Source organism: Aquarana catesbeiana, linkage group LG03, assembly GCF_042186555.1.
Source record: "Aquarana catesbeiana isolate 2022-GZ linkage group LG03, ASM4218655v1, whole genome shotgun sequence".
NCBI classification, from domain to species: Eukaryota; Metazoa; Chordata; class Amphibia; order Anura; family Ranidae; genus Aquarana; species Aquarana catesbeiana.
The window spans coordinates 639,701,495-639,845,673 of record NC_133326.1 but is presented as its reverse complement, the minus strand read 5'-3'; the positions used below and the strand labels follow the sequence as shown (position 1 = coordinate 639,845,673).

The 144,179-nt window shown below is 45.7% G+C and overlaps 1 protein-coding gene across 1 annotated transcript; it reads left to right on the top strand.

Annotated features, from left to right (window-relative positions):
* Nucleotides 1-77,387: 77,387 nt before the first annotated feature.
* On the top strand, nucleotides 77,388-143,072 carry RDH8 (retinol dehydrogenase 8). Its single transcript, XM_073622538.1, has 6 exons — nucleotides 77,388-77,847; nucleotides 111,521-111,682; nucleotides 124,843-125,022; nucleotides 132,611-132,704; nucleotides 132,828-133,011; nucleotides 135,880-143,072. The coding sequence occupies exons 1-6, from the start codon at nucleotides 77,742-77,744 to the stop codon at nucleotides 136,102-136,104; spliced, it is 951 nt and encodes a 316-aa protein (XP_073478639.1). The 5' UTR covers nucleotides 77,388-77,741; the 3' UTR covers nucleotides 136,105-143,072.
* The last annotated feature ends 1,107 nt before the right edge of the window (nucleotides 143,073-144,179 follow it).

Here is a 144,179-nt window from a genome sequence, read left to right as displayed (position 1 = left end):
ACAGAACTTTGGAAGAGGGGGTTAGGGCCAGGACACCCTTAAGTAGTTGCAATGTTAATTGGCAGACTCCGAGACTCTACAGGTAGACAGCCATGCAGGGAAAGGCATCCAGCAAGACGCCACATCTGCATGTGTAGGAATGCTGTCTCCTGTGGCAACAGTCTTGAACGGTACCTAACGCAAAGTGTAACAGTTCCTTCACATCCACTACAATCACTTCTTGTAGTTCTTCAGCCCACTGAGCTCCCAGTCTCTCTCACACTAAACTAGATGATTCACTGCCACTGAAGCTCCTCCCATCTTCATTGTAGTATCTTCCTTCACCCCCGCTTCTCTGCTTGGTCCCTAGCTTGGCACTCAAAATACTTCTCAAGCTTCACCCCACTGGCCTGCTCGGTCCCTGGCTTGACACACAAGGCTGCTCTGCAGGCTTCGTCTCCCCTGGCTGGGTCCCTGGCTTGATACCCGCTGAAGTCTCCCTATTCTTCACCGTCCCCAGTTGGTAAGAATACTGCTCCGGTACTTGCTTCAGCTACTCACTGTGGTCCCTGGTAATAAGGTGGTTGGTCCCTTAGTGGCGACAGCTTCCCCTCTAACTCCGACCACGTCAGGTTCTCCGGCCGGCAGAACCATCACTTCTGGTTGGACTGCAATCCCAACCCTGAGCTGCTCTCTTGCTTCTGGATAGGCCCTCAGACAGCCTAGCAGCCAGATGTGCCCGGGATAGGCCCCATCTCCAGCCTAGCAGCTCGGGCAATACAACTCACATCCACCCAGTCGCCCAGGTTGCACAGAACCCCGATTACCTGACTCCACCCAAATATATAGGTTCTCCCAGCCAGCCAAGGGATTCAAGAAAAACCCTGCCCATTGGCTGAGATACCCCATATACTCCAATTCTGTCCTTGTTTTGCCCTTGTCTTATCTAATGCCACCAGGTACCCGGTCACCCAGAGCCAAAAGAGAGAAGTGCAGCAATTCCAGACTTAGGGTGAAATCAACTGATCCTCAACAATTAGCCAAGGCAGGTAAATTTAGGATCAACCCTGCCTAAACATCAGGGTGCTACATCAATAAAAAGCCTTCTTTCCCATGCTGTTTATTTTAATTTTAGTTAAGTTGTGACAGGGCCTCTTTAAAGCCCAACTAAACATTCAGTTTAAGTCAGTTAAATACATTCCAAGTGCATTAAAACAAAAAGTTTCATAGTTTATTTTCTGTGAAAAGCAGCCACAGCCCGAGTAGAAAAGTCTTCCCCCTGCCAGCATGCTTCAGAGAAGTATCCTTGTGCTCTGCATGGAAGGACTTTTCTACTAAGGCCCCTTTCACACTTGTGCGACTTGTCCTGCGACTTGGGACTGCAAAGTCGCATGACAAGTCGTACCCCATGATTTCCAATGAGTGCCATTTATATCTGTGCAACTTCAAGTCGCACTGACTTCAAAGTAGTCCCTGTACTACTTTGGTCTGACTTTGATGCTTGAGGTTCATAGACCTCGAGTTTACACAGGCATTCTTTGAAATCGCCGCAAAATCGCACAGATTTTAAGTCGCGGCAGTGTGAAAGGGGCCTAAGACTGTCACTGCTTTATAAAGAAAAGCAACTGTAAGGTTTCATTCACATGGTAAAATGTGTGAGTATGGCAAGAATCTAGCGAATTCCTGTGGCTGGATGTACAGGTGGATGAGGAATGTTGCGACTGTTCCAGATGTGCAAAGCTATGACAAACTGGAAGTGGCTGCAGTTGTCTGTTGGTGTTCAGAAGAAGTAATCATACCTGCGGTTAGGGACAGATGATCGCCCCTGGACAGAAACAACTTGCATCCAGAAGCGGTCATCTGTACCTGACTACAGGTAGTCACTCCACATGTGATTACACCTGAGCACCGGTGGACAGTTGCATCTGCTGTCAGCCTGTCATTGCTTTGTACAGCCAGCTGAATAAATCTGATGAATCTGCTGCACCTCCCTCATTTTTGCCATGTAAATGAGGCTTAAGACTTTGTTTTAATGCACCTAAAAAGTATGTAGTGGATTTAAATTGAAAGTTGGGATTTAAATTATAAAATGGTATATTAGAAATTTGGTTGCAATAAGAAATACTCTATATAAATAAATAAATAATGACAAGAGGCAGTTTTTGACAATTCCTTTATTAAAAACAAAACAAAAACAATGCCCCCCCCCCCCCCCCCCCATGTAGATTCATCGTCAATCACGACACCGCTGGACCTGAAAAAAGAGAAAAGAATGCAGCGACGTCACAAAGGGGTGGGGCCACCAGGTGATGTCACCAGGTGGCCCTGCCCCTTATCTATTTAAGAACTGTCACTCAGTGGAGCAGATATTCAGCGGTCAGCGTTCCTCATGGGCGGAGCTTTTTTTGGGGTCTGGAGGGCCTCGTGATTGACGATGGATCTACATCGAGGGACATTGTTTTTTAATTTTTTTTGAATAAAGGAATTATCAAAAACTGTGTTTGTGGGTTTTTTTTACAACGTACCCCATACTCATTCACATGAGGAGTGGGATCCAGAAGATTCCGATAAGCCCCCTGCCAGCAAACCCCCACAACCACTGCCCGGGGTTGTTAGGAAAAGGCCCTTGTCCCCATCAACATAGGGACAAGATGCTTTGGAGCATTCTGAGCCACCCAGTGATCCAAAGTTGAGGGCATGTAGCCAGGTATTGTTCATGAGGGGGCGCTCGCTTGTCACCCCCTTCCCTGACCTGCCTGGCTGCATGCACTGATAAGGGTCTTGTATGGATTTTGGGGGACCCCGCAATGTTTTTTTTTTCTTTTTTTGGCGTGGGGTATCCCTTAAATCCATATCAGAACCAAAGTGCCTGGTATGGACTGGGGGGGGGGGGGGGGGGACATCCTGTTTTTCTTTTTTTTCTACATTTCTTTTTTTTTTTTTTTGCCTGCAATTAATTGCCGGCAATTATTAATTATGTAACCTCAGATGTGGAGCAGAGCTTCTAATGTGAAGTTAATTTCATCAAGGCGGCTGCGTGCATTGTCCCAGGCTCAGGTCTCCCATTGCATTCCCATTCGAGATACTGCAAACTTTTAAAGTGTGGCACATCTTAATAGTTTGAGAACCATATCGACCATCCTTTTTCCCAAAATTGTACCTGTTTTTTTTCTATATTTTTTTTTTATGTTACACTCTATGAATTAATTATTTTTTCCTCACAATCAGATGAGAAAAAAAAGTCATTCAAAGGTAATTAAAATGTTCATGTACGCTGGAAGAAAATCCTTTTTTTTTGTAACTCTGCCTAGTAGCCTTTGGGCTTTTGGCATGAAAATACTTTGGCTTGACAAGTGCTCCAGGTAGTCATAAGGTGAGGAGTGAAAGGCATACCTGAGATTTTCACCCCCACAGCAAAAAGACCTTTGTTCATTTACATTTTTTACATTTTTTTCTTGAATGTATTTTTGTATGACCTAATTATTACTTTGAGTTTGCACTCTTCCTTGTGCAGCAATAAAGTCCCAACAACATGTCATGGGTAAGCCCAAGCCTCAATGTCACCCCAACTGCTGATAATGCAGCTACCGGGTAACAGCCGGTGACACCAGGTAAAAAATGGCCTAATTTTCCTTGCTTTAGGTGTCACTAATGGAACACAAAGTCATGTGTTTGTGAGAATCCAGTTCTTACATACTGAGGTGCACCTTTAATTTAACGTTCAGTTATTTGATAAAGTGAAAAGGAAATATTTGAAATACTTATGGCTAATGTGCATGTCATGAAACTCTGGATAAAATCAAGCACAGTTTGCTTGTAGGTGCTTTCAAATAAAATATGATCAAATTATATTTTCTCATTAAATGGTCTATATTTACATTTTTGAGGGTTACAAGCACTGTATGAATACAAAGGTAAGGGTAAGTCCTGATACGGTTTAAGTGTGTTCAGCACTTTTTAGTTTACAGATCACAAAAACGACCTCAGTTGCTCTATATTATATACTATTACCTTTGAGTGCTGTCACCTCTTGTATTGTTTGATAACTGTACTTTCAACAGTGACTAATGCCTAGTACACATGATGAGAAAATTGATTGAAAAAAATCTGATCATTAGTACACAGCTTTCGAAAAACGATCATGGCAGTTTATGCAAAAAAATCCGAAGGAACGAGCACGAAAATTGTTCTCGTAACATAACAGAACTAACGATTTTGTTTAATTAGTACAGTATTTGCCTGTAAAAAATTGAGTGACCAAGACCACGCATGCGCAGAAGCGAAAGAATACATTAAAATACTATACAATACAATACATTCCATCATCGAGAGAAGTTGTATTCTGTCCTATGAGATTTTGCGTAACTGTAACCTATTGGTTTTCAACATGAGACTCGCATGCACAAGAGATAAAAAACGGACAATCTTTCGTCTGACATTTTCACTGTGTGTAAAAGGCTTCGGTTTGGTTTAATTGAGTTTAGGACATGGCTATCAAAGATAGAACTTTATTTTTCAGAAGTTCAGGATAGTGTAGAGGTTGAAGTTGTGTGGTCAAGTACATAGGGGGTCAAAGAGCATTTCTCCGATTTTCAGTATGCTTCCTCAAGAGACTGTGGGAGGTTTATTATAAAAAATATAAGCATCTATTTCATGTAATCAGCTTCCTCCCCACAAAGGAAGGGGGCTGTATGGGATTGTGGAGGATCATGCATACTTGAGGTCTTCTCCCAATCTCAATTTTATTGACTCAATGTGCTTCCAGTGATTCTGACCCCTGTGCACTCCAGTGTCCTCGGAACTCCTGACTCTTGTGACTTCAGTGTTCCCTGCACACCTGCAATCTCAAAGTCTCCAGAGTTTCTGCACTCCTGTGCCTTTAATTACTCTTGTGCTCCTATGCCTCCAGAGACCCTTGTACTTCTATGCCGCCAGTGACACCTTCACTTCTGTGTTTCTAGCATTATCTGTGACCCCTGTGTGCTCCAGTAACCCCAGATTTCCTGTGCTTCTATTGAATGTTATCCTTTATGCACTTCTGTGACCCCAGTGCCTCCTCTGCACCTGCACTCTTAAGCATCTGGAAACTCTGAGACCCCAGTGACCTCTTTGTTGCCAGCTATCTCTGCAACCCCGCGGTCTACAGTGCTCCTCTGTGGTTAGTGATTTCAGAGCATCCTGTGTCACCCTGTTACCCAGATCTTCTCTCACCCAGAAAAACCTAAGCATCCTGTATCACCTTGTTACCCCAGAGCATCTTGTATCACCCAGGGACCCCAGTGCATCCTGAGTCTTCCAGTGATCCCAGAGTATCCTGAGTCTCCCAGTGATCCCAGAGTATTCTGAGTCTCCCAGTGATCCCAGAGTATCCTGAGTCTCCCAATGATCCCAGAGTATCCTGAGTTTCCCAATGATCCCAGAGTATCCTGAGTCTCCCAGTGATCCCAGAATATCCTGAGTCTCCTAGTGATCCCAGAGTATCCTGAGTCTCCCAGTGATCCCAGAGTATCCTTAGTCTCCCAGTGATCCCAAAATATCCTGAGTCTCCTAGTGATCCCAGAGTATCCTGAGTCTCCCAGTGATCCCAGAGTATCCTGAGTCTCCCAGTGATCCCAGAGACACAGTGATCCCAGAGGCACAGTGATCCCAGAGCATCTTGTATCACCCAGTGACCCCATAGGAACCTGTGTCACCCAGTGACCCCAGAGCATCCTGTGTCACCCAGTGATCCCAGAGCATCCTGTATCACCCAGGGACCCCATATCATCCTGTGTCACCCAGGGACCCCAGAGCATCCTGTGTCACCCAGTAATCCCAGAGCATCCTGTATCACCCAGGGACCCCATATCATCCTGTGTCACCCAGGGACCCCAGAGCATCCTGTGTCACCCAGTAATCCCAGAGCATCCTGTATCACCCAGTTATGCTATAGCATCATGTGTCAACCAGTAACCCTACAGCATCCTGTGTCACTCAGTGATCCCAGAGCATCCTGTATCACTGAGTTAACCCAGAGCATCCTGTGTCACCCAGTGACCCCACAACATCCTGTGTCACTCAGTGATCCCAGAGAATCCCAGTGACCCAAGAACATCCTGTGTCTTCCCATTACCCCAGATTTTCCTCTGTCACACAAAAAACCCTGAGCATCCCGTGTCACTTCACTACCCCAGAGCATCTTGTGTCACCTCACTGCCCCAGAGCATCTTGTGTCACCTCACTACCAAAGAGCATCTGGTGTCACTCAGTGACACCTGAGCATCCTGTGTCACCTCACTACCCCAGAGCATCTGCAGTCACCTAGCAACTTCACAGCTCCCAGGTACTCCACATCATCTTGTCCAGCACTGTGAGCCCAGGGCTTTCTGTGTCACTCAGGGGGTTATTTACGAAAGGCAAATCCACTTCGCACTGCAAGTGCACTTGGAAGTGCAGTCGCTCTAAATCAAAGGGGTAGATCTTAAATGAGTGGAAGCTCTGCTGATTTTATCATCCAATCATGTGCAACCTAAAATGGTGTTTTTTATTTTCCTTGCATGTTCCCCTCAGATCTACAGCGACTTTACTTCCAAGTGCACTTGCAGTGCAAAGTGGATTTTCCTTTAGTAACTTACCCCCTCAGTGCCTTCTTTGCACTCTGAGCACCTCTGTGACACCTACATATTCACGCAAACCTCAGGTACACTCTAGTAATTCCTTAATCTCTCCTAATGGATACAGACCCCTGTCTGTGACAATGGTTAAGCATGGTACCTTAAACATTTCTACACTCTTGTACAAATTCCCATACAAGCCCTTGCCATGGTCATAATAATAATGTGGGTCCTGAGTGTCATAATCAGAATCTTAGCCCTGTGCAATAACACTACACAATAAAAAAGACAATATATACAATACTCTAATGATAAACATTAGTACAATATCCGCTCACACCCGGCTATAAGTGGTGAAATTCATATCCAAATTAAACAAAGTTTAACAAGCTGTAGCTTCTGTATCATGGAGTTACTAGCAGCCCACTGACAGACAGTTGCCCTGGCACCAGTGGAGTTAAGTAACTCTTCCCAAGAGGGCATAGGGCAGGGAAATTGTGAAAGAGAGCTGAACTTGGCTTGGTTTAAGTTTCTAACACATTCAACTTTTCGTCCCTTTGTCAGAAGCAGCGGGGGAGAGCTGTAATGGCTAGTGAGACAAAAGATGGGTCTGTCTATATTCTCCATCCAAACTGGGGTACCAAGGAGGGTGAAAAGGGTGTAATTTGGGTCTGTAAATGTCTACGAAACAATGGGACCTTGTCTTTTTCTGTCCAAGTAGGCCCACTGGAAAATTCTTCACCAGCACTTATGGAATAACTCTAGTCAGGTCTCGGCCTACGTTAGTTTACTTGAGAATGGCAGTCTCGAGTCTGCCTTCAAACAAACAGCGGATTATGTGCTGCTGCAGTGGAAATGTCATGGGGTTAGGGTGGCATCTTGATTTATAATGGAAGAAACTGTGGTAGAGCCAAGTGCCATGGTACAGTGCAAAACACTGAGGACTTTGACTTTTTCACTGCAATGAGAAGTCTGACTAGGCTGGGAAAAAATGAGTCAAAGTAATAGTGACATAACATTTTATTATTGTGGTACCTTATGTGAACCTTTTCAAGCTGTACTGGTTTATTTGCTTCATTATTTGTTGATGGCATGATACAGTATATGAAATATAACAGCTTAGCACGACAGGCAGTAATGTTGGTATTAATATATCACGTGCCATCAATATCAACACCCACAAATAACAGCATGGGGTGGACTCTCCCATAACTCCAGTAATCAGGTGAAATTGTCTGTATGTTGGCAGATAGGTGTTTATGTGCAACGTACCTTCCCTTAACAGGGACAGGCGGTTTATGCCCTGCCTTGGTGTATAGGGGGACATTTAATACAATGCATGTTAAAGTGGACCTTGAATCTTTGGCCAGGATTTATATCTTTGCATGATAGAGCTGAACTCCATCCAGGGGCGGACTGACCATTGAGCCACTCGGGCACTGCCCGAGGGCCCTGGGCCACTAGGGGGCTCCGTCAGGGTTGCCAGCCTCAGTAAAACCAGGGACAGTATGTATAAATCTGTGTTTTTTTTACATCTGTCCGTGTATACTGTGTGTACATGTATGTGTATACTGTGTGATTGTATACTGTGTGTGTGTATACTGTGTGGCCCCGTAATCTCTGATTGCCTGGGGGCCCCATAATCTCCTATTGCCCGGGGGCCCCATGAGTTATCAGTCCGCCCCTGACTCCATCCCTACCTTCAGGCTGGGTTTACATATAGTATATTACCAAAAGTATTGGGACACCTGCTTTTACACGCACATGAACTTTCATGGCATCCCAGTCTTAGTCCATAGGGTTCAATATTGAGTTGGCCCACCCTTTGCAGCTATAACAGCTTCAACTCTTCTGGGAAGGCTGTCCACAAGGTTTAGGAGTGTGTCTATGGGAATATTTGACCAGTCTTCCAGAAGTGCATTTGTGAGGTCAGGCACTGATGTTGGATGAGAAGGCCTGGCTCGCAGTCTTCGCTCTAATTCATCCCAAAGGTATTCTATCGGGTTGAGGCCAGGACTTTGTGCAAGCCAGTGAAGTTCCCCCACCCCAAACTCGCTCATGCATGTCTTTATGGACCTTGCTTTGTGCACTGGGGCGCACTTATGTTGGAACATCAACAAAAAAACTCCAGTATATATCACACGGTTTGTAGGCGCTATAACTTTCACACAGACCAATCAATTTACACTTATTGGGATTTTTTTTTTACCAAAGACATGCAGAATACATTTTCATCAAAATTCATTAAGAGATTTGATTTTTTTTCTATGGGATATGTTTTATAGCAGAAAGTAAAAAATATTGTTTTTTTTTTAAATTCTCAGTGTTTTTTCTTTTATATAATAAAAACTAAAAAAACACAGAGGTGATCAAATACCACCAAAAGAAAGCTCTATTTGTGTGAAAAAAATTATATACAGTATATTTTGTTTGGGTACAGCATTGCATGACTGCGCAATTGTCAGTTAAAGTAGTGCAGCAACGCATAGCAAAAAAAAAGGATGGTCACGAAGAGGGGTAAAACCTTCCGGAGGGCAAGTGGATATTTGGTAAAAAAAAAGCACCTGTGTTAGGCTAGATTCACACTAATGTGGCGCGGGATATGCAGCGATCCATGCGCCTTTCCCGCACCACATTCAAATTGCACTGCCCTTGTGTTTCGCAGTGGGTGTCAGTGCAATGTTAACGACACCCCAAATGCAGGTCGCAAACGCAGTGCTTTTGCTATCACCAGATGGCATGGTACAAAACCACCATGCGATACAGTTGCAGTGGTTTCAAAATTGCTGCATGCACATCTTTGGTGTAATGCGGGGCAATTTGAGCCATTTAAAATGAATGGGTTCAAATCGCAGCACACTGAATCGCATGTGAATTGAACAGGAATGCGATGTGCTTCCTGTGCGATTTACATGCGGTTCATAGTGTGAACCGAGCCTTACGGTACACTACAATGCACAGGTGTAAATACTGTGTACATCGTGATGTGCTGCCTTGACCAAAAGTAGCGCATCTGCATTATGTTGTGCAATGAGGCTGAAAGTGAAGAGGCTATTGTCAGCAGACCAGACTCGCTATTAAGGATGAGCTCGGGCGTGTTCGCACACCCCACGTGCAGAGCCCGCCATCGGGACAATGTCTCACTGCTTGTGATTAGCGCAGCACAGTGCTGACTTCCTGGCGGGCTCTGCACGTGGGGTGTGCGAACACGTTGGAGCTCATCCTTACTCGCTATGTGTGCTTATTAATGTCATCATGTTTTATTTGGACTGGGAAAGTATTTTATGAACTGCAGCAGATGGGAAAAATTTAAATCCCACACAGATCTCCTTCACACAGCTCAATTGTTAATTATATCTAATGCAGCCGTATATTACACAATAATAATTAAAAGAAGATAACCACATTATTGGGAGAATAAAACACTTGTTTAATAAGGAAATAAAAACCGCATCTAGAAATCATCAGCACGTCACATTGTCTACTTCAAAATACTGACAACGGTTAAGATGTTTGGAAAGGTGTGTCCATGCCTTAACAATATGCTCATTAATTAACTGCAATTGATCCATTGACAGCATGGAAAACTCTTGATATCCCATATGCTCAGTGTGTGGTCATTGTACCCGGGCTGACACTTTGGTAAGCAAAACTTCAAGCAAAAATTATCACAGAATCCCTATCATTCCTCACTTAATATGCTTGAGGTCATTTTTAAAAACAAGCATCGTCCATATACATAGGTCAACACCCTTCTCCCCCTGAAATCATAATAATGGCATTAAATCTGGCCATACACTGATCATTTTTTTATTGTTCATCCTACCAGTGACGTAGCGTGGGTTGTCAGCACCCGGGGCAAGTCAAGTAATTTGCGCCTCCTAACCTGCAAACTTTTAGTACTCCCCGAGTCCCTTCAAATACAATAGTACTGACCTACCTGATTCCCATACTGACCACTATACTAACCTACTTGATTTCAACACTGACCAACCTGATTCCTTTACTGACCATTACACACTACACTGAACACTATACTATACTGTCCACTACACTATACTGTCCACTACACTGACCACTACACTATACTGTCCACTACACTGACCACTATACTATCCACTACACTACACTGACCACTACACTATACTGTCCACTACACAGTCATCTACACTGACCACTATACTATCCATTACACTACACTGACCACTACACTATACTGTCCACTACACTATACAGTCATCTACACTGACCACTATACTATCCACTACACTACACTGACCACTACACTATACTGTCCACTACACTATACAGTCATCTACACTGACCACTATACTATCCATTACACTACACTGACCACTATACTACACTGTCCACTACACTGACCACCATACTACACTACACTGACCACCATACTACACGACACTGACCACCATACTACACGACACTGACCACCATACTACACTGACCATATACTACACTACACTGACCATATACTACACTAACTGACCACCATACTACACTGACCATATACTACACTACACTGACCATATACTACACTAACTGACCACCATACTACACTAACTGACCACCATACTACACTACACTGACCACTATACTGCACTGTCCACTACACTGACCACCATACTACACTACACTGACCACCATACTACACTTCACTGACCGGCATACTACATTGACTGACCACCATATTACACTAACTGACCACATACTACACTAACTGACCACATACTACACTAACTGACGCCATACTACACTAACTGACTGCCACCATACTACACTACACTGACCACCATACTACACTACACTGACCACCATACTACACTACACTGACCGCCATACTACACTAACTGACCACATACTACACTAACTGACTACATACTACACTAACTGACCGCCATACTAAACTAACTGACCACCATACTACACTAACTGACCACATACTACACTAACTGACCACATACTACACTAACTGACCACCATACTACACTACACTGACCACCATACTACACTACACTGACCACCATACTACACTACACTGACCGCCATACTACACTAACTGACCGCCATACTACACTAACTGACCACATACCACACTAACTGACTGCCATACTACTACACTAACTGACTGCCATACTACACTAACTGACCACATACTACACTAACTGACGCCATACTACACTAACTGACCGCCACCATACTACACTACACTGACCACCATACTACACTACACTGACCACCATACTACACTAACTGACAGCCATACTATACTACACTGACCGCTATACTACACTAACTGACCACCATACTACACTAACTGACCACCATACTACACTAACTGACCACATACTACACTAGCTGACCGCCATACTACACTAACTGACCACCAAACTACACTAACTGACCTTCTCTCTCTCTCTCTATCCCCCCCTCGGGGCCGGTAACACGACTGTCACGAGGGAGTCTCACTAACCTTCGTGTCTGGCTGGCCTGCATCAGTCCGGAGGATAGCAAGCGAAGACAGCAGCGGCTCACATTTCTTCTCTCCCCCATGCTGTAGCTGCCATGTTCAGGATCCAGGGCAGCGCACTGTGATAGGGCGTATGGGGGTCATGTGCGGAGGCGGGACTTCAGGAGCAATCGCGGACAGGCCAGTCCTACGCCTCACAAGACCCCCATACGCCCAATCACAGGGCTCTGGACATGGCGGCCGGAGCGCGGGGGACACAGGAATTTAAAATTAGGAGGAGGCAGCCAGTGACACATACTGGCGCCCCCCTAAATGTCGCGCCCGGAGCCACGGCACCCCCTGCACCCCCCACACTACGCCACTGCATCCTACAGCTATTGTGTTTTATATCTATTCTCCTGCTGTGGCTATTGTATTTTGACCACTGGCTGTTTAACCCTGTTGCCAGCTCTGTAAAACATATGCAGCAAAATAAGAGTGGGCCCAGTGCCCATTGCCACACCTATGGCGGCTGAAGTTTAAGTGCTGAAAGACCGCTGCCAGCACTGTGACTGAGCTGTCACAATAGCTTCTAGTAGTCTATAGCAGTGGTGGATGGTGCTCAAACATCAATTGCAGCCTCACTGTGCCATCAATTGCAGCCATTGTGCCCATCAAATGCAGCACTGTGCCCATCATATGGAGCCACTGTGCCCATCATATGCAGCCATTGTGCCCATCATATGCAGCCACTTGTGCCCATCATTTGCAGCCACTTGTGCCCCATCAAATGCAGCCACAGTGCCCATCATATGCCGCCACTTGTGCCCATCATATGCAGCCACTGTGCCCATCATATGCAGCCATTGTGCCCATCAAATGCAGCACTGTGCCCATCATATGGAGCCACTGTGCCCATCATATGCAGCCATTGTGCCCATCATATGCAGCCACTTGTGCCCATCATTTGCAGCCACTTGTGCCCCATCAAATGCAGCCACTGTGCCCATCATATGCCGCCACTTGTGCCCATCATATGCAGCCACTGTGCCCATCATATGCAGCCATTGTGCCCATCATATGCAGCCACTTGTGTCCATCATATGCAGCCACTTGTGTCCCATCAAATGCAGCCACTGTGTCCATCATATGCAGCCACTGTGCCCATCATATGCAGCCACTGTGCCCATCAAATGCAGCCACTTGCGACCATCATATGCAGCCACTGTGCCCATCATATGCAGCCACTGTGCCCATCAAATGCAGCCACTTGTGCCCATCATTTGCAGCCACTTGTGCCCCATCAAATGCAGCCACAGTGCCCATCATATGCCGCCACTTGTGCCCATCATATGCAGCCACTGTGCCCATCATATGCAGCCATTGTGCCCATCAAATGCAGCACTGTGCCCATCATATGGAGCCACTGTGCCCATCATATGCAGCCATTGTGCCCATCATATGCAGCCACTTGTGCCCATCATTTGCAGCCACTTGTGCCCCATCAAATGCAGCCACTGTGCCCATCATATGCCGCCACTTGTGCCCATCATATGCAGCCACTGTGCCCATCATATGCAGCCATTGTGCCCATCATATGCAGCCACTTGTGTCCATCATATGCAGCCACTTGTGTCCCATCAAATGCAGCCACTGTGTCCATCATATGCAGCCACTGTGCCCATCATATGCAGCCACTGTGCCCATCAAATGCAGCCACTTGCGACCATCATATGCAGCCACTGTGCCCATCATATGCAGCCACTGTGCCCATCATATGCAGCCACTTGTGCCCATAATATGCAGTCACTTGTGCCCATCATATGAAGGCACTTGTGCCCATCAAATGCAGCCACTTGTGCCCATCATATGCAGCCACTTGTGCCCCATCATATGCAGACACTTGTGTCCATCATATGCAGCCACTTGTGCCTTTTTTTTGCAGCCACTTGTGCCCATCAAATGCAGCCACTGTGCCCATCATATGCAGTCACTGTGCCCATCATATGCAGCCATTGTGCCCATCATATGCAGCCCCTTGTGCCCATCATATGTAGCCACTTGTGCCCTATCAAATGCAGCCACTGTGTCCATCATATGCAGCCACTGTGCCCATCATATGCAGTCACTGTGCCCATCATATGCAGCCATTGTGCCCATCAAATGCAGCCACTTGTGCCCATCAAATGCCACCACTGGGACCCCCACCCGCCCACTGTCTGCCCAGTACTTACACCATCTTAGTGGCGAGTCAGGCAGCGGGTGATGGCGGCGAGCTGTGGGACGGCTCCTGTGTCTTCCACGCTTCCCCCTCCTCTCTTTTTCGGTTTGCTAGGCGTCCAATCAGGGTGCCTGTGCTTTCAGTCAATCAGGTGATGGGTATTAGACCCGCGCTACCTGACTGGCGGAGAGGTGGTTCAGTGTTAGAAAAGCAAATATTCATTTGCTTTTCTAACACATCTGGATGGACTGGGAGTGCAATGCTCTGCGCTCCAAGTCCAAATTTTTTGAAGCCTATTAGAGTCTATGGCTCTAATCAGGTGCTTCAAAAAAACACCCCCGCCGCTGGAATACAGGCGTCCGGCATCCAAAAAGGGGCCGGATGCCTGAATAGGGGGTGGCAGCGGCGGCCATGGATAGATTCATGCATTGCATGAATCTATTCATTAGTCATAGATGGGGTAATGACTTTACTGCCGCTTTAACTAATCTACCTCACATTTAAGACCCAACTCTGCCCTCCAACCCTGAGATCCTCCTTACCACCCAAGCAGGCCCAGACTGGACATAGGGCACACCGAGCACTTTCCTGGAGGGCCCAAGGCAGCTGGGCTGCTCCTTGAGCTTGCGCTGCATATTTGGCCCTCTGTGGCTGACCGGCTGCCAGTTCAGCTCAGTTGTCGGGGTCAAGGAGGGAAGCTACAGGTCATCTAACCCATGACCGTGATGGGGAAGGAGCTGGAGGAGACACCTGCCACAGACACTACAGAGCTGGACAAGAGAGAAAGTGAGTGCAGCCCCTCTGTGCGACTGGATGGGAGGAGCAGTGGGGCAGCTGCATATAGAAGAATCAATCTCTCTATTTTCCTCCTGCAGCCACTAAATGCCTGCGGGGGGAGAGGAGGAGAAGCGGGCATTCAGTGGTTTCAGGAGGAAAATGGCATATTGGCATATAAGCATATAGAGATGTATTCTTCTATATTCGGCCGCTCCAGCCGCTCCTCCTATACAGCTTCTTTCTGCTGCCTTCCTGTGCTCTCCCCCCTCCTCTCTGGCCCCCTGTGATTAATGGCCACCACGCTCTCTAGCCCCCCACTGTGCTCTCCAGCCCCCCATTGTGCTCTATGACCCTCCAATGTGCTCTCCAGTCCCTCCCTGTGTTCTCTGGCCCCACATGCTCTCTGGGCCCCTCTGTGCTCTCCAGCCCCTCTTGCTCTCCTCCACCACATGCTCTAAGCCACCCTATGCCCTTTCCTTCCCCCCCCCCTTGTTCTCCTCAGCTTTGCCGGGTTCCCCCCACCCCTCTCCTGCTGGCTGCTGCAGGGGATCCTTCAGGATGAGTTAATATGTCATGGGCTGCTTAGTGTAAATAGCCCAGGCCTATTTTTTGTCCCAGTCTGGGCCTGCCCCCAAGCATGTATTTTTTTTATTTTTACACTTACCTTTTTCTGGGCCTTCATTAATGCATAAGGAGCACCACGCATGCGCTCGCAGAAAGTGGGCTGAATGATGCCGGGCAAGTGGCCATTATTCAGCCAGTAAGAGAGCCAATGCTGGATCACAAAGTGGGAGACAAAGAGGAGGTCTCTTTTTTATTTCAGTAAAGATTTTTTTTATTTTATAAATGAATAGAGATATTAAAAATATCAGTTTAATAAATCTAAACTTGGCCTTTTATGTGTTAAACTGATAGCTCTGCATAAAGCAATCAAGACTCTGGGTGGCTCAGTGTGTACTTTTTCTGTTCGATCTGCCTGTACTCAAATACAGTAGACCCAATCTGAGTTCATGAAAAAAAACTTTTCTTGGTGTGTTGCTCCCCCTGCTGGCCATTCTTGACAATACAGTCAAATGTTTCTGCAGTCATTACTATCTGTTGTCATTGTGCGTTTCACATTACAGGTGCATTAATGCTTTGCAGCTCTATGGAATGGAGTAATACACAAGGCCATGTACTTAATCAGGAACTTGAATGCAGTGTTTTAATCTCTCTTACCTGGTTTGTTGAGTTATACTCAACAAATCTACTCACTACAGGTGCAACGAATAGAAATTGGTGCTGAAACCGAAAATGCAGGATGAACTTTGCCGAAGACTGAATCCAAAAATTAAAAAAAAAAAAATACATATCTTTTATATATAATTGTATTGTATTCGACTTTTTAATTAATATCATGAATTTAAATGAATATGCGTTTATTGTCGCCCATTATTAGCACCTTTAATGCAAGAAAAACTCAAGAGAAATTCATCCCTTTAAATTCTATGTATGTCTTCACACCGGTCCCATTGCACTTCCATTGTGGTGTTAACCTCATCAAAGGCTTTTGCGTTTTGTCATAGAGGAACAACATTTTCAGTTTGTGGCTCTGCCCTTTGGGCTCGCAACCACAGCCTGGGTCTTCACAAAGATCTTAGCACCCATACTGGGTCTTCTAAGATCTCAAGGAATCTTGATTGCAGGCTACTTAGACGATCTTTTCTTAGAAGGTCTTTTCTTCCACTGTCGTGAAAGGTGCCAGTCTTTTCGGCTGGGGAGCAGTCATGGAAAGTTCCACAGTCCAGGGGAAATGGACTCTGAAGGAACAGGGATTGCCCATCAATGTGCTAGAGCTGCAGGCAATTTGCCTCACACTGAATTATTGGACGTCAAAGTTACAGGGTCACCCGGTAAGGGTGCAAACCGACAATGCCACGGCTGTGGAGTATGTCAACCATCAGGGTGGCACCAAGAGTGGTCTGGTCCACATGGAGGTCAGTCATGAGTTATCCTGGGCAGAAAGGCATGTGCCAGTGCTGTCTGCCGTCCAGATTCCGGGGGTAGAGAACTGGAAAGCGGATTATCTCAGCCACCAACATATACATCCAGGAGAATGGTCTCTGCACCCACAGGTGTTTATGCAAATTTACCAGCGGTGGGGTACACCGGATGTAGACCTGCTGGCATCCAGGTTCAACTGCAAGATTCAGCAGTTTGTATCCAGAGCAAGAGATCCACTTGCGACCGGAATAGATGCTCTGGTTGTTGCCTGGACTCAATTCTCTTTGATTTATGCATTCCCCCAATTCCTCTTCTGCTACATCTTTTGCGCAGGATCCGAGAGGAGATGACATCAGTCATTCTGGTAGCTCTGTCCTGGACCAGGAAGGCCTGGTATACGCAGGTAGTCGGATTAGCAGTAGGCAAGCCTTGGACGATTCCGCTGCGATCTACTGTCACAGGGGCCTAAATTCCACCTGAATTTATGCTTGCTGAATTTGACGACGTGGCTATTGAAGCCAGGGTGCTAAGAGATCGTGGTATCTCAGGACTAGTGGTAACTACATTGGTGAATTCCAGAAAGACGGTCACCAGGAAAGTTTATCACAGGGTTTGGAAGGCTTACATTGCGTAGTGTGAGGCCAGAAGTTGGCAGATATTTGGTAGAGAGAATTCTCTCTTTTGTTCAGTCAGGCTTAGATAAAAGATTAGCCTTCACAACAATTAAAGGGCAGGTTTCAGCCTTATCAGTGTACTTCCAGAAGCCTTTTGCTTCACATTCCCTGGGCTGGACTTTTCTTCAGGGAGTGACTCACTTATTGCCTCCTGTTAAATCACCTCTTTGCCCTTGGTATTTGAATTTGGTTTTGTCGGTGCTACAGGAGCAGCCTTTTGAACCAATCAACTAAGTTCCATTAGTTCTTTTGACATGGAAGTTGGCTTTTCTCTTTGCAATTACTTTGGCTAGAAGGGTCTCCGAATTGGCGACCCTTTCCTGTAAGGAGTCCTCTTTGATTTTGCACCATGATAAAGTGGTGCTACGTCCTGTTCCATCCTTTTTGCCTAAAGTAGTTTCTGACATTCATTTAAATCAGGACATTGTTCTACCTTCTTTTTTCTCTCAGCCTGGCTCGCCAAAGGAGAAGTATTTGCACCTTTTGGATGTGGAGCGGGTGGTCTGAGTCTACCTGGAAAGGTCTGCAAGCATCAGAAGTTCTGATGCGTTTTTTGGTTTGCTGGAAGGCCCCAAGAAGGGTCAAGCGGCTTTTAAGGCATCCATTTCAGTTTGGATTTGCCAGTTATTCACGCAGGCCTTTGGCTTGAAAGGTAAAGCTCCTCCTTTTGGGGTTAGAGCTCATTTTACCAGGGGTGTTGGAACCTCCTGTGCTTTTCGCCATCAGGCGTCAGTGGTGCAGAATTGCAAGGCTGCTACTTGGTCTTCGGTACATACGTTCACAAGATTTTATCAGGTGGATGTTAAGGCAGCAGGATCTCGGCTTTTGGCTATAGTGTCTTGCGGGCTGCTGTATAAATCTGATGGTGTTTTCATAGAGTGTGTCTCCCTCCACTCAAGGCTATTGCTCTGGGACGTCCCAGGTAGTAATGTATGTGGCCGCTCTCTGTCCCGTGATGTACATAAAAGAAAATGTTATTTTTTCTTCATACTTACCTGTAAAATCAATTTCTTTGAGTACCTCATGGGACACAGAGGCCCCTCCCCTCTCTTTTTGGGAGTTCATTGCTTGCTACAAAAATGGAGTATTTCCTGTATGTGAGGTGTTATATAGGGGACCACTTCCTGTTTTAGGTGGCGCATAGGTGGCGCATAACCCAGGTGGTAATGTATATGGCGGCTCTGTGTCCCGTGATGTACACAAAGAAATGGATTTTAGAGGTAAGCATGAAGAAAAAAATCTAATTTTGTAGGAAAAACAGGATGACAATTTTGCTTGGGTACAGCGTCGCACGACTGCGCAATTGTCAGTTAAAGCGACGCAGTGCCGAATCACAGAAAATGCCCTGTTATTAAGGGGGTAAAATCTTCTGAGGCTGAAGTGGTTAATATTACCTTTATAGCTGTATCTTCCCGTCCCATGATTGCTGCCCCCACATCCCTGTTCTTAGGTGTTTCCTGTGCCTTGCAGGGCAAAACCAAGTGAGATACTACAAATTAGCCTGAGCAGATTACTACCCAGCAGAACTAAATTTAACCAGTCACCTCTGTTTAAGGCAGGGTGGCTAATCCAAAATATGTGCTAACTGAAAATACACTAGACTTTCCCTTAAAACTTAGAGTTTCTAAATCCTTTTTAAGTATGAACCTTTTATTAATGCCATTACCCTTGGCATCAAAGAATCTTAAAAAAGAAATATGGAAATTATTTTTTTTTTAAATCATACTTACCTAGGTGGATGCAGTATTGGTTTGATGCTGTATCTGTCCCCCACCGACTCTAATGCCCCGTACACACGGTCGGATTTTCCGATGGAAAATGTCCGATCGGAGCGTGTTGTCGGAAATTCCGACCATGTGTAGGCTCCATCGGACATTTTCCATCGGATTTATCGACACACAAAGTTGGAGAGCAGGAGATAAAATTTTCCGACAACAAAATCCGTTGTCGGAAATTCCGATCGTGTGTACACAAATCCGACGGACAAAGTGCCACGCATGCTCAGAATAAATAAAGAGATGAAAGCTATTGGCCACTGCCCCGTTTATAGTCCCGACGTACGTGTTTTACGTCAGCGTTCAGAATGATCGGATTTTCCGACAACTTTGTGTGACCGTGTGTATGCAAGACAAGTTTGAGCCAACATCCGTCGGAAAAAATCCTAGGATTTTGTTGTCGGAATGTCCGAACAAAGTCCGACCGTGTGTACGCCCTATAAGACTGAGAACTGGACATGTGCAGAGAGAAAAAAAATTGTTTTTATTCGTTAAAGTAGTTTCATTTGCTTAATTCGTTTTCGGAATTTGTTTAGTTTATTAGTTTTTGGATCGTTTCGAAAAGTTTTCGAATCATATTTGAATAGTTTTCCAATTTCCAAAGAGAATTAAATAGAATAGAAATTAAAAGAATAGAATAGAAAAAAAATGAATAGCATAGAAAAGAATATAACAGAAAATAAAAGAATATAATATAATAGGGTAAAACAGAACAAAATAGGATAGAAACTAAAAGAACAAAATAGAATGGAATATAATAGAATAGAAAGGAATAGAATAGAATAAAAAAAAATAAAATAGATTATTACCATCTTCTGCAATTCGAATAGAATAGAAAAGAATAGAATAAAAAAAAAACAATAGAATATAAATAATATAACCATTTTCCAAAATTCAAATAGATTCAATTTGAATTTGATGGAATAGAAAAGAATAGAATAGAGTAGAAACGAAAAGTAAATAACACATTAGTATAGAAAAAAACAGAATACAATAGGGTGAATATAACCATCTTCCTATTCTAATCTATTCTTTTCTATTCTATTCAAATTCGAATTGATTATATTTGAATTTTGGGAAATGGTTATATTCTTTCTATTCTAATCTATTCTATTCTATTGTTTTTTTTTTTTATTGTATTTTTGTATTTGTTTATTCTATTCTATTATTTTATTTTCTATTCTATTCAAGTCTATTCTATTATTTTCTATTCAAATTCAAGTCTATTCTATTCGAAATTCGAATTTTGGAAGATGATTATATTTTTTCTATTCAGTTCTGTTGTTTTTTTCTTTACTATTCTGGAATTTTGTATTCTATTCTAATCAATTATTTTCCATTGTATTCAAATTCAAATTGATTCTATTTGAATTTTGGGAAATGGTTATATTCTTTTTATTCTATTCAGGTGACCCCATAGCAGCTTGCTATGGGGGCACCTGAGCCGGGCTGCAGCTCCGTCTGTCCATCCAGACATGGAGCTGCTGTTCGGTTCCACCCTTTCTCTCCCCTGATTGGCTCACTGAATTTGATTGACAGGAGCCAATGGCGCCGCTTCTGTGTCTTAGCCAATTAGGGGGGAGAGTACTGGATGGCTGATGGACTCGTGGACATCGCTGGACAGAGATGGGGCTCAGGTACAGTATCTCACAAAAGTGAGTACACCCCTCACATTTTTGTAAATATTTTATTATATCTTTTCATGTGACAACACTGAAGAAATGACACTTTGCTACAATGTAAAGTAGTGAGTGTACAGCTTGTATAACAGTGTAAATTTGCTGTCCCCTCAAAATAACTCAACACACAGCCATTAATGTCTAAATCGTTGGCAACAAAAGTGAGTACACCCCTAAGTGAAAATATTCAAATTGGACCCAAAAGTGTCAATATTTTGTGTGGCCACCATTGCCTTATCCCTCTTGGGCATGGAGTTCACCAGAACTTCACAGGTTGCCACTGGAGTCCTCTTCTACTCCTCCATGGCGACATCACAAAGCTGGTGGATGTTAGAGATCTCACGTTCCTCCACCAAGGCAGTGGTCACCTTGGAGGAGTGTTTGGGGTCGTTATCATGTTGGAATACTGCCCTGTGGCCCAGGGGATCATGCTTTGCATCGGTATGTCACAGTACATGTTGACATTCATGGTTCCCTCAATGAACTGTAGCTCCCCAGTGCTGGCAGCACTCATGCAGCCCCAGACCATGACATTCCCACCACCATGCTTGACTGAGGCAAGACACACTTGTCTTTGTACTCCTCATCTGGTTGCCGCCACACACGCTTGACACCATCTGAACCAAATAAGTTGATCTTGGTCTCATCTGACCACAGGACATGGTTCCAGTAATCCATGTCCTTAGTCTGCTTGTCTTCAGCAAAATGTTTGCAGGCTTTCTTGTGCATCATCTTTACAAGAGGCTTCCTTCTGGGATGACAGCCATGCAGACCAATTTGATGCAGTGTGCGGCGTATGGTCTGAGCACTGACAGGCTGACCCCCCACCCCTTCAATCTCTGCAGCAATGCTGGCAACACTCATACATTTATTTCCCAAAGACAACCTCTGGATATGACGCTGAGTATGTGCACACAACTTCTTGGTCGACCATGGCGAGGCCTGTTCTGAGTGGAACCTGTCCTGTTAAACTGCTGTAATGTCTTGGCCACCATGCTGCAGCTCAGTTTCAGGGTCTTGGCAATCTTCTTACAGCCTAGGTCATCTATATGTAGAGCAACAATTCTTTTTTTCAGATCCTCAGAGAGTTCTTTGTCATGAGGTACCATGTTGAACTTCCAGTGACCAGTATGAGAGAGTGAGAGCGATAACACCAAATTTAACACACCTGCTTCTGATTCACACCTGAGACCTTGTAACACTAACCAGTCACATGACACTGGGGAGGGAAAATGGCTAATTGGGCCCAATTTGGACATTTTAACTTAGGGGTGTACTCACTTCTGTTACCAGCGGTTTAGACATTAATGGCTGTGTGTTGAGTTATTTTGAGGGGACAGCAAATTTACACTGTTATACAAGCTGTACACTCACCACATTACATTGTAGCAAAGTGTAATTTCTTCGGTGTTGTCACATGAAAAGATATAATAAAATATTTACAAAAATGTGAGGGGTGTACTCACTTTTGTGAGATACTGTAAGTCTTAGGGGGTGCTGGGGGGCTGCTACACACAGAAGATTTTTTTTTTTAATGCATAGAATGCATTAAGATTAAAAACCTTCTGAGTTTACAACTCCTTTAACTTTACTTCCCCTTCACTGGAACTAAGGGGCCAAGCCCAACCCCTGAAAAACAACCCCCCTCCACAACTGGCCTGCACAGAGTCCTGATCGCTACCCAATAGAACACCTTTGGGATGAATTATAGCAGAGACTGCAAGCCTTCTCATTCACATCAGTGCCTGACCTCACAAATGCACTTCTGAAAGAATGGACAAACATTCCCATAGACACACTCCTAAGGCCTCATGCACACAGGCTGTTAAAATAACGTTATGAAAACACCAGTATCTTTGCAGCGATTTTTTAAAAACTTTTTTCAGCTTTTTTCAACGTTTTTGCAATAGCGTTTTTTAGCGTTTTTTTAGCATTTGAGCATTTTTCCGCATTAGCGTTTTTTAGCGTTTTTTTTTTTAAAATTTTTTTTTTCAATGGGCCAAAAATGTCAAAAAACGTTGGTGAATGACGTTTTTGAGCGTTTATCAGCATTAGAGCGTTTTTACAGCTGAAAAACGTCTCTCAGAACCCACTGGTCCTGGGTTTTTTTTTACAGCTTAAAAACGCCTATGCCATTTGCAGCTCAAAAACGCCTAGGTGGGCATGAAGCCATAGACTAACATAGACAGGCCTTTTTAAGCTGAAAAAAAAGCTCAAAAAAGCAGCTGTAAAAACGTCCGTGTGCATGAGGCCTAAACCTTGTGGACAGCCTTCCCAGAAGAGTTGAAGCTATTATAGCTGCAAAGGGTGGGCCAACTCAATATTGAACCCTAAGACTGGGATGCCATTAAAGTTCATGTATGTTTAAAGGCAGGCGTCGCAATGCTTTTGGTAATATAGTGTATATTGTTTTGCTTCCAGCCCTCTCTGCCAGTATTATACTCCCCAATCTAATAAGATATTAGGTGTGCAGCTTGTGGGTGCCACTTGCTACTTGTCCTTGTCAATGCTCTCTGCATTCTCCATTCAATCTCATGGATAGTTGGTGTCAGCTGCTTCGCCAAAGCAATTCTCCAAAACCTGAGACTGTCTGTGAAAAGTCAGGGTGATAATACTGTACTTGTCACACCTGGCTTTCTTATAGCCACAGGTAGACAATATATGTATTATACTGACATCACAGCCTTCAGGTGGCCAGACTTTATAAAAATTTCAGACTAAGGATTTTAATTAAAAGCGACATCCTGATATTAGGCCTTCGGGGGGCTCAGAGAAAGTTGGCTGATATTCCTGATTTATGCTTTAATGTCTTTTCTTGTAATGAGTATATTTATTGGAATAGATTCTCTTCTAGTCACACATACTGGAGGCAAAGACTCAACTTCTCCAGGCCATCATTAAATATGTAAGGGGAGGAGAGATCCGTGGATTCTATTGTAGCTGGAATATATAAATCAGTTTTTCATGTGTCCTTGTATCACCCATAATATATAGGAGTCTATTTATAAAATACTTTGTCTGGTGAAACTGCCTGTGCATTTGTTCTTGTGAGAATTATCTGCCATTCGCATTTTAGTTTTAGGGATTTTTCACACAATAAAGCAGCAGCTATTGTGTGAATGGGGCCAATGACATTTGTCAATTGGGTGAATGTTGTTTGATTATTGACTGTTTAAAAAACTAGGGCACATGTGTAGGAAAGAGTTAATGTGTTTCCCTTAGTTTACGCTCCACCTGGTACCTCCCCAGGAAGTGATGGTCCTACTCCTTCCTTACTGCAAGCACCCCATATAAATAGGTGGGTGAAGTTTAGTCAATGGCTTGTAACACTAGGCTTGTGGACAGTGTCCTTGACTTTCCCCCATGTGGGCTTCCTCGGGAATGGGTTTCCCTGGACTTGGGCTTCTCTGAAGTGCACGCTTGACCTCAGAAATAAGAATCTAGTATCATGCCACTGAAGATTGATAAATACTTCTGTGATTGTTACCCCAATGTATGCCTATTGAACCCGATGCTGCATATTGGAGTTGTAACCTGCTAATGTTCAATATGGATAATGGCTTGAAGTGATGTTATTCAAGAGGATGCTTGACACTTGAGTGGAGGTGTGTGAGGTGGGCCAGTACACAGTTTGACCACAGTTGCTGGACAGGTGCAATTCATAGCACATTTCATGGGTGCTGGTTGACAGGGTCCTGAGTGCACAAGTACAAATTGTAATCTCGGTCAGATCATGATTGGTGGTGGTGCAGGGGAAGAAGTCACCCTTCCGGTGGTAAAGAGCAGACCCATCTAAAGAACACACACACCAGGTGGTATGAGCCCCAAGTGTTTGGCTGGGCTGTAAGAATCCTGACCTGGAACCAAGAAGAAACCTAGGGCCCTGCAATGTGAGTACTCCAAACCACTTATGGGCTGGTGGTTTGGTGGACCAGGGGGGTGTTGTATATGAGGTTTTCCAACCCAGCATCTGTACAAAATGTTTTTAGACGGCTTGGGCCTGCATGGACTGCGAGGTGGTTGCAGGCCAAGGCAGTAGGCCCCTGGACAGGTCTGTATTTGAGTGGGTCTCCAAGTGGAGTGGCAGCTGTGCAAGCATTAGCCTGCGCAAGTGCAGCAGAGAAGGACAACACAATCAATTTAAGTTTTCAGCACCTGCCAGCTGAAATGGTAAGACTGTTCCTTTTACATGTGTGAGAGAGATTGTGCATGTGTTTAAGACCATGAAGTGGTGGCAAGTCCGGTGAGGAGATCCTCTTCCAGGAGAGACTTGCTGCTGTTTAGTACCCAATGTAGTGGGGAAACACGGGTTAATGCTGAACACGCAGCAAGACTGAGGACTAATAAGGACTTGTCTTCAGACAGAGTACTGTGTAGGAGGAAGACAAGTGGTGAACCCGCATATAATGTGTTGCTTACTAATGAGATTAAAAATGCTGAGGTAAATGATAAGTTAATGCAGTTAAGGAAATTTGTAAGTTCTGTATATAATTGTATTCTATATTTTATGTATTGCACACTGCCCTCACTGTGCACACGGCACTAATAATGTTTTCAGTACATGTTTGCATTCTTTTGAGTCCCGATTAGAATTAGCTTGCCTATGTAACGCCCCTTGTTGAGGATCCTATAAGGATATCCGGATTTAATACACCGCAGGATGCGGACAGTGGCCTGATAACCTTCGGGTTCTGGTGAGTTTAACCCCTTGGGGGTGTGTGGAGCACGAGGTGGAAGAATCTTTGGTGAAAGGTGCACTCATCAATTATCAGCTTTAGGGTTGTCCCGATACTGATACTAGTATCGGTATCGGCACCGATACCGAGCATTTGCCCAAGTACTTGTACTCGGGCAAATGCTCCCGATGCTTCACCCGATACCTGGAAGTCAGCTGTGATTGGCGCGTGGGGGAGTTACGAGATTCTCCCCCAGCGGCTTTCAGCTGCTTTAGTGACATACAGCGGTGATCGATCACCGCTGTATGTCACTGCATCCTCCTCCATGCCCCCTCCTTTCCTCTGTCCCCCTCTGTTCCTCTCTCCTTTTCTGCCTGTCCCCTCCGTTCCTCTTTCCTTCTCTGTGCCTCTCCGCTGTCCCCTCCGTTCCTCTTTCATTCTCTGTGCCTCTCCGCTGTCCCCCTCCGTTCCCCTCTCCTTCTCTGTCCCCCTCCGTTCTCCCCCTCCGTTCTGCCATCCTCCTCCTCCTTCCTTTGTGAGTGGATAGAGTCAGCTGACTCTGTCCATTCACATAACTGAAACATTGTAATCTCCTGTGATTACGATGTGTCAGTTTATGAATGGAGAGGAACCGCTGTCTTCTCTCCATTCATTCTCAGTGCAGCTGAGGCTGCAGAGAAAGGGACTGGGGAATCTCTATCCTCTGTCTCTTTCTCTGTCTCAAGGGGGAGATATCAGAGGTCTGTTAAGACCCCTGATATCTCACCAAAGCCCCCCAACAGGGCTGATTAAAAAAAAAAAAAAAAAACACATATTGCAATAAAGAATAAAAAAAAATTATTGTAAAAAATTAAAATTGTAAATAAAAAAAACAAACAAACACACACACATACACCGTTCACCCTCTTGCCCCCTCCCCCTCCCAAAAAAAAAGCACTGTTTAAAAAAAAAAAAAAAAAAGAACACTGTCACGTGACATTTAAAAAAAAGTATCGGTAATCGGTATCGGCGAGTACTTGAAAAAAAGTATCGGTACTTGTACTCGGTCCTAAAAAAGTGGTATCGGGACAACCCTAATCAGCTATGTATCCCATCTGTGTCCACTAGAGACTGTTTTCTTACCACTATCCATTCTTTCACCTGTTTTACCTTTATTTTTTGTGTATGTGGTAGTTACCATATACCAGCTAGCCGGTTATTTATTAACTGACGGGAGCGCCAATTTGATGTATATTTGCCACTGTTTTACAGTTTTGGATTTTGCAAATTAGCAAAACATTAGCAAAACCTGTGAGCTATAAAAAGATTATATATTTATCTAGATAGTCGAGATATAAAGAGCTTTTGGTTCCATTTGCAGGGCCGGAAGTTTGTTTTTACTTCAGCAGGTAAACCAATAAAGCATGCCAAGTTAATTGATTGGCTGTTTTCAGCCTTCCAGCTTATTGCTGAGGTAGCCATATTAACTTTAAAACTCACACATGGAAGCAGACCAGGCGACTCTAAGGATGCTGCATTTACAGCCCCGGACACTTGCTGGGTCTTTGCAACTCAGATTCCACCCTAGTTCTGGCCCAGTATAGCTGGGATTAATAATTCAACTTTAAGGACCCCAGAACGAGAAGAACAAGTGGTCCACAGGGGGCAACTTTTAATGAAACAGGACTTTGGAAAAATTTGATCTTTTATGTCTGCCAGCCACTCTTTTCCCTCCAGCTTGACAGATTGGCCATGTCATCAGTCACAAGCAGTTATGGCTGGCTTAGTAAATGAGCGTGGGATAGAGCCAGGGTTCTCCACAGTTGTTTTTATAACATACCACTTCTTGTTTTACCTGTTACCAAAGGTGTTACCAAAAGCTGAACATCCCTCCCAGAGATTACAAAAAAGATATATCCAGATGCCCAAGTCAGGATCTTACGAGTATGCATTTTGTCTGTATGGACATGTTTTCTGGATGTTCAGTGGCAAATGCTACTGCAAAGGCCACAGTAAAAATTGTTATCAGAAGTACCAGTTTGTAAGTACAGAGTGCAGAATCTACAGAGAGTAACAGAGGAAATCATTTTTTTAGGAGAGTCCTTACTAGAAGTTTTGAGGTGTTATTTTTACACTCCCTACTGTCTACAATGTAGTGGAAAAAGTAGAGTAAGAAACTAGAAAACTTTTGCCTGAATGTTTTCTTATATTTTATCAAGCCCCTAAGGGGATTTTGGACTCTCTCCCTATGGGATTTGGTTTGGGAGTGTGTTACTCACTTGCCTATATTTTGTCTCAGCAGCTGAAGTCCTCCATTCAGATCTCACAGAGAATGTTGCTGATCTTTTAAGGTTTTTGACAAACTCATTTATGTTTGTTTTCTTCCCAATTCCAGATCCCAAAAGTTTGGAAGGATCTAAAACTAAAGCCAGGTGACTTGTGGATTGTTAAGAGACATATATATATAAGGAAATGTTTGGAGACTCAGTACAGCATCTATTTAGTGTACAGTTGTGCAAAACTTGAAGGAAAGGTCACCTGGATCTATACCAAACACTGCAAAAATGACTCAATTAAAGAAATCTCTGTGTTTGATTTGTTTCCCTCTTTGAATCACAGTCTAGAATACTATTTATTCAAATACTAATTCTAAGGGATATATATATATATAATGTGATTTGAAAAGTAGTTTAGCCATGTTGAAGTCATATTTGTCTTTTGTACGTCTTCCATTTTATGTAAAATTGTCTGTGTTTACATATGCTGATAAGTGATCATGCCAACAATTCAGCTAGAAGGCCATTCTGGCCACAGGAGTGTACAGCCAGTACTCTGTAAATATGTCTTATTCATACTTGCCAACTGTCCCGGATTTCTCTAGCGGCGGCGGCGGCGAATCGTGAAGAACCGGATTTCTCTGGACATTTCCCGGGACACCAGTAATTCGGGAATGGCGTCCAAGTCCCGGGAAATGTCCAGAGAAATCCGGTTCTTCACGATTCGCCGCCGCCGCCGCTAGAGGTCCGCAGCCGGCGGAGACAATGTCTCCGCCGGCCGCCATTTTGATGAAGTTCAGGAAGACGGCTGGGGGGGCTAGACGGAGCTCCTGCATCGCTGCCCACCCTCCGCCCCACTCCGCCTCGCCCCGCCTACCCCCCGCCCCTTTCCATATCAGACTGGCAGCGGGCGGGGGGGTAGGCGGAGTGGGGCGGAGGGTGGGCGACGACGCAGGAGCTCCGTCTAGCCCCCCCCAGCCGTCTTCCTGTCTGATATGGAAAGGGGTGGGGGTTCTAGCCATGCTACTACTAGGACACCTCTGAGGTAGGGGGGAACGCACCGCTGTGGGACTCCTGATGTGAGGGGGGGCTCCTTTGGGGGCACACCTGATGCAAGGGGGGCTCCACTGGGGACACACCTGATGCAAGGGGGGCTCCACTGGGGACACACCTGATGCAAGAGGGGCTCCACTGGGGACACCTGATGTGAGGGGGGTCCACTGGGGACACCTGATGTGAGGGGGGGCTCCGCTGGGGACACCTGATGTGAGGGGGAGCTCCGCCGGGGACACCTGATGTGAGGGGGGTTCCGACGGGGACACCTGATGTGAGGTGGGGCTCCGCTGGGGACACCTGATGTGAGGGGGAGCTCCGCCGGGGACACCTGATGTGAGGGGGAGCTCCACTGGGGACACCTGATGTGAGGGGGAGCTCCGCTGGGGACACCTGATGTGAGGGGGAGCTCCGCTGGGGACACCTGATGTGAGGGGGGGCTCCGCTGGGGACACCTGATGTGAGGGGGGGCTCCACCAGGGACTCCTAATGTGAGGGGGAGCTCCGCTGGGGACACCTGATGTGAGGGGGAGCTCCGCTGGGGACACCTGATGTGAGGGGGGGCTCCGCCGGGGACACCTGATGTGAGGGGGGCTCCACCAGGGACTCCTGATGTGAGAGGGAGCTCCGCCGGGGACTCCTGATGTGAGAGGGAGCTCCGCCGGGGACTCCTGATGTGAGGGGGAGCTCCGCTGGGGACACCTGATGTGAGGGGGAGCTCCGCTGGGGACACCTGATGTGAGGGGGAGCTCCGCCGGGACACCTGATGCGAGGGGGAGCTCCCCTGGGGACTCCTGGTGTGTGGGGGAGCTCCACTGGGGACTCCTGGTGTGAGGGGGTGCTCCGCTGGGGACATCTGATGTAAGGGGGGCTCCGCTGGGGGCATCTGATGCAAGGACGGACTCTGCTGGAACATCTGATGTAAGGGGGGGCTCCACTGGGGACACCTGATGCAAGGACAGACTCTGCTGGAACATCTGATATAAGGGGGGGCTCCGCTGGGGACACCTGATGCAAGGACAGACTCTGCTGGGACATCTGACGCAAGGATGGACGGCTGGTGGCAGGCGACGTGGCTAGTGACATGCTCAGGGATCCCACTGATTCTGCATTATGGTGAGTTGAATGATTTCATTTTATATTACAATGTAATAATAGAAATAATGCACTTCAATCATCCTGACACCATAACAACCATGGTGCCGGCATGACTGAAGTGCTAACACCAGGTGTTTGGAGTATCTTTATCTGCTGATTGTTAAACTTTCTAGAATACACATATTTCTATTGTTGTGTAGGATCTGGGGCTGCTGTCCCGTCATTTCCCTCTCCCCCTCTCCATCCCTCATTCATCTCAGACTCTAACCACACCCTCTTGGGCCACGCCCATTTAAGCCACGCCCACTGTCGCGTAAACCACGCCCATTTTTCGCCATGGCGCGCTTCTTGTATATTTTTCTAAGCCACACCTACAAACGAATGCCCCGCCCCCTAATTGTACAGCTCCGCCTACAGCCACAAAAGTGCCCCACATTTTTTTTTTACAATGTTGGCAACTATGCTTATTTGCAATGAAAAAGCTGCTCAGCTATTATTTTCTCCACAATGGAGTTTTGCCTCTTTGGCCAGGACTACCTTCTCCTAAGCATGTGGAGGTTCCAGGTTAAAGGTGATAGCAGGTATGGTTAGTGATCAAAATATTGATCAAAAGAGAGGAGACTGTTAAGGAAATTTGTAAGTTCTGTATATAATTGTATTTTATTTTTGTATGTATTGCACACTGCCCTCACTGTGCACACAGCACTAATAATGTTTTCAGTACATGTTTACATTCTTTCGAGTCCTGATTAGAATTAGCCTGCCTATGTAACGCCCCTTGTTACCACAAACGTACAATTGTAATATTAACCACTTAAGGACCGCCTAACGCCGATTTACGTCGGCAAAGCGGCACGGGCAGGCAAAATCACGTACATGTACGTGATTTGCCTTCCGCGGGTGGGGGGTCCGATCGGACCCCCCCCCGCCGCCCGAGGCGGTCCCGTTCTGTTCCCTGGCGATCCGAGATGAGGGGGAGGCCATCCGTTCGTGGCCCCCCCCTCGCGATCGCCGCCGGCCAATGGGAACATTCCTTTGCTGCTGTATGCTAAACAGCAGCAAAGGAAATGATGTCATCTCCCCTCAGCTCGGTATTCCGTTCCAGCGCCGAGGGGAGAAGACATCAATGTAAGTGCACAACACACTACACACACAGTAGAACATGCCAGGCATACAAAACACCCCGATCCCCCCCCCCGATCGCCCCCCGATCCCCCCCCCCCGTCACAAACTGACACCAGCAGGTTTTTTTTTTTTTTTTTTTTCTGATTACTGCATAGTGTCAGTTTGTGACAGTTACAGTGTTGGGACAGTTAGTATTACCCCCCTTTAGGTCTAGGGTACCCCCCTAACCCCCCCTAATAAAGTTTTAACCCCTTGATCACCCCCTGTCACCAGTGTTGCTAAGCGATCATTTTTCTGATCGCTGTATTAGTGTCGCTGGTGACGCTAGTTAGGGACGTAAATATTTAGGTTCGCCGTCAGCGTTTTATAGTGTCAGGGACCCCCATATACCACCTAATAAATGTTTTAACCCCTTGATTGCCCCCTAGTTAACCCTTTCACCACTGATCACCGTATAAACGTTACGGTTGACGCTGGTTAGTTCGTTTATTTTTTATAGTGTCAGGGCACCCGCCGTTTATTACCGAATAAAGGTTTAGCCCCCTGATCGCCCGGCGGTGATATGCGTCGCCCCAGGCAGCGTCAGATTAGCGCCAGTACCGCTAACACCCACGCACGCAGCATACGCCTCCCTTAGTGGTATAGTATCTGATCGGATCAATATCTGATCCGATCAGATCTATACTAGCGTCCCCAGCAGTTTAGGGTTCCCAAAAACGCAGTGTTAGCGGGATCAGCCCAGATACCCGCTAGCACCTGCGTTTTGCCCCTCCGCCCGGCCCACCCAAGTGCAGTATCGATCGATCGCTGTCACTTACAAAACACTAAACGCATAACTGCAGCGTTCGCAGAGTCAGGCCTGATCCCTGCGATCGCTAACAGTTTTTTTGGTAGCATTTTGGTGAACTGGCAAGCAAGCACCAGGCAGCGTCAGGTTAGCGCCAGTAGCGCTAACACCCACGCACGCACCGTACACCTCCCTTAGTGGTATAGTATCTGATCGGATCAATATCTGATCCGATCAGATCTATACTAGCGTCCCCAGCAGTTTAGGGTTCCCAAAAACGCAGTGTTAGCGGGATCAGCCCAGATACCTGCTAGCACCTGTGTTTTGCCCCTCCGCCCGGCCCAGCCCAGCCCACCCAAGTGCAGTATCGATCGATCACTGACACTTACAAAACACTAAACACATAACTGCAGCGTTCGCAGAGTCAGGCCTTGATCCCTGCGATCGCTAACAGTTTTTTTGGTAGCGTTTTGGTGAACTGGCAAGCACCAGCGGCCTAGTACACCCCGGTTGTAGTCAAACCAGCACTGCAGCAACACTTGGTGACGTGGCGAGTCCCATAAGTGCAGTTCAAGCTGGTGAGGTGGCAAGCACAAATAGTGTCCCGCTGCCACCAAGAAGACAAACACAGGCCCGTCGTGCCCATAGTGCCCTTCCTGCTGCATTCGCCAATCCTAATTGGTAACCCACCACTTCTGCAGCGCCCGTACTTCCCCCATTCACATCCCCAATCAAATGCAGTCGGCTGCATGAGAGGCATTTTCTTTATGTCCTCCCGAGTACCCCTACCCAACGAACCCCCCCAAAAAAGATGTTGTGTCTGCAGGAAGCGCGGATATAGGCGTGACACCCGCTATTATTGTCCCTCCTGTCCTGACAATCCTGGTCTTTGCATTGGTGAATGTTTTGAACGCTACCATGCACTAGTTGAGTATTAGCGTAGGGTACAGCATTGCACAGACTAGGACACACTTTCACAGGGTCTCCCAAGATGCCATCGCATTTTGAGAGACCCAAACCTGGAACCGGTTACAGTTACAAAAGTTAGTTACAAAAAAAGTGTCAAAAAAAAATATATATATAAAATAAAAAAAAATAGTTGTCGTTTTATTGTTCTCTCTCTCTCTATTCTCTCTCTATTGTTCTGCTCTTTTTTACTGTATTCTATTCTGCAATGTTTTATTGTTATTATGTTTTATCATGTTTGCTTTTTCAGGTATGCAATTTTTTATACTTTACCGTTTACTGTGCTTTATTGTTAACCATTTTTTTGTCTTCAGGTACGCCATTCACGACTTTGAGTGGTTATACCAGAATGATGCCTGCAGGTTTAGGTATCATCTTGGTATCATTCTTTTCAGCCAGCGGTCGGCTTTCATGTAAAAGCAATCCTAGCGGCTAATTAGCCTCTAGACTGCTTTTACAAGCCGTGGGAGGGAATGCCCCCCCCCCCACCGTCTTCCGTGTTTTTCTCTGGCTCTCCTGTCTCAACAGGGAACCTGAGAATGCAGCCGGTGATTCAGCCAGCTGACCATAGAGCTGATCAGAGACCAGAGTGGCTCCAAACATCTCTATGGCCTAAGAAACCGGAAGCTACGAGCATTTTATGACTTAGATTTCGCCGGATGTAAATAGCGCCATTGGGAAATTGGGGAAGCATTTTATCACACCGATCTTGGTGTGGTCAGATGCTTTGAGGGCAGAGGAGAGATCTAGGGTCTAATAGACCCCAATTTTTTCAAAAAAGAGTACCTGTCACTACCTATTGCTATCATAGGGGATATTTACATTCCCCGAGATAACAATAAAAATGATTAAAAAAAAAAAATATGAAAGGAACAGTTTAAAAATAAGATAAAAAAAGCAGAAAAATAATAAAGAAAAAAAAAAAAAAAAAAAAAGCACCCCTGTCGCCCCCTGCTCTCGCGCTAAGGCGAACGCAATCGGCGGTCTGTCGTCAAACGTAAACAGCAATTGCACCATGCATGTGAGGTATCACCGCGAAGGTCAGATCGAGGGCAGTAATTTTTGCAGTAGACCTCCTCTGTAGATCTAAAGTGGTAACCTGTAAAGGCTTTTAAAGGCTTTTAAAAATGTATTTATTTTGTTGCCACTGCACGTTTGTGCGCAATTTTAAAGCATGTCATGTTTGGTATCCATGTACTCGGCCTAAGATCATCTTTTTTATTTCATCAAACATTTGGGCAATATAGTGTGTTTTAGTGCATTAAAATTTAAAAAAGTGTGTTTTTTCCCCAAAAAATGCGTTTGAAAAATCGCTGCGCAAATACTGTGTGAAAAAAAAAAATGAAACACCCACCATTTTAATCTGTAGGGCATTTGCTTTAAAAAAATATATAATGTTTGGGGGTTCAAAGTAATTTTTTTGCAAAAAAAAAATAACTTTTTCATGTAAACAATAAGTGTCAGAAAGGGCTTTGTCTTCAAGTGGTTAGAAGAGTGAGTGATGTGTGACATAAGCTTCTAAATGTTGTGCATAAAATGCCAGGACAGTTCAAAACCCCCCCAAATGACCCCATTTTGGAAAGTAGACACCCCAAGCTATTTGCTGAGAGGCATGTCGAGTCCATGGAATATTTTATATTGCGACACAAGTTGCGGGAAAGAGACACATTTTTTTTTTTTTTTTGCACAAAGTTGTCACTAAATGTTATATTGCTCAAACATGCCATGGGAATATGTGAAATTACACCCCAAAATACATTCTGCTGCTTCTCCTGAGTACGGGGATACCACATGTGTGAGACTTTTTGGGAGCCTAGCCACGTACGGGACCCCGAAAACCAAGCACCGCCTTCAGGCTTTCTAAGGGCGTGAATTTTTGATTTCACTCTTCACTGCCTATCACAGTTTCGGAGGCCATGGAATGCCCAGGTGGCACAAACCCCCCCCAAATGACCCCATTTTGGAAAGTAGACACCCCAAGCTATTTGCTGAGAGGTATAGTGAGTATTTTGCAGACCTCACTTTTTGTCACAAAGTTTTGAAAATTGAAAAAAGAAAAAAAAAAATGTTTTTTCTTGTCTTTCTTCATTTTCAAAAACAAATGAGAGCTGCAAAATACTCACCATGCCTCTCAGCAAATAGCTTGGGGTGTCTACTTTCCAAAATGGGGTCATTTGGGGGGGTTTTGTGCCACCTGGGCATTCCATGGCCTCCGAAACTGTGATAGGCAGTGAAGAGTGAAATCAAAAATTTTCACCCTTAGAAATCCTGAAGGCGGTGATTGGTTTTCGGGGTCCCGTACGCGGCTAGGCTCCCAAAAAGTCCCACACATGTGGTATCCCCATACTCAGGAGAAGCAGCTAAATGTATTTTGGGGTGCAATTCCACATATGCCCATGGCCTGTGTGAGCAATATATCATTTAGTGACAACTTTATGCAAAAAAAAAAAAAAAAAAAGTGTCACTTTCCCACAACTTGTGTCAAAATATAAAATATTCCATGGACTCAATATGCCTCTCAGCAAATAGCTTGGGGTGTCTACTTTCCAAAATGGGGTCATTTTGGGGGGTTTTGTGCCACCTGGGCATTCCATGGCCTCCGAAACTGTGATAGGTAGTGGGGAGTAAAATCAAAAATTTACACCCTTAGAAATCCTGAAGGTGGTGATTGGTTTTCGGGGCCCCGTACGCGGCTAGGCTCCCAAAAAGTCCCACACATGTGGTATCCCCATACTCAGGAGAAGCAGCTGAATGTATTTTGGGGTGCAATTCCACATAGGCCCATGGCCTGTGTGAGCAATATATCATTTAGTGACAACTTTTTGTAAATATTTTTTTTTTTTTTTGTCATTATTCAATCACTTGGGACAAAAAAAATAAATATTCAATGGGTTCAACATGCCTCTCAGCAATTTCCTTGGGGTGTCTACTTTCCAAAATGGGGTCACTTGGGGGGGTTTTGTACTGCCCTGCCATTTTAGCACCTCAAGAAATGACATAGGCAGTCATAAACTAAAAGCTGTGTAAATTACAGAAAATGTACCCTAGTTTGTAGACGCTATAACTTTTGCGTAAACCAATAAATATACGCTTATTGACATTTTTTTTACCAAAGACATGTGGCCGAATACATTTTGGCCTAAATGTATGACTAAAATTTAGTTTATTGGATTTTTTTTATAACAAAAAGTAGAAAATATCATTTTTTTTCAAAATTTTCGGTCTTTTTCCGTTTATAGCGCAAAAAATAAAAACCGCAGAGGTGATCAAATACCATCAAAAGAAAGCTCTATTTGTGGGAAGAAAAGGACGCAAATTTCGTTTGGGTACAGCATTGCATGACCGCGCAATTAGCAGTTAAAGCGACGCAGTGCCAAATTGGAAAAAGACCTCTGGTCCTTAGGCAGCATAATGGTCCGGGGCTCAAGTGGTTAATGTGATACCTACGTAGTCATGTGTATAAAAACCTTCAATTGCGTCATAATAAAGCAGAACAGTTATTTGGAAAGATGCTGAGCGTATCTTTTGTGTCTGATAGGAGTTGCCTATCTATAAAATTCCCATGTCACAACCTTAATACCATAAATAATAACATGGTATTAGATTTATAATGAGTTTGGCAATTCTAGAGAAATGCTTAAATAATGCATTAAAATTGAACTAAACCCATTAGATTTATGGTTCTTTCACACGGGACGGACTCCGCTGCTCAGTGGGGGATTGATCCGTTGATATTACCAACATTAAATATTATTTTTAAAAAAATAAGAAAAGCCTTTTTCTTATTTTTTTTCTTTTTTAGCAGCTTAGTAGATGCCTCTTACATATTCTTATGTGGTAGTGCAGTGTTAATTTTGACGTCAAATTTTTAAATTTAGTTTTAGTCATAGTCTTTTGACTAAAATACCATTTTCGTTGCTGAGATATGGCTTCATAGGTCTCTCCCTGGTTACCTGCAGCTGGTTGCCAATGGCTCCCACTTAGGTGCAGAGGGTTCCCACTCAGTTGCAGAGGGTTTCCCGCTGTTGCTAGGGAAATGTCCACTTGGTTGCCAAGGATTTCTCACTATGTTGCTAAGGGGTTCCTGCTGTTAGGGCTCCACCCCTTACTCCAGTTTTCCCACTACTCAAAGACAGGGGCGGACTGACCATCGTGCAGTTCGGGCACTGCCTGAGGGCTCGTTCGCCAGTAGGGGGCCCCATGACAGCTTCCACATCGATCTACCCATCAATCACAGCTAGCTGACGGGTAGATCAGGTCCCGAATCCCTGCTCCCTGCTAAGAGACTACAGTGTAAACAGACCTCTCGTGATGCACGCCTCCCCGCCAGCCCCTCCTTCCCTCCCGTCCACCCCAGGTGCTTGTATTTGTCATCACCTCGGACGGGCATGAAGAGAGGAGGGACTGGCAGGGAGGAGAGCATCACGAGAGGTCTGTATACAGCCGCTTCCCGTGCTGGTCTGCAGCTAGGAAGGAAAGTGCAGTATGCTGTCCTGTGTTTAAGCATGTACCAATGTATAGTTGTCACTTACTTCCATGTAACTTTCACAGTCCACCCCCCCACATGGTCTCCTCCTGTGCCCTCCACCCACCCACAGTGTCCCCCTTTAACACCCACCCACCCACAGTGTCCCCCTGTAACACCCACCCACCCACAGTGTTCCCCTGTGCCACTCACCCACAGTGTCCCCCTGTGCCCTCCACCTCCTCACAGTGTTCCTCTGTGCCCTCCACCCCCCACAGTGACCCCCTGTAACACCCTCCCACCCACAGAGTCCCCCTGTGCCACCCACCCACAGTGTCCCCCTGGGCCCTCCACCTCCCCACAGTGTTCCCCTGTGCCCTTCACCCCCCCCCCCCCACTTTGACCCCCTGTAACACCCACCCACCGAGTCCCCCTGTGCCCTCCACCTCCCCACAGTGTTCCCCTGTGCCCTTCACCCCCCCCACAGTGACCCCCTGTAACACTCACCCACAGTGTCCCCTTGTGCCCTCCACCACCCCACAGTGACCCCCTGTAACACCCACCCACAGTGTCCCCTTGTGCCCTTCACCCCCCCCCCACAGTGTCCCCCTATGCCACCCACCCACAGTGTCCCCCTGCGCCCTCCACCTCCCCACAGTGTTCCCCTGTGCCCTCCACCCCCCCCCACAGTGACCCCCTGTAACACCCACCCACAGTGTCCCCTTGTGCCCTCCACCACCCCACAGTGACCCCCTGTAACACCCACCCACAGTGTCCCCTTGTGCCCTTCACCCCCCCCCCACAGTGTCCCCCTATGCCACCCACCCACAGTGTCCCCCTGCGCCCTCCACCTCCCCACAGTGTTCCCCTGTGCCCTCCACCCCCCCCCACAGTGACCCCCTGTAACACCCACCCATCGTGTCCCCTGTGCCACCTCCCCACAGTGTTCCCCTGTGCCCTCCACCCCCCCCACAGTATCCCCCTGTGCCCTCCACCCCCCCCACAGTGTTTCCCTGTAACACACACCCACCCACAGTGTCCCCTTATGCCACGCACCCACAGTGTCCCCCTGTGCACTCCACCTCCCCACAGTGTTCCTCTGTGCCCTCCACCCCCCACAGTGACCCCCTGTAACACCCTCCCACCCACAGAGTCCCCCTGTGCCACCCACCCACAGTGTCCCCCTGGGCCCTCCACCTTCCCCCCCACAGTGACCCCCGGTAACACCCACCCACAGAGTCCCCCTGTGCCACCCACAGTGTCCCCCTGTGCCCTCCACCTCCCCACAGTGTTCCCCTGTGCCCTTCACCCCCCCCCAGAGTGACCCCCTGTAACACTCACCCACAGTGTCTCCTTGTGCCCTCCACCACCCCACAGTGACCCCCTGTAACACCCACCCACAGTGTCCCCTTGTGCCCTTCACCCCCCCACAGTGTCCCCCCATGCCACCCACCCACAGTGTCCCCCTGTGCCCTCCACCTCCCCACAGTGTTCCTCTGTGCCCTCCACCCCCCCCCACAGTGACCCCCTGTAACACCCACCCACAGTGTCCCCTTGTGCCCTCCACCCCCCACAGTGACCCCCTGTAACACCCACCCATCGTGTCCCTTGTGCCACCTCCCCACAGTGTTCCCCTGTGCCCTCCACTCCCCCCCCCACAGTGTCCCCCTGTGGCCTTCAGCCCCCCCACGGTGTCCCCCTGTGCCCTTCACCCCCCGCAGTGGGGGGTGTTCCCCTGTGCCTTCCACCCCCCCCACGGTGTCTCCCTGTGCCACCTACCCACAGTGTCCCCTTGTGCCCTCCACCCACCTACAGTGTCCCCCTGTGCCACCCACCCACCGTTTCCCCCTGTGCCCTCCAACCCCCCCACGGTGTCTCCCTGTGCCACCCACCCACAGTGTCCCCCTGTGCCCTCCACCCACCGAGTCCCCCTGTGTCCTCCACCCCCCACAGTGTCGCCTTCCCCACCTGATGGCTACCCTGAGAGACAATGTACTGAGCCTGGAGGATCCTAGTGCTCTACTGTGTGCCCTGTGTTTTGGTTTGTGCCCTGATATTTGCCCTAATGCGTGCCCCGTGGCCTGTGATGTGCCCTGTTGTGTACCCCCTGATGTGCCCTACTGTGTGCCCCTTGCCCTGTGAAGTGTCCTGCTATGTGCCCCAGGCCTGCTGTGTACCATCTGTTGTGCTCTACTGTGTGCCCTGTGATGTGCTCTACTGTGTGCCCTATGCCCTGTGATGTGCGGTGTATTCCCTGATATGCCCTACTATGTGCCCCATGCCCTGGGATGTGCGGTGTATTCCCTGATATGCCCTACTGTGTGCCCCATGCCCTAGGATGTGTGCCTCATGCCCTGTGATGTGCCCTGATATGTACCGCCTGTGTCCTGTTCCCAATGATGTGCCCTACTGTGTGCTCTGCTGTTTGCCCTACGTGTCACATACCCTATGTGTCACATACCCTGTGATGTGCGGCATGCCCTGCATTGTACCTCCTGATGTGCCCTGTGATGTGCCCTACTGTGTACCCACTGATGTGCCTTTTACCCCCTGTGATGCACCATGCTGTGCTCAATAATGTGCCCTGCTGTGTACAGCATAATAAACCCTGCTGTGTTCCCCGTGATTTGCCCTACTGTGTGCACCCTGATGTGCCCTACTGTGTGCCCTGTGGTGTTTCCCATGCCCCGTGATGTGCTCAGTGCCCTGCTGGGTGCCCCATTATGTGTCCTACTTTGTGCCCTGTGATGTGCTCTACTGTGTGCCCCATGCCCTGTGATGTGCTCAGTGCCTTACTGTGTGCCCCATGATTTATGTAGGTGGGGCTTTGTGTATGTGTGGCTTGCGTGTGGGCGGGGACACAGGGGGCCCCATGATCTTCTATTGCCTGGGGGCCCCATAAGTTGTCAGTCCGCCCCTGTTCAACGACCAGTTCAAGGTATTTGGGTTTTTTGTATTTCATTTGTAACTTGGATGGGAGAAGGGATGAGTGGGATACTCCAACAAGAACTATTCACAAGGGATGAGGACAACTCTCATTTGGCCTCACCGGATTAGTAGTAGAAGCAGTCGCACTGCTTTCACCATACAGCCAGGGCCGATCCTACCCGGGGTGCAGCAGAGTGGCGCAGCGGAAGCGTGCTGGGCCCATAACCCAGAGGTCGATGGATCGAAACCTTGGGTAGGACCCCACTGTCGCCACTTCTTCACAGCGCTGTTTTTTTGATACCTTTCATGTGAGTGTTTAATACTTTTAATAAATCTCCATTCAAACGGATTTACACTATTTGGACATTCCTTCTCTCCATTTGTTGCTGTTTTTGCTGACTCCACCGTTGATCTGAGGAATACGATCTTTGGGAGCTGCACCCCATACCTTTGGGCCTGATCAAGTTCGAGGAACGTAGCCACGTGGAAGCCACTCCACCAACTCTGCCCTCCCAGGCCAACTGCAGTCCAGCACCACCTGAGCTTAACTGACTCCACCTGGCGTATGCCTTGTTGGGTCCACCTAGTCCGGTAAGCCTTTTCACTTTCATTGGTGGTGTGTGGGCTCCCCCTACAGATGGTTTACACCCTTGTTGAGATCCACTTCAGAGGACTTTTTATCTTTTCTCCAAGGATGTCCCTTTGAGTACACGAACTTGGAACTGTCAGTCTATAGACTCCATCTTCAGACCCCTTCTCTTAGCGCTACACTTATTTTGTTTTTTGATATTGTCTACACTTGCTGGTTGTGTTAGCTGCTGTTTGTATTCCACTTTTTGGTAGCGCAGAATTATTGTGTACATACATCTCTTGTATTATGTCTGCAGTCTCTAACCATCTCCTGTACCATGTCTGCAGTCTCGGACCATCTCCTATACCATGTCTGCAGTCTTTGACCATCTCCTATACTATGTCTGCAGTCTCGGACCATCTCCTGTACTATGTCTGCAGTCTCTGACCGTCTCCTGTACCATGTCTGCAGTCTCTGACCGTCTCCTGTACCATGTCTGCAGTCTCTGACCGTCTCCTGTACCATGTCTGCAGTCTCTGACCGTCTCCTGTACCATGTCTGCAGTCTCTGACCGTCTCCTGTAATATGTCTGCAGTCTCTGACCGTCTCCTGTATCATGTCTGCAGTCTCTGACCGTCTCCTGTATCATGTCTGCAGTCTCTGACCGTCTCCTGTATCATGTCTGCAGTCTCTGACCGTCTCCTGTATCATGTCTGCAGTCTCTGACCGTCTCCTGTATCGTCTGCAGTCTCTGACCGTCTCCTGTATCATGTCTGCAGTCTCTGACCGTCGCCTGTATCATGTCTGCAGTCTCTGACCGTCTCCTGTATCATGTCTGCAGTCTCTGACCGTCTCCTGTATCATGTCTGCAGTCTCTGACCGTCTCCTGTATCATGTCTGCAGTCTCTGACCGTCTCCTGTATCATGTCTGCAGTCTCTGACCGTCTCCTGTATCATGTCTGCAGTCTCTGACCGTCTCCTGTATCATGTCTGCAGTCTCTGACCGTCTCCTGTATCATGTCTGCAGTCTCTGACCGTCTCCTGTATCATGTCTGCAGTCTCTGACCGTCTCCTGTATCATGTCTGCAGTCTCTGACCATCTCCTGTAGTATGTAAAACAAAAAAACTGCACTGTTTCCAAACCCACACTTACGGCTGCAGCTCAAAGTGAAATGTACACAAGCATAAATAGATAAACGTAAGGAGCTGCGCTTCTCAAAAAACATAGTTACATAGTAGGTGAGGTTAAAGAGGGAGTTCCGCGAAAAAAAAAAATGTAAAAGACTTCTAAAATAAGGACACTCACCTGTCCCAGGGTCCAGCGATGTCGGCACCTGAGACCGAATCGTCCCTCGGTCCTCGGGTGCTGCCGCCGCCATTCTCTGTAAGGGAATCAGGAAGTGAAGCGCTGCGGCTTCACTTCCCGGTTCCCTACTTCGCATGCGCGAGTCACGCTGCGCTTCCTAACTGGTCCCTGCTGTCTCTGGGACCCGTGTGCATCCCAGCAGACAGCGTGGTGGGGACGGGAAGAGGCATAGACTCCCGTGGGAATCTATGCCGGAAGTGGGTGCAAATACCTGTCTTAGACAGGTATCTGCACCCCCCTCCCCCCTGAAAGGTGCCAAATGTGACACCGGAGGGGGGGAGGGTTCCGAAAAGCGGAGGTTCATTTTTTGTGTGAACCTCCGCTTTAAAAAAAGACACAAGTCCATCAAGGCCAACCTATGTGTGTGATTATATGTCAGTATTACATTGTATATCTCTGTATGTTGCGGTCGTTCAGGTGCTTATCTAATAGTTTTTTTGAAATTATCGATGCTCCCTGCTGAGACCACCGCCTGTGGAAGGGGATTCCACATCCTTGCCGCTCTTACAGTAAAGAACCTTCTACGCAGTAAAACTGCTTTTCTTCTAATTTTAATGAGTGGCCACGAATCTTGTTAAATTCCCTTACGTGAAGTAAAAGGCTGCCAGGGAACATCAGAAGGAGAGCGTAGCTGCACTGGACACAGCGAGTGAATAATAGAGCATTGAACCCTCACTGTGTCCTATTATAGAACTCCCAGCACAGCAGGGTATCAATATTATAATAAATCACACAGGCAGCACAGTAAGTGCTCGTTTCATTTGTTTTTTTGTTTTTTTTCGTTTATCGGATCATTTCATTTAGATGCGGCATTCGTTATTTCAGATAAATTCATTACGTTCAGTTTGCCAAATTTGAAAAGAAATTCCAATACCTATAATTTAATAGTTTATAACTATTATTATAGGTTATTATTAAAATAATAAAAACTATAATAATGGTTAATAATTTAATTATGTTAGAAAATACGAAAAACAAAATTATCCAAATGTTTTTCGATCTTTCGAATTTTGTTTTAGAAAATTTTTTTTGAAAAAATTCAAATAGTCTTGACATGATAGGGATATGATAGAGATATTATAGAGCTATGATAGGGCCACGATAGGGCCATGGTAGAGTCATCATAGAGCCATGGTAGGGCCATGGTAGGGATATGATAGAGCTATGATAATGCTATGATAGGGCCATAATAGGGATATGATAGGGCCATGATAAAACCATGGTAGGGCCATGATAGGGATATGATAGAGCCATGATAGAGGCATGATATAGCCATGATAGAGGAATGATATAACCATGATAGGGATATGATAGAGATATGATAGAGCCATGATAGAGCCATGATAGGGCCATGGTAGAGGCATGATAGGGATATAATAGGGCCATGGTAGAACCATGGTAAAGCCATGGTAGGGAGATGATAGCGCTATGATAAGGCCATGATAGGGCCATGGTAGAGGCATGATAGGGATATGATAGAGCTATGGTAGGGCCATGATAGGGATATGATAGAGCTATGATAAGGCCATAATAGGGCCATAATAGGGATATGATAGGGCCATGATAGGGATATGGTAGAGCCATGATAGAGGCATGATAGGGCCATGATAGGACCATGATAGGGATATGATAGAGCCATGATAGAGCCATAATAGGGCCATGATAGAGCACCTGCTTACCGTGCTGTCTGTGTGATTATTGTAATGCTGATGATCATAAGACGGTGAGATGCTGCTACTTTACTCTTCATTTGGGGGAGCAGTAAAGATGTGCAGCAGAGCTGCATTTTTACTGCCCCCCAAACAAATCCACTTTAACCTCTTCCCATCCAGCGATGTACCAGTACGTCTCTGGATTGGAAGGGTGATATCTCGGTCATCACTGCAGCAATGATATCATTTTTTAGCCCCAGCAATTCTGCACAAACTAAAAGTAATCCTAGCGGCTAAGAAGCCGCTGGATAATTTTTCCAGGCAGTGGAAGGGGGTCCCCCAACCACCACCTTTAAGATGGGACCAGTAGCATCCAGTTCCTGAGACACAGTGAGAGGGGTGGATGTCGTTCCTCCCACTGCGTGACGTCACAAACCAGGAGTGGCGAGAATTGTATCACTTCCGGTTTTATTATCATGTAAACAATCCATTACCGGCCTGAACAAGCATCTGATCAGACTGATCTTGGTTTGATCAGGTGCTTTGGAGGCCAGAGGACAGATAAGAGGGTCTAAAAGACCCCAGATCTCTCCATAAAGAGGACCTGTCATGGCCTATACTATCACAATGGATGTTGTACATCCCTTGTGAAAGGAAAAAACAAAGAAAAAAAATGTAGAAGATACAGTGTAAGATTTTTTTATTTAAAAAAAAAAATAATAAAATACAGTTTAAACTGCCCCCACTCCTTTGTGCAATTGCAAACACACACATATATGTAAATGGCAACAAACCTGCATTTTGTTTTGAGCCGAGGTCAGAGGTGGGGTCAAGGGTGTGGTTGAAAGAGGCCCCATCAGGTAGGCTGTGCGGAGGCCCCATGATTTCTAACAGCGGCCCTGGTGACTCAGCTCGGGTGCCCCCATAGCAAGCTGCTTGCTGTGTGGGCACTCAACAGGAGGGAGGGGCCAGGAGCACCGATGAGGGACCTGAGAAGAGGAGGATCCGGGCTGCTCTGTGCAAAACCAACTGCAAAGAGGAGGTAAGTATGCATGTCCTCCGGTCAATGCATGTCCTCCGACACCTGCTGAATAGCTAAGAGAGACACAGAACAGAGCTCTGCCTATGTAAACAAGGCAGAGCTCTGTCCTGTCAGTGGGGGATGTGCTGGATTTTGCTTCCCCGCAAAGCAGGGACCGATTGAATGAGTGCTAAGGCTGCTTTCACACTGATGTGCTACAGTTTACCTGCACCGTGGGTTCAGCGCAGTGCGCCTGTGGCTTTCCTGTGGGTTAGCTGCACTTTGCCATAGAATTCTATTATATCCTGCAGGTGTGATGCACTTTCTGAAAGCACACCAAACCCGCAGGTAATAACAGAAGTCTATGGCTCAGTACGGGTAATAATAGAAGTCTATGGCTCAGTACAGGTACCAATAAAAGTCTATGGGGCTCAGTACAGGTAATAACAGAAGTCTGTGGCTCAGTATAGGTAATAATAGAAGTCTATGGCTCAGTACAGGTAATAACAGAAGTCTGTGGCTCAGTATAGGTAATAATAGAAGTCTATGGCTCAGTACAGGTAATAACAGAAGTCTATGGCTCAGTACAGGTAATAATAGAAGTCTATGGCTCAGTACAGGTAATAACAGAAGTCTATGGCTCAGTACAGGTACCAATAAAAGTCTATGGGGCTCAGTACAGGTAATAACAGAAGTCTGTGGCTCAGTATAGGTAATAATAGAAGTCTATGGCTCAGTACAGGTAATAACAGAAGTCTGTGGCTCAGTACAGGTAATAATAGAAGTCTATGGCTCAGTACAGGTAATAATAGAAGTCTATGGCTCAGTACAGGTAATAACAGAAGTCTATGGCTCAGTACAGGCAATAACAGAAGTCTATGGGTCAGTACAGGTAATAATAGAAGTCTATGGGTCAGTACAGGTAATAATAGAAGTCTATGGGTCAGTACAGGTAATAATAGAAGTCTATGGCTCAGTACAGGTAATAACAGAAGTCTATGGGTCAGTACAGGTACATTGCACCGGACCTGCAGATCAGTGTGAAAGAAGCCCAGTATAGCGAGTGCAAAGTGCAGATATCCCCATTGCTTTTTGATTTTTTATTAAAAACTGACCTCAATCTTCACTTCTTCCTCAGGATTCCTGCAGGTATCGTTGGCGGTTGCTGTCCCCCAGGTGGGTATGGCTGGCGGCTGCTGCTGGCTGTCCCCCTGGATGAATATAGATGGTCGGTTTTGCTGGTACTTCTGGCGGGTATTGTGGATACTGCTGGTGGGTACTGTTGGCGGGTGCTGGTGGGTTTTGCTGGTACTACTGGTGGGTACTGTTAGCAGTTACTGCTAGCGGGTATTGCTGCTGGGTACTCCTGGTGGGTATCGCTGGCAGCTTTTGTCTCAGGCAGAGTACATTTGGTATCACTCCGCCTGTGACAGGAGCCGGCACTATGCAGGACTCATTGGCTCTGCTCTCTACTGCAGCCGCATGCTTACTCTAGCGACGGCTCCATTCACACCGATTCTCGGGGATGGCGGGTCGGAGAACCCGTGATCTGGGCTTGCTGACCGGCCACCCCAGAGCAGGAGGTGGCGGGTCACATCAGAGGGCGGCGTGGGCCAGCAGTTCGGCACCCCTGGTGTATAATATTAGCAGTGATCACTGTATTGGTGTCACTGGTTCCCACAATGTGTCAGTCAGTGTCAGATTGTCCGCCGCAATATTGCAGTCCCGCTAGAAGTCGCTGATCGCCACTATTACTAGTATGAATAAACAAATTTAAATTCCAGTATATATCGTATAGTTTGTAGATGTGATAACGTTTCTGTAAACCAATCAATTTACACTTAGGCCCCTTTCACACTGGGGCGGTTTGCAGGCGCTATTGCACTAAAAATAGCGCCTGCAAACCGACCCAAAACAGCCGCTGCTGTCTCTCCAGTGCGCTAGCAGGCCGGGAAAAAAAGTCCTGCTAGCAGCATCTTCGGAGCAGTGGAGGAGCGGTGTATACACCGCTCCTTCACCGCTCCTGCCCATTGAAATCAATGGGACAGCGCGGCTATTCCGCCGGCAAAGCGCCTCTGCGGAGGCGCTTTGCGGTGGTTTTTAACCCTTTCTCGGCCGCTAGCGGGGGGTAAAATCGCCCGCTAGCGGCCGAATACCGACGTAAAGCGCCGCTAACAATAGCGGCGCTTTACCGCCGACGCCGCCCCCATGTGAAAGGGGCCTTATTGGGATATTTTTACCAAAAACATGTCGCTTAAATTGATGAAGAAATTCGATTTTTTAAAAAAATTTATTGGAAATGTTTTATAGTGGGAAGTAAAAAGATATAATTTTTTTTTCAAAACTGTAGTTTTTTTTCCTGTTTATGGCGCAAAAAATTAAAAAAAGCAGCGAGGTGATGAAATACCACCAATAAAAAGCGCTATTTGTGGGATAAAATGATAGAAATTAGATTTGTGTACGGCGTCACATGACCGCGCCATTGTCAGGGAAAGTCGCGTGCGCTTCAAGAGGCGATTCTGCCGCCACTCATTATGACACCAAAGGGGGAACTTTGTCCCCGGAGGAGCCCAGAGCGCCCCCTGATGGGGGATCTATCAGACATTTTAGGGGGGGTTTAGCTGGGGCCCCCCTGATTCCATTCTGTATGATCAGAGGAGAGCAATACCCCCCCCAGGGGAAACCCTTGGGACAGTCAGAGATTACATACATGATACAAGAGTCAGAGATTACATACATGACACACGGGACAGTCACAGATTACATACATGACACACGGGATGGTCAGAGATTGCATACAAGGGACAGTCATAGATTACATACATGACACAATGGACAGTCAAAAATTACATACATGACACATGGGACAGTCATAGATTACATACATGACACACGGGACAGTCATAGATTACATACATGACACACGGGACGGTCAGAGATTACATACATGACACAAGGGACGGTCACAGATTACATACATGACACAAGGGACGGTCACAGATTACATACATGACACGCGGGACGGTCAGAGATTACATACATGACACAAGGGACAGTCACAGATTACATACATGACACACAGGACGGTCACAGATTACATGCATGACACACGGGACGGTCACAGATTACATACATGACACAAGGGACGGTCACAGATTACATACATGACACACGGGACGGTCATAGATTACATACATGACACACGGGACAGTCATAGATTACATACATGACACACGGGACGGTCAGAGATTACATACATGACACAAGGGACGGTCACAGATTACATACATGACACAAGGGACGGTCACAGATTACATACATGACACAAGGGACAGTCACAAATTACATACATGATCACGAGATGGTCACAGATTACATACATGACACACGGGACGGTCACAGATTACATACATGACACACGGGATACATGAGGAGGGGATGGCACCCCATTGGTCACGCAGGGCCGCTGTTAGAAATCACAGGGCCCCCTACAACCTACCTGACATGGCCCCCCCCCCCGGAAATCAAAAGAAAACTAGCAGTGTATACGAGACATTGGGCCACATTGACATTTGAGGTTACCTGAATGTGTGACAAAGTGCACAGGTAACGGGCAATCTGCAGCGCATTTCAGAAATGTACTTCACATGCGCAAAGAACTTGTGATGCCCAATAATTGTTAATGGCGCCCCAAATGCAATGATCAGACATGTGTTCTGTCTTGTGGCAAAGCTGCATGCCTTAAAAGTTTCTAAAGCCTCTATGATGTGTTTGTCACATATATGACGGCCCATTCAAGTGAACGGGTTCCCCTATGTGCGAAAAACAAGAAACAAGGAAATGTGATGAGGAATGTTTGTTCTGTGAAGTATACCTTAGGAATGGGATATAGAAATGGCTGGGCAGAGATTCCTGGCAGATGGAGAGACATAGAGATGTCTTCACTGGCTTCTTGCTCAGCACTGAGCACTGCAGTGACAGCTCTCTGCACTTCTAGGCTGGCTTCATATTCACCTCTCTCCAAAATCCTAAAGTTTTGTGACTTTGTTCCCCTCCAGCAGAAGTACTACTCCATCCAAAGCCTGGAGTTCAGTGACAGTATGATCTGGAGGGAGGGGGGTCAGAGGTCAGGACTCAGGGAGGAGGAGCTGAAGAAAGCTTCCTACTCACCCTGATCAAACACAACACTGACGAGGGGGAGTTTCAGGCCTGGAAAGTAATGCACCTCCAGGAACTCCTCCCTCTTCCAGGCTACACCCCCCCATCCCGCCCACTCAAGCAGCAGCCTGCAGGAGATAGGCTGGGAACCTGCAGGGGGCGGAGACTCCAGTGGCATTTACGGGGCTAATGGTTTCCATGGAAATCGTCACCTCGGCTTGTTTACCTTCTGCAGTCTCTGAGCCGCACATCCGCAGTAGCTGCAGGGAGGATTTCATGCTTCTCTTCCTGTGAAGTCACGTGGCCTCGTTCTGACCGTTACGTGCAACACGTGACTGCTGCAGAGAGCGACCTAACGGCTCAGGTGGGAGTGGGCGTGATCAGCGCGTGACCAGAGGATGAATAGCCAATCAGGAGCTGGAGGCTGGAGCCGTTACACTTGTGACGTCACGGCTTGATCAGATAAATAACCGAGCGGGGATAGGGAGCGCGTCAGTGTGAGGAGAGCGAAGAGGAGGAAACATCTCCAGCACAGAGCTCCGGAGGGAGGAGCCATTGTACGGATTACAGCCGGGTCGCAGCGTGTCTGTGTGCCCGGGGAACCTGCCTCCTCTGCTCAGCCTCTGAGGAACTGCAACTCCCAGCAATCTCTGTCCACATGAGGAACTACAACTCCCAGCATGTGCTGTGTAAGTAATGGGGGTTCAGCTCCCAGCCTGGAATAGGATGTTACAGGACTACATATCCCAGCATGATTTCTTCTATAGATGTACTTCAAGTCCCAGCAATCTCTACATACACCAGCCTGCTCCCCTCCCCCTCCTCAGGAGTAATTGCATCCCACACTCCTCTCCCACCACAGGTGGTGGGTCCCCTCCCTCCAGGATGAGGGAGGGCTGGTCGGGACTGGGGGGGTGCAATTACCCCTGAGGAAGGGGAGGGGCCGGGGAGCAGACTGGGGTATGTAGAGATCACTGGACCTGTAATATCTCCATAGAGTAAATCATGCTGGGATATGTAGTCCCACAGCATCTTATTCCAGGCTGGGAGCGGAACCCCCATCACTTACACAGTGCATGCTGGGAGTTGTAGTTCCTCATGTGGACAGAGATTGCTGGGACTTGTAGTTCCTTTAGAGCCTGAGCAGAGGAGGCAGATCACACAGACACGCCGTGACCCAGCTGTAGTCCGGACAATGACTCCTCCCTCCAGAGCTCTGTGTGGGGGATGGTCCCTCCTCCCCCGCTCTCCACACACTGACACCCACATCTCCACTCACCTACCACCGAGGGTGGGGCTCCAATTGCTCGCCCTCCCCCACACACGGGGCCGATCCAGGAAACATCTCCACCACAGAGCTCCAGAGGGAGGAACCATTGTCCAGACTACAGCTGGGTCACAGCGTGTCTGTGTGTCCGGGGAACCTGCCTCCTCTGCTCAGGCTCTGAGGAACTACAACTCCCAGATTGCTGGGACTTGTAGTTCATTTAGAGCCTGAACAGAGGAGGCAGATCACACAGACACGCCGTGACCCGGCTGTAGTCCGGACAATGGCTCCTCCCTCCAGAGCTCTGTGTGGGGGATGGTCCCTCCTCCCCCGCTCTCCACACACTGACACCCACATCTCCACTCACCTACCACCGAGGGTGGGGCTCCAATTGCCCGCCCTCCCCCACACACAGGGCCGATCCAGGAAATATTCGATTGCCTCTCGGGGGATCAGGAAGGAATTTTTTTCCCCAGCTGGAGCTCATTGGATCATGCTTTGCTGGGGTTTTTCGCCTTCCTCTGGATCAACTGCCTCACAACCCAATACACCCACTCTTCTACCACCAAGAGGGGACGCTACCACCCTGGGTAGGGGGTGAGTGTGGCCAGTGGAACCCCCCCCAAGTTTCATCTGCCCTCACTCCCCCATGCCCAACATACTGGTAATACCCCCTGCCCCCACCTACACCCACCCATCTACCACCAAGAGGGGACGCTACCACCCTGGGTAGGGGGTTAGTGTGGCCAGTGGAACTTCCCCCCAAGTTTCATCTGCCCTCACTTCCCCATGTCCAGCATACTGGTAATACCCCCTGCCCCAACCTATGTGCAATCATCTACCACCAAGGATGACAATGCCTCAGGCTCTGCTACACCCACTCATCTACCACCAAGAAGGGACAATACCACCCTGGGTAGGGGGTTAGTGTGGCCAGTGGAACTTCCCCCCAAGTTTCATCTGCCCTCACTTCCCCATGCCCCAACCTATATGCAATCATCTACCACCAAGGATGACAATGCCTCAGGCTCTGCTACACCCACTCATCTACCACCAAGAAGGGACGCCACAACCCTGGGTAGGGGGGTGAGTGTGGCCAGTGGAACTTCCCCCCAAGTTTCATCTGCCCTCACTCCCCCATGCCCAGCATACTGGTAATACCCCATGCCCCCACCTACACCCACTCATCTACCACCAAGAGGGGATGCTACCACCCTGGGTAGGGGGTTAGTGTGGCCAGTGGAACTTCCCCCCAAGTTTCACCTGCCCTCACTTCCCCACACCCAGCATACTGGTAATACCCCCTGCCCCCACCTACACCCACTCACCTACCACCAAGGGTGACAATGCCTCAGGCTCTGCTACACCCACTCATCCTTTTTTTTTTTTTTACTAAACTTGACATATCCATTAAAACAACCTTCATAACATATTTATATTGATCACATCTTTATCCACTTCCCAACCCCCCCCCCCCCCCCCCAAAAAAAAAAACAAAAAAAAACTTTCCGTCCACCCCGTCTCCCTCCACCCCTTCTCCCTCCTCCCTCCTCAAAATACCTTGTATTAAATATGCTCCCAATTCACCCAAACCAAGAGAAAAAAAATTAAGAGGCTTCAATGAGCCATGTCCATATCACTCTTAACACCCAAAAAAATATATATATATGAGGCTTCTATAAGCCATACTCCACCCCTTACCTATCTATAGTGAATATACACCTCATCTTCCTTTAACCATATGTACTTCTTGCCCACACCCCCTCATCTACCACCAAGAGGGGACGCTACCACCCTGGGTATGGGGTGAGTGTGGCCAGTGGAACTTCCCCCCAAGTTTCTGCCCTAACTCCCCCATGCCCAGCGTACCCCCTGCTCCCACCTACATACACTCATCTACCACCAATGGTGGCAATGCCTCTTAGGTTCCACAGAAAATGGGGTGCCTTGCCGTGGCTCTGTGGCTTACGCATGCATTTGTAAATGTGTGCAACTAAACCCCTGTCTTTGACACATACTTCTCAACAGGACAGTTTGGTTGGTCACAGGCTGGTCGGTAAGTTGAGTGTGGAAATGTCTTATTGTTATGTGTTTGCCTTTGCAATGCTCCTTTCTGCAGTGACCAGTTACAGGTGGGGGCGGGCAGTAACCACTTTTTTGTACCAGCAAGGGTGGCAATACCTCTTAGGCTCAGCTACACCCACTGATCTACCACCAAGGGTGGCAATGCCTTTTACTGTAAAGTATTTTCTACATTTGCAATATAGTCCCATCTATGGGATTTTTTTATTGAATATTGTAATAAAATTTGACTACTATTACTTAACAATACTGGTGTGGTACTGTTACATTTCTATATAACTGTGTTCTTTAGGTTTGCTTTATGTAAACAGATGGGGATTCCATTTGGTTTTTCCGATCCGCCCACTGCCTGATTGAAAAAAAATAAAAAATACACTTCTATGGCCAACCTTAAGGACTTTAGCAGCCCATAGGTTATGCAACTTTCTTTCACACAATGGGTGAATGGAAAGAAAATTGCTTGATTTCCCCCATCAACACAGATGGGAGAATCCCTCCCATAGCGCTATTGTGTTTTGCCAGCGGGGTGCTTTCCCTGCTGGCAGAACAGAATGATCATTGCCAGCTGTGATTGCCTGAATAAAAATCCCACAGACTGATTGTACTGAAGTCAGTCGATTTCAGTACAACCAGCCTGCCCATGGATAGATTGAATCTTAGGCCTGTCCCTGCTAAACCAGCTGAGGTTCAATCCTTCTGTGGCCGGCTATAGATTGTAAGATCCGAGAGGGCTGATATGAATGTGCAATATAAATGTGTAAATTGTCGACATTATAGAAATACCTGTGATAAATAAAGTACATTTATGCGTCAATAAAATCCTGTAAATTGAAAAGTTGTAGCTGGTGACTGAGTCTCTTTATAGGATATTTAGTGAAAGCAATAAAGAGTAACAATCTTATGTAGGGACAAACCTGCAACTAAACATATATATAGAGTTAAGGCCGCACTTTACAGAGGAGCCTTGGCGGGGCGCTGCGGCATCCACATAGATTTGCAAATGAGTGCAACAAAAGCCTTTGTTTTTACCCTGAATTGTTAGACAGGACAATTTGTTTCTTTTGCTGGCTGGCTGGTAAGTCTGCTGGGAATTTTTTTTTTGCCTGTATTGTGCAATCTCCTTCCATGTGCAACCATAAAAAGACAGAGAGGGCGCCCAGACCTAGTGCTTTATCCTAAAACCATCCCTTTATTAATATAAAAAGTGGTAAGTATTATACTCACAAAATGACAAATGTATCAAGCACATCACATAGTACACCGTCATCCAATCCACATTGCATCATGTGGTAGGAGAAGGTGAAGATCCAATACGCTAATGCATTTCGAGGACTAGCTTCTTCAGGGCTCTGAGGAAGAGGCTAGTCCTCGAAACATGTTAGCCTATTGGCTCTTCACCTTCTCCTACCACATGATCTTATGCAATGTGGATTAGATGACGGTGTACTATGTGATGTGCTTGATACATTTGTCATCTTGTGAGTATAATACTTACCACTTTTTATATTAATAAAGTGAAGGTTTTTTTGCTAGAAAATTACTTAGAACCCCCAAACATTATATATGGTTTTTCTTCTAACACCCTAGAGAATAAAATGGCGGTCGTTGCAATACTTTTTTTTGCACCGTATTTGCGCAGCGGTCTTAAAAGCGCACTTTTTTGGGAAAAAATTCACTTAAGACAACAGTAAAGTTAGCCCAATTTTTTTTTTTTTATATTGTGAAATATAATGTTACGCCAAGTAAATTGATACCCAACATGTCACGCTTGAAAACTGCGCCCGCTCGTGGAATGGCATCAAACTTTTACCCTCAAAAATCTCCATAGGCGACGTTTAAAAAATTCTACAGGTTGCATATTTTGTGGTACAGAGGAGATCTAGGGCTAGAATTATTGCTCTCGCTCTACCGGTCGCTGCGATACCTCACATGTGTGGTTTGACCACCGCTTTCATATGCGGGCGCTACTCGCGTATGCGTTCGCTTCTGCGCGTGAGCTCGTCGGGACGGGGGGGGTTTTAAAAAGTTTTTTTTTTTTTCTTTATTTATTTTACAATATTTTATTTATTTTTACACTGTTTTAAAAAAAAAAAATGGTGTCACTTTTATTCCTATTACAAGGAATGTAGATATCCCTTGTAATAGAAAAAAGCATGGCAGGACCTCTTAAATATGAGATCTGGGGTCAAAAAGACCTCAGATCTCATATTTACACTAAAATGCAATTAAAAAAAAAAAAAAAAAAAGTCATTTAAAAAAATGACATTTGAAAAAATGTGCCTTTAAGAGGCGTGGACGGAAGTGACGTTTTGACGTTGCTTCCACCCAGCAGTGTCATAGAGACAAGTGGGCGCCATCTTAGCCTCACTCGTCTCCAGACACAGGACGGAGACGGATGCGATCGCCTCCGCCGCTACCGATGGCTCTGGTAAGCGGCGGAGGGCACCGGATCGCGGCGGGAGGGGGGGCCCCCTCTCCTGCCACCGATAAAAGTGATCTCGCGGCGAATCTGCCGCAGAGAGCACTTTTATCTGAAAGCCGGCCGCCGCACGAAAACGGGGATACCGGGGTTATGGCAGCTAGCTGCTGCCATAACAACGATATCCGCCGCCAAAGTTTGGACGTACATCGTTGTGCGGCGGTCGGTAAGTGGTTAAGGATAAGGCTACTTTCACATTGGGGCTGCGTTAGCGCTAAAGTGCCGCTTGTTTTAGCGGCGCTTTAGCGCTGTTTAATCAGTGTTTTTGGGCCGCTAGTGGGGCGCTCTTAACCCCGATAGCGGCCGAAGATGGGGTTAAAAGCACCCGTGTTTGCGGCGCGTCCAAATGGCTTTTCAGGCGCTTCAGAATCACTGCCCATTCATTCCAGGGGCAGGGGCAGTTTGGGAGCGCTGTATATAATGCTCCAAAACCTCCCCAAAGATGCTGCTTGCAGGACTTTTTGTAACGTCCCACAAGCCCCAGTGTGTAAGCACTCCGGCTTTCACGTTCGGGCGCATGGGAGGCAGTTTACAGGCGATATTTCTAGAGCTAAAACGACTGAAAACTGCCTCCTGTGTGAAAGGGGTCTACAGCACTAAGTCTGGGCGCCCTCTCTGTCTTTTTATGGTCTCAGTTGTTCCAGACTCCCCCAGTCCTAAGAGGCAGCAAGACAAAGTGCATCTATACAAGCCAGGACGGATATATAGCCAACTTACATTGTGTGGGTTCACTCCCAAGCGCAGGAGGTTTTTGTGTGGATTTGCTTTTTGCTCCTTCAATGTGCACCTTACTGCGAAGGCAAGTTATACCCTGTCAGCAATGGTGTTACGTTCGCACTTATATTTTCTACTGTTTGGTCTAACCCCTCCTGGACCAAGTATGGTTTTATTGGTGTTACGGCTCCCCACTTCCGCCTGGTTTGCTTTAGTTCCCTTTTTCACCATTATTTCCTCGAATGGAGATCACTGCAAGCAGTAATCCCTACTCTGGGTAATTTTGTAGTGTCAGATAAGCACAACCTTCACAGCCTTCAGTCCCCGAGTGGATACGCAGACACAGTAATAAATACTACTAGATATGTAGATTGAAAGACCAATCCCTGCCGCTTTGGTTTTCACAAGCCGCTAGACACAGAAAAAAGGAGTTGTTGCTGTGTAATAAGTTAAAGGTATACAACTTTTATTTTTTGTTTAATTAGTTTTTATTGAAGAATAGTATGTATAATGCGCAATACAGAGAAGATTTAAACAAGTTGACGAGTGAACCTCGTAGTAACAGAACAGTCAGTTAACCATATATGCAGGAATAAACATCTATATACATATTCAAATACCATCTATGACATATATCGAGGCACTATGCGCTCAGTTCTTACCAGCTTGTCAAAATCGGCGACATACTCAGGGCATAGGCTCCAGTATCTTCCCTGTAAAAGCCCTTTACTTAGGCATAAAACCTTGAGAAGACAGAATGTAAGTAAAAGAGAAGAGTGAAAGTAGAGAACAAGAGACAAAGTGGGGAGGGAGGGGGAGTGTGTCCGCCTCGGTCCAATCCCTCTTATGCAATATAATTAGCCAACATCACATTACCTAGGTTGAGACATAATTTCCGCGTAAGCAGATGTGTATTTGAAGGCAAACCAGCAGGACCATATTTTCTTTGCTAGGTAAGATTTATTTCTAAGGGAGAGAGTCAAGTCTTCCATATAGTATATATGGTCTACTTTCACTAGCCATTGGCGTAGCGTAGGTATGGTCGGTTGCTTCCAATATTGGGAGATAAGTGCCTTTGCAGCGTTAAGGAGGTGTGGTGTTATAGATTTCTTATACGTTCCCACTGGTTTGCCTATACAATGTAGTAATACAATCCACGGATCATTGGGAATCTCATAACCTTGGATCTCCTTGGCCCAGTGTAGAATAGCTAGCCAATATGGGCGTATAAGTGGGCAAAACCACCAGATGTGAGCATGTGTTGCTCGTTCACCGCATCCCCTCCAGCACAGAGGTGATGCTTGTGGAAAGGTCTTGTGCAGCACCACAGGGGTGTGTAGTGCCATCTCGTCAACAATTTATAGTTCACCTCCGCGGTTTTGGAAGCCCCAGAGGAGGTATGAGCCATTATGAGGATGGTGGATCTTTGGGCTGCTGACAACTCTTTGCGGAGGTCTTGTTCCCAATTGCGTAAGAAAGTAGGGTCTCTTGTGGAGGTTAGCGTTTGCAATGCTTGTTAAAAGTGGGAGACAGGCTTCTCCACTGGTTGGTCCTCAGAAAAAGCGGCTTCTAAGAGTGTCAGATCCAAGATGGACCGTAACAGTTTTGGGAGAGAATGCACAAAAGCTGCTAGTTTGCGGTATCTCCACTGGTCCATGAGTGTCACCGTCGAGCTATGTATTATAGACAAAGGCACGATACCCAATGGAGTAGTTACTTGATGTAGTTGGGCCGTAGCCCCAAAATTCCAAACGTGAATCCTGGGGTCAATGTTACCCGGGGGAAAGTAGTTATGACCAATCAATGGAAAGAGAGGAGAGTTATATGTCCATTTATTCGTCTTGCACAGTGAGTCCCACACCATGAGGGTGGAGCATGTAAGCGGTAATGTGGTAGAGGACAAAGTTCTGTATTTCCTAGGGATCCAAATTCGTGTGAAAAGATCTGTGCCACTGAGCTCAGTTTCCAGGTGAACCCCAAGTTTAGAGTCTTTGTGATACTTCCAATCAGATATTCTATTCAACACAATTGCCAAGAAATATCTTTTAAAATCTGGTAGGGCTAAGCCCACTTCCCTTTTGAGTCTAATGAGGAGGGTCCTAGCAAGCCTGGCTCGTCTTCTGTTCCAGACATATTTACTGATTAATGATCTTATCAGTGTAAAGAAACCTGCAGGTATTCCATACGGAATCATTTGGAACATGAACAGCAACCTGGGTAGCACATTCATCTTCACAACTCCAATTCTCCCCAACCATGAGTGAGCAGTTTGGGTATACAACCTTTATAACCAAGTACACCGATAATTTAAATATTTTGTTATCTAGTGGTGAGTATATCCCAGATGTATGAATAATATGTTGGTTAAGCAATTTTCACCAGCAAGTGTACAGAAGTTCAGATTTTTGTTATAATGGGTATATAGAAGGAGACATGCAGGTATTCTCAGCAGATTATCAGCAGATTGTTAGCAGTTATGAGCGTAGCTATGTAGATCTTTTTTTATACGGCTGCTGAATAGTATAGATTTTGCACTCAGTTTATGCAGATATACAGATATGCAGATTATGATATAGTTATTGCAAGGGTTGCAACATAGGTATGCAGGTATCTATGCAATTTCAGTTCCAGGGATGTAGGTTAAAGGCTAATTTATGCTCAGTTTTTTACAGTCACAATCCTCTCATCCAGTCTCATTACAGATCGTTTTTTTTTTTTACTCACTCAATATTTTAATCCTCGATATACCTCAGTGGCTCTTGCTGCTGCTCTGTTCTGCTTTTTTCAGATGCAGGGATTGATGGACCTCTCGGGCGCCTGCTGCTCCGATGTCTCGGCCTTCCCCAAGGTTCTCCCAGGGGCCCCGACCTGGCAGCTGAGCGTGTCGGGTGGATCAGGTGACCAGATGACCAGCAACTCCCGAGAGTTACAGAAGGCGCCCACGTGACCTCCGATGCCTTCCGAGGAGCTTCCCGCACCCCGGGATATCACAGCCAAACCAAGCCGAGCCCGGGGCTGTCCACCACTTCTCGATCCCCTTCGCTCCTCTGCACTCCTCTCAGGACCCACAGCGTTGCGAGGCAAGACAGCCAGCCAGGAGGCAGTGACCGGGTCGGCGGTGAGAGTCCCTGTACCTTTAACACCTTCCCGCCCCGCCGTAAAATGAGGGCTGGACGGGATTTTCGCTGTCCTCAGTGGACGTCATATGATGTCCTCCCCAGAATGCACCTTGCGTGCCTCACATACCGCGCTGCAGCCGGACACAACGGATGACAGATCAGTGTACCGGCGTGCTGCTGGTGCCATGTGATTGCTGTGACCAATCACCGCAGACCAACATGACAATTGTACACAATGAATGGCTTCTATTCATGCCATTGATTGTGTACTATTGTGTTGCTCTCTGTGATTGGCCACAGTGATCACATGGCACAGACAGGTCCAATCACAGCCTATCTGTACCATGTGATTAGCAATAGTAAACATGGAATGAATAGATTTAATTCAGAAAAAATGGTTGCTTATACCAGTGAAATATAAGCAGAGTAGTACAGTGTTACTATATTGCTCTGGTCACAGTATGTAAAAAAAAATCATTAAAAAATGTAATAAAAAAGGAAAATGAATTTAGAAAACTGAAAATGGAAAACATATATATACTGCCACACCAGTTATATGAGGACACTGTACTGCACTGGTGACAGTATGTAAAAAAATAAATGGGGAACTGTTTTTTTTTCTTCATTTTCCAAAAAAATGCAACAAAGGATTACAACTTAAAAAAAACTGCTGTGCCTCTTACTAATTACATCAGACTGTCTACGTTCCAAAAAGGGGGCATTTGTACTGTCCTGTCATTTATGGGGCCTCCAAAAATGGGATTGACTGTCAGTACATCAGAATTGATCCATTTTCAGATAGATATCCCATAGCTTGTGGACTCTCTAACTTTCCTACGGACCAAATAATATACACTAATTTGGGTTATATTCATCAAAGAAATGTAGCAGAATACAGTTTGGCCTAAATGTATGAAGAATTATTTATTTGTTCCATTTTATAACAGAAACAAAGAAAAAAGTGTTTTTCATTTTTTTTCGGTCTTTATTTTGTTTATATAATAAAAATAAATTAAAAAAAACAGTGGTGATTAAATGCCACCAAAAGCTCTAGTTGTGTGAAAAAAAATATAAAAATTTCATCTGCGTACAGTGTTACATGATCACGCAATTGTCATTCAAAGTGTGACAGCGCTGAAAGCTGAAAATTGGCCTGGGCAGGAGGGGGGTGAAAGTGTCCGGTATTGAAGTGGTTAATGAAAAGAAAAGCGGTAAAATGGATCCCCTGCAGCTGGCAACAATAGACTGACCCCCTCCCCCTGAAACAATAGACCTCCAGCAACAATAGCCCCTCCCCCCATGCATTTAAAGCTAATTAAGATATAAGATAAAAAAATATATTCTATCTATCTATCTATCTATCTATCTATCTATCTATCTATCTATCTATCTATCTATCTATCTATCTATCTATTTACAGTATCTCACGAAAGTGAGTACACCCCTCGCATTTTTGTAAATATTTTATTCTATCTTTTCATGTGACATCACTTCTCTTTTTCTTAGAATCAAGGTATTGTGCTAGATGTGTTGTCACAAATTCCATCCCTGATACAATGGGACGTCCCGGGGGATTTTTGGGGTCTTTGTGGATTTTTGGTAACATATACAGTACCGGTGTAACCGGATATTCACATATCAAAAACTCCATAGTTTCATCATCAATGATTAGTTAAGGTTGTTTTTATCCTTTTTTGTACTTTAAAAACAGGACAGCAATCAAGTCTTTTATAAGTAAGAGTATCACTAAGATGTTTCATTACTTCATTTTCATACATGGATGTGTCCATTACCACAATAGCTCCCCCTTGTCAGTCGGCTTGATAGTGATATCATGCCGGACTGACAAGGAGTTTACGGGGTTACTATACATGCCAATCCTCATATGTAATTTATGCCATAAAGTGCCCGTGCGGTTTAGTTTATGTAGGGGAGACTACACAAAAAGTAAAAGATAGGATAGCGAGACACAAATACTCAATACGAGATAAACTAACCCAATTACCGCTGGCGAGACACTTTTTGGAATTTGGCCACAATGTATCACAATTAAAATATATGGTCCTAGAAGGTATTAGAAAAAAATAGGAGAGGGGGCAACCGTGAATTGATTCTAAGAAAAAGAGAAGTATACTGGATACATTTTTTGAATACGATTGCTCCATATGGCTTAAATGTTGATTTGGATCTTTATTTGTTTAATTGTTGGAATAAGCATTTAAAAGTAGCCAGATAAAATAACTTTATGATGGGGATATCTTTTTGTTTTTACTCATGAATGTACCATTTCCCTGCATTTTTATAGGTATTCCAAATATATTAAAATGCGAGTGAGGAGAATGAGAGATTTGACACCTGTTGCTTATCCTTGCTTTAATGGCATGTTATAGATAAATATATGCATATATAGATGTTAAATGGTATGTGATTTGAACAAAATTAGCCATATTGATTCCATATGTGAAGTACTTCACTAAACCTGTATTTAAATGAATGATTGGATTGAAACCCTCAGATGTGCTTCAATGGATCTTAGGAAGGGCGTAAGCTGACTAGCCCGAGACGTAATCCATCCATCCATCCATATCTGGATCTACTCATGTCTGAAACTGTGTAGGCATTTCTTGCCTGTAAATTATACTTGCTTTGTAAATCTCTCCTGAAGATATTGTGAAATAAAGCAAAGAAGTTTTTAAGTGCAGCAACCTCTTGGACTTTTTTTCTATATACAAGGTCGGTGGGAAGACCTGATTGCTGGCACTAAATTGTAAGCAGAGTGCGGTTCTCCTCTACAAGTGAATATATATATATATATATATATATATATATATATATAATATTTATAAGATATTAAATACAATATCATTCATTTTAGAGGAAATCATTATCGCCCTGAAGCAACTAATCAATTCCAAGCTACTCTTCTGTCACTCTGGTAAATATCTGTACCCATTGGTATGTTATGTTGTAAATGATCTAATGCATTTGGAGGTTATATACCCATTAAGTTGTATGTTATATTATACAACATGAATAAACAGTGTTTCCCAGTCACTTGACTTCCTTTTGTGCTGCTGTGTGCTTTATATAAAGTCCCACCATTCGCTCTCAATTTTAATCAATGATAGGGATGGAGGCAGTTACCCCTTTGGTTCCTGCCTCAGTTAAAGTCCCAAAATTCTTTTTCTTTTCTCATTATAAACATGATACAAATGTTATAAATGGGGTTGTAGTTCAGTGAGTAAAATAAGTATTTGATCCCCTACCAACCAACAATAATTCTGACTCCCACAGACTGACTACAGTAGGTGCTCATGTGGTACACAGATTAGTCCTGTCAATATAATAAGGTGCTCCTAACGACAACTCATTATGTGTACAAATGACACCTGTCCACAGAATCTCTTTCTTCCATTCAAACGTCACCATCACGGCCAAGACCAAAGAGCTGTCAAAGGACGTCAGGAATAAGATTGTAGACCTGCACAAGGCTGGAATGGGCTACAAGACCATCAGCAAGAAGCTTGGTGACAACTGTTGAAGCGATTATGGAAGAAATACAAAATAACCATCAATTGCTCAGTCTGAAGCTCCATGCAAGATTTTGCCTCATATGGTGAGGATGATCATGAGAAAAGTGAGGGACCCGCCGAGAACTACACGGGAGAAGTTTGTGCATGATTTCAAGGCAGTTGGTACCACAGTCACCAAACAAACCATTGGTAACACAATACGTAGCCGTGGATTGGAATCCTGCAGCACCCGCAAGGTCCCCCTCCTCAAGAAGGCACATGTACAGGCCCGCCTGAAGTTTGCCAATGAACATCTAAATGATTCAGAATAGGATTGGGAGATTGTGATACATCTCCTGTACTATGTCTGCAGTCTCTGACCATCTCCTGTAGTATGTCTGCAGTGTCTGGCCGTCTCCTATATCATGTCTGCAGTCTCTAACCGTCTCCTATATCATGTCTGCAGTCTCTGACCATCTTCTGTACTATGTCTGCAGTCTCTCACCATCTCCTGTACTATGTCTGCAGTCTCGGACCATCCCCTGTATCATGTCTGCAGTCTCTGACCATCTCCTGTATTATGTCTGCAGTCTCGGACCATCTCCTGTATCATGTCTGCAGTCTCGGACCATCTCCTATACTATGTCTGCAGTCTCTGACCATCTCCTGTACTATGTCTGCGGTCTCTGACCATCTCCTGTACTATGTCTGCGGTCTCTGACCATCTCCTGTACTATGCCTGCGGTCTCTGACCATCTCCTGTACTATGCCTGCAGTCTCTGACCATCTCCTGTACTATGCCTGCAGTCTCTGACCATCTCCTGTACTAAGTCTGCAGTCTCTAACCGTCTCTTATATCATGTCTGCAGTCTCTGACCATCTCCTGTACTATGTCGGCAGTCTCTGACCATCTCCTGTACTATGTCTGCAGTCTGTAACCATCTCCTATATCATGTTTGCAGTCTCTGACCCTCTCCTTTACCATGTCTGCAGACTCTAACCGTCTCCTATATCATGTCTGGAGTCTCTGACCATCTCCTGTACCATGTCTGCAGTCTCTGACCATCTCCTGTACTATGACTGTAGTCTATTACCGTCTCCTATATAATGTCTGGAGTCTCTGACCTTCTACTGTATCATGTCTGCAGTCTCTGACCATCTCCTGTACTATGTCTGCAGTCTCTGACCATCTCCTGTACTATGTCTGCGGTCTTTGACCATCTCCTGTATTATGACTGCAGTCTCTGATCATCTCCTGTATTATGTCTGCAGTCTCGGACCATCTCTCGTATTATGTCTGCAGTCTCGGACCATCTCCTATACTATGTCTGCAGTCTCTGACCATCTCCTGTACTATGTCTGCGGTCTCTGACCATCTCCTGTACTATGTCTGCAGTCTCTAACCATCTCCTATATCATGTCTGCAGTCTCTGACCGTCTCCTATATTATGTCTGCAGTCTCTGACTATCTCCTGTAATATATCTGCGGTCTTTGACCATCTCCTGTATTATGTCTGCAGTCTCTATCCGTCTCCTATATCATGTCTGCAGTCTCTGATCATCTCCTGTACTATGTCAGTAGTCTCTTACCATCTCCTGTACTATGTCTGTAGTCTCTGATCATCTCCTGTACTTTGTCTGCAGTCTCTGACCATCTCCTGTACTGTACTATGTCTGCAGTCTCTAACCGTCTCCTATATCATGTCTGCAGTCTCTGATCATCTCCTGTACTATGTCAGTAGTCTCTTACCATCTTCTGTACTACGTCTGCGGTCTCTGACCATCTCCTGTACTATGTCTGCAGTCTCTGACCATCTCCTGTTCTATGTCTGCAGTCTCTGACCATCTCCTGTACTATGTCTGCAGTCTCTAACCGTCTCCTATATCATGTCTGCAGTCTCTGACTGTCTCTCATATCATGTCTGCAGTCTCTGACCATCTCCTGTAATATATCTGCGGTCTTTGACCATCTCCTGTATTATGTCTGCAGTCTCTGATCGTCTCCTGTATTATGTGTGCAGTCTCTGACCATCTCCTGTACTATGTCTGTAGACTCTGACCATCTTCTGTATTATGACTGCATGTCTCTGACCATCTCCTGTACTATGTCTGCAGTCTCGGACCATCTCCTTTATCATGTCTGCAGTCTCTGACCATCTCCTGTACTATGTCTGCAGTCTCTGATCATCTCCTGTACTATGTCTGCAGTCTCTAACCATCAGCGGTACCATGTCTGTAGTCTATAACCGTCTCCTATATCATGTCTGCAGTCTCTGACCATCTCCTGTACTATGTCTGCAGTCTCTGACCATCTCCTGTACTATGTCTGCAGTCTCTAACCATCTCCTGTACTATGTCTGTAGTCTCTGACCAGCTCCTGTAGCATGACTGCAGTCTCTGACCATCTTCTGTGCCATGTCTGCAGTCTCTGACCATCTCCTGTACTATGTCTGCAGTCTCTGACCATCTGCTGTACTATGTCTGCAGTCTCTGACCATCTCCTGTACTGTGTCTGCAGTTTCTGACCATCTCCTGTACTGTGTCTGCAGTCTCTGACCATCTCCTGTACTATGTCTGCAGTCTCTGACCATCTCCTGTACTATGTCTGCAGTCTCTGGCCATCTCTTGTATTATGACTGTAGTCTCTGACCATCTCCTGTACCATGTCTGCAGTCTCTAACCGTCTCCTATATCATGTCTGCAGTCTCTGACCATCTCCTGTACTATGTCTGCAGTCTCTGACCATCTTCTGTACTATGTCTGCGGTCTCTGACCATCTCCTGTACTATGTCTGCAGTCTCTGACCATCTCCTGTACTATGTCTGCAGTCTCTGACCATCTCCTGTGCTATGTCTGCAGTCTCTAACTGTCTCCTATATCATGTCTGCAGTCTCTGACCGTCTCCTATATCATGTCTGCAGTCTCTGATTATCTCCTGTAATATATCTGCGGTCTTTGACCATCTCCTGTATTATGTCTGCAGTCTCTGATCATCTCCTGTACCATGTGTGCAGTCTCTAACCGTCTCCTATATCATGTCTGCAGTCTCTGACCATCTCCTGTACTATGTCTGCAGTCTCTAACCGTCTCCTATATCATGTCTGCAGTCTCTGATCATCTCTTGTACTATGTCAGTAGTCTCTGACCATCTCCTGTACTATGTCTGCAGTCTCTGACCATCTCTTGTATTATGTCTGCAGTCTCTGACCATCTCCTGTACTATGTCTGCAGTCTCTAACCGTCTCCTATATCATGTCTGCAGTCACTGACCATCTCCTGTACTATGTCTGCAGTCTCTGTCCATCTCCTGTACTTTGTCTGCAGTCTCTGACCATCTCCTGTACTATGTCTGCAGTCTCTAACCGTCTCCTATATCATGTCTGCAGTCTCTGACCATCTCCTGTACTATGTCTGCAGTCTCTGACCATCTCCTGTACTATGTCTGCAGTCTCTGGCATATCTCTTGTATCATGTCTGCAGTCTCTGACCATCTCCTGTACTATGTCTGCAGTCTCTGACCATCTTCTGTACTATGTCTGCGGTCTCTGACCATCTCCTGTACTATGTCTGCAGTCTCTGACCATCTTCTGTACTATGTCTGCAGTCTCTGACCATCTCCTGTACTATGTCTGCAGTCTCTGACCATCTCCTGTACTATGTCTGCAGTCTCTGACCATCTCCTGTGCTATGTCTGCAGTCTCTGACCATCTCCTGTACTATGTCTGCAGTCTCTGATCGTCTCCCGTACTATGTCTGCAGTCTCTGATCATCTCCTGTACTATGTCTGCAGTCTCTAACCATCAGCGGTACCATGTCTGTAGTCTATAACCGTCTCCTATATCATGTCTGCAGTCTCTGACCATCTCCTGTACTATGTCTGCAGTCTCTGACCATCTCCTGTACTATGTCTGCAGTCTCTAACCATCTCCTGTACTATGTCTGTAGTCTCTGACCAGCTCCTGTAGCATGACTGCAGTCTCTGACCATCTTCTGTGCCATGTCTGCAGTCTCTGACCATCTCCTGTACTATGTCTGCAGTCTCTGACCATCTTCTGTACTATGTCTGCGGTCTCTGACCATCTCCTGTGCTATGTGTGCAGTCTCTGACCATCTCCTGTACTATGTCTGCAGTCTCTGACCATCTCTTGTATTATGTCTGCAGTCTCTGACCATCTCCTGTACTATGTCTGCAGTCTCTAACCGTCTCCTATATCATGTCTGCAGTCTCTGATCATCTCCTGTACAATGTCTGCAGTCTCTGACCATCTCTTTTATTATGTCTGCAGTCTCTGACCATCTCTTTTATTATGTCTGCAGTCTCTGACCATCTCCTGTATTATGTCTGCAGTCTCTAACCGTCTCCTATATCATGTCTGCAGTCTCTGACCATCTCCTGTACTATGTCTGCAGTCTCTGACCATCTCCTGTACTATGTCTGCAGTCTCTGACCATCTCCTGTACTATGTCTGCAGTCTCCGGCATATCTCTTGTATCATGTCTGCAGTCTCTGACCATCTCCTGTACCATGTCTGCAGTTTCTGACCATCTCCTGTACCATGTCTGCAGTCTCTGACCATCTCCTGTACCATGTCTTCAGTCTCTGACCATCTCCTGTAACATGTCTGCAGTCTCTGATCATCTCCTGTATTATGTCTGCAGTCTCTGATCATCTACTGTACTATGTCTGCAGTCTCCGGCATATCTCTTGTATCATGTCTGCAGTCTCTGACCATCTCCTGTACCATGTCTGTAGTCTCTGACCATCTCCTGTACCATGTCTGCAGTCTCTGACCATCTCCTGTACCATGTCTGCAGTCTCTGGCCATCTCCTGTACCATGTCTGCAGTCTCTGACCATCTCCTGTACCATGTCTGCAGTCTCTGATCATCTCCTGTATTATGTCTGCAGTCCCTGACCATCTCCTGTACTATGTCTGCAGTCTCTAACCGTTTCCTATATCATGTCTGCAGTCTCTGTCCGTCTCCTATATCATGTCTGCAGTCTCTGACCATCTCCTGTAATATATCTGCGGTCTTTGACCATCTCCTGTATTATGTCTGCAGTCTCTGATCATCTCCTGTACTATGTGTGCAGTCTCTGACCATCTCCTGTACTATGTCTGTAGACTCTGACCATCTCTTGTATTATGACTGCATGTCTCTGACCATCTCCTGTATTATGTCTGCAGTCTCTGACCATCTACTGTACCATGTCTGTAGTCTCTGACCATCTCCTGTACCATGTCTGCAGTCTCTGACCATCTCCTGTACTATGTCTGCAGTCTCCGGCATATCTCTTGTATCATGTCTGCAGTCTCTGACCATCTCCTGTACCATGTCTGTAGTCTCTGACCATCTCCTGTACCATGTCTGCAGTCTCTGACCATCTCCTGTACTATGTCTGCAGTCTCTGACCAGCTCCTTTACCATGTCTGCAGTCTCTGACCTATTCTGTACCATGTCTGCAGTCTCTAACCATCTCCTGTAACATGTCTGCAGTCTCTGACCATCTGCTATATCATGTCTGCAGTCTCTGACCGTCTCCTATATTATGTCTGCAGTCTCTGACCATCTCCTGTAATATATCTGCGGTCTTTGACCATCTCCTGTACTTTGTCTGCAGTCTCTGACCATCTCCTGTACTATGTCTGCAGTCTCTGACCATCTCCTGTACTATGTCTGCAGTCTCGGACCATCTCCTGTACTATGTCTGCAGTCTCTGACCATCTCCTGTACTATGTCTGCAGTCTCTGACCATCTCCTGTACTATGTCTGCAGTCTCTGATCGTCTCCTGTACTATGTGTGCAGTCTCTGACCATCTCCTGTACTATGTCTGTAGACTCTGACCATCTCCTGTACTATGTCTGCAGTCTCTGACCAGCTCCTTTACCATGTCTGCAGTCTCTGACCTATTCTGTACCATGTCTGCAGTCTCTGACCATCTCCTGTAACATGTCTGCAGTCTCTGACCATCTCCTGTACTATGTCTGCAGTCTCTGACCATCTCTTGTATTATGTCTGCAGTCTCTGACCATCTCCTGTACTATGTCTGCAGTCTCTAACCGTCTCCTATATCATGTCTGCAGTCTCTGATCATCTCCTGTACAATGTCTGTAGTCTCCGACCATCTCCTGTACTATGTCTGCAGTCTCTGACCATCTCCTGTACTATGTCTGCAGTCTCTGACCATCGCTTGTATTATGTCTGCAGTCTCTGACCATCTCTTGTATTATGTCTGCAGTCTCTGACCATCTCCTGTATTATGTCTGCAGTCTCTAACCGTCTCCTATATCATGTCTGCAGTCTCTGACCATCTCCTGTACTATGTCTGCAGTCTCTGACCATCTCCTGTACTATGTCTGCAGTCTCCGGCATATCTCTTGTATCATGTCTGCAGTCTCTGACCATCTCCTGTACCATGTCTGCAGTCTCTGACCATCTCCTGTACCATGTCTGCAGTCTCTGACCATCTCCTGTACCATGTCTGCAGTCTCTGACCATCTCCTGTACCATGTCTGCAGTCTCTGATCATCTCCTCTATTATGTCTGCAGTCTCTGACCATCTCCTGTACTATGTCTGCAGTCTCTAACCGTTTCCTATATCATGTCTGCAGTCTCTGTCCGTCTCCTATATCATGTCTGCAGTCTCTGACCATCTCCTGTAATATATCTGCGGTCTTTGACCATCTCCTGTATTATGTCTGCAGTCTCTGATCATCTCCTGTACTATGTGTGCAGTCTCTGACCATCTCCTGTACTATGTCTGTAGACTCTGACCATCTCTTGTATTATGACTGCATGTCTCTGACCATCTCCTGTACTATGTCTGCAGTCTCTGACCATCTCCTGTACTATGTCTGCAGTCTCTGACCAGCTCCTTTACCATGTCTGCAGTCTCTGACCTATTCTGTACCATGTCTGCAGTCTCTGACCATCTCCTGTAACATGTCTGCAGTCTCTGACCATCTCCTGTACTATGTCTGCAGTCTCTGACCATCTCTTGTATTATGTCTGCAGTCTCTGACCATCTCCTGTATTATGTCTGCAGTCTCTAACCGTCTCCTATATCATGTCTGCAGTCTCTGACCATCTCCTGTAATATGTCTGCAGTCTCTGACCATCTCCTGTACTATGTCTGCAGTCTCTGACCAGCTCCTGTACTATGTCTGCAGTCTCTGGCATATCTCTTGTATCATGTCTGCAGTCTCTGACCATCTCCTGTACCATGTCTGCAGTCTCTGACCATCTCCTGTACCATGTCTGCAGTCTCTGACCATCTCCTGTACTATGTCTGCAGTCTCTGACCATCTCCTGTACCATGTCTGCAGTCTCTGATCATCTCCTGTATTATGTCTGCAGTCTCTGACCATCTACTGTACTATGTCTGCAGTCTCCGGCGTATCTCTTGTATCATGTCTGCAGTCTCTGACCATCTCCTGTACCATGTCTGCAGTCTCTGATCATCTCCTGTATTATGTCTGCAGTCTCTGACCATCTCCTGTACTATGTCTGCAGTCTCTGACCATCTCCTGTATCATGTCTGTAGTATTTCTGGGGGCTCTTTCTAACAGACTCTCTAACAGAAGCGCTCTCTGTCTCCATCAGAGAGGCCCCCCTCCAGGTCCCAATAAAGTACTCTTGCTTCTCTTCCTGTATTTTGTTTATTGTACCTGTAAGGATCCCAGGGTAATGAAGACTTCATGGTGGAGCATCTCTGTGGTTGAGTCGTTGCCATAGACATTTTTGTAAAGGGGAGGGGTTACTAAAATGACCACGCCCATGTGGGGGTGCCAGAAATATTTTGGCACCCAGGTGCCTGTGACCCTAGGATCGGCCCTGCATACAGCCACATGTATGGAAAGGGTTAAGTCTTCTTATCTTTGGGATACTCTCTAGCATAACCTTTACTGACACTGTCCACTGACTCTTCTAACTGAAGGGGTGGCCCTCACTTGACAGGCCCCCAAAGGCACAGATCTGTACACACAGTAGGCAGAATCAGATCCTTCCTGGTGTCTCCCTTCTAGTCAGCTTTGCAGGACCTCTGGGTTCAGCTTCTCTCTGGCACTCCAGGCCCCTGGGTCAACCACCCCAACCACATGGCCTCCACGGAGGAAAGGGCAGCCGCCCCCTCCCTCTAGGGCTCTGTTCCCCGGCTCAGCTCACTCTGTGCACATGTACTCTAGCCTTATATAGAGTATCCCACAATGCAATCAGCACTTTCCTTTTGCCAATTGCCAGGGCTGTATCAAAGCCTGTACACTCACTTGGCAGGTCCACTCTCACATTCCAATATGCCTCCCTACTGAACCAGTAGGTGACAGTCAAAACAAGCTGAGCTGCACCTGATTACAATGAGCATACCTAACCTATTGATCCTGCTCCCTGGTAGGCAGAGAGCACACTAAAGCCCCATACACACTATCAGATTTTCGGCTGATTTTTTCCTTCAGATTTACCAAAACCATATAATATGAGGTCAAACCTTAGGAGTTTCAATTTGTATGCAATCAGGCAGGCCCTTGCACTACATGGTTTTGGTAAATTTGAAGACAAAAATCAGCATAAAATCTGATTGTTGTGTATGGGGCTTGAGTTTTACCTGACTATCTTCCTGGTAGGCAGAAAGACCAAAAACTATACTATCTTCCTGGTAGGCATAAAGACCAAAAACTATACTCTCTAACTATACCCTACCTACGAGGGTCGTACATCAGTCTTTTGACCAAAATGCCATTTCAGTTTTAGTCCTATTTTAGTCATCTCAATTGAATTTGTTTTAGTATACTAAAATAGTATTAATTTAATCAACGAAAATAATTTAGTCAACAAAATTAACACTGTTGGGGAGGGACCCCCACGCCTTTTTTTTCACTTTTTTATTGCCAGCAATATTTTTTTTTATATTCAGCTGTCAGCGGGGAAGCCCATTGACAGCTGATGACTCATCGGTTGTTAAGGACGCTGTGGCCAGCTTCCCGGCCTGCTCCTTAACAACCAGCTATTCACTGTGCCCTGATTGGGCAAAACGCGCAGTGCATTGCAGGGTGTTCGACGGGTTTTCCACCCTGCAAATTCAGGTGTTCGCCGCCGAAAGGGCAAATAGGCGATGTTCAGGCCGAACTTTTGCTCAGCCTGAACCATTCGCCTAACTCTACTCATCATCATCCTACCACTAATTTACTGTCTGAAGAGCAGGCAGGTGATGCAGGATGCTGTAAGATGAGGTGTAAGAGGTGTCATTGTCATGACTATACAGTATGGCAGTGTTGTGTAAATCACAAGACTAGCTGAACAGAATTACAAATTCTTGTCTTTTTCTCTTTGTATATATTTACACACACTGTGGTGGTGGTGATTTACTAAAACTGGAGAGTGCAAAATCTGGCGCAGCTCTGCATAGGAACCAATCAGCTTCCATTTTTTTTTTTTTTTTTTTTTTTGACAAGCTGAAGTTAGAAGCTGATTTGCTATCATGCACTAGATTTTGCACTCTCCAGTTTTAGTAAATCACCCCTATATATGTTTATATGTTCCATATTTGTATTCAGCTGGTATTCTGTTGTCCCACTTTACACTGGGTTTGGATACTGAGTTAAGACTTTGGGACTTCACTGTTTACTTGTATTTTATATTGCAGAGTCAACAGCTTCTGAAGAAAGTGTTCTTTTAGTTTAACATTAACAGCGATATAACCGTGATGAAGAGTACATAGAAGAACAGCACACTTACCAAAATGTTTCTGCTAAAGGACCTTCCCAGAAAAATACATCCATTCACATAGACTATTATTGAACTTAAATTGCACCCGTCAGTTGTATATATCTGGGGTCAGTCTATCACTTTTCTGGAACCACTCCACTGAGCTGAGTGCTGGACTGCCTATAGGAGGTTGTATTTGCACCCTATAATTAGTGTTTGGTCTCTACTGGAGTAGTTCATTTCATACAACATACTTGTATTTATTAATTACAGATACTTATATAGCTCCATCAATTTACGCAGCGATTTACATATACAGCAGTGCCACATAATGCAGGGGCGCCGCCTCCCTATCCACGCACCTGGTCCCCTAATCTACATGCGGGGTGCCGAACGCATGGATTCCAATGTGGGTATTTTTGGGTTTTTTTAAGCACGTGATTAGAGCCAGAGACTCTAATTAGCTTCAAAAAAGGTTGGGGGTTTGCGGCGCAGATCATTGGTCCCCGAGCCCACCCAGTTGTGTGACAATAGCGAACGAATATTTGCTGTTGTCTTCCTGATTCTCCTACCGGAGAATCAGGAAGCGGGTCCTGAGACCTGTCACCTGATTGGCCGAAAGGAGAAGGGATCCTATTTGCCGCCTATGAGGAGGAGGGAGGAGACGCACAGTGGAAGCCGCTGGGATGCTGAGGAGGAGACTCAGGGGAAGGCGCCCCGGAGCAAGCACTGCCCAATAGATGAGATTAGTGCGGGGCTGGTGACCGACGACCGGGGGGGGGGCATGCGGGTGACCTGACTGACCGGGGGGGAGGGTGGCTGTGGGTGCATTGTTTGCTGCCCCCCCATCCAAAAAAAATATAACACCGGCCACCACTGATATATAGTATATCGTACATTCACATCAGTCCCTGCCCTCAAGGAGCTTACAATCTAAGATCCCTAACTCCCATTCATGAACATACTAGGGCCAATTTAGACAGGAGTCAACTAACTCCACCAGCATGTCTTTGAGTGTGGGAGGAAATCTGAGTTCCCGGAGGAAACCCACACAGGCTCAGGGAGAACATGCAAACTCCAGGAAGGTAATACTGTGGTTGGGGTTTTAACCAATGGGCCTAGTGTAACCAGGCAGCACTGCTAATCACTTAGCCAATGTGCTGCCCAGGGACGGACAGGGTGGAGAAAAATCCCACCCCCCCCCAAAAAAAAATTACTTTTGCTGTATTAAAACTTAAAACACTAATTAGAGATGAATTCTGGCTTTACATGTGCACTGTAAAAATAAATCCACATTAATGCAGTGTGTCCTATGTGTCCAGGCTTCATCTCTGACTTTCACTCACTCTGTACGGCAGGGACGTGTGGGGAGGTCAGTGGCTGGTGCGGCAATGGATAGTATCAGAGCCAAATACACACAGGTTACATACGCCACGAACGTTACAGCAAGAACAATAATTCTAGTACTAGACCTCCTCTGTAACTCTAAACATGAAAACCTGTAAAAAAATGTAAAGCATCGCCTATGGCGCAATTTTAAAGCACGGCATGTTAGGTATCTATTTACTCGGCGTAACATTATCTTTCATAGTATATAAAAAATAAAAAATAAAAATCGTGCTAACTTTAGTGGGGTTTTTTTGTTTTTTTTTGTTTTTTATTCATGAAACAGTTTCTTTCCAAAAAAAATGCATTTGAAAATTTGCTGTGCAAATGACCACCATAATGTTTGGGGTTCGGAGTAATTTTCTAGCCAAAAAATGATGCCTTTTACATGCAGGAGAGAAGTGTCAGAATTGGCCTGGGTGGCAAGGGGTTAATTACTGTAAGTAATATACAAATAATTATTATATATAATTTTTAGGTAATTTACTAGAATTTCAAAAACTGTACTCAGGCAGGTGGCTTAACGGACAAATTACTGAAGTTTGAAGTTATAAATTTCACAGTAAATAGATAAATAATAAATTATTATCTTATAACATATAGCATAATAATATATGATTTACCTTTTCAGCAGCAGCAGATTTTCATTCTCCCTCTTAACTGTGTGAGAAAGACATGGGATTGTGGGTAAATCTTATACACATAAACACATTTTTCTTCCTTGTAGTTAAAGAGGAGTTCTACTCAGAAATGGAACTTCCGCTTATCCAATCCCTCCCCCCCTCCGGTGTCACATTTGGCACCTTTCAGGGGGGGTAGAGGGAGCAGATACCTGTCTAATCCAGGTATTTGCTCCCACTTCCGTGGAAAGAGCAGAATCCGCAGCGACCTACGCCATGTCCGGCCCCTCCTCCGCCCCCCCTGCTGTCTTCTGGGAGACACGCAGGTCCCAAAAGACAGCAGGGACCATTCAGAAGGCGCAGCGCGACCCGCGCATGCGCAGTAGGGAACCAGGCTGTGAAGCTGTAAGGCTTCACTTCCTGATTCCCTTATTGAGGATGCTGGCGCCTCCACCCGGAGCCGAGGGACGGGTCGGCTTAGGGTAAGAGGACATCGCGGGAGCCCTAGACAGGTAAGTGTCCTTATTTTAAAAGTCAGCAGCTGCAGTACTTGTAGCTGCTGACTTTTCCTTTTTTTTTTTCAGCGGAACTCCACTTAAAGAGGGCTGGGCTGGAAGGGAGTATTTGTCTTTTAGACACATGCCCCCTTCTATGACACTGAAGTGAGAGGCGTGCCTCCACTGCAGCATTTTTATTGGACAGCTGGGGTTAATGGTACTTTATCATTGGTCCAAGACTCCAAGCTGTCCATTGAGCTCAGTGCCTCTGACAAGAAGTGAGAGGCACTGTGAGCTCATCCTCTCAGTCTGCTGTAAACAGAGTGTGACAGCTTGTATTTAAACTGGCTGCTCTGTATGTAACTTCTGACAGGCTGCACAAGGAGCCCCGTATCTCCGGAACCATAGAGGATAGAAGCCCCAAATTTTGACCAGTGGTGGGGTAGGATGTCAGGTCGCCGAGCTACAACCCTCGAAGTCTATCATTTTTTTTTTTTTTTTAATGATCATGACAGGGGAGGCTCTGCCTCCCCTGCCTCCCTCGACTGAACGTCCCTACTGTACGGTGCAGTCAGTGCGGAGCGTCCTGCACTCAGAGTTACAGTTCTGATTGGAGTACACAGATTGCAGTGGGTCTTGTGACCTTTTAACAAATGCAAGATGCTCTTTGATTGGAGGAGGGGCAGGTGAACATCATGATCTTCCCTCCTCCAATCACAGGGCACATAACATGCATTGAAAAGTATGCAAGACATTTACGGAATGGAGAAGCTGGCGCGCGAGCAGCCTGCTGTGATCTGATTACCCTTGCTAGAACCGTAAGGCTAAGTTTTGTGCTGCAGCCTCTACCTCCCCTCTGAAAAGTGATCTGCAGTAGATTGCTTTTTAGAGGGCAGTAAAGCAGTAGCTTGCAGACATTCAGAAACTGATGCTGTAACCTCTTAAAAGCCTTTTTATTTTTTTTTGCTGGTTTTTGGCAGAACGGGATTACCATCTTCCAAGCCAAGCAGTTGCAGCATGTTCCTATTGACCTCAATGGGTTTGTCTGACTGGGTGATGCAGAAAATGTGCTTTGCTTCATGGCCGCAGCATGTGTACAGACCTCTCTGGCTGTATGTTATCTTTTAGGCTTGAGTGCTTGTTCTTACCGTCCCCTAGCTGCCTGGGTAAATAAGGACTCCACGTTTGGCATTGACTGCACTGTATAGGGGAGATACTGTATACATAACACTGCAGCTTAGAGTCATGGGACACATTTTATTAGTGTGAATTTATTTTACAGTGCACATGTCAAGAAACAGTTTTTGGCCGGAGTTCACCTTTAACAATATTATTTATTATCATTTACAACCAAGATGTATTAAATAGAACAGACTGGCCAAATACATGTTTTATTTAAATACTTGCTGACCACGCTATAGCCAAAAGACGGCTACAGCGTGGTCATCCAGTTCTGGGAGGCCGTCTATTGACGTCATCTCAGAACCCTGCCCCCCCTGCATGCCCTCGGGGCACGCATCGGGCGCACTCTGTGATTGGTGTGTCCTTCGGATACATCTGATCACAGATTGAGGTAAAGGGCCAATCACAGCTCTTCACATGTAGACACATGCCAGTTATCGGCCTTTCCTTTCCTCAGCACTGTGTAAGGAAAGAAAAGCCAATAACCAGCTATCCTGTGACTGGGCACATTTACACTGGTAATTAGGGCACTGATCATCAGTACAGCCCCCTTAGTGCCAAACAGTGCAGCATATCAGTGCCCATCAGTGCCGCCTATCAGTGCCCATCAGTGCCACCTTATCAGTGCAGCCTCATCAGTGCATCCTCATCAGTGGCCCTCAGTGCAGCCTCATCAGTGCCCATCAGTGCAGCCTCTCAGTGCCCATCAGTGCAGCCTCATCAGTGCCCATCAGTGCAGCCTCATCAGTGCCCATCAGTGCAGCCTCTCACCGCCCATCAGTGCAGCCTCATCAGTGCCCATCAGTGTAGCCTCTCAGTGCCTATCAGTGTAGCCTCTCAGTGGCCATTAGTAGCAGCCTCATCAGTGCACATCAGTGGCGCCTATCAGTGCCCATCAGTGGCGCCTCATTAGTGCACATCAATGCCGCCTATCAGTGCCCATTAGTAGCAGCCTCATCAGTGCCCATTAATGCAGCCTCATCAGTGCACATCATTGGTGCCTATCATTACGCATCCATTGCGCTTATCGGTGCCCATCAGTGTCGCCTCATCAGTGCACATCAGTTCCACCTATCAGTGCCCATTAGTAGCAGCCTCATCAATGCCCATTAGTGCAGCCTCATCAGCGCACATCAGTGAAGAAGAACAATTATTTATTTGCTAAATTTTATAACAGAAACAAAGAAAAAGTTTATTTTCTTTTCAAAATTTTCAGTCTTCGTTTGTTTAGAAAAAAAAAACAGTGGTGAATAAATACCACCAAAAGAACATTCTACCTGTCTCTAAAAATTATAAAAATTTCATATAGGCAAAGTGTTGTACGACTGCGCAATTGTCACTCAAAGTGCGACAGCACTGAAAGCTGAAAATTGGTCTGGGAAGAAAGGGAGTAAAAGTCCCAGTAGGCAAGTGGTTAAAAAAAAAATAATAAATCGTTTTTTTTGTGAATTGCAAAACAATCCATGGACATGCATATGTAAACTAATTGCTGCATTGACCAGAGATAACTAAGTTAGATGAATTGGGTGCATCGGTTGGCTTTGGGGTAGGACAGACAGTACATATTTCAGACACTTTAATATATGCAGACCAATCTCATATATATTTCATAGCACTCAGACAGGCAATTTTTTTTTGGGGGGGGAGTTGCAGTTTTTTTGATCCATGAAATGTATATTTTCTTTTCTATCAGTAATGAAATCTGACATATCCACTCAGTATAAAAAAAAAAAAAATCTGCTAGTGATATTAAAGTTATTACAATTACACTGGCGTAACGAGTGTGTAGAGCGGACCTTTGACCCTGGAGGGAGTGAAGAGGTTAAAAGGGACAGTAGATTGTCACGTGGTAATATGATAATCCGGGATCTCTCACAGAGGAGGGTTGGCAGCTCAGACAGAACAAGGCACAATGGCTAATAACAGCAAGAAGACTGTCCTCATAACCGGGTGCTCTTCGGGCATCGGCCTCAAGATTGCCATCCAGCTGGCCAAGGACCCCGAGCAACGCTACCATGGTGAGAAGTCCTGGGCCACTGTGGAGGAGTTGCTAAGGAACTGTATGGAGTGGGACAGGTTAGATGGAGTGATAGGAATTCCGAGGAGTAATACAAGTTATAGAAGGAGGCGACAGAAGGCGGTGGGCTTATTCTGTACAACAGCAAAATGCTGTGTGTGCTGCGGTAACCCTTAGCAACCTGATTTCACTTTTGGGGGAATATGAACTATGATTGGTTGCTGTACGTTATATAAATAAGTTGGATGGTGTGAGAAGAGGTGAGACTCATTATATAGGAGGTGATAAGAGGTTCCAGGGGGAGGAAGAGTTGATGAGAGGTCACATTCGTTCTTTAGAAAGGTCAGACCAGTCTATGTGTGTGCGCTTGTGTGCGACATCTACATAGGAGTGTGAATACGTTTATGTGTGTGTATATGTGTGTGTCATTTTTCAAATGTCTGTCAGAGATTCTTTATTGGAAATATCACATGTGATGGGAGAGAAGTAATGATTTGCAGTCTGTTTATGCTCCTCGTGCGGTTCTATCAGTGCTTGTTTGTGGTTGTTGCCCTTTGATCAGTGCAGGTATCTGATAGATTGGAAGTGACCTGTACCCTGCAATTGTATCAGGACAGTTCTTCATTGTATTGTCTGCAGACAACCAATCTACATTCAGCTTAGAGAATAATATCAGACAGACTTCTCTCCATTCTATCCATTTCTATCCAATAACAGACTCTTTTTTTTTTTCCATAAAGTTTTTATTGATTGAACAGAAAATCAAATACAATAAAACAATGTCACAGGTCTTGAAGACATAACAGTTGTACAATGGAGATGTATTACATTTTACATTTGAAGATTGCTTTTGGTATGATAACGATATTTTTATCCAGTAGTACAGAGATGTACGGTTTATGCATAAAATTTGCAAAAATATAGACATTTCATTTTAAATGTGTTAGTTATGATAGATAAAAGGAGTACATTTTTTTCTTGGGGGGGGGGGGGGGGGTAATGTGGTAAAGACAGTGAAGTATATACTAATGAATCCTTTCTTTTTTTTTTTTTTCCTTTAATCTTCTGTATATTAGTTTCAATTAATGTATATTCACGGCTTTATAGGCTGAGGTATATACTAATGAATCCCTTCTTTTTTTTTTTTTTTCCTTTAATCTTCTGTATATTAGTTTCAATTAATGTATATTCACGGCTTTATAGGCTGGGGTATTTTTGAATTCTAACCAGTTGTACCCTATTAATGTCAATTTGGTTATTTTTTCCTGAGATATGCTGATAAGTTCTATTTTTTTCAATGTTATTAATTCTATGAGACCACTCTTTTTTTTGTTGGCGTAACATTCGGCCACCAGTGGCAGCTGCCAGGGAACGCAATGCCTTGCTGCATTTATCATGAACATTGCTAGGGACTTTAGATATAGATTTTTAGGGATCGGACTATGGTGCAGCGGTTATTGTGCTGGATTAAGTCTAAGGTTTTCTGAGGTGATTGAGATAGTAGTTTCATGTACCATTTTCCAGAACCTCTGGATCAATGGGCAGGACCACCAGATATGTAACATTGAGCCTTCCTCTTGTTTGCATCTCCAGCATCTATCGGAGATTTGGGGTGAGAATTTATGAAGCAAGGTGGGAGTTCTGTACCATCTTGTACAGACTTCTATCCATTGTCGGTGATTTTGTGTGTATCCGGAGTGTCACAATAGTCTAAAATCTTCCTTCACAACATATCTTATCTAACGCTGGCCATACATTATACAATTTTCTTATTCAATTTCCTTTAGATTTACATTCAACTATGAAGTGCAAGGGCCTGCCTGATTGCATACAAATTGAAAGTGTTTAGGTATGACCTCATATTAGATGATTTGGGTAAATCTGAAGACAATAATCTGCAGAAAATCTAATAGTGTGTATGGGGTCTTATGCCCCGTACACACGGTCGGATTTTCCGACGGAAAATGTGTGATAGGACCTTGTTGTCGGAAATTCCGACCGTGTGTGGGCTCCATCACACATTTTCCATCGGATTTTCCGACACACAATGTTTGAGAGCAGGAGATAAAATTTTCCGGCAACAAAATCCGTTGTCGGAAATTCCGATCGTGTGTACACAAATCCGACGGACAAAGTGCCACGCATGCTCAGAATAAATAAAGAGATGAAAGCTATTGGCCACTGCCCCGTTTATAGTCCCGATGTACGTGTTTTACGTCACCGCGTTTAGAACGATCGGATTTTCCGACAACTTTGTGTGACCGTGTGTATGCAAGACAAGTTTGAGCCAACATCCGTCGGAAAAAATCCTAGGATTTTGTTGTCGGAATGTCCGAACAAAGTCCGACCGTGTGTACGGGGCATTACAGTGTGTGGTTTGTAGTTATGATGACCAATTATTGTCTATCTATCTATCTATCTATCTATCTATCTATCTATCTATCTATCTATCTATCTATCTATCTATCTATCTATCTATCTATCTATCTATCTATCTATCTATCTATCTCTATCCTGATTACATGTAGTGAAGATTGCAATACACACAATAACAAAGGTAGATAGAAAAAGGGTAGAGACGTTCCCACATACTGCTGGTTCATGTGCCATGCAGAATTAAAATATATCTATGGTAAAAATATGAAATAATATATTTGTTTCCACATTGAATTTCAGTTATTTCTAGCCTACTATTTTTAAACCACTTGACCTCTGGAAGGTTTTGCCCCCTTCACGACCAGGGCATTTTTTCTCTATTTAGCACTGCGCTACTTTAACTGGCAATTTCTCATTCATGCAACACTGTACCCAAATAAAATTTTTTATCAACCAATAATTTTTTATTTTTGAATATATAAATTAAAAAAAAAATGAAAATGAAAATAAATAAATAATAATTTATACTTTCTGTTATAAAACATCCAATAAAATAAAATTTCTTCATAAATTTAGCCCAAAATACACTATATTACCAAAAGTATTGGGACGCCCACCTTTACACACACATGAACTTTAATGGCATCCCAGTCTTATGCCCCGTACACACGATAGGATTTTCCAAAGGAAAATGTGTGATAGGACCTTGTTGTCGGAAATTCCGACCGTGTGTACACAAATCCGACGCACAAAGTGCCACACATGCTCAGAATAATTTAAGAGATGAAGCTATTGGCTACTGCCCCTTTTATAGTCCCGACGTACGTGTTTTACGTCACCGCGTTCAGAACGATCGGATTTTCCGACAACTTTGTGTGACCGTGTGTATGCAAGACAAGTTTGAGCCAACATCCGTCGGAAAAAATCCTAGGATTTTGTTGTCGGAATGTCCGATCAATGTCCGACCGTGTGTACGGGGCATTAGTCTGTAGGGTTCAATATTGAGTTGGCCCACCCTTTGCAGCTATAACAGCTTCAACTCTTCTGAGAAGGCTGTCCACAAGGTTTAGGAGTGTGTCTATGGGAATGTTTGACCATTCTTCCAGAAGCACATTTGTGAGGTCAGGCACTGATGTTGGACGAGAAGGCCTGGCTCGCAGTCTCTGCTCTAATTCATCCCAAAGGTGTTCTATTGGATGAGGCAAGGACTCTCTGCAGGTTAGTCAAGCTCCTCCACCCCAAACTTGCTCATCCATGTTTTTATAGACTTTGTTTTGTGCACTGGTCCAAATCATTTGGTGGAGGGGGGATTATGGTGTGGGGTTATTTTTCAGGGGTTGGGCTTGATCCCTGAGTTCCAGTGAAGAGAACTCTTAGGGCGTCAGCATCATGCTCCCAACTTTGTGGGAACAGTTTGGGGATGGCCCCTTCCTGTTCCAACATGACTGCGCACCAGTGCACAAAACAAGGTCCATAAAGACATGGGTGAGCGAGTTTGGGGTGGAGGAACTTGACTGGCCTGCACAGAGTCCTGACCACAACACCTTTAGGATGAATTAGAGCGGAGACTGCGAGCCAGGCCTTCTCGTCCAATATCCTCACAAATGTGCTTCTGGAAGAATGGTCAAACATTCCCATAGACACACTCCTAAACCTTGAGGACAGCCTTCCCAGAAGAGTTGAAGCTGTTATAGTTGCAAAGGGTGAGCCAACTCAATATTGAACCCTACAGACTAAGACTGGGATGCCATTAAAATTAATTTGCGTGTAAAGGCAGGTGTCCCAATACTTTTGGTAATATAGTGTATATCCTGCTACATGCCTTTGGTGATAAAAATGTCAATAAGTGTATATTAACTGATTTGTGTGAAAGTTATAGTCTACAAATTACGGCATATATACTGGAATTTAAGCAGCTCTGACTTTCTAACTGCCTATCATATTTCTAGTGTGACTGTGATAGTGTGGCGGACAATCAGGGACTGGGGCTAACTGACCCTGGCTGGGAGGGACATTAATTGGCTGACACTATCTGACATTGCTAGTGACACTAATACAGTGATGTGGGTGACAGGAGTGATCAGGAGGGCAATCAAAGGGTTAACTGTGTGCCTAACAAGTGTATGTGTGCTGATTGTACTCACAGACTGGCTGGCTTTTCTTCCCGATCTCAGCTCTGAACGGTAAGTGAGATCAGAAAGCAGAAGCAGCCAGATCTGTGTTCTGTGTTTACCAACACACACAGATTTCTGTGGTGTGGTTGGTCACAGCAATCAGCAGGTTCACAGCCAAAATCATTGGCTGCAAGTCTGCTGACAATCTCGTGCTGCATCCAACCAGAGGAAGTGGGGGAACAACAAAGCCGCCGGTCAGCAGTTAATGTTAAACTGCTGGTCGGCAAGCGGTTAATCGAAATCATCTGGAAGTTTGTAAACTTACAGTACTTTGTTACGATCCCCTCACAATGATGTCCTTGAATACTGTGACACGTAGTCACTATGCCCTGTGTGTACGCACTGCCGTTTCAGAGAGCCTGCCTTCTGATCTACAGAGGTACAGAGAGGAGGAGTTTCAGGAGGCGGAGCCAGTACAGCAATCACTGCTTGCAGGGAGCAAGGTATCATGGGATATGTAGTCCTTAGAAATGGAAACATCAGAGGAGAAGCTGCAAAGCACACAGGGAATCCAGGAAGTTCTGGAAATAGATGGCCAGTAGACAGGCAGCACTCACAACATTAAAAAAAAAGTAAGCTTCTATTGGATTTTCAAAAATAACTATTGTTTGTATTGCTATTACAATGCTGATGTTATAAAATTAAAGAGTATACTGTGACTTTTGGTCTGCTTTTGAGGCCTGGTTCATTTTGGATGTGACATGAGTCCCTCAAAATCGCATGACAATGGAAATCTCATGGTTTCAATGGCACCTGTTCACATCAAAGCCAATTGTCATGGAACAATTTGGGAAAAGGTTCCTGTATTACCTTTGGTGTGATTCCAGTGCAATTATGGCCCCATTGTATATACAAGCCTTATCAAAGTTACATCCAAGTAGCACTACAGTACATAATCACACAGAAAGTCGGATCAAAATGGTATCACAGCAGTGTGAACCTAGCCTACATCTGCAATACATGGCTTGAATTTCTACCAATTTGAGCCATGGGTGGCCATGTTGACCACCAGACTGGACATATGTTGACTTTTGTCAAAGGAGCCAAGCTGAAAATTGTTACGCAAGCAGTGAGTGCATCCAATCAGATGCAGTCACTGTTCAGGTATTCAGCTGTGGGTGCCATGGCTGTCAGAATACAATAGCCGGTGGATAGGATTGCTCCATCCACACTGAACAGGAGACACCTGAACGTGTATTGCTGATCTTAGTTTCGGTAAATAGATTTCATTTCCAATGCAGTTAATGTTCTGTTTCCTCTCACTGGATCTAAAGGGTCAGTCTACCCCAATGTAATATTTTATATATACAGTGCCTTGCAAAAGTTTTCACCCCCCCCCCCTTGGCTTTTTACCTATTTTGTTACATTGCAGTCTTTAGTTCAATGTTTTTTAATCTGAATTATATGTGATGGATCAGAACACAATAGTCTATGTTGGTGTAGTAAAATTAGAAAAATATATACATAAAACTATTTTTCAGAAATAAAAAACTGATATTTGTCATGTGCGTATGTATTCACCCCCTTTGTTATGAAGCCCATAAAAAGCTCTGGTGCAACCAATTACCTTCAGAAGTCACATAATTAGTGAAATGATGTCCACCTGTGTGCAATCTAAGTGTCACGTGATCTGTCATTACATATACACATCTTTTTGAAAGGCCCCAGAGGCTGCAACACCTAAGCAAGAGGCACCACTAACCAAACACTGCCATGAAGACCAAGGAACTCTCCAAACAAGTAAGGGACAATGTTGTTGAGAAGTACAAGTCAGGGTTAGGTTATAAAAAAAAATATCAAAATCTTTAATGATTCGGATTCCTAGGAGCACCATCAAATATATCATAACCAAATGGAAAGAACATGGCACAACAGCAAACCTGCCAAGAGACGGGCGCACACCAAAACTCATGGACTGGGCAAGGAGGGCATTAATCAGAGAGGCAGCACAGAGACCTAAGGTAACCCTGGAGGAGCTGCAGAGTTCCACAGCAGAGACTGGAGTATCTGTACATAGGAGGACAATAAGCCGTACGCTCCATAGAGTTGGGCTTTATGGCAGAGTGGCCAGAAGAAAGTCATTACTTTCAGAAAAAAACAAAATGGCACGATTTGAGTTTGAGAAAAGGCATGTAGGAGACTCCCATAATGTATGGAGGAAGGTGCTCTGGTCTGATGAGACTAAAATTTAACATTTTGGCCATCAAAGAAAACGCAATGTCTGGCGCAAACCCAACACATCACATCACCCAAAGAACACCATCCCCACAGTGAAACATGGTGGTGACAGCATCATGCTGTGGGGATGTTTTTCAGCAGTCGGGACTGGGAAACTGGTCAGAGTTGAGGGAAAGATGGATGGTGCTAAATACAGGGATATTCTTGAGCAAAACCTGTACCACTCTGTGTGTGATTTGAGGCTAGGATGGAGGTTCACCTTCCAGAAGGACAATGACCCCCAAACACACTGCTAAAGCAACACTTGAGTGGTTTAAGGTGAAACATGTAAATGTGTTGGAATGGCCTAGTCAAAGCCCAAAACTCAATCCAATAGAAAATCTGTGGTCATACTTAAAGATTGCTGTTCACAAACCATCCAACTTGAAGGAGCTGGAGCAGTTTTGCAAGGAGGAATGGGCCGCAAAAGGTGGCTCTACAAAGCCTAGGTCCTGCTTGATGGATAAAAGCTCAATGGACTATATGGGCTGGCCCAAAAATTAGAAGGGTTTAATACATTTACAGTACCTTGAAAAAGTATTCATACCCCTTGACATTTTCCACATTTTGTCATGTTACAACCAAAAACGTAAATGTGTTTTATTGGGATTTTATGTGATAGACCAACACAAACTGGCACATAATTGTGAAGTGGAAGGAAAATGATTTTCAATTTTTTTTTACAAATAAATATGTGAAAAGTGTGGCGTGCATTTGTATTCAGCCCCCCTGAGTCAATACTTTGTAGAACCGCCTTTCACTGCAATTACAGCTGGAAGTCTTTTTGGTGATGCCTCTACCAGCTTTGCACATCTAGAGAGTGACATTTTTGCCTATTCTTCTTTGCAAAATAGCTCAAGCTCTGTCAGATTGGATGGAGAGCATCTGTTAATCAGCAATTTTCAAGTCTTGCCACAGATTCTCAATTGGATTTTGGTCTGGACTTTGACTGGGCCATTCTAACACATGAATATTCTTTGATCTAAACCATTCCATTGTAGCTCTTTCTGTATGTTTAGGGTCATTGTCCTGCTGGAAGGTGAACCTCTGCCTCAGTCTCAAGTCTTTTGCAGACTCTAATGCCCCATACACACGATCAGATTTTCCGACAAAAATGTTGGATGTGAGCTTGTTGGTAGAAAGTCCGACTGTGTGTATGCTCCATCGAACATTTGTTGTCGGACTTTCCGCCAACAGATGTTGGCTAGCAGGTTCTCAAATTTTCCGCCAACAAATGTTTGTTGTCGGACTTTCCGATCATGTGTACACAAGTCCGTCTTGGTAGGTTTGCAGTTGTGCCATACTCTTTCCATTTTCGGATGATGGATTGAACAGTGCTCACTGAGATGTTCAAAGCTTGGGATATTGTTTTATAACCTAACCCTGCTTTAAAGTTCTCTAACAAACCTCTGAGGGCTTCACAGATCAGCTGTATTTATACTGAGATTAAATTACACACAGGTGGACTCTATTTACTAATTAGGTGACTTCTGAAGGCAATTGGTTCCACTAGATTTTATTTAGGGGTATCAGAGTAAAGGGGGGCTGAATACAAATGCACGCCACGCTTTTCAGATATGTATTTGTAAAAAAAAAATAAAAACTATTTATCATTTTCCTTCCACCTTACAATTATGTGCCACTTTGTGTTGGTCTATCACATAAAATACCAATAAAATACATTTACATTTTTGGTTGTAACCAGGGGCGGACTGACCATTGGGGCAGTCGGGCACTGCCCGAGGGCCCCATGCCACTAAGGGGCCCCATCAGGGTTGCCAGTCTCAATAAAACCAGGGACAGTATGTAAAAGTCTGTGTTTTTTAAAAAATCCCAAGATTATAGCTGCCCCGCCTTTCCATTACCTTTTCAGTGTGTGTGTGTGTGTATATTGTGTATACTGTATGTGTGTGTGTGTATACTGTGTGGCCCCATAATTTATTGCCTGGGGGCCCCATAATCTCCTATTGCCCGGGGGCCCCATAATCTATTTTTTATTTATTTTATTTATTTATTTCAGGTACTTATATAGTGCTGTCAATTTACGCAGCGCTTTACATATACATTGTACATTCACATCAGTCCCTACCCTCAGACCCCATTCACACAGGGGCAACACGACTTGCAGGTCGCCTCAGCGAGGCGACCTGCAAATGACTGCCCGGGCGACTTGCAAAACGACTTCTGTATAGAAGTCTATGCAAGTCGCCCCCGAAGTCGTACAGGAACCTTTTTCTAAGTCGGAGCGACTTGCGTCGCTCCCCTTAGAACGGTTCCATAGCACAGAACGGGAGGCGACTAGGTCACCTGACAAGTCGTCCCTGTGTGAATGGGCTCTCAAGGGGCTTACAATCTAAGGTCCCTAACTCACATTCATACATACTAGGGACAATTTAGACAGGATCCAATTAACCTACCAGCATGTCTTTGGAGTGTGGGAGGAAACCTGAGCACCTGGAGGAAACCCACGCAGGCACAGGGAGAACATGCAAAATCCAAGCAGGTAGCGTCGTGGTTGGGATTCGAACCAGCGACCCTTCTTACTGCTAGGCGAGAGTGCTACCCACTACACCACTGTGCCACCTATAATCGATTGCCTGGGGGCCCCATAATCTCCTATTTCCCGGGGGCCCCATGAGTTGTCAGTCCGCCCCTGGTTGTAACATGACAAAATGTGGAAAATTTCAAAGTGTATGAATACTTTTTCAAGGCACTGTAATTGTACAGAGATTATATGATCAAATTTCGACCTGTGTGGCCAGCTTTAGCACGTACACACAATTAAAGCAGTATTAAACTCAAAAGCAAACATTTATTAAATTGCAGCTTACCAATTCTTAGATGTGATGGCTGCATTCATGTTCTTTTTATTTAGGCTTTCTTTCATTCTATTTTCATCTGGCGATCCAGCCAACAAGTCTGTTGTTTTTCAAAAGCACAAGCTGTCCAGCAGAATGTATCAGTTTACATGGATGAGACAAACCATTTGAACATTTAACACTGGCAGGGGTGGTTAAAATGACCAGCTTTGTATTTATGTAAAACCTTTATCCCAAATGTAAAAAAAAAAACAGTTTGTCCTGATTATAAAGTGTGAGCTGGAGTTTGGCTTTAATTTGTTAGTGTGTTTAAATCTGCTATTCCATTTAACACATCTAAGACTGACAATGCTGCTGCCCACTGTGCCTCCTGTTCTCCTTATTCCAGAGTTGTGCCTCACTAATACAGGAGGTGTGTTACTGGCCAAATTACCAGGTGAAAACAGAGGGGAAAAAGAGGCAAAGAAAAGAAAACAAATGCAGCATCCCCATCTAATGACTGGTAAGCTGCAATATATAATATTTTTGATTTTGGGTTTAATACTGCTTTAATGAGACATTTTGTTAGAAAAGAATGGCAGATTTGTATATTTCTATCAAAACAGATGCAGTATAGATCACATGCCAGAATCATGCAATTAAATGATTTTGGACCAGCTGGAGACAAGCTGCACAAACAGGACAGGGTAGTAGCCGGGGCGGGGATGCATTATGCATGCTCCAGAATTAACAACCAAAAAATGATAAAGAAAACAGAAAAAAAAATCTAAACTAAAACAGAAAAAAAAATCTAATCTAAAAATTTTAATGATAATACTGCATGTAAAATATTGTTCACTTTAGGGGGTCATTGCAAATGACAAGGTGGCACTTTTTATCCCCGGAGGAAAAGAGTTCTTATCTCTGTATGGACAGGCTTCTTTGCAGTAAGCCCTGGTTCATACATAACTGAACTCAGTTCACACCTGAGCTTTGTGTTGCTTGAAGCTTGAAAAAGCACATGGACATCTTTGGGTCAGAGTCTTATGTTCTTGGTTCCCATCAGAGGAATAACTAGAACCTTCAGGACTTCGGTGCAAGAAACGATGAAGGGCCCCCCTGACCCCGTCTGGGACCCTTACCTCTGAGCCCTAAGTTGGAACTCCAGGGCCCGGTCGCAAGTGCAACATTTGCGTCCCTGGTAGTTCCACCACTGGTGTCAGTAGTTTTTTTATTTTTGTCATTTTTTAAATAATTTTTAACCATTTTATTTTTTTAGGAGCCTAGTTGGGGGGCTTTGGTGAAATATCAGGGGTCTAAACAGCTTTGAGACAGAGAAAGGAGATTGAGGACAGAGCCCTCAATCGCCTTCTCTGCAGCTTCAGTAGCACAGAATGAATGGACAGGAATAGCTCTGTACAGAGCTTCCCGTTCATTCACAAACTGAAGCATAGTAAACACAATTTACTCAGTAACGATCACTGACTCTGTCTATTCAGAAAATAAATATTTATTCCGGCCCCTACCCTACTCTACATAATGACACATCCCTCGCATCAGCCGGTGGGAGAGGGAAGGAGGGAAGCCGGGAGAGCTGCAGGGGGCACGAGGGGGGCGGAGCACACAGGGGCCCAGGGAAGAAGAAAGAAGACGAAGCTGGACAGGAAAGGCAGCGGGGGCAGCATATAGAGGTACCGATCCCCTCCATTTTCCTCCTGCAGCCGCTGCCTGCGGGAGGGGGAGGAGGAGAAGCAGGCTTTCAGCGGCTGCAGAAGGAAAATGGAGCCCCTCCTATCCAGGTGTACAGGGGAGCCACACGGGCCCCCTGGAGCATGGGTCTGGGTCACAATTGTGACCCCTGTGATTACACCTCTGTTTCCCATAGACTTCAGTGGGAGTGCCTGGAAAAAGGTCTGACCAATGTCTGAAAATCTGCAATTTCTTGCCTTTTCTTATCCTAGTAAATAACTTTCCATTGGTTAAGGCCACATTCACGCCGGAAAATGGACCCACCACTTATAACATGTGAAAACCTCAGCGAGGGGTTCCTGGCAATCAGCTGCAGGAGGCAGCCCTGTTGAAAGCAATAGGAGGCTGTCAGCTCTTGCATCTAATTGCAGCTAAAAGCATGGGTCCATCATCTGGAGATAATTGTGAAAATCATCCAGATTATTCTCCTGGAGCTTCCGCAGCAAAGGCATATGACATAATTGGTCACGACTAATAAATTAATAAAGCAACCAATGTTTGGTCCATTTTTGGTCCTTCTCCTCCTGTTCCTGGAATGGACTTGAGTCAAAGCAATAACTCCAAGGCCAATAATAAATAACACGTTATCTCCTCCGATCCTGCAACATGGCTGGTTGACGAACGGCCGTTCAGAAACAAACTGAAAAGCGCAAAATGAAAAGCGCGAATCAACACTCACCAAACTTCTACTAACACAAAATTAGCAGAAGGAGACCAAAGGGTGGTGCTAAAGAGCTGAAAAAACACATAATATGTCACTTTGTTCGTGTTTGTTGCCCAACAATTATGTGCCATTTGTATGCAAGACAAGTTTGGGGCCAACGCCCTTCGGACAAAAGTCTGAGGTATTGTCTGCGGAAAATCCGATCATGTGTACGAGGCTTAAAGGTTTGTTCACACCACACCATGTTTTACAACACATATCATGGCCTGGATTATAACACACCACACTGTAACACTGTAGATATGCATTGCAATGGAAAGTTAAGTGCTATCCAATACATATCTACAATGTGCTGAAATGTACTGCACAAATAAATACAGACAGGTGGGCGAAGCTGATAACACAGGACAGGGCCCCTTGAAAAAGTAAAAAGTAAATTATAAATTTCACAATGCCATCCATTCAAAATGGAATCAGTGTTATGTGAAAAGTACACATTGCTTATAGGCAGTACTGGGACAGGATCATCCAGTGCCCCGGTCAAGGATGCAGAACTACGCCCTTCTCCTGACACATGCCGTGGAATAAGTCTACCACTAGTTATTCTTTATTCCCTCTGGGCTTGGAGAGTCCTCTGAGCTACCACTGGTGGCATAGCAAAGGCTTAATGAGAGTTCGGTCTTTATTGTCCGCTCTGGGGATCATCACCTTCCAATATTTCAAGGATACGGATGACATTCCAGACTCTGAGAAATTCCACTATCTACAAATCCGTCATCTGTTGGAATCCCTGACAAAAGAGCATGATTGGTCAACGACCGCAACAGCATTTGAAACCAGCTGTCGGATGTCTCCCATAACCAAAGTCCTTATTTCTTATTATACTTTTTCATACTAAACAACTCCAACTCGCGTGTCCCATCTTACTGCTTCAACTGGGAAAGGGACTTTGATGCCACGCAAACCCCTGAGAAATCTCTTTCTGTAAGTGAAGTCTCCGGAACTGGGCACAGTATTCTAAATGAGGTCTATTTAGGGGAAGCAGAACCTCCTTCCTGCTGCCGGTGATCCCTTTAGTGATGCATCCTAGAGTTCTACTTGCTTTTCCCACTACCTGGTCACACTGTTTGCTCATTTTACAATCATCTGAAATAAGTACCCCCAAATCTTTTTCCTCTGTAGTGCTGGCAAACACTGTACCCCCAATGTTGTACTCTCTCAGGGGATTATTTTTCCCTAGGTGCAATTATTTACATTTAGAAATATTGAACTGCAGTCTCCACTGCTTTGACCAATCTTCCAGCAATGCCAAATCATGTTCCATATTACAGACACCTCCAGGGATATCAACCCTATTATACACCTTTGTGTCATCAGCAAAAAGACATACCTTGCCCAACAAACCTTTAGTTATATCACTTACATAGAGGTTAAATAGAACAGGACCTAGTACAGAGCCTTGTGGTACCCCACTAGTGACTGGTCTCTGTTCAGAATTAACCCTAATTACAACCACACTCCGGTATCTATCCTTTAGCTAACTGTATATCCACTAAACCACCCAAGGGTTAAGTCCTAGCTTGTAAAAAAAATTAAATCAGATTAGTCTGACATGATCTTCCCTCAGTAAAGTCATGCTGCTTTGGGTCCAGCAAGTTGTGTATTTTTAAGTGATCATGATCCTCCTTTTCAGGAGTGATTACATTAACTTGACTACAACCGATGTTAAACTCACTGGCCTGTAATTGCCAGCTTCTACCTTGCTGCCCTTCTTTTGGATAGGTATAATATTAGCTGTCCGCCAGTCATGGAAAGCATCTCCTGTTATGGGGCGTACACACGGTCGGACTTTTCGGCTACAAAAGTCCGACAGACGCCGACGGACCAAATCCGGCGGACAATCCGATCGTGTGTGGGCTTCCCCGGACTTTCAGCTGACTTTTCCAGTCGCAAATCTGACGGACTTTAGATTTGGAACATGCTTCAAATCTTTACGTCGTAACTCAGCCGGACCCAGAAATCCGCATGTCTGTATGCTGGTCCGATGGACAAAAAAACGACACTAGGGCAGCGATTGACTACTGGCTATCAACTTCCTTATTTTAGTCTGATGTACGTCATCATGTACGAATCCATCGGACTTTTGTGTGATCATATGTAGGCAAGTCCGTTCGTTAGAAAGTCTGCCACAAGTCCGTCAAAAGTCCATCGAAAGTTTGTCGGATGGGCTGTCGGACTTTTATAGCCGAAAAGTCCGACCGTGTGTACGCCCCATTAGAAGAGATTTAAAAAGATCCGTTAATGGTCCAACAACTATATCTCAAAGTTCTCTTAGAACTCTGGGATGAATAGCATCTGGGCCCATTGCTATATTAAGGTTTCACGAGCCAGTTCCTCTGCTACCTCTGTCCCTAGAAATCCTAAAAATTAACTGTCATTACTAGAACCAATATGATTCCCCAACTTGTTATTGTTAGGTAGTGAGCGAAATCCTTCTGCTCCTCACAGGTGCTGTTCTCCGTCTTTCTCCCTTACAGGCAACGGGTCTCTCTCTCTCTCTCTCTCTCTCTCTCTGACCTGCTCAGAGCCTTGGACTCCCCTCCTGGGGGCTTTCTGCTAGAGGGACCTCTTCTCTGGACCACTGTCCCTCTTTTCTAACACAGGATCAGGAGGGTCGGACACAGAGAAAAACCCGCCCAAAAACAAAAAACTGAGAAAGCATTAACTCCTACCCTCCCAGCTGGGACAGCGCCTAACTGGCTAATTCCAACCCGATTACAGGTGGGATCTACTGAAATCGATCAACTTTAGTACAACCAGGGTGCCCATACATGGATCAAAATTCGCCAGGTTCCTGCTGAACCGACCAAATTTAGATCACTCTACAGTCGGCTTAAGATGGATATGTCAACTATAGAGAGATAAACTTTATGACAGTTTCTTATATGTCTAGGGATTCTGTGTTGAGTCCCCAGGTCTGATCAACTGCTCTTCCCATCATGAGGGCAACCACTCTGTCTGCTAAAATCCTTTAGTTTATTATATATTAATAACTTAATAGGAGGAACTGGACCACAGTAGGTGGGCAGGAACACCAAAAACTGCCAGGTGAACAGGAACAGAATTTTGGTAACATAATCTGACTGTTTGGAGCTTCCAAGACAAAAAAGAAGCCACGGAGATGGACCAGCAGACTCTACTTATAAGGAAAAAATGTCACCTTTGGGTGGACTGACCCTTTAAATAAGCAAAAAAATGTGAATTTTGGGGGAAGGTATAATGGAGCAATAATAATTTCCAAATGTATGCATACTGTTTTTCAGCACTGCTGCCTATTTCTATATGGCGCTTTTCATCCTGTTTCCTATGTCAGCTTACATGTGAGGAGAGATTAAAAAAAAAACACATCTTCAGCAATAATATCAACCCTTGGCAAACCATTGAGCATTTTCAGATTTTGCTTATAAAACACAAACAGACACTGACCTATTGCTCCAAGTAAATCTCCTTATCCTTAAGAAGCTTTACTTCTTATTTCCTACGATCATGAAGCTTCTTACAGACGCTTTAAGTGGTGCTGAATATAACAGATACTGCAAGTGATGCACGGTTCATTGCAGAGCACATCATGTAATACTGACAGCAAGAGTCGGGTACCCATATATGATAATCCTAATGTCTGACTATGTTTATCTATGCAAAGATCAGACCTAAGCATTATAAGAGACCAGCCGCAAAAATGTGTTCATAGTCAGATTAGAAGCTATATTTATAAAAATTGGACACATTTTTTAGAATTTGGCTCCACAATTTGTGGTTTGAAAATATGTGGCTTCTCATTGTGGAGAGAGGCCAAAAGGGCCTGGTATGCTCTTGGAGGGGGAACCCTTGCTGTTTTTCTTTTAATTTGGCGTGGAGTTCCCCTTAATAGCACAAGTCGCATGCCAAAGTCGGATCAGTTAAGATGGTGATCTGACTTTGATCCGACTTCAGTGATATTCGATGGGCTGAAGTGGGTTCAAAGTCGGACCAAAGTAGTGCAGGGAGCATTTTCAAAGTCAGACCGACTTGTGTCAGACCAGTTAAGACGGCTCTCATAGGGAAACATTGGTTTTTTACACGTCATGCAACATGAGCTCCCAATGTCGGAGCGTTTTGTCGTACAAATGTGAACCCGGCCTTAAGCTTCGTACACGGGATCGGATTTCTGACGGGAAATGTGTGATGACTGGCTGTTGGAGGAAAATCTGACCGTTTGTACGCTCCATCGGACAATTGTTGTCAAATTTTCCGCTGACAAATGTTGGATGGCAGGTTTTAAAATTTTCCGCGGACAAATGTCTGTTGTCGGATTTTCCGACAAAAGTCCAAAGTACAAACACGCATGCTCAGAAGCAAGGACGAGCTAGAATCGGTCGGTCTTGTAAACCAGCATTCGTAATGGAGAATTAATATTTGTGACGTGGAAAATTATGAAATCTCGAAATGCAGCACACATTCTCTTCTTCTTTAATGGGATAATAATGAAGCTGATTTGCTGGTGATACTGATGGAGTTATTGCAAACAAATTTTCAAAGGCTTTTTTTTTCTAGTGATATTAAGAATAATATTATTTTGCTTTTTTTTTTGGCAAGTTACCACAACACCATTATCCCGTAGTTTTTAAGATCAAAGGTACAATTATGTTGGTGTCCCTTGTCAATTTTACATTGTATTTTTTTCAATGTAACTACCTACTCCCAAACTGTCATTTGAAGTAAAACACATAGCCAAGTATTATTCTACACAATTTTTTTATTGTGCATTAAAAAAAAAAACAAATAAAATTAGACATGCTATCTGCCAATAGAACATAACCAAAAAGTGCATTCTATGCATCTAAAAATATAGAAAATATACCAAATCAAATCATTATTCAACCAAAAAATAAAATAAAAGCCTCATGCATGTGTCCTGCTTCTTAATATAGGGGGTCAGAAATGCCAAGAGTTGGTGAAAGCAGGGGTCCTTCATCCAGAGATAATTCTGAAAATCATCCGGATTATTCTCCTGGAGCTCCCGGAGCAAAGGCATATGACATAATTGGTCACGATTAATAAAGCAACCAATTTTTGGTCCAAGAAATCTTCCTCCTCCTGTTCCTGGACTGGACTTGGGTCAAAGCAATAACTCCAAGGCCAATAATAAATAACATGTTATCTCCTCCGATTCCGCAACATGGCTGGTTGACGAACGGCCGTTCAGAAACGAACTGAAAAGCACAAACTGAAAAGCGCGAACTGAAAAGCGCTAAATGAAAAGCGCGAAATGAAAAGCGCTAGTCAACACTCACCAAACTTCTACTAACACGAAATTAGCAGAAGGAGCCCAAAGGGTGGCGCTAAAGAGCTGAAAAACCACATAGTACATCACTACGTTCGTGCTTGTTGGCCGACAACTCCTTGCCGTTTGTATGCAAGACAAAATCCAGGCACACGCCTTCGGACAAAAGTCCGGGGTTTTGTCTGCGGAAAATCCGATTATGTGTACAAGGCTTAAGCCTTAGGCACTGGTGGCGGCGCCCAGAACCAAAAATGTTCTTACAAGCTATCAGCGTGATCATTGAGGAGGAAGAGGATAATTACTCAGGATAGTCACTCAGCATCAGCATAGGCAGTCTTTGAAGGGATCTGAGATTTCAAAAAAAATTATTCGGTTACATCAGCATCAGGTGCTTGGTAGCTGGTGGTGATCCAAGACTGATTCATTTTAATGAAGGTCAGTCGATCGACCGAGTCGGTGGACAGATGCACCCTGTGATCGGTTACAAAGCCTCCAGCAGCACTGAATGTGCGTTCCGAAAGAACGCTGGATGCAGGACAGGCCAGTAGCTCGATTGGCCAGTGATCCATCCTCAAGACCCAGTAACCCAGAGGATTTTCGGTGGGAAAGGTGTCCAAGTCAGATCTTGCCCCTAGGTATTCCTGCACCATGTAAAACAGACGCTGGCAATGGTTGCTGGAACCGATCATACCTTGGGGCTGCGGACTAAAAAATTGTCTGAACGCATCGGTCAGATGGCCACCTTCTCCACCGCTCCTTCTTTGACTAACCGTAACCTAAGCAACACGTTGTCCAGAAACAGGAGTTTGTAACCTCCCAGTCTCTGGGAACGTTGCACAGACCTTTCTGCAAGGCCTCCCGAAGATGTTTCATCCTCTGCTCCCTCTGCGATGGCAAGATAAGGTCCGCAACCTTACCCTTGTAACGTGGATCAAGGAGGGTTGCTAGCCAGTATTGGTCCTTCTCCTTGATACCACGAATACGAGGATCCTTACGCAGGCTTTGCAGGATCAGGGAGGCCATGCAGCGTAGGTTTGCTGAGGCATTCGGTCCGGCGTCCTCTGGGTCACTAAGGACGACATGGTCCGCAGCCACATCCTCCCAGCCACGTACAAGTCCATGTGTTTCTTGCGACTGATCCCTTAAAGACTGCTGCTGATGCTGAGTGCCAGGCTCCACCTCCATACTGACACAATCCTCCTCCTCCTCTTCGTGTGTGATCGGCGGGCACGCAGGAACACTATCTGGATAAAGGGGGCCTTGAGAGCTAAGGAAGTCCTCCTCTTCCTGCCTCTGTTCTGCCTCAAGTGCCCTGTCCATTATTCCACGCAGTGTGTGCTCCAACAGGTGGACAAGGGGGACAGTGTCACTAATGCATGCACTGTCACTGCTCACCATCCTCGTGGCCTCCTAAAATGGTGACAGGACAGTGCATGCATCCCTGATCATGGCCCACTGGTGTGGGGAAAAAAAACAAGCTCCCCTGACCCTGTCCTGGTGCCATAGTCGCACAGGTACTCATTGATGGCCCTCTGCTGCGTGTGCAGCTGATGCAGCATGGCCAACATTGAGTTCCACCTGGTGGGCATGTCACAGATTAGGCGGTTCTTGGGCAGGTTAAACTCCTTTTGGAGGTCTGCCAGCCGAGCACTGGCATTATATGACCGGCGGAAATGCACACAGACTTTCCTGGCCTTCCTCAGGACATCCTGTAAGCCCGGGTACCTGCCCAAGAACCGCTGCACCACCAAGTTAAGGACAGGGCACATGGGTCATATGTCCCCTTCGGAGGGCAGAGAGGAGGTTGGTGCCATTGTCGCAAACCACCATTCCTGCCTTAAGTTGGCGCAGCGTCAACCACCTCTGAACCTGCCCCTGCAGAGATGACAGAACCTCTGCCCCAGTGTGGCTCCTGTCCCCCAAGCACACCAGCTCAAGCACCGCATGGCATCTTTTGGCCTGCATACTTGCGTAGCCCCTTGAATGGCTACGGAGCACTGCTGGTTCCGAGGACAAAGCACAGGAAGAGGCCATGGAGGAAGAAGAAGAGGAGGGGGTGGAGGAGAGAGGTGTGTCATAATCATTAGTAGTGGCATTTTGGAGGCGTGGTGGTGGAACAACCTCCAACACTACTGCACCTTGTCCTGCATCCTTCCCAGCTGCCAGCAGAGTCACCCAATGCGCGGTGAAACTTAGGTAATGTCCTTGTCCATGCCTGCTGGACCATGAGTCAGCGATAATATGCACCTTACCGCCCTGTCCAGCGAGGCATGGACATTGCCTTGCACATGCCGGTAGAGAACCGGAATCGCCTTCCGTGAGAAAAAGTGGCGTTTGGGTATCTGCCACTGAGGAACCGCACATTCCACAAACTCACGGAAGGGGGCAGAGTCTACCAACTGAAAAGGCAGCAGTTGAAGTGCTAGCAATTTTGCCAAGCTAGCATTCAACCGCTGGGCATGTGGATGGCTGGGAGCTAACTTTTTTCGGCGGTGCAGCAGTTGGGGCAGGGAAATTTGCCTGGTACAATTTGACGTCGGTGTACCGAAAGCAGATTGCCCACAAGTAATTGGCTGTGACACACCTAATTCTACACCTTCATTCCTCTCAGTGCAGGTCTCAGAGAGGACTGAAGGTATAGTGGGGTTGGAGATCTCAGCTGATGAGGAGCAAGGAGAGGTCCTCTTTGTTCTTTGGTGTGGGTCTTTTAGATACACTTGCCAATGAACTGCATGGCAGGTCAACATATGTCTGGTCAAGCCTGTGGTGCCCAAGCGGAAGATGTTTTGGCCACGCGAGATACGCTTGAGACATATGTTGTAAATAGCAGCGGTGCGATCTGATGCACTCGTCTCAAAAAAGGCCCACACGAAAGAACTTTTGGAATAACGCGCAGAGACAGCAGCGCCCTGCACATGTGGAGCTTTGGGGTGTGATGCAGTCAGTGTGCTGCCCTTAGGCTGGCCCCTGGAGGGCATCCTGCCTCGTTGGTGATGTGCCTCTTCCTCCTCCTCCTCTCTCCAATCAGGCACCCACGTTGAGTCAGTGACCTCATCATCCCCTCCCTCCTCATCACTGGAGCAAACCTGGCGGTATGCTGCAGCAGGGGGAGCATGACTGCCAGATTGCTGTCCTTCTTGGGCACCCCCTCTGTCCGTGCTCACGTTAGTGCCTTCATCTAGCTCAGTATCATCATCAGAGCCTTTTAAACGCTGGGCATCCTCCTGGAGCATGTTCCCAACACTGTGGTCAAACAGTTCGAGGGACTCCTCAGGAGGACATGGTGGGGCTAGGGAAGGAGTCACTGATGCCATTGAGCCGAGGGAAGAGGCCGCGTTGGCAGCTGCTTTGCCAGAAAAAGTACTCTGAGCATGGGTGAGAGAGGATGAGGAGGATGAGGACGGCTTGGTCATCCACTCGACCAAGTCTTCCGCATGTTGCGGCTCAACACGGCCAGCTGCCGAAAAAAAGGCCAAGCGTGTCCCACGGCCACATGCTGATGAGGATGCACGGTCTCCACAACCAGCACTAGACACAGAGCCTGCTTGCCCTCTTTTATTGGCTTGTGACTGTCTGCCTCTCCTTGTTGGCCTTCCAGACATACTAATGGCCTGTAGCTGCACTAAGCTGGGATATATATATATATATATATATATATATATATATATATATATATATATATATATATATACTGATACTGCAGCTAGCAAAATCAACTGCCTGCCTGTAGTATGAGAACACCACCAACCTTCTACAGGTAGCTTTAGCTGAACACTGTGCAGAGCTCGCAAAAAACTAACTTGTAGCTTATTTAGCTGCCTGCGGTAGTGATAGGATCAGGAAAACACCACCAGCCTTCGACAGGTAGCTTTAGGTGAAAACTGTGCAGAGCTCGCAAAAAATTAACTTGTAGCTTATTTAGCTGCCTGCGGTAGTGATAGGATCAGGAAAACACCACCAACCTTCTACAGGTAGCTTTAGGTGAACACTGTGCAGAGCTCACAAAAAACTAACTTGTAGCTTATTTAGCTGCCTGCGGTAGTGATAGGATCAGGAAAACACTCCCAACCTTCTTACAGGTAGCTTTAGCTGAACACTTTGCAGAGCTCGCAAAAAACTAACTTGTAGTTTTAGCTGAACACTGTGCAGAGCTCGCAAAAACTAACTTGTAGCTTATTTAGCTGCCTGCGGTAGTGATAGGATCAGGAAAACACCACCAACCTTCTACAGGTAGCTTTAGGCGAACACTGTGCAGAGCTCGCAAAAAAACTAACTTGTAGCTTATTTAGCTGCCTGCGGTAGTGATAGGATCAGGAAAACACCACAAACCTTCGACAGGTAGCTTTAGGTGAACACTGTGCAGAGCTCGCAAAAAACTAACATGTAGCTTATTTAGCTGCCTGCGGTAGTGATAGGTTCAGGAAAACACCACCAACCTTCTAGAGGTAGCTTACACTGTGCAGAGCTCGCAAAAAAATAACTTGTAGCTTATTTAGCTGCCTGCGGTAGTGATAGGATCAGGAAAACACCACCAACCTTCGACAGGTAGTTCTAGGTGAACACTGTGCAGAGCTCGCAAAAAACTAACTTGTAGTTTTAGTTGAACACTGTGAGGAGGATGCACTACACTAACTTGTAGCTTTAGCTGAACACTGTGCAGAGGTCGCACTACACTAACTTGTAGTTTTAGCTGAACACTGTGAGCAGGACGCACTACACTAACTTGTAGCTTTAGCTGAACACTGTGCAGAGGTCGCACTACACTAACTTGTAGTTTTAGCTGAACACTGTTCAGAGGACGCACTACACTAACTTGTAGCTTTAGCTGAACACTGTGAGGAGGACGCACTACCCTAAATTGTAGCTTTAGCTGAACACCGTGCAGAGGTCGCACTACACTAACTTGTAATTTTAGCTGAACACTGTGAGGAGGACGCACTACACTAACTTGTAGCTTTAGCTGAACACTGTGAGGAGGACGCACTACCCTAAATTGTAGCTTTAGCTGAACACCGTGCAGAGGTCGCACTACACTAACTTGTAATTTTAGCTGAACACTGTGAGGAGGACGCACTACACTAACTTGTAGCTTTAGCTGAACACTGTGCAGAGGTCGCACTACACTAACTTGTAGTTTAGGGCTGAACTCTGTTCAGAGGACGCACTACACTAACTTGTAGCTTTAGCTGAACACTGTGCAGAGGTCGCACTACACTAACTTGTAGTTTTAGCTGAACACTGTGAGGAGGACGCACTACCCTATCTTGTAGCTTTAGCTGAACACTGTGCAGAGGTCACACTAAACTAACTTGTAGCTTTAGCTGAACACTGTGAGGAGGACGCACTACCCTAACTTGTAGCTTTAGCTGAACACTGTGCAGAGGTCACACTAAACTAACTTGTAGCTTTAGCTGAACACTGTGAGGAGGACGCACTACACTAACTTGTAGTTTTAGTTGAACACTGTGCAGAGATCACACTAAACTAACTTGTAGCTTTAGCTGAACACTGTGAGGAGGACGCACTACACTAAATGTAAATAGTCTAGCTGCCTGACTGTGGTACTAATAGGATTAAAAGAACACCTGCAATTTTCTTCAGGTAGCTGTAAATACTGTAACAAAAGACAAGCCTGCCTGTCAGTAGGAAGATAACAGGAAGGGATCTAGCTAAACTGAATACAGTATATATATATATATATATATATATATATATATTGTAATAGTGAGAGTCCCTGTCACTGTGAAAATGGGGTTGAGGTGGACATGGGGTATGCACGTTTGCTTGGGGCAGGGTTTCAGAGCATGAATGTGGACTGGAGAAAACTGCTTTTGCAGCTTTCTCCAGGTTTTGAGATCCACCAGCAGATTGACTGGTCAGGTGTGTGTTGGGCTATTTGTAGACACCTGACCATAGTTCTGGGCTCCACCCTCCCGAGGAGTCCAGGCAAGCAAGGGAGAAGTGTGCATGTCTGCACAGGTCTGTCCGTCCGTCCGTCCGTCCGTCCGTCCGTCCGTCCGTCCGTCCGTCCGTCCGTCCGTCCGTCCGTCCGTCCGTCCGTCCGTCCGTCCGTCCGTCCAGACGGTCTAAGCCTGTGGGCTGGAAAAGAGTGCTGAGGTACTGGGTCTACAGGAAATCTGTTATAGAGCCGAGAGGGCTGAAGTATAAGTCTGAGCAGCAGTGCTGCTGAAGAGAGCCAGGTGGCTTGGTATTTTTGATTAAACTTACATTGTTGCTGTGGAAAGCTGAAACCCCTGTGTGGGCAACACTTCTGTTATTGGACATTTTCTTTCTTTAATAAAAGTGGGCCTACAAGCCCTTAAAACTGCATATCTGGCGTGGACTCAGCTCACTGGTAAGCTCTACCTTTAAGCTAAATGAACCCCCGATGTTACAAGTGGTTGTTGGATGCGGGCAGAAGACGGTGGAATCCGGGTCCTTGCTCCACAGTGAGTTCAAGTCAGGAACTATTGGCTGTGTGTGGAAGTGCAGCCAGGCAAAAGGCATTGCGTGTTGCAGGTGGTGTACCTGTGAATGAAAAGTCAAATTTTTTTTTTCTCTGCTATGAACTGTGTTTGTGTGCATGAGACAGCACAATCTGTGTGTGCACTGTGCAGGTGAGGAAAGCTTGCATGAAGTGAAAAGCAACTTGCTCTAAAGTGACAGTACTTCATTTTTTGCTGGAGGCCGCAAAAGTGCAGTGGAGTGACTGCGAATATGGAAAGTCCACCAGTGTTTGAATCGGCTGTGGACTGGTGCAAACGGCACCTGGCAGCGCTGGACAAAGCTACAGAGGAAAGAAAGCCAACCCTCAGTGTAAGGGGAGAGCGGCTGGATGTCCATAACTGGAAGAGGGGTGTTGTTGCCCCTGGTAACGCTGCTGCAGTTAAAACAGTAGCTATTGTGAAAAATGTCAACGTGTCAGGATCCAGCAGAGAGAAGCCCATGCTATTTACAAAGAGAGAGGCTGATCAAAGGCTGAGACCAAGAGTGGTTGCCCGTAGCAACAGAGAGGAAGCCAGTCGGGCTGTCTGTGTACCATGGGGTATGTCTAACCAGGATCGTGGCAAGTGGCTTCAGGAGAAGCCGATACATCATGTTGGAGAGAGCCAGCAAAGTTCTGCTGGGAGAGCGCGATCTCCCATGGCGACGAGAGTGAAAGTGGTGCCGGACAGGAGAAGCTGCAGAGGAGATTTGGCTCAGCGTCCCCGCAAAGAGGCTTGTGCGTTCCAGCCAGCTGGGAATCGCCAGGAGAGAAGCGCTCTGGGAAAAAGTCGTCCAGTACCATGCCTGGAATGTGGCCAGCTGGGGCGTGGCATGTTTTCTTGTCCTAGGTTCTGGAATTCAGCTGGAGATAATATTGCTGAGAAAAGGTCTTTATCTGCGGACCCAGATTCCTGTGAAAATATGTTTGCAGTCACCCCTAGCAACAAGAAGGAGTTTCCTGTTGTGTCGGCAGGTGGTGCTAAACAGTGGGAGATGCCTGCTGTAGTTTCATCCCGTGGCCACCAGGGGGAGTTGGCCAGTAAAAGTGCAGCAGAGGATTGGTTCATAAGACAACGTACTCAAATGAAGATGGTGACCCCAACTACTGCGGTGGGTAAGACTGTCTTTAATGAAATGGTGGCTGGAACTGTTGATTTCCGGTATAAAAGGACTGGTTACAAGACTGTCCCTTATGATGTGAGAGTGACCCCAGTTAGTGGGGCCACTGAATGTGTGTTCTTGAGGGTGACTTGTCCCTGTGCAGTGGGGAGGCAGGGGTTAAAGTCAAACCTGCACCTGTGTGTGCATCTCAAGAGGAAAATAGTGATGTGTCTAATGTCTGCCAGTCTCAAGTTGGCGGTGGGCTAGGACAGCCTGCAAGAGGTACAAATGCTGTCAATGTTGATGATTATGGAAAATGTATTGCTGTTGGGAAACCCCCAGGTTCTTGCAGAGCAAAAGCTGTAGTCAAAAATGGGCCATTGCCCATAGCAACTGGTAGTAAGACATCACAGTTGTCCCTAGACATCTCCAGGGAACTTCATTTATTGGAGCCGGAGGTTGCCCTGGACAACTGCGATGTCACTCTGGTGGGACAGTGTGGAACTGTACCGTGTAATGGTAATGTGTTAGTGCAAACTGCTAGTACTAAAAATGTGCAGGTAAATGGTGGGTTAACACAACCTGTGAAAAATGCAAAGGTGTGTGAGGTTTATGAAGCACCAGCCGAGCAAGGTGGTGAACATGGTATATTGCAACCTTCTGTGTTAAAACATGTATTACCACAGTCTGACATGATTCACAATGATTTGTGTAATGAGCCTGAGCCCATCTGTTATGTGTCCCCTTGGGCGGATGGATCGGTTCTGAGGAGTACAGGTGAATGGAGCGCACAAACAATGGATTGGGATAGTTGGAGTAAAAATCTTATCTCCCTGATAGATGAGGTTTTTATGCACAAAACTGAGGTTGTCATGGAGTGTCAAAGTGACGTTGTCACTGGTAATGTTCTGGAGCCGTTCACTGATGCTGAACCTGAGAAGTTGGTATGAGTCCAGCACCTGGCAGCGCTCTGGGTGAGCACCAGGCTGTGGTTACCTCCAGCTGGGAGGATGTTGGTTTGACAATTGCATCTTCTCAAGTCTCAGCCAATGAGTCTCTCTGCATTCCCAATGTAATGAAAGTCCCCAGAACGGACTTGGGTCTGGGATTAAGGGTCTGGTCTGTAACCAAAGCATTAAAGGAGCTGCTTAAACTTTGGGATGTACAGCCAATCTATATTGGGGTGTCTCCTCCACAGTCAGATGGCCTGGTACTGTGGAGTACCACTAGGTGGAGCACTAAATGGCAGGCTGTACAGAACAAAGGAGAACAAGACAGGAATGGTTTATTCTTGAAAGTATTACTCTTGTTAAAAGTTGCTTCTGGGTATGCTGCTGGGTTAATTCCTGAAAAAATGGTATATGGGAGATGCTTTGGAGAAACTAAAAATGAGTCAATGTCTGAGGTTTCACCTCCTAACAGCCCGATGGGAAGCATTTCTGCGGTTATGGTCCAGGGTGGTGCTGGTCAGTTGTCGGTGAAGGGCGCGTATACTGCACCGGTGGAAAAACCACGTAAGATGGAAGGGCCGAGCATGGACCAGAAAACAGCAGAAATCCTGACTGGGGCTCAGACAGAGGTGGTTAAAGAGACTGGGGTCACCAGTCCAATAATAGGTTTATGTGACAAACCTGATATGGTCCCTGAGACAGGGAAATGGGTAAAAAGTGCAATAAGGTTGGTACGCGGATCAGACGAGAGCTCGCCTGTTCCGGTTTTGGATAGAAATCCAGGTGGTATTAAAGGTCAAGTGGTAGGACAGCTGTCTGCAGAGTGGGTGAACCCAGGGGAGGTGACATCCTGTGAGGTTCCTGTGGGTGATGGCGGCCCTCCGGTATGTGTGCCCTCTGCAGACTCTGCCCTAGCAAATGCTGAAAAAAAAGGCATTGGTGACATGTGCAACATTGAGAGGTGTAATGTTGGTTTGAAAATGTCTGTCAATGATGAATCAAGTAATGTGTTAATGGTACATTATAATGTGGTGTCCAAAGGTACAGGTAAACCTGGTAAACAATTAGTGACTGCTGAGTCAGGTACCAGAAATAAGAGGAGGAGTCCCGTTAAAAACACCATAAAAATAGGCCCCCTACAGTCTCAGAACAGTAATGCTGAGAGAGGTTTTGGGAAACCAGGAAACTTGAAGCGGGGAGGCAAAAGAGTTGGTAAACCCAAGAGACCTATTGTGATGGGGAAAACGGGTACCAGTGAGGGAAAAGGTGGTTACTCATCAGGCGTAGTGTCTGGAGGAGGTTCTCTACAGAATCAGGAAACTGAGTTGGAAGGAAGTAGCAGGAAAGGCAGGGGGCCAACAGAAAAGAAATGTGAGCTCAGGAACCCCAAGGACAGAGGGAATAGGCTGAGTATAGGGAAATGTAGGACCCTGTTAAGATCCAGGGTGGGACGTACCTGGAAGCGCACCCGAAAAAAAGGTTGGGCCTACGTGGCTGACAGCCAGCGCAGAGGTGTCCCAACCATGACGGGTGCTGGTGTTCCTCCCTCCGGATCGAAACAAAGGGGGGGGGATATGTAATAGTGAGAGTCCCTGTCACTGTGAAAATGGGGTTGAGGTGGACATGGGGTATGCACGTTTGCTTGGGGCAGGGCTTCAGAGCATGAATGTGGACTGGAGAAAACTGCTTTTGCAGCTTTCTCCAGGTTTTGAGATCCACCAGCAGATTGACTGGTCAGGTGTGTGTTGGGCTATTTGTAGACACCTGACCATAGTTCTGGGCTCCACCCTCCCGAGGAGTCCAGGCAAGCAAGGGAGAAGTGTGCATGTCTGCACAGGTCTGTCTGTCAGAGCAGACAGAGGGTCTAAGCCTGTGGGCTGGAAAAGAGTGCTGAGGTACTGGGTGTACAGGAAATCTGTTATAGAGCCGAGAGGGCTGAAGCATGTGTACAGGAAATCTGTTATAGAGCCGAGAGGGCTGAAGCATGTGTACAGGAAATCTGTTATAGAGCCGAGAGGGCTGAAGTATAAGTCTGAGCAGCAGTGCTGCTGAAGAGAGCCAGGTGGCTTGGTATTTTTGATTAAACTTACATTGTTGCTGTGGAAAGCTGAAACCCCTGTGTGGGCAACACTTCTGTTATTGGACATTTTCTTTCTTTAATAAAAGTGGGCCTACAAGCCCTTAAAACTGCATATCTGGCGTGGACTCAGCTCACTGGTAAGCTCTACCTTTAAGCTAAATGAACCCCCGATGTTACAATATATATATATATATATATATATATATATATATATATATACACAATGCACTGTAAGTGCAGCTTACTCACTGACTGTCCTGTCTAATCTAGCTAACTCAAATGAAATGACACTGTCTCTCTCTCTCTCTCTAAGCACACCGGAACACACTACACAGGGCCACCATGTAGGCGGCCTTATATAGTGTGGGGCCTGTGCTAAACCCCCTAAACCATAATTGGCCAAAGCCACCCTGGCTCTGGCCAATTACAGCTCTCTCTACTGACGGCGCTGTGATTGGCCAAGCATGCGGGTCATAGTGCATGCTTGGCCAATCATCAGCCAGCAACGCACTGCGATGCCGCAATGAATTATGGGCCGTGACGCGCCAAATTGGCCCATATCGTTCGCAATTCGGCGAACGGGCGAACAGACGATGTTCGAGTCGAACATGGGTTCGACTCGAACACGAAGCTCATCCCTACTCAGTAGGTAGGTTCAGCTTCACTGTCCCAGAACGACTATGAGCGGGATAATGGAATCTTCCATCCAAGCCCAATCACACAGGTTTAGCTTTGTGCTTTTAATGATTTACTGTTTAAAAACAGAGAATACTTTCTAGGGGTCAGCAAAGTTGACACTCGCCAAACATTTTGCAAATGTTACTGAGAACTGGATGGCTGCTGCACAGATGGTGGCAAAAAACTCTTGATTGGGCCAACATGCAGATGGATTCATGCAGCAAAGGTGCTTCAGAAATAAGACAATAATAAATAAATATTTTTTTCGGTCTGCCAAAATTTCTGTAAAATTATGACAGGGACTCTTTAATGCTTTTGCTGTAAGGGTCATATTTCCTTTTTTTCATTTTTGGCACACATTCTACAACATAAAATAAGTGTTTCTAACTTGTAAATGCACTTAAAACCCCAAATCCCTAAACAAACGCAGAGGTCCTGTAGAACAATTTGATGGTAGTTGTATTTATGAAACCTATATTTTCAGTGAAAGCATGAGCTAAAATGATTTTTATTCCCCATTTTTGTTAAATATAAAAGATTAGAAGTTGTAGAAAAAATAGATACCAAATATGTCAAGTCTCAAAATTCCAAACGGCCGTGAAACATAGCCATATTATGTTGCGCAATTTGATTTTTACGTACGCATTCACGTACATTTACATTTATATGTGATTGTATGTGGGAGCAGGGGGCTTTTAAAATGCTTTTTTTTAATCAAAGTGGATGTAAAGTTAGAGGGTGTTTTATCTTACTGCATTCTATGCCTAAACCTTCTGTGTGCAGCAGCCCCCCAAATACTTACCTGAGCCTATTCTCGATCCAGCGATATTGCACGAGAGACTTGGCTATCCGGGACTCTCCCTACTGATTGGCTGAGATACACAATGGATGCCATTGGCTCCAGCTGCTGTCGATCAAAGTCATTGAGCTAATCAGAGGAGAGAGGGGGCTGGTCTGCGCCGCAGCTCCGTGTCTGAATGGACACACAGAGCAACGGCTCCGCTCAGTTGCCCCCATAGCAAGCTGCTTGCTTTGGGGGCACTCAACAGCAGGGAGGGGCCAGGAGCAGCAGCAAGGGATCAGAGAAGAGGAGGATCTGGGCTTCTCTGTGCAAAACCATTACACAGGGCAGGTAAGTATAACATGTTTGTTATTTTTAAATAAAAAAAATCAAAAAAGACTTTAGTATCACTTTAACTTATTTTATTAACCCTTTACTTTGAATTTATTTTTTACTTTTGCTCTAGACACACCTAGGATCACACTAGAGCTGCTGCATAATCATGCATTTTTCAGTGCATTTTATAGCTTGTGTTTGTGCGTTTTCATGCTTCATGCATTCTTTTGTAGGAGAAGAAGACTGTTGTTAAGCGCAAAACTCTGCCAAACACTCGCTAAAATCACATGTATATATGTTTTTCATGCACTCCCATTGAAGTCTACAGGGCCAAACGTGCACTGCGCACTGCACAATGTTGCATTGATGTGAACAAGCACTATAGAGAATAATGAAATTTCCATTGTCATTCATTGCAGTACAGCAGCAGATGCAGGGGAAATCGCACAAGTGTGAATAAGGGCCTAAAAAGACTCTAGCGGTCTCTAAAAAATTGCACCTAAAATTCTCTTAAAGAAATCAGCTGTTCTGTTTCAAATGCCACTTTATGCACTGACATACCACCTTAGACCCAGTCTGTCTGGACAGTATGGTCACCTGCTGACTTGGCACCATCCACACGCAGCTTAAAGTGATTGTAAAATCTCATTTTTTTTTTTTTCTATTAAAATAACAAACATGTTATACTTACCTTCTCTGTACAGTTGGTTTTGCACAGAGCAGCCCAGATCTTCCTCTTCTCAGTTCCCTCGCTGGATCTCCTGGCCCCTCCCTCCTGTTAAGTGCCCCCACATCAAGCAGCTTGCTATTGGGGCACCCGAGCCGAGCCATAGCTTTGTGTATTCATTCAGACACGAAGCTGCAGTTCGGCCTCTCTCTCTCCTGATTTGCTGAGTTTAACAGCAAAACAGCAGCAGGAGCCAATGGCGTCGCTGCTGTGTCTCAGCCAATCAGGAGGGAGAGTCCCGGACGGCCGATGCACTCATGGACATCGCTGGATAGAGATGGGCTCGGGTAACTATTAGAGGGGCTGAGAGAGGAGCTGCTGTACACAGAAGGCTTTTTATCTTAATGCATAGAATGCATTAACCACCAGGCCGCCCACTGTCGTTATACGTCGGCTGTTTAAAGAGGAATATCGTTGTTATGGCAGCAGCCCTCTGCCTCTTATCGGACCTGTCGGCAGTGGCGGAGGAAATCAGATCCTTCCTGTGGCCTGACATGGAGACGAGTGAGGGGAAGATGGTCCCCACCCGTCTCCATATCATTGCAGGGCGGAAGCGACGTCAAAGCGTCACTTCCGCCCATAGCTCTTAAAGGGACATTTTTTTTTTTCATTTTTTTTAAATGACAGTTTTGGTTTTTTATTGCATTTTAGTGTAAAAATGAGATCTGAAGTCTTTTTGACCCCAGATCTCATATTTAAGAGGTCCTGTCATGCTTTTTTTCTATTACAAGGTATGTTTACATTCCTTGTAATAGGAATAAAAGTGACACAATTTTATTTATTTTTTTTAAAGTGTTAAAATGAAAAAATAAAAGGTAAAATAAATAAGAATAAAAAAAAAAATTTTTAAACACTCCCCATTCCGATGAGCTTGCGTGCAGAAGCGAACGCATACGTGAGTAGCGCCCACATATGAAAACGGTGTTCAAACCACACATGTGAGGTATCACCGTGACTGGTAGAGCAAGAGCAATAATTCTAGCCCTAGATCTCCTCTGTAACTTAAAACATGCAACCTATAGAATTTTTTAAACGTCGCCTATGGAGATTTTTAAGGGTAAAAGTTTGTCGTCATTCCACGAGCGGGCGCAATTTTGAAGCGTGACATGTTGGGTATCAATTTACTCGGCGTAACATTATCTTTCACAACATAAAAAAATTGGGCTAACTTTACTGTTGTCTTATTTTTTAATTCAAAAAAGTGTATCTTTTCCCAAAAAAATGCACTTGTAAGACCGCTGCTCAAATACGGCGTGACAGAAAGTATTGCAACAACCGCCATTTTATTCTCTAGGGTGTTAGAAAAAAAATGTATAATGTTTGGGGGTTCTAAGTAGTTTTCTAGCAAAAAAAACAGTTTTTAACTTGTAAACAACAAATCTCAGAAAGAGGTTCGGTCCTTAAGTGGTTAAGATAAAAAAACTTTCTGACTTTACAACCACTTTAACTCTTCCAAAAGACACAGACGTTGAATCCAACACAATTTTACTTCAGCTAATTGCAGTACAGAGGATGTTTTTCCAGTCTTTTGAAGTGTAAGAAGGTAAGAAGACAATGGCTATCCCAAGTTCTGTCTCTGTGTGTTGGCTAAATTGTTGGTGCACTGTAATGCTGGGACTTGGGTTCAAGTCTTACCAGGGATGGGCTTGCAAGGTGGTGTACATGGCTTCCCGAAAACATGGTAACGCCCTGTCTCAGTACTCCTCTCAAGAGCCCTGAGGCAAGCCAGGGGCTTTCTACTTGTAAGGGGTTATGTACATATTAATGTACATGAAGAGTGGATGTCATGCTGGAGGAGTAACTGCAATTAGATGTAATACTGAGTCTCCAAGAATGAAAGAACTGCATTTGAGTGAATGAAAGGGGCAGGCCAGGGATAGTAAGACAGGGGAGGAAAGGACTAGATCAGCCTTTTTCATCCATTTTAGCCCAAAGGAACACTGGAAATAATTTTTAGGTCTCAATGAACCACAGTTAAGACATCAAGGGCATTGGGAAAATGCCCCTTACAATGGTGATCAGTGAGAAGAATGTTCCCCTTTACAGGTGTGGTCGGATCACCAACCCTGCAATCATACTGATAGCTCTGCCAAGTGGCGTTGGACCTGGAAATATGTAGACACCATCAGATGCAAAGTCAATTAGCAACAGGTCAAGGAACCCCTAGCAACCTTTTGATGAACCCTAGTGGAGAATGGCTGGGCTAGATGATGCTGCATGTCCTGTAGCCAGATAATGAGGCTCCATCTGATTTGCTGCAGCTTCTGATACACACTGTGAAAAGCTCACAGTGTTCAGTGAAATCAGAATAAGCCATTTCATTACAGGAGAGGAGCCTGTATAATTGTGCAAGATGAAAGGTAGAGCTGGAGCTTTAAATATTTCCCACTCTGTTTAGGGTTCTCCTTCAACAATCCAGAAATATACCGGTAGATTCATTGGCCTTATGGTGTGTCAAAGTGTGGCACACAAACTCAATTGCAAGCATCTTTTCTGGAAAGCAACTTATGTATGGTTCTGAAATCTGCATACTTAGTATTATGTGGATGGTCATCTATAAGAAATACGGAACAATGAATACAGGGATGCAGTAGGGATTTCAGATTAAAAGCTCCTTGGGGAAGTGATTCATATGAAGAGTACTCTGTAAAGTGTGCTCTATATCAGGGGTCTCCAAACTTTCCAAACAAGGGGCCAGTTTACTGGCCTTCAGACTTTTGGGGGGCTGGACTATAGCCTTTGGGAGTAGAAAAGGTTCCCAATGTCAGTGGAAAAAAGCAATGCCCCATCTTTGGTGTCTGTGGGGGAACCATGCCCTATCGTTGATGTCTTTGGAAGGAATTGTGCCCCTTCATTGGGGTCAGTGAGGGGGGAAGATTATGCGCTACTATTGGTATCAGTGGATCAAATAGTGCCCCGAGGACTGGATAAAAGCAAGCAAATGGTTGCATCTGACTCCCCTCGGGACACAGTTTGGAGACCACTGCTCTATATCTACTGGAAAGAAAAAAATAAATAGAAGCTTAATTCATTAAGACATAAAGATTGTTATTTAAAAAGAAAGGTCAGCAACGGCAACCTACATAGTTTCAAAACAGGTGCATTTAAAGAAACTGAAGATTTAATGTGGTCACACAATTTAAATCCCATAAATGGTTTAATAGTCTGGCATTTCAATATGATCTTTTCATCTGTTAACACGGATTTGGGTTATTTGTGCTCTTCTCCGTGTAGTTTTCGCCACCATGAGGGATTTGCGAAAGAGTGGCAAGCTGGAGGAAGAAGCTGGAGAGCATCTCAATAAAACACTGGAGATCAGACAGCTGGATGTGACCAGTGAAGACTCTGTTAAGAAGTGTCTGGCTGCCCTGCCTGGTCAGACGGTGGACATTCTAGGTAGGGGATCTTTCTATGTGTAAAATCGGGTACACACGGGTACCACCTTGTTATAGGAAACACCATACATAACCACAATTTTAGGGTTACAGGGGAGATTTAAAAAGACCAATGCAGAGTACATCAGGTAGAAGTCATAACAGATCTAACTGTGTCACCTTGCCACACTTGTCCCCATAAATCTCAATAGCGTAAGCAGTAGTTTTGAGTGTGAAGGAGGCAAGTGGGACTGATGGCAATCTGGTCCACTTCTCTCACAATCCTAAGCACGCTACTGTGGAAGAGTGGTTTTACATAGGGCTACATAAATAATAATACTTGTCCTCCAAAAGATTTACCCCCCTTCATGACCAGGCCATTTTTTGCTTTTTGGCACTACGTTTACTTTAACTGACAATTGTGCAATTATGCAACGCTATACACAAACAAAATTTATATAATTCTTTCCCCACAAATTGAGCTTTCTTTTGGTGGTATTTAATCACCACTGGTTTTTTTTTTTTTTGCGCTATAACAAAAAAAGTCCAAACATTTTGAAAAAAAATAATATATTTTCCTTTTTGCTATGAAACACATCCAGTGAATTAAAAAAAAAAATCAAATTTCTTCATCAACTTAGGCCAATATGTATTCTGCTACATGTTTTTCCTAAACAAAATCATAATAAGCATAGCTGCATGTATTGATTGGTTTACACAAACGTTATAGCGTCTACAAACTACGGAATATATACTGGACATAAAAGAAATAATAATAATTTTGTGGTGATCAGCAACTTAGCAGGACTGTTATAGTAATACGGGCAGTCTGAAACTAGCTGACACTTTGTGGGAACCGGTGACACCAATACTGTGATCAGTGCTAAAAATATGCACTGTCACTGTACTAATGACACTGGCTGGGAAGGGGTTAACATCTAGGGCAATCAAAGGGTTAAATGTGTGCCTAACAGTACTTGGTGTGTTTACTGTGAGGTGCTTTTAGTAAGGGAAACAAAAACCAGCACATCCTCGCTGACAGGACAGAGCTCTGTATTGTTTACAGATTTCTGTCCTGTCTTTCTCCTTGCCCATCAGTGGGTACTGGTGGTCATCTATTGTCCGGCACCCACTGATTGGCTTGTGGTCTGTCTAATAACGGCACACCCCTCCTACCTGGAAGTGCTGGAGCACATACTAGGTACGTGCTCCAGCACAGGAGAGACACACTGCTGCCCTACCCATTACTAAGGCGGTCAGTAAGTGGTTAATACTTAACTTCTTAGAAAGTCTGACTTCATAAAACAATAATGAACCACTAGTGGGGTCACTAGCAGGAGAGAGGAGGTCCTAATCCCCCTATATAAATCCTTATAGGGTGTACACACGGTCGGACTTTTCGACCGGACTGGTCTGACGGACACCGACGGACCAAATCCGGCGGACAATCCGATCGTGTGTGGGCTTCACCAGACCTTCAGCGGACTTTTCCAGTCGAAAATCTGACGGACTTTAGATTTGGAACATGCTTCAAATCTTTACGTCGTAACTCCGAAATCCGCTCGTCTGTATGCTAGTCCGATGGACAAAAACCGACGCTAGGGAAGCTATTGGCTACTGGCTATCAACTTCCTTGTTTTAGTCCGGTGTACGCCATCACGTACGAATCCGTCGGACTTTGGTGTGATCATGTGTAGGCAAGTCCGTTCGTTAGAAAGTCCGTCTGAAGTCCGTCAAAAGTCCGTCGAAAGTCCTCTGGAAAGTTTGTCGGACCAGTCCGGTCGAAAAGTCTGCCCGTGTGTACGTGGCATAAGAGAGACCTCATTTACAATACTGTGTCCAGTTCTGGAGACCTTGACCATTGCATAACAGATGTACCATCCTTCCCATAACTGCTGAACCAACCCATATTCCAACCCCATACCATTACCCATTAATGGAGACCAAACCAAGTTGGAGTAAATTTTGGCTGTAGCAGCCTCTTTTATTAACAAAATAAATTTAAATTAACATAACCGTAAAACATCTGTTACCAAAAACCCATCAGTCAATACTAGCAATGGTCTTTGCAGGAACCCCAAAATACCATATGTTTAACCCGCTTGAGCCCCAGAAGATTTTACCTCCTTCCTAACCAGAGCACTTTTTACGATTCGGCACTGTGTCACTTTAACTGACAATTGCGCGGACGTTGCACCCAAACAAAACTGACGTCCTTTTTTGCCCACAAATAGAGCTTTCTTCTGGTGGCATTTGATCACCTCTGCGGTTTTTATTTTTTGCGTTATAAACAAAAAAAAAAGCGACAATTTTGAAAAAAACGTATTATTTTTTACTTTTTGCAATAATAAATATCCCCCAAAAATATATAAAAAAACAATTTTTTTCCTCAGTTTAGGTCGATATGTATTCTTCTACATATTTTTGGTTAAAAAAAAATCGCAATAAGCATATATTGATTGGTTTGCGCAAAAGTTATATCAGCTACAAAATAGGGGATAGATTTATAGCATTTTTATTATTATTTTTTTTTTTTTTTTACTAGTAATGGAGGCGATCTGTGATTTTTAGCATGACTGCAACATTATGCCGGACACATCGGACAATTTTGACACATTTTTGGGACCATTGTCATTTATACAGCGATCAGTGCTATAAAAATGCATTGATTACTGTAAAAATGTCACTGGCAGTGTAGGGGTTAACACTAGGGGGCGATCAAGGGGTTAATTGTGTTCCCTAGTGTGTGTTCTAACTGAAGGGGGGAGGGGACTGACTAGGGTAGATGACAGATCGTTGTTCATACTTTGTATGAACAGACGATCTGTCACTTCTCCCCTCGGAGAACTGGGATCTCTGTGTTTACACACAGAGATCCCGGTTCTCGCCGTGTTACGAGCGATCGCGGGAGCCCGGCAGTCATTGAGACCGCCGGGCACTCGCATCGGCTCCGGGGGCGAGCTGCAGGCGCGCGCACGCCCCTAGTGGCCACCAGAGGGAGCGACATAACATAACGACGATTCGCGCAGCCGAGCCATGCTGCCGTAGTACAACTGCGGCAGGTGGTCGGCAATCGGTTAATAATGCCCTGCGGTACCTTTTATACATGATAATAGGCCTCTAGCCGACATGCTGTCTCGGAGACAACCCACTGACCGCAGTGCACCCATTAACCAACTTCCAGCTACACCACTGTTAACTGGAATACCACCAGCGGGACCCATACCACCGATGGGTCCTGAACTCTTCCTTATCCAAGGTGTCTTCATTTACTCGCAAAGACCAACACCCGCCAACTGCCATGACATCCTGAGGTCATACCGTTCTGTGGAAAAAAAACATATCTAATAAAGAAAAAAAACAACAGGGAGGGATGGGGGAAGGCTTGTACCTGCATGCTGTAGTGACGCAGGTGGGGGGGCAGCTCCTTTTAACTAACTATGTCCCCTCCTCCCCCAGGCTCCCCCAATCGAGCCAGCCATCTCATTTTTACTGTACCCTGTTTCCCCTGTCATGCCAGCCCTCCACTATTTTTTATATTATTTTATTTTTTGCTCCGGGCTTCTCTTGACCATTGTATAACAGATGTACCATCCTTCCCATAACTGCCAGACCAACCCTTACTCCAACCCCCAAACCATTACCCATTAATGGAGACCCCACCAAGTTGGAGTGTGGTCTCCATTAATGGGTAATGGCCGCAGCAGCCTCTTTTATTAACAAAATACATTTAAATTAACATAACCGTAAAACATCTGTTACCAAAACCTATCAGTCAATACTAGCATTGGTCTTTGCAGGAACCCCAAAATACCATATATTTAATAATGCACTGCGGTACCTTTTATATATGATAATAGACCTCTTGCTGACATGCTGGCTCCGAGACAACCCACTGACCACAGTGCACCCATTAACCAATTTCCAGCTAAACCACCGTTAACTGGAATACCACCAGCAGGACCATGACCAGTGTAGTCTAAATGTCCCCTTCATTCTTATCGCTGTTACCCACTTATCTCCAACCCATACCTTACCCACCTCAAATAATGAGACCACACTTATATTTTATGGAGTAAAATGGCCATAACAGCCTATTTTATTAAAACAAACCAACTAAATAACTCCAAACCACTATATATATATATATATATTATATATACTGTATATATAAATATAATAAACAATAACATAACCTGTTAACCCCAGTCTGATGGTCTCTGACGGTGACCCACCTTTTAACCACGTATAACCACATACCACACCAATGCACTGTGGGACCTTTTCCAAACTGATAGGCCTCCAGCTGTGACCGCTCGGAGACAACCCCTTCCCACAGTGCAACCATTCCAGTATTCCATCCACCGTTCAGGAATACACCGGAGGGGCACATACAAACGATGAGCCCCCCACCCCTTTTTGATCCCTCCGTTTACTGCCACCGTCAAAGACCACCAGAAGAACACCGCCATAGCCCTGAAGGGCACCTATCCGCTGTCATGACGACCTTCTTCCTTTTCCTGCAATAAATTAAAAACAGAGCAGCAAGTACACACGGACACATTGCACACATATATCTAGGGCGGGAGGGTGGGAAAAACTGCCTCCTCCTGTAAGTTCATCTTCACACTGACCCTTTGCACCGCCCCCTCTATAAATATAACCACTCCCCTTTGGCAAAAACTTCTTTCTTACCTTCCCCTTTCTTGCCACTCCCATTACTCCTTTCCACATTAACCCCATATGTGTCTCCCTTAGACACACTGTCATGCCCGGCCCTACACTATCCCTCCTTGCAGTCCTTTCGTTCCGGGCCTCACTTGACCAGTGTAGTCTAAATGTCCCCTTCATTCTTATCGCTGTTACCCACTTATCTCCAACCCATACCTTACCCACCTCAAATAATGAGACCACACTTATATTTTATGGAGTAAAATGGCCATAACAGCCTATTTTATTAAAACAAACCAACTAAATAACTCCAAACCACTATATATATATATATTATATATACTGTATATATAAATATAATAAACAATAACATAACCTGTTAACCCCAGTCTGATGGTCTCTGACGGTGACCCACCTTTTAACCACGTATAACCACATACCATACCAATGCACTGTGGGACCTTTTCCAAACTGATAGGCCTCCAGCTGTGACCGCTCGGAGACAACCCCTTCCCACAGTGCAACCATTCCAGTATTCCATCCACCGTTCAGGAATACACCGGAGGGGCACATACAAACGATGAGCCCCCCACCCCTTTTTGATCCCTCCGTTTACTGCCACCGTCAAAGACCACCAGAAGAACACCGCCACAGCCCGAAAGGGTGACAACCTTACCCTTGAGGGCACCTCCACACCCTCAGGGCCCGTTCTATCCCTTCCTGTAAACCCATAGCCATAAGTCAATCCCCACTTCAGAGAGACGAACTCCATCACTCCTCAAGTAGAGCCCCACATTTTTTCCAAGCTCTCTGTGCCTAATCACAATACCCCCATTCTGTGCCACGAACCTACCCACTACTTTGTTGATACGAGTCTTACTGATGCTCACCACAGATCTAGCCCAACGCCATGTCGTTCTAGCCACAATGTCAGACCACAGCAAAAAGGGGTACCCGGGAATTTAGTGCGCAAGTGCGTGAAATCGGATTTAATATCCGCGATCAGGTCCCTGACTGTCCGGATCCCCAAATCATTCCTCATGTATCACTAACACGTCAGGTGGTCTATCCAGCCTTACGTACCTCTCCACCTCCACCATCACTCTACCCCACCTCATCCCGGGTATCCCCAACCATCTCCGATAAGCCTCCCTCCTGGAAAATACCCAATTGCCTGCCATCCGGTCTTACGTCTCCTCTCCTGGCCCCCCAACACACCTAGGAGTGCCCTATGATCCAGACAAGGCGTACTGAACCTCCATCTGAAACGACAAACAAATAACATAAAGGCAGCAACACACCTGTCAACTTAACACAACCATATCACAACATGCGAATCCCACATGCACCCTCCTTTTCCTGTAAACATCCAAGATTTTTTTTTTTTTTTTTTTTTATATCTATTCCACGGCCAAATGAGGCCTAATATAAGACCGAAATCTCACAAATCCCATCTTCCAATTCTGCGCACAGCCGCCTCATCCAACCCACATCTGGCAGCTTCTGTAGCCGCCCCTATGCGGAAGGAGTGTGAAGCGTACCCTGCCCCGTCCAACCCAGCTGCTTTACGACATTTCCTAAAAATTGATATGAACTGAAACTTTGACAAGTAGTACCCATCCTCATGCCTCAGGAATGGCTCTGCCCCATCTGTTCTAATCTTCGGAAATTCACGCACTGCCTCAACAGGGCACACCCTAGACCCAGGTAATGCGAACAGTGACACATCCACACCCTTACCCTGGTGATCAGTTTTTGACCTGCGCAGCCGCAAACACACTCTATCCACCTCCACCTGCACATCTTGCTCCCAACAGGCCCACTGCCAAACACTTCGATGGGCTAACCAACTCCCCTGTCCAAAAAACCCCAAAAATGCTAGCGAGAACACTGCTGTAAACAGCAACGCTTCATACCGCGATTTACATATTGAACCCAACATCGCACATACGGACCCCAGGTTCGCAAAAGTGACAGGCCGTCTCACATCCTTCCACATATGCTGTTTTCGATAACCCTTTATGGCCTGCTTCACCCAAAATCTTTTTTCCAGTCCTCCCCTCCCATTAATTTGAAAAGAAACGATAAGCCTGCCATTTTTTTATCGATGGAAGAGACCGAAAAAACATTTTTCAATGTTCCTAGCTACAAAATACAATACCAGTAACCGCCCGTTAGACCCCATTTTCCCAGCCCCTGCCTCCTGTACCAACCCTGACCATTCTTTCCATACCTTCGCGTAGGCTGACCAAGTGGACTCACTTAGACTGCCGAATCCATCCCGCGGTGACTCCAAGGGCAGCTCCCAAATCCAGTCCGGGCAAGGAACTCCTTCTTTTTGTGCACCCGGAGCCAGCTCCCTGAACTTGTTCCATTGAAATAGAGACAAGGAGTCAGCTAGCGAATTGTCGACACCCGGGATGTGCACCGCATAAATAAAATATTTAATCTCAAACACCTCAACACCAGTTTCCGCAAAAGCCGTATAACTGGTTGTGGTGACGCAGACATGCGATTGACCACCTGCACTACTCCCATGTTGTCACAATTTATTCTCAACTTTAGAATCTGGCATGCCTCCCCCCACAGTTCCAAAGCCAGCACCACTGGAAAAGTTCCAGTCGCACTAAATTCTTAAGGAACTCCGCCCTCTCCCAAGACTGCGGCCAGGGTTCCACGCTCCACTGCCCTTGGAAAAATGCACCATAGCCCGTGGAGCCTGCAGCATCTGTAACCAGCTCTACATCGAAATTACTCACCGGGCCAGACATCCACACCGCCCTGCCATTGTATGAGGCTAAAAACTCATACCACACCTTTAAATCCTCCCTGTGTTCCCCGGTCAGGTGAATAAAATGAGTCGGGGCCTTTACCCCCGCGGTGGCTGCCGACAGCCGTCGGCAATACCTGCCCCATGGGGATGATCCTGCAGGCAAAATTCAACTTACCCAGCAACGACTGCAGAGTCCTCAACTGAACTTTCCGCAGTCCGTGGATTTCCCGAATTTCCTTCTGCAAGTCCTCCAACTTACCTCTGGGCAATCGGCACTCCATCGCCATTGAGTCTATTACTATCCCCAAAAGCTAAGTTCAGCCGTTGGGCCTTCCGTTCTTTCTGCGGCCAATGGTATACCAAACCTGCCTGCGATGTGCTGCAACGTGGAAAGTAGAATCGCACACACAGAGGAAGCAGGGGGGCCTATACACAAAAAGTCATCCAAATAATGTATGACTGAACCTAAGCCGGAAACCTCCCTAATCACCCACTCCAAAAACGAGCTGAAAGCCGCGAACATGGCTTTTGGAAAAGATAAGTGGTGTATCACGCGGAACTTGTTCGGTTCCTTCTTGGGCACCACCCCCAATGGTGACACCACCAAATCCTGCTAGGGTTTGTTGGCAAAGGGCCCCCCATGCGCCCCATGGCCACTTCTCTTCCCAATTTGTCCTCCACCACCCCCGGATGCTGTAAAGCAGATGTCAGATTCCTTGCCTTTGGCAGAACCATCGCCAACGAACACGGGTTCTTAAAACCGTCCTGAAACCCCGAAGCCAATAACTTTGCCGCTTCCCTGTCTGGATACTTACTTAGAAAAGGAAGCATCCTTTCCACCCTCACCGGCGTCGTCCCTCTTTTGAGCAGAGTCGCCGGCATGCTTCCCTCTCTTAAAACACCTGGACAATATATGGGCTCCCCCTCACCCAGAGCACTCGTGCTTGAACTTGTATGCTGCTCCAAATTTACAGGAGCCCTCATTGCACTGCCAGCATACTCCCCACTTCTTTCCGGCCGGCAGTCCTGAGGAATGTGTACCCCTGGCCTCCCCCTGAAAAAACTGAGGCGGGGCCCTCGCTGAAGACATAAGCCTCATCCAGAGGCTAATATCTTTATGATCCCAATGCAGAGACGGGCGGACTGCTCTGCGCTGTCTGAACTGCTCGTTGTATCTAAGCCAAGCAGTACCACCGTACACCCTATGTGCCTCTCCTATAGCGTCCATGTAACAGAACAAAGCCGAGCAATGCTCGGGGTTCTTCTCACCAATAATGCTCACCATAATGGCAAACGCTTGCAGCCAGTTAACAAATGTACACGGTATAAGCCTGTACCTCCTTCTTTCCTCGTTCTCCTTCTTGGAATCATCAGGTTTCACCCTGTCCATGTTAATTTTTTTCCAATGGCAGTAGCGAAAAATCTCCACATACTCGCCCTTGTAAATCTTATCCCGGACTTCCTGTTTTAGATGAGCTCCCAGCAGGCCCTCGAAGTAGAGGTATACCTCGCACTTTGCCGCGTTCGCAGTCCTGACCATATTGGTCCTCTCCGCCTTCTCCGTATCCCCTTTTTCCCCTGCCTTCTCGGTGACCACTCCTACCCCTGACTGCACGGGTATCGGAGCTGCCGGGGGCATCTCCACCCCAGATCCCCCAGTTCCTCCAACCACTGCCTCAAATCTACCTAACAACGCCCGCAGGCCCTCCAATAAATCCGTCAGCTGCGTACCGGACCCCGCACTGGCAGGCCTGTGCCCTGCCCCCTGCTGGCCCAGCGTATCCCCCCCTGACTGTATCAAAGGAACTGCTGGCCTAACCGTACCCGCAGCTACCACCCCTAACACATCCTGCAATGCATCAGACAAAGACAAATTAACCATTGACTTACCGGGCTGACCAGGAGCTCCCCCAACAGCCGCCGCGTTGCTCTCCATCGCTGGTACTAGTGGTTCCTCCTCCCCTGATGCTTTCTCTTCTGACCTCTCGTCCTGTTCCAGGATGGGTGGCATAGCAAGCCCCCCGGGAGATGAAATCCCTAAGGCCGTGGTGCTTGGCAGTTGTGGGGCCCGCTTCACCCCCGAAATTCCTCCTTCTCCAGACCGGCGTCACTGACCTGACCTGGCGATGTCCTGGCTGTCATGTGTTGTTCTTCCTCCGCCATCTTGTCCCACCGAGCGCTGTCCCGGTAGGCTCCGCCCCCTCACCGACTTCCCGATCTCCCGCTCCACCACCTCCGTGTCTCTGCTCGGCTCTCCGTCCCTCATCATCTCCCCCCTCTGATCGCTGTGTGTGGATGTCCGTGCAGGGAACCGGCGCCATGTTGGCCCGTGGCCCCACCCACCGGATTAGGCAGGCGGCGTGTGGACCACCCAGGGCCTGCTGAAAGCTGTGGCTGATGCTGTTTTGCCGGGGGAAGCGATCGCTCCTCTGTCGGGCTTCTGGGGAGGTGAATGGGTCTAGATGCAGGCCCTGGTGAAAAGCACGCTGGAGGCCGCGACCTCCGCGATGGGACACCTCACCTGACGGGGATCCGTCTGCCTCATCCTCCATGAGCTCCGCGCCTGTCTCTGCAGCCACTCTGGTATTGCTTCAATCTCTGCCATCATGGAGGAGCAGTGAGAAAAACTGCCTCCTCCTGTAAGTTCATCTTCACACTGACCCTTTGCACCGCCCCCTCTATAAATATAACCACTCCCCTTTGGCAAAAACTTCTTTCTTACCTTCCCCTTTCTTGCCACTCCCATTACTCCTTTCCACATTAACCCCATATGTGTCTCCCTTAGACACACTGTCATGCCCGGCCCTACACTATCCCTCCTTGCAGTCCTTTCGTTCCGGGCCTCACTTACCACCGATGGGTCCCGAACTCTTCCTTGTCCGAGGTGTCTTCATTCACGTGCAAAGACCAACACCCGCCACAGCACCCAAGGGAAAAACCTTACCCTTGAGTGCCCCTCCACACCCTCAACGCTCTCTGGATGCCATCCTGCAACCCCAGGGCCCTGTTAACCTTTTTACAAGCTTTATTGAGCCGATCTGGCCAATTGCCAAGTCGTCCGAGCGATAATGTTGGACCACACAATAAGCATCTCCGGGAAGGCCATGCGGAGCCACAGGAAATCAAATTTGATTTCCCGCGTTATGTCCAACATGGATCTTACTCCCAAATAATTTCCGCCGACGTTTAACACCAAAACGTCCGGCAGCCTATCCAGTGATGTAAAGCGATGCACTTCCGGCACCATCCTGCTCCACAGCATGCCCAGTACTCCCAACCAACGGACACAGGCTTCTAGCCTAGAAATGCCAAATTGTCTAACCTCAGGCCTAACGTCTGCCCTTTTGGCCCCCCAAAACAAGTACGAGTGGCCCAATATCCAGACTAAGCCTTGCATTCCACCTGAAAGAGCAGAAAACACAGCACAAATAACATCAACGGGCACGCCGAACATGCATATCCAGCCAAACATGCCTGTAAGCTCCCCCTCCCCTTTAATCTTCCAACAGGTGAGGAACGTACAGCTGGAACCTACGCAATTCCCACCTACCAATGCGCTTGATCGCCTCTGCATCCAACCCACACCTAGCAGCCTTCGTAGCCTATACAAAAGGAATGAGATGAAAACCAAGTGCCCTTAAACATTTCCGGAAAACAGAAATTAATTGAAATCTGGACAACGGGGATCCGTCGGCATGTATCAAAAATTACCCCACCAACACTGGGCGCTAGAAATGCCTTCACAGCCCCCACCGGACATAATGGCAAACCTGGTACAGAAAATATAAGACATTCTCACCTTTCCAAATTTTCTCCCGGACCTCCGGTTTAAGGTGTGCTCCTAGGGGCCCCTCAAAACACACATACACTTCACATTTTGCTGAGTCAGCTAGTCTAATGGTCTCCTGTTTGCTATTAGCCTCCCCCGCTGTCCCAGCCTTGTCCCCCGCCGCCGTCTTACCTGCCTGCGCTGCGTTTTCCACAACGGTGGGCGCCTCTGCCACAGTGGGGAGAGCCACCCCAGACTCGGGAGAACCTGTTGCCACCGCTCTCCCCACCGGCGGAACCCAGGCCGCCGACGGGCTGGCTTGTGCGCTCGTCCCCGGTTTAAACTGCTTGACTAGTTCCCTCAAACCCACCAGGAACCCCTGTAACCCCGTATCGGACCCGGTAGCGGCATGACCGTGGACCGAACTAGCCGGGGGGGACCCCGCGGACAACCCTGACCACCTCTAGTAACCATCTCCTCCTCACCCGCAGACTGTATAGAACCAGAAAAGGCTAAAATGGACTTACCAGGCTGCCTAGGAAGGGCCCCACCAGCCAAAGGTCCCGCCTTCATTGCCGCCGACCGTCCTTGGGGCTCCTCCTCCTCTACCGACACTGACAACTCACCCTCCGACCTTTCCACAGTCATTTCGTCACCCCCCACTGACAGCCCTCCAGGGGAAGCGTCCCTGGATGCCGAGGATCTGCGTGGCTGCTGGCCCCGCCTCTTCGCGCAGGATCTGCCCACCGATTTCCTTGCCGCCTGACCCAGTCCCGGGGGGATCTCAGTAGTCTTCCTTCCTGTCTTCCGCGGTGTAGAGCTCGGCGGATGCCGACTGGTACTTGTAGAGCCGCCGGCCACTGCAGTGGAGGGCCCGGCGGCCACAGCTGAATGGCACCCGCCTGCCAAGCTCCGTCTGTGGGGGGGATTCCTCCTGGGACCCCCACCCATGAGCACAGCGGAACGCTTTGCAGGTGGTCTCGAAGGGGTCCGAACGGGACTCCGGGTGTGACGCTGAGCTCTGGGGGAGGAGTCCGGTGGAGAAACGCCCTGGGGCCTGGACCTCTGAGCTTGTGAGGACTCCTGCCCCCAGTACCGGAACCTAAGGCCTGCTCGCCCAGCACTGGCGCTAGTTGTGTATGAAGCCACCCAGCTCCCCTGGCCGCCAACAGATGCTCCACATCGGCCATGTCTCCTGCTCGTGGAAAGCTTGTACAAGCTTGTTCCTGCACGCTGTAGTGACGCTGGGGAGGGGCCAGCTCCTTTTAACTAACTATGTCCCCTCCTCCCCCAGGCTCCCCCAATTGGGTGAGCCCTCTCATTAGCCCTCACCTATTTTTTATTTTATTTATTTTTTTGCTCCGGGCTTCTCTCACTTACAAAAAGATGTTGATAAGAGAGAACGAGTCCAGAGATGGGTAACAAGAATGATGAAAGGTCTGGGGGATAAAACATATCAGGAGACACTTCGGAGCTAAGATCAAGAACATGGAGACATGACCTCAAACTAGCAGGAGGAGAATTTAAAACTAATCCTAGAAAGTAATATTTTACAGAAAGAGTAGTTGATGCTTGGAACAGACTCAACCAGTGAGTCGGTCAACAGTAAGTGGATTCAAACATGCTTGGGACAAACATAGATCTATACTCAGACAAAAATTTTAAAAAAACACATATGAAAAAAAAAGGAGCAGATTCAATGGACCACTTGGTCTTTTTTCTGCAGTCACTCTTCTATGATTCAAAAAAATAAGGGTACGATAAGCTTTAATGTGTAGGAGAATCTGCTAGAGCTAGAAGCTACTATAAGCTACTGACTACTAGAGGGGAAATTTCCATAAATAAAAGCACACTACTATTGTTCACTTTCTCTCTGCATTTAGCTTTGTAATTCTGTGTTCTTTTTTTTGTAAATGTTCTTTTTGTTCTTCTGTTTTATTTGCTGTAAATACATAATATCTCATTACAGTGAACAACGCTGGTATTGGACACATTGGCCCCCTTGAAAGCCATTCCATGGATGACATGAGGAAGATCTTTGAGACAAACTTTTTTGGGGTTGTGTACTTGGTCAAAGAGCTTCTACCATCCATGAAGAAGCGTGGAAGCGGCCATATTGTGGTGATCAGCAGTGTTTTGGGGCTACAAGGTGGGACATAGCTATATTGATGTAACAAGTAACAACCCTAATCCAAGCAGTTCCTTCATGGGGCAACTCACTTAAAGTGGTTGTTAAGGCATTATTATAAGACTATGCCAGCCCCTCTATTAGAGGCTGGCATAGCACAATGTGTAAGTTTTATTTAAAAATGAGCGCCGTAAATACTGAATATCAGCTGGCTTCAGGCCGGTCACATCACTCGCGGCCGCTTTCCAGCTCTGATAGATGTTTTCTGCGGGAGGGGCCGTGATCTCTCTCTGACGTCCGCGAGTAACGTGACCGGCCTGAAGACAGCTGATATTCAGTATTTACAGCGCTCTTTTTTAAATACAGGGAGGCTTTTTGACCACGGTGATCAGGACGGAGCTGCCCATGTTATTGTGGTCTGTTTGGAGAGGCCATACAGGAAGTGGCAGGTTCAGGGTTTTTTTTTTTTACAGTTTAGAGGGGGCAGATTACATAGCACAAGTGCTGTGCTGTGTAATCTGCTTTAAGGGACCAGAATCTACATTTTTTTGGGGGGGGTTAACAAAGGCTTTAAAGGAGCTCTGTCCCAATTTAAAACACTTGTGTAAACAGACTCTGATGTGAGCACACTCTGATGGCCACTAGATGGTGCTTTGATCATAGAAAATAGTTCTATAACACAGAATTCGGCAAGTTTCGTTGTATCTGAGTGGATCACATTTGTTCAGCGAACTGTGCATCAGTGGCGTCGCTTTGGGGGGGCGGGGGGTTGTGGCCCGCACCGGGTGATACCCGTCAGAGGGGTGACACCGGGGCCGCCGCTACACAGTGCATTATATTGCGTGCACCTGCAGAGCAGCAGCGGAGTGGTGCGAGCAGGACACGTAGCCGTGCGAGGGAGGCTGCTTATAACACTCCCCAGTCAGGGAAGCTAACCCTCCGGGATCTCCAATATCTCCTTCAGCCTGGGTTGGTGGGTGGAGCTGGGGGTGTGGCTATCTCCTGCACTCCTCCCACCGACTTCTTTACTCTAGCTGATCCCATGGCTGAAGGTTGAGTTGCCACATCGTCCCTTTAATCCAGGGCACACATTAATTACACAAGTTCTGTGGCTGATTAAGGTGGTAATTAAACTCACTTGGTGCCTTATCTGCATTAAATCAGCCTCAGAACTTGTGTAATTAATATGTGTCCTGGATTAAAGGGATGATGTGGCAACCCTAACTGAAGGAGGAGAAAGAGACGAGGGCACAGCAGCCTAGAGTGTCTTCATCTGCAGCTATGCTGTAAGGTACTGCAAACTGTCACTGCATAGATCCCTAACCTGCCCTGTACCATCCCAAACTGCCCTATATTACCCTAACCTGCCCTATACCCCCCAAACTGCCCTATACCACCCCAACCTGCCCTATACCCCCCCGAACTGTCCTATACCTTACTAACCTGCCTTATACTACCCCGAACTGCCCTATACCTCACTAACCTGCCCTATACCACCCCAACCTGCCCTATACCACCCTAACCTGCCCTATACCACCCCAACAAAGGTTTTGTTGAAGAAATTTTGGCAAAATTTTTTATAAACATTCACGTTTTTTGAGTTACGTGTAATGTGAATACAGTACATGGACACATTCGATTTTCATTTGATGATTTTTTTTTTTTTTTTATTGAAATATAATTTTCGTCACAGGATATTTATTTAATACAAAATTCTTTATGGATAAGTACTTCACGGCACTGTTCTAAATTATTTTATTGACAGTGTGTACAGCAGCTTGCTTAGATGCTGGTTTTTGAAAGGCTTCTGTCAAATGAGCATGCTGGAAAACCAGCATCCAATTAGCGCTGGCAGCCAAGATCAGTGTGTTCTAGCTGGGGGGGGGTAGTTCTCCTGTAAGAACACAAAAGCACTAACATCACTTGTACAGCTATCTGTAAGTCTGTAACTTATAGTGTGTATCCTGCCTTAGTTTCACTTTAATGATCCATTAAAGGAGATGTACACGTAAAGCTCGTTTGGCTGTATTTCTCTTGTGGATCTTTTGTCTGACATCACAGAGCAGGTCCAGGCTCGGGCAAGATCAGGACAATAAAGACAGAATCTGCCCACATGTCTGGACCGGGACTCGGTTTATCCTCTCAGCAGCTGAGCCGGCCGCTCCCGCCCCTCCACAGCTCAGTGCTCCAGTAAGCGCAGGGGGGCAGAGCAGACAGCAGTGACTGACAGTCACCAGCTCTCTGCTCAGGGAGCTGTGAGAACTGAACGATCAGCGTTGTTTGATCGCTTGGTTCTTAGCCTTAGAGTTGGACCTCTGCATCCACCTAGGTAAGTATGATTCTGAAGAAAAAAAAAAACATACTTCTCTTTTAAAGACAAATGTAATCTCTAGATAACTTATTCTCTAACAGATTTTGTAGTAATAGTTGTTCAGCTAGCATAATAATAGTACTGCTTGACTTAATTTTTGGTGTCTTTGTCACACTGGGCAGAATTCCCTTCATATCCTGCCCGGAAAATGTAACAAGAAGTCAAAGAAAATATCTACAAAGTAAGCAGAGTTCCCCTCTTAGACAGTTGTCATCAGAACAAGTGCCCCCATTGGAAGATTTCCACTTACCTCTTGTTCTGGTGACAATTGCAAAATTTTGGGTTTCACATACTTTTTTGTACTGGTTTTTGTACTGGTGACAGTGGTCACCGGGACAAACAAAGATGGTAAATCTACCCAGCAAAGACACAAATAGTAATACAAGCTTGAGAGAGGTTTTTAAACCAGGGGTTAGCAACCCTTTCCACATCAAGTGCCATTTTTACAAGCATCACACATCCAACATGCCATTGAAAACAACATGCCCAAGTCTTAGTAAAGATGGCCATATGACCGTCTATTTGACCCCCAATAACCATTAGAAAATCGAACATAAGTTCCTAAAATTAAAAATTTTTTAACCAAATTTCACTAGTGTATGGTCAATTTTTCAAATATTTTATTCATAGTTGTACTACTAATGACAAGTTAAATTAAAATGAATTGTAGACAATGCTACAGCATCACATAAAGATCACATATCAGTCCTAATTTCTGCAACTGCAAACCTCATAACAGCCCCAATGTCTGCATCTTCATATTTCTGATCAGCCCCAATTTCTGCACCTTCACACCTCAGATCCTCAGAAACACCGACATAGAGGAACCCATCTCTCCATTTTCCTCCTGCAGCCGCTGAATGCCTGTGGGAGGGACAGGAGGAGAAGCAGGGGGAAATGGAGAAATTGGTTCCTTTATATGCAGCCACACACTTATGACCGGGCCTTGGTGTTCCGCCGTCGGGCTTGGAGGAAAGGGCCTGTCCGTGGTTTCTTGCATCGGGGCCCTGAAGGTTCTAGTTACGCCACTGCTTCAGACAGATCATTCCCAATTTCAGCACCTTCGGATCTCAGATTAGGCCCAATATCTGAACCTTTATTTAAATCAACCCCAATTTTATCACTTTCAGACCTTAGATTAGCCCCAATTCCTGCATCTTTAGACTTCAGAACAGCCCTAATTCCTGCACTTTCAGACCTCAGATCGGCCCCAATTTCTGCACCTTTAGACCTCAGGTCAGACCCAATGCACGCATGCATCGCAGACCTCAGATTAGCAACAATGCATGCATTTACCTTAGACCTCAGATCAGCAGCAATGCACTCATGGACTTCAGACCTCAACCCCAATAGGCATGGCATTTCACATAGCCAAGAAGTTGGTTGTCTGATACACAAAGCCTCCATCCTGATCAGATTAGGGTTGCCACCTTTTCTTCAAGTCAAACCCGAACATATCAGCGTCGCACAGCATTTTTTTTTCATAGTATGCATAGATAAACTATGCATAGATGTTACTATTAAATAAAATTTCTAATCATATGAAGTTAATCACAAGAGTCCCCCTTTACATCAGAGTCCGCAGAGTTCCCCTTTTACATCTGAATCTGCAGAGTTCCCCTCTTACATATGAACTCGCAGAGTTCCCCTTCACAGGTGGACTCTGCAGACTCTGATATAAGGGAGAACTCTGAGGACTGTAACATAAGAGATGCTCTGGTGTACGGAGAGGACGCTGATGTAAGGGGGAACACTGTGGCCTCTGGTGTAAAGGGGAGCTCTGATTTACCCTGATTTACCTTAGCATACTCACTAATGCCGTGTACACACGAGCGGACTTTTCGACCGGACTGGTCCGACGGACCGAGTCCGGCGGACAATTCGACCGTGTGTGGGCTTCGGACCTGCAGCGGACTTTTTCGGTCGAAAATCTGACGGACTTTAGATTTGGAACATGTTTCAAATCTTTACGTCGGAACTCCGCCGGACCCAGTTCCTATCGAAAAGTCCGCTCGTCTGTGTGCTAGTCCGACGGACAAAAACCTGACGCTAGGGCAGCTATTGGCTACTGGCTATCAACTTCCTTATTTTAGTCAGGTTGTACGTCATCACTTACGAATCCGTCGGACTTTGCTGTGATTGTGTGTAGGCAAGTCCATTCATTCGGAAAGTCCGTCAGAAGTCTGTCGAAAGTCCGTCGGATAGTCCGTCGGACCAGTCCAGTCGAAAAATCCACTCGTGTGTACGCGACATTAGAGGCAGGAGAGAGAAGGGGGGAGACTTAAGTCACAGACAGGGATGGCAGTCAGCACCTCTCATCCAGATGTATCTGAGGCTGCTGGGCTTCAAATTTCCCATCCCCACTTTCCTTTTCTGAGGTACAGCCCTGGGGATTGGAGTGTGGGCAGACAAAGAGGGGTAGGGGTGGGAGGAAGAGGAGCAGATCGAGCCCTCTCTCCTCTCCCGTCTGTATGTGTGTTTGGGGGGCTGTTAGTGCTGGCTTTGTGCAGTGTGAAAGAGAGTGTAACAGACACTCTCAGCTTAGACAACTGCAGCGAGCAACCCTGCTGGGAAGCCATAGTCCGGTCTGAATAATGTGTCCGGGTCTCAGACAGTCTGAAACCCGGACGCATGATTCCAAACCCGAACTGTGCGGGTTAATCCTGAACAGGTGGAAACCCTAGATCAGATGTATTTTCACTAGGAGCCAAAGGACTATAATCTATATTCCAAGTAACAGGCTGGAGAAGCAGGAGTAACATGTGGAACTGTAGATTGCTCACCCACTCTATAGCTTGTGTAACAGAACAAGACTATGTCACTTTGAGAAGATAGGGAAATGTGACACAGGAGTCGCATTTTGGGTAAATGAAACGTTCCAGACTAGTGTTTCTGAGCAGAGAACGCTGTGTATTTGGCTTTCTCTGGATTCTGCAGTTCTGGATCGGAACATTTAATCCTGTATCCAGATTTTGCACTTGCAACCTGGCTGAGTACACAAGTGTGCAGTGTTGTTATATACTCAGGTCTGAGGATAGCGCAGGGCTCCCAGTTTGGAGACGACTCTCAGTGAGGGAGAAGGAAGGTCTTACTGAGGGCGTCAGGGAGTAGGGTTGTCACCTCATCCGTTTAAACCCGAACACATATTAATTACACAGGTTCTGTGGCTGATTTAGGTGATAATTAAACTCTCTTGGTGGCTTATCTGCATTTAATTAGCCTCAGAACCTGTGTAATTCAAAGGTGTTTGGGTTTAAAGGGATGAGGTGGAAACCCTATCAGAGGGCCCAGCCGGAAGCCAATAGACAAAGCGTCTCAGTTCCAGGAGTTAGGTTGGCTCCTATTGGGGTGTTAAGAGAACCCCAATCCATAGACCAGAGGTGGGCCGTGCAGCAGGGTACTGGAACTAAAAGCTAAAGAGCCGAGTACCCAAGAGAGTTGGACAACACAGTCTGAGAGACTGGTAAGAGGTACACAGTGGTACTACATTTGAAGTTGAGCGAGCTTATGAGCCAGGTGGTTCGGCATTTTCCAGTATATTTATGCTGCTGAAGCTGAAAAAGATCCCCTGCGTGTGAAGTCATTCTTTTGTGAACTTTTGCTTTCTTTTTAAGAAAAGTCGCTTAAAGGAGAAGCTTTGGCTGTACTTCTCCTGTGGATCTTTTCCTTCTCAGTACATTTCCTTCTCAGTTCGTTCTGCACTCCTGTGACCCATTTTCAGCTGAAGCCTGCTGTCGGCTGAAGTCACAAAGCTGGTACAGGCTCAGGCAAGATCACGACAATGAAGTTGGGAACCGCCCATATGCATGGGCTGGCACCTGGCTCAGACTCTCAGCGAGCCACTGAGAACCTAAACCGGCCACTCCCACCTCCTCTCCCCTTCCCCCAGTGAGCCAGGAGGGAGGGGGCAGAGCAGACAGCGGTGACTGACAGTCACCAGATTTCTGCTCGGGGAGCCCTGAGAACCGAGCGATCTGTGGTGTTTGATCGCTCAGTTCTCAGTGTTATGCCGCGTACAAACGATCGGAAATACTGCCAGCAAAACTCCGATGAGAGCTTTTTGTCGGAAAATGCGACCGTGTGTATGCTCCATCGGTCTTTTGCTGGCGGAATTCCAGCCAGCAAAGATTGAGAGCAGGTTCTCTATTTTCGGTCAGGAAAAGTTCCTATCCGAAAATGTGTTCATCTGTATGCAGTTAAGACGCGCAAAAAATCACGCATGCTCGGAAACAATTTGACGCATGCTCGGGAGCATTGAACTTAATTTTCTCGGCTCGTCGTAGTGTTGTACGTCACCTCGTTCTTGATGGTCGAAAGTTTTGAAACTTTTGTGTGACCGTGTATATGCAAGGCAAGCTTGAGCGGAATTCCGTCGGAAAAACCATCCAAGTTTTTTCTGACGGAAATTCCGATCGTGTGTACGCGGCATAAGAGGTGCCATGGGACAGATGCAGCATCGGACCGATACTGCATCCACCTAGGTAAGTAGGATTCTGAAAAAAAAACATACTTCTCTTTTAAAAATAGTTCCTGTCTGCCGTGGACTCACTGTATAAAGACATCTACCACAAGAGCTAACTACCCCATGTCACACTGAATATATGGGTGCATGTAAATAATAAGAGGGGTTGCACATATCACACATATTTCACTAGGTAAAACAGTTTTACCTTGCTGCTGACATCCCCTTCCTCCAAGCGTGAGCGGCAGCAGGTCTTTCTTATTACCACTGCTGCCTATAGGTGAGTCACCCTGCTCCCATCTAGGCAGAACACACACAAACAAGGTACAGAAGCTAGTAAGAGCCATTTTGTAGAAGCCAAGACTCCGGTAAAGAAGAGAATAGACTATAACAAGATGGTCCCTTTAGTTTGTCTGCCTGTCTTGCTTCCTTATCATAGTGTGGCAACGTCATCAGTCGCCAGCTGTGTTCACTGATGTCAGTAAGGTTTGCAATTGACAGCCTAGGGAGCTGTCAATTACAGTCAATGCCTTTGTATGCCAGCAGATGAAGCATCGTGTGCCCACCCTGGCTGCTGTTCCTTGTTCTTAACCTTCCCTATTCAATCCAAAAATAAAAATTAAAAGGTTTGTCTATACATACACTTTCCCTAATTCCTCTAAAACATGGGCAATAAATGTTTGGTATGTGGGAAGCTCATGTCCTGAGGTTTTTTTTTTTCTTGGCCTTTTTTTTCTACATGATCATTTTGCAGCAACCAACTCTTTGTTTTACAGGTATTGTATTCAATGACGTCTACGCTGCCTCAAAGTTTGCAATTGAAGGTTTCTGTGAAAGTCTGGCTGTTCAACTTTTAAATTTTAATATCTTGTAAGTAAAAATGCCTACAGTATATTTTTATGCATGAAAGATGAGGACATCTGTATTTTCCGAGAAATCCCCCTAAGAGCTGAATTTTTAAGTGCCCATCTAATGCATTTTGTATGTGTACAGCATTTCTATGATAGAGCCAGGCCCGGTCAACACAGAGTTTGAGATGAAGCTGATGGAGGAAGTATCCATGTCTGACTTTCCTGGAGCTGATGCTGAAACCATAAGATACTTTAAGGAGATCTACGTACCTGCTGCTCATGAGATCTTTGTCACCTTGGGGCAGACACCAGATGCTGTAGCAAAGGTTAGTAATTTCGTAAGGCTTTTGCCAATATGGTGAACTGACCATTAGACTGTTATAGTCCTCTTCAGTTAATTTTCAGATCTTAAACACTCAGAAGGCCATTATCCAAATTCAGAGTTTGGACAGATGCACCTTGGCCCCTCCTATTGCCACCCAGGACCTCCCTGTTGACCACTAAATCTGATGAGTGTTTAAGCTCTGGTTGGAAAGTGTGCAGTAGTGAGTCTGGGTTCTGTGTCTCTCTGTCATCTGACAGTGATCACGTGACAAAGCAGAGTGCCTCATAAAAATGAATCTCCCTTTGCATCTTACTATCAAGGTATAAGGATATAAACAGACTGCTATATTATTCCCTAGTACTTTGAAACCACTCGAAAAGAAAACAAAGATTTGCATAATGCAACAAAATGCCCCTAGGAACAAAGCGATTAAAGGTTTAATAAATCTAGACGCAAGTTGGCTTAAAGGGTTAGTTCACCTTTAATGGCCATTTTCCAACAAATCCCCCATGCATTCTGGCATCCCCAGCACATTACATACAACTCCTCTGCTGTTTAAATAGTTGCTCATGTCCCCCTCTATTCAGGTAGTCTCTGTGCACCCCCAATTGCCACTCTGGCTCTTTCAAATGCTATTCATGTGCAGTTCGTTCTGTTGGCTGCTCTGAGTGACTGAGCTTGGCCATTACTGCTACACAGGAAGTGCACTGTTTGAGGGAAATACAGTGGTCGCACATCTAATGATCTAATGTCTGGCTCATTTTGTTGCTAAATCAGGATGAGGAGGGGGGGGGATTTTTTTAGGCAGGCTTCACACAGCCTATATTTATAGAGGGGACAGCAAAGAAGTGGTACGTAATCTCCTGGGGATGCTTGGAGCCATGGGGGATTTTTTGAAAAGTCACCGTTAAAGGTGAACTATCCCTTTTAAGTTCAGCTAAAATGGTTTGGGGTCATTTTTATTTTTAAGGTTTGTTACTTTGTCTTATTAAAAATGAGATCATGATAGTAGAGGAGTCACTGACTTGAGTTAAAGTGGATGTAAACCCAATGTCATCCTTTCTAAACTACTGCCATAGGAGTTATCTATAAGGATATACATGCCCCCTGCATGTATTTACCTGTCAAATGTCTCCCCTCTGTCTGTTATGAGACCCGAAAAACTGCAGATTCTGTGGGTGGGTCTGTTGTCTGGAGCTCGGTGGGTGGAGTCGTGATCTCAGTAGACTCCCCGCCCACCTCTACACTCCCCTTGTCAATATGCATTTTCTCCTGTGTATTTCTTACACTGAACTTCTGCTATGATCTCTAACATCCAGTGAAAAGACAGGAAAGTAACCACATGACTTCAGCATCCCAAATCATGCTGAGGTGTGGAACAGCCAATCCTTGCAGAGCTGCTGAAGAAAGGAGTGGGGAAGGGAATTAAAAAATAATGCATGTCTTAGGCTAGTGCACGAGATATGTAAATCACCTGTCACTCACAGCAAGGGGGAGGATTTGACAAAGTTTTTCTCTGTTTGTCAAGTTTAATCTCACTGAACAATAAAAGAGGATTGCTCAGAGCTGGATTAACTCTTTGTGGCAAGACTGGGCTCAAATGATAGGAAATCTTATACTCTACATTATGACATCAAAAAAAAAAAATTCGGGTTTTATCCACTTTAATGTTGTAAATAAAAGACTTTTTTCAGCACAGCTGAAAGCTTAACTTGTTAAATATATTAAAAGGAGACTGAAGCTCCATCTGCTGGCTGAATAAAAAAACTGCAAAAATTTTTAATATGTATTTATGTTTTAAAGCAGATCTCCACCCAAAAATTGAACTTCCGCTTATCCGGTCCTCCCCCCTCTGGTGTCACATTTGGCACCTTTTGGGGGGAGCAGATTCCTGTCTAATACAGGTATTTGCTCCCACTTCCGGTGAAAGATTGCTGCAGAATCTGCGGCAATCTACACCATGTCCGGCCCCTCCTCCATAGCTGTCCCCCCCTCCGCTGTGTTGTGGGAGACACACAGGTCCCAGAAGACATCAGGGACCAGTCAGAACGCGCAGCGCGACTCGTGCATACACAGTAGGGAAACAGGCTGTAAAGCTGCAAGGCTTCACTTCCTGATTCCTTTATTTAAGATGCCGGCGCCTCCACTCAGAGCTGAGGGACGGGTCGCCCTGGACAGGTAAATGTACTTATTTTAAAAGTCAGAAGCTGCAGTATTTGTAGCTGCTGACTTTTATTTTTTTTTGCAGGCAGAACTCTGCTTTAAGTTGCACTGCAGTGCAGGGCAGGCGTCTTAATAGGCACCATTGAAAACAATGTTTTTTTGCTACTGAGTGCTCTTCTGTTGTGTAATTGCGATAAAACACATTATAATGCATAGGTAGGAACAAAACCATAGCGATACAAACAAGAGTTTCCAAATGAAAGCTAACACAACTGTATGCTTGTCAGAGTATGGAGTATAAAGCAATGTTGGATCAAGGACTAAACAGAATATATTCAGTTAGATTATGCGGTTGATTTACTAAAACTGGAAAGTGCAAAATCTGTTGCAGCTATGCATGGTAACCATTCAGCATTCAGGTTTTTTTGTGAAAGCTTAATTGAACAAGCTGAAGTTAGAAGCTGGTTGGCTACCATGCAGAGCTGCACCAGATTTAGCATTCTCCAGTTTTTGGAAATCAACCCCTATATGTTATATATTTATTTGAATATCAGAGCTTAAGACCCCTTTCACACTGGGTCGTTTTGCAGGCGCTATTGCGCTAAAAATAGCGCCTGCAAACCGACCTGAAACAGCCGCTGCAGCAGCACTGATTGTTTTTTTTCTACAAACTGTGACAGACTTACTCATTTTGTATTTTATCCAGGCCACAGTGAAAGTGATAGGAATGACACAGCCAGTGTTCCGTCATCAGACTAATCCGCTGTATACTCCACTCACTGCCATGAAGTACGCTGACAACACCGGGAATTTGTCCGTCAGGTCCTACTACAACCTACTATTCAATTATGGCTCCATCTTCCACTTCAGCCTGAACCTCCTGAAATGTATCACCTGCAACTGCTTCCGCCGGAGGGTTATGCCAGTCTGAAGCACAGGAACATTAACGGTGAAGCTAGCTTGGACTTGGGCAGTGTCTTATTGTTGTCTTCTTAACATTTGAGCAGTTGTTCTGAGTGTGGGAGTTTCAGCACCAAAATGTTTGGCTCAAGAGTTATTGGCACCAAAGCCTGATTTTGTTGCCGATCTGTATTTGGCACTAATTCTTACCCTGCATATATTTGTCATGGCAGTTATCACACCCAAAATCCTAAAATGAAGTAGCCTACCCTGGCTGTAAGCATTAGTTTTAAAGCTAAAAAGTATGACTTTCATGATGTTTTGGGCTGATCTTCTTATATTTAGCGTAGCCTAACGGCCAAGTTAACCATAACTTTTCTGGCCAAAATATTACCCTTGTAGACTTTGATCTTGGTGCCAGTCCTCAACCCAACCTCTAACCCCTACAATTAGTATTATTTTCATGATGACATTCTCATTGAAAATTTACAGTGGCTATCTTAGCATTGCGGGGCGAAAATACCTTACATAAAAAAAACCTATGCCCTGATATATCACTGGTAAAACATTGCCAGGATGATCAAAAGTTTAGCATCAAAATGTCAGTAGTAGCATTTATTACATCTGTGTGATCTAATATGAATGTGGCATCCCACCTCCAAACCACCATGGTAGAGAGATGGTGACTGCACACCATCCTTGTGCATGGGGAGGCTTCTAAGAACCCACAATCTGAGCCAGTATCATAGGAAGTAGTAAAGATTCCTGATTGGGAATACAGATCAAATAATACAACTTGTGGATTCTCAAAATTGGGAGAACCAATGCCACAGAACAAATGAAATGCTAATGTGTTGTAAATAATATGTAGAAATTATGCAGCAAATACCACAGCAGACTAGTGCAGACACAAAAGGCATACCTAGAAATAATCATCACTATACATGAAACACAAAAAGCAAAGACCAATGATTACAAGCCTAGCTGTATACGAGATAAGACTACACAACTGATCTAAGCAAGGTATCAAAGCTGGGAAAGGAGGTAATATAAAAGGTAAGACAAGATGTGGAGAGAACAGAGCTCTAGAACAGTTTTTTTAAAACAAAGGGCCACTTTACTGACCTTCAAACTTTAGGGGGGGCTGAACTATGGTCAGTGGGAGAAGAAAGTGCCCTGGTGTCAGTGGGAGTAAACAATGCCCATCATTGGTATTAGGCGGAGTAATAGTGCCCCATCATTGGTGTCAGTGGGAAGAATAGTGCCCCATCATTGGTGTCAGTGGGAGGAATAATGCCCCATCATTGGTGTCAGTTGGAGGAATAGTGCCCCATCGTTGGTGTCAGTGGGAGGAATAGTGTCCCATCGTTGGTGTCTGTGGGAGGAATACTGTCCCGTCATTGGTGTCAGTGAGAGGACTAGTGCCTCATTGTCTTTGTCAGTGCAGAAACTATGCACCACTGTTACAACACTGAAGAGCTGCTGCTCCAGGTCATTGCACGCTGTTCACACTCTACAAACCTGCCGAAAGGGTGCTCACCCAGCTTGCAAGCTGCACAGTAGACAATCAAGAAAATTCCCGGATGGCCACACTCCAAAAGATCTGCTTTATTGGTGTTATAAAATTCCAAAAGGCAAAATCACATACGGGGGGAGTTTCCCCTCTCTATGTGATTTGCCTGTTGGAATTTTATAAGACTAATAAAGCAGATCTGCTGGAGTGCAGCCATCCTGAATTTTTCTTGTTTTTCTACTATGCCCCACTGTTGCTTACAATGGGGGGAATAATTTGCCTCAAGGGCCGAATAAAAGCAAGCACGTGTGGTGTGGCTGTCTTCATGCAGGTCTTAGAGGTCCCATTTGATGTTCTGGGGAACAAATCCTGTGGCTCTCATGGAACTTTGAATAGCCAAAATAATGAGATGGGGATTTCAAAGAAGCCTGTGGAGGAGCAGAGGCTCCTGAACGGTGGATAATAATTTTAAGGAGGACATGGATTTCTTGATAAAAGTTTATTATTATCTACCATGCAGCCTCCTTTAGTCCACCACAGGCTATCTTTCACATCCCTCATCTCATCTTGCTGATAAGCAGCTGTCCAAAATGCTCAGGTGACTGCCTGACTCTTATAGGCAGGGCTTTTTTTCTCGGAGAATAGGTGCAGGAACTCCCCCCATTTGAGTCACCCCTTGTCTCTGCCCCCTACCCACCTCTGACCACCGTCCCTTGATTCCACCCCCTACCCACCTACCAGTACTGCACCTTTTAGAAACTTCAGAACCAAGTATCATTTTGTGGTGCTAAATCATATGTATGGAACATGTTAATGATGAAAAGAAAAGCAGTAAAATAGACTCCCCCCGGCAACAATGGACTCCACCCCAACAACAATAGATTCTCTGCAGCAACAGTGAACTACCCACAACAAAATATCCACCCAAGCAACATTAGACCCCCCCCCAGCAGCAACAACAGATCCTCCAGCAGCCAGTACAAACAGACCTCTCCCTCAACAGTAGATCCCTTCCAGCAACATAAGACCCCCCCAGCAACAATATATTCCCCATCAGCAACAAGAGACCCTCACACAAAATCAGATTCCCACCAGTGACAATAGATCCCCCAGCACAACCCACACCCCATGCTATTACATACATTCAGTGCTGGAGGTGCCGAAACTGCATTCCCATGCTTTCCCGCTGAAAAAAAGCCCTGCTTATAGGTATAAAAATCTAGTATATCTAATATATAGTATAAATATCTTATATCCATGCTAGCCTTTCTTTACCTTTTTCAACACAGAGGAACCCTTAAAATTACTCTCTGATCTCAGGGAACCCCTGCTAAAAAAAAATTCTATATCTACAACTCATAACACATTAGTGTGATGGTCAGTGGGAAGAATGCTCCTTACACTTGTGGTCAGGAGGTGGAATTGCCCCCTTACAGATAATTAAAAAGATTACCGGTGTCAGTAGCAGAAATGAACCCCAAACAACCTCTGGAGGAACCTTAGGGTTCCATGGAAGCCTGGATGAGAAACCCTGGTCTAAGCAGTCAGGCAGAGGGGAACTCTAATTCATTGGAGATCTGTTGGTGGCTGCTGGGCAGGAGGGGTTATCTGTTGGTGGTTGCTGAGTGTACTTAGGCCAGCCATACATGGTTCGAATCTGAGCTGAGATTTGAACCATTCATGGGCAGGCTGAATGTACCAAGTTGATTGATCGCTAGCGATAATCTTTGTCTTCTCCCGGCAAGGATTGATTTCCCCGCCCGCAGAAGATATGCACTTTGTCTCTTCTGCAATAACAAACACTTACCTGCCTGCTCGCAAGCAAGCCTCGACTGAGCTTAAAAAGAAGGAATCCCAAAATCCTATTCTTTTTTCACTTTTAAAACAATAATTTTCACAGCATGCCATGCATTATACATGGTAACCCATATACAGTATACCTCCCTATCTGGAAGTATGTAGATGTAATATTAACCTTGGAAAGGAATGTACGTAAACTCTTTTAATCCCTTCTAAGCAGTTACATCTATTTTGTAATTAGCAGTTCTGACATTGACAGGGGTTGTGGGCAGGATGCCTACATCAAAATATTTTGCGTATGCAGCCTATTTACTTATTGATACAAAGAGAAACAGTGACACCTGCAGTCTGTGAAGTAGTATAACAGCCAACAACCAAAGGTTTGTGCATGTGTTTGTTAAAAGGTATCCCAAGAAGTTGGAACATCACTTTTAATATTATTAAAGGATCATAAAATATTAATTACAGTTACGTTTAGGTAACATTTTAACTTTTAAGCAGCTTACAAAAATGTTCAGTTACAATCACTGAAATATATATCAGGGTAATAGAGGGTAAACCAGTTGCGCGCAGGAAGATCATTTCACAATTATCCTGTTTTGGGTAGAGAGAGCTACACAATTAGTTGTTATCTGGGCAACTTACTTACCCTACAATCTACCTCAATGCCATGAATGACAAAATCATCATTCTTAACTAGGGTTCTCCCAGAGGTTGCTAATGGTTCCTTGAGAAGTGGTGGATTGACCTCCCATCTAAAGATGGCAAGTAGTTTCCAGTCAAGCACTGCTTTGCAAAGCCAGTATCATGACACCAATGATCTTTTTTTGCTGTCTATAAGGTTGCCATTCTGACCACCACTGTACGGGGGGATCAAGTCTTCCTGTTGACCACTAATGTAAGGGGGGCGTTCCCCAAGGAGGCATTCTTCCCACTGACCACCAATGTAAGGAGGCATTCTTCCCACTGACCCCCAATGTAAGGAGGCATAATTCCCACTGAACACCAATGTAAGGAGGCATAATTCCCACCAACCACCAATGCAAGGAGCATTCTTCCTATTGGCCACCAATGTAGGGAGCATTCCTCTTATTGACCATCAACGTAAAGGAGGTGTGATCCAACACTGATGTCCACGCTCATTTCCATACATAGGTGTGATCCAACACTGACGTCCACGCTCATTTCCATACATAGGTGTGATCCAACACTGACGTCCACGCTCATTTCCATACATAGATGTGATCCAACACTGACGTCCACGCTCATTTCCATACATAGGTGTGATCCAACACTGACGTCCACGCTCATTTCCATACATAGATGTGATCCAACACTGACGTCCACGCTCATTTCCATACATAGGTGTGATCCAACACTGACATCCACGCTCAATTCCATACATAGGTGTGATCCAACATTGACGTCCACGCTCATTTCCATACATAGGTGTGATCCAACACTAACGTCCACGCTCACTTCCATACATAGGTGTGATCCAACACTGACGTCCACGCTCATTTCCATACATAGGTGTGATCCAACACTGACGTCCACGCTCATTTCCATACATAGGTGTGATGCAACACTGACGTCCACGCTCATTTCCATACATAGGTGTGATCCAACACTGACGTCCACGCTCATTTCCATACATAGGTGTGATCCAACACTGACGTCCACGCTCATTTCCATACATAGGTGTGATCCAACACTGACGTCCACGCTCATTTCCATACATAGGTGTGATCCAACACTGACATCCACACTCGTTTCCAACTAGCAGAAAGAAGTGTAAAGTCGGCACTTTGCCTAATTCTTGTGTGTATTTTAGTATACTTCTTGTGTTCCAGACATCAGGATTGCTCAGTGGATATAAAGAACACATTTTGTGGGAAATTTTCATACCTTTATATATGAGACATTTTTAAAGGTTTATGTAAATGCTGGGAAGTGTTTTTGTTTTTTACCAATAAAGCTATTGTCAATGTATCGACAAATCATATTAAAGCGGAGTTCCACCCAAAAGTGGAACTTCCGCTTATATGTCTCCTCCCCCCCTCCGGTGCCACATTTGGCACTTTTCAGGGGGGGAGCGGGTACCTGTTTTTGACAGTTATCCTGTCCCCACTTCTGTCAGACTTCACTGCGACAAAGTACGTCAGTAGTTTGGCCCCCTTCCTCCTCCACCCTCCTTCTTCCCCTGCTGCCAGGCCAGTAAGAGAGCTCAGCACGCTTCGCCTCAAGGCTTCACTGACGGGTTCCCTTACTGGCAATGGTGGTGGCAGCACCCAATAGCCGATGTAGGCTGGGGTGCCGACATCGCTGGATTCCAGGACAGGTAAGTGACCTAATATGAAAAGTCAGCAGCTACAGTATGTGTAGCTGCTGACTTTTAATTTTTGGAGGGGCAGATCGGAACACTGCTTTAAAGCCCACTTGTAGCCTGCTTGAAAACCAAACTGTTTAGGACCGGTTCACACCACGAATCACACAGGAATCATTTGAATGGGCTGATATTGCGCTGCACCACAGCTAAAACTAGTGCATGCAAAACGCAGAGTAACCGGATCGCATGGTACAGCAGTGCAGGCAAACACACTGGGTTTGTGACCTGCGCTTGGGGTGTCATTAAAATGCAAATTTCCCTTCACCACAGATGAATGCACTGCCCTTGTGAAAGCGTGTGGGTGCCAACACCGTGCGTTTGCAGGCAACAAATAACATGGTACCGGAGTATCATGCAGTTTGGTGCAGTGCGTCCTGAAAAAGAAGCGCTTGCACTACTTTTTTTTTGCGTTCCAATGCATTTTGCAACCCATTCATATAAACGAGTGGCAAAATCGGACAACTCAGGAATGTGTATGTTCCGGAGTGAACTGACCCTAAATATCTTAAAATGATCTCTCTGCAGTGGTGTGACATGTCCCCTGCGCTGAGAGTTGGGCAATCATCAAAGCTCTCACTCTCTGGTGATTGGAGAGTTCCGGCTGTAGATCAGTGGTGGAGGGTGTCGGAATGCTGCAGAGAGACCGCTGCTCTCATATAGAACACAGGGGTCTAAGTCTGCAGCCTGCTGATGGGGTTGAAGTTTTCAGGCTGGAGGAGCCCTATTCACTAAAAAAAAAGGAAAAAAACATTTATTAAACATTCACAATTTTATGCTCTCTCCATTGAATGGTTTGATTTTCAAGCAGACTACACTTGGGACTTACAACTTTGTTCAGACGGGCGTACTTAAAGTGTTACTAAACCCAGGACCCTGCATTCACTATATCTGGTCTCCCACAATACACAGAACATGGAAATGCAATTATTTTAGTAAATTTAAACTACTAAATACCTTTTCTCATCAGCAGTATATAGCAGTCTTGTGACTTCTATCAGTGTCTGGTTAAAGCTTGTAGGAGTCTTTTTCATTCTCCCCTGACTGTCCTATAGGGCTGCATAACTCCTGACCCTCTGTCTGAACAGCGCTGACTGGCCCTGTGCTGATCACATGCACCCTCCCAGAAAAAATAAACTCTCTAGCAATATACACCAAACTGAGCATGTGTGTGCAGAGTGCCCCCAAGGCTCTGTGCTATCAGCAGATGTATTGGGGACAGAAGAAGAAGGGGAGGATCAGAGAAGACATCATCAAACAGCCTTTTTACACAATGGGGAGGATTAACCCCTTAGGTTCCACAGTGAGTATAACAAGCACTTAAGTATACATCTGTGCAAAGGACCGTGTTTGCCCACACAGAATGCACAAGTGTTCCATGCAGAAAGTCCCATACATGTCTAATGGGACACAGCTCCTGCCCCCAATTTGACATCTGTGTGGGTGCTTGCCCTTGAACTCACGCTGCCAGTATTTGGAGGCACGCACCCATACGCACCTGAACAGATGCCCGATCGGGAGCACTGGATGTGTCTGTGCAGCCGCTGCATCCTAAAAGGCGTGAATGGGACTGTCTGTATGCGGATACATGGACCACCTGTGCATCCTGTGTGGGCGAACATGCTCCTTCACACAAATGTACACCAGTAAAGCAGAAAAAGCGCTTTTGTTTTTTACTTCTGCTGTACAAAGTAGTTACCTCTAATAACGCCTATCCTATTATTTATTACAGGTATCTGTGCCCTCAAGGGGCGGAGCTTACAATTTATGGTCCCTGTCCCACATACTAGAGACAACATTTTATTTTTAACCTACCAGTATGTCTTTGGAGTCTAGGTAGAAACATACACAAGCACAGGGAGGACATGCATACTCCATGCAGGCAGTGTCCTGGCTGGAATTTGACCCGAGGACCCCAGTGCTGTAAGGTAGAAGTGCGAACCACTAAGCCATTGTGTTGCTCCCTAGACTTGTTTTGTGTACTGTAAAAATCCCAATTTCATTGATGCAGGAAAGTACAGCCAGAGGTACACTTTCAGCACTTCAGTATTAGAGCTGGGGGTGCTCATACACACACTGGGGTTGATTTACTAAAGGCAAATAGACTGTACACTTTGCAAAGTGCAGTTTCTCCAGAGTTTAGTAAGTGAGCAGAAGCTCTGCTGACTTCCATCATCCAATCATGTGCAAGCAAAAAATGCTTTTTAATTTTCCTTGCATGTGATTGGGTATTTTTTGCAAAGTGGCGCTTTGGAGTTGATTTATTACTACTACAAAAAGATTGTGCACTTTGCAGTTGCTCCAGTGCTTAGTAAAGGAGGTAAAGCTTCACTTTACAAGGAATATCCAATCATGTGCATGGAAAATAAATTTAAAAAAACAGCATTTTTGCTTGCACATGAGCTTC

Excerpts from the sequence above, each read along its gene's own strand:
- RDH8 (XM_073622538.1), top strand. The coding sequence starts at position 77,742 with ATGGCTAATAACAGCAAGAAGACTGTCCTCATAACCGGGTGCTCTTCG. Across the intron at positions 125,023-132,610 it reads CAGTGTTTTGGGGCTACAAG|GTATTGTATTCAATGACGTC; the intron begins GTGGGACATAGC and ends TTTGTTTTACAG. Across the intron at positions 132,705-132,827 it reads CTTTTAAATTTTAATATCTT|CATTTCTATGATAGAGCCAG; the intron begins GTAAGTAAAAAT and ends GTATGTGTACAG.